At 43.2% G+C, this 144179-nt stretch overlaps 1 long non-coding RNA gene across 1 annotated transcript; it reads left to right on the top strand.

Annotated features, from left to right (window-relative positions):
• The first annotated feature begins 44653 nt into the window (after positions 1-44653).
• LOC138991230 (uncharacterized) lies at positions 44654-96265 on the top strand. Its single transcript, XR_011467196.1, has 5 exons — positions 44654-45433; positions 74865-74984; positions 87638-87861; positions 91300-94783; positions 95369-96265. It is a non-coding gene; the product is annotated as an uncharacterized lncRNA (long non-coding RNA).
• Positions 96266-144179: the final 47914 nt, after the last annotated feature.

Below are 144179 nucleotides of genomic sequence, written 5' to 3'. Positions count from 1 at the left end.
TTTAAATATCAGGTTAGACAGTTTATTAGAGATTCTTCTTCTTTTTTAAAGTAGATTTATGTCACTATAAACTTCCCTGTTTGAACTGCTTTTGCTATGTCCTACATACTTCAGAAGGTTGTGTTTTCATTTTTCTTGAGGCTTTTTAAACTTCCTCTTTATGTGTTGATTCGTTGATTATTCAGCAGTATTTCGCTTAGCCTCCATGGGTTTGTGCCTTTTTGAGTTTTCTGCTTGTAGTTACTTTCTAGTTTTATACTGTTATCGTCATAAAAGATACTTGATATAATTTCAGTCTTTTCCAATTTCTTGGGACTTGTATTGCAACCTAATATTTGATCTTTACTTGTGAATGTCTCATGTGTACTTGAATGTGTATTCTGGTGTCTGGGGATGGACTGTTCTGTATGTATACACACACACATATATGTGTGTGTATATAGATAAAGTTCATTTGGTGTAATACGTCATTTAAGGTCGTGTTAAGTTGCTTCAGTGCCGTCCTACTCTGTGACCCTATGGACTGCAGCCAACCAGGCTCCTCTGTCCATAGGATTCTCCAGGCAAGCATACTGGAGAAGGTTGCCATGCCCTCCTCCAGGGGATCTTCTGGACCTGGGGATCAAACCCACATCTCCCGTGGCTCCTGCATTGCAGACGGATTCTTTAGCACTGAACCACCTGGGTAGCTGGCCAGTGTTTCCTTATTAATTTTCTGCCTGGAGAATCTTATCCTTTGCTGTAAATGGGGTATTAAAGTTCCCTACTATTATTGTTTTCAATTTCTCTATGTCTGTTAATATTTCCTTTATACGTGTAGATGTTCCGATATTGAGTGATTGAGTATTTATAATTGTCATGTCTGATTGTTGGATTAATCCATTTACCATTATGTAATGTCCTTTTTTGTCCCTAGTACAGTCTTCGCTTAGAGCCTGTTCTGTCCAAGTATTACTACTCCAATTTCTTTTTGCTTCTATGTGCATGGGATGTTTTCCCCTTGCCTTTATTTTCAGTCCATATGTGTCTTTGGATTTGTAGTGAATCTTTTAGGCAACATATATATGGTCATGCTTTTCTTTCTTAACCCAGTCAGCCACCCTGTGGTTATTAATTGGACCATTGATTCCATTTATCTGGGCTTCCCAGGTGGCTTGGTGGTAAAGAGTCTGCCTGCCAATGCAGGAGATGTGGGTTCGATCCCTGGGTTGGGAAGATCCCCTGGAGAAGGAAATGGCAAACCGATTCAGGATCTTACCTGGGAAATCTCATGAACAGAGGAGGCTTACGGGCTACAGTCCATGGGGTCACACAGTCAGACATGACTGAGTGACTGAGCATGCATGCACACATTCCATTTACATTTAAATGTGTACTTATTGCCATTTTGTTAACTATTTTCTGGTTGTTTTTGTAATTTTGTCTGTTCCTTTTTTATTTTCTTGCTCTCTCCTTTTTTGATTAATGACTTTCTTTAGTGTGTTTGGATTTCTCTTTATTTTTGTGTATCTATTATAGATTTTGTGTTTATTGTTTGCATGAGGCTCATGTATAATAATCGATGTATATATTAGTCTATTTCAACCTGAAGTATGAACACATCCTAAAAACATTGCATTTTTATGTCTCCCTCCTTGTATTTTGCATTTTTGATATTATAGTTCACATCTTTATATTTTTGTGTACCCTTTAACTAATCATTGTAGTTACAGCTGATCTGACTGCTTTTGTCTTTTAGCTTTGCAGGCAGTTGATCCACCACCTTTACTGTCTGTTTGCTTTTACTGGTGAGATTTTCCCTTTCATATATTTTATTATTTCTAACTATGGCCTCTTTATTTCTGCTTAAAGAAAACCCTTTAACTTTCTTATATGACCGATTTAGTGGTGATGAGATCATGTAACTGACGCTCTGCTGGAAAACTCCATATATTTCCTTTAAGTCTGTATAATAGCCTTTCTGGATAGACCACTCTTGGTTTTTTTAAGTTTTTTATTTTTATTTTCTATTGGAGTATAGTTGATTACCAATGCTGTATTAGTTTCAGGTGTATAGCAAAATGATTCAATTATACACATTCACATACCTATATTTTTTCAGATTCCTTTCCTGTTTAATTTATTGCAGAATATTGAGCAGAGTCCCTATACTGTACAGTAGATCCTTGTTGGTTATTTTAAATATAGTAGTCTGTATACGTCAGTCCCAAACTCCTAATTTATCCCTCCTCACCCCCAGTTTTCCCCTTTGGCAGCCATAAGCTTGTTTTCTGAATCTGTGTATTCCTGTTTGTTTTTTTCAGGAATAACTCACTCAGGGCTCTTTATTTTATAGCCAAAATGAAATGAATTCTGCCAACAACTTGAGTGAGGTTGAGCCTTTGCATGAGGACACAGCCTACCAACACCTTGATTGTAGCCTGTGAGCCCCTGAGCAGAGGACCCAGTTAAGTCACGCCTAGACCTTTGACCACAGAAACCATGAGATAAAACATGTGTATTGTGTTAAGCTGCTCACTTGTGGTCATTAGTTACACAGCAATAGAAAACTAACACACCTGGGAAGACGGCCCCTCCCAGCAGCAGCTCCGTGCTGGGAAGTCAGTTCTGACCCTCATTCAGTGGGGACCTGACCTTTGTTCTGCAGGCCTTGCTTCAGCTTCACTTTGCTTCCCAGCATGGTGCCCCTTCTGCCAGGCTCCTTGGTCACTCTGCAGCTACTTCTTGATCTCATCTGTGCCGCAGAAGAACCAGGTAAAGTTGCTCAGAAATACTAAATTTTAGTACCTTTCTTTGTCTGACCAAACCACCCTGGCAGATTGACATCACCCCTCCTCGAGTTGGTGAGAGCCACACGAGGGTCATCATTTTCAGAAGTCTGAAACAAAATGGAGTCAGGTTTTCCTCTGCCTTCAGTGTTATCTTTACTTGTTCAATGCACAGAAATCAGGGCACACATCTGGTAGTCTTTCTCCTTCTTTTCTCTTCCTCTATAATCTCCTTGGGGAGATAAGGGTGAAACCTCCTTCCTGCCCCCTCCTCTCCCAGAAGCACATTCTTTCTTTCATAGAAGAGGCCTTCATTATTACAGAAAGTTTTATTTTCTACTCTAGGGGAGAATTCCATGAATTTGGCAACTCCAGGTTGAATTGGCAGCTCCAGGCTTGGTTTCTGATGTATTAAAGGAGGAGATAAAGATATTAAACTCCCTTGTTCATTTGTTCATTCGTCCACTAAATATTTGTTGAATGTCTGCTCTTTGTTGAGAGTCTGTTACTGGGCTTTATTCACAGGGGACGCGGCCATAAACAAAACAGAAAATACCTATTCTCCTGGAGATTATAGTCACTCAAAAGGAATGCCTGACATTCGAAGTTATTTCTTGCTGCTAATCTTATTTTGCATACTAGAAGCTGGAAATCACTTCATTCTTCCTCTTTGCATCCTTAAAGAAACAATGTATTTGTTTCTTTTGGCTGTGCTGGGTCTTTGTTGCTGCTCGGGTGTCTCCTCTAGTTGTGGCAAGCAGGTGCTACTGTCTAATACAGTGGACGGGCTTCTCATTGCAGCGGCTTCTCTTGTTGAGCATGAGCTCTCGGATGCACAGGCTTCAGTCGCTCTGGGACACAGGCTCAGTAGTTGTGGCACATGGCTTTGCTGCTCGGCAGCATGGGGGGATCTTGCTGGATCAGGGATCAAACCTGTGTCTCCTGCATTGGCAGGTGGAGTCCTTACCACTGAGCCTCCAGGGAAGCCCTTATTTGCATCTTTGAGTGAAAAAATCCTTCTCTCTACCTCCTCCCCCAGCCAGATGTCAATCAATATGATGGTCTCCTACTCAAAAAGTCAGAGTAAAAAGCACATTAATGGCTTTCAAAATACTGCAATCATTGAAAATGGTTCAGTTCAGTTCAGTCGCTCAGTCGTGTCTGACTGTTTGCGACCCCATGGACTGCAGTACGCAAGGCCTCCCTGTCCATCACCAACCCCCGGAATTTACCCAAACTCATGTCCATCTAGTCGGTGATGCCATCCAACCATCTCATCCTCTGTCATCCCCTTCTCCTCCCGCCTTCAATCTTTCCCAGCATCAGGGTCTTTTCTGATGAGTCAGTTCTTCACGTCAGGTGGTCAAAGTATTGGAAGTGATTATTCCTTGTAAATTTAGTGTTAGAAAGTGTTTTTTTTTAATATTTTTATTAAAAATTTTTTTCATTCTTGTTTCTTTTATTATGTTTTTTAAAATATAAATTTATTTATTTTAATTGGAGGCTAATTACAATATTGTAGTGGTTTTGCCATGCATTGATATGAATCTGCCATGGGTGTATATGTGTTCCCCATCCTGAACCCCCCTCCCACCTCCCTCCCCATCCCATCCCTCTGGGTCATCCCAGTGCACCAGCCCCAAGCATCCTGTATCATGTATCGAACCTGGGCTGGTGATTCATTTCACATATGATAATTTACATGTTTCAGTGCCATTCTCCCAAATCATCCCACCCTCTCCCTCTCCCACAGAGTCCAAAAGACTGTTCTATACATCTGTGTCTCTTTTGCTATCTCACATACAGGGTTATCATTACCATCTTTCTACATTCCATATATGTGTGTTAGTATACTGTATTGGTGTTTTTATTTCTGGCTTACTTCACCCTGTATAATAGGCTCCAGTTTCATCCACCTCATTGGAACTTATTCAAGTGTATTCTTTTTAATGTCTGAGTAATACTCCATTGTATATATGTACCACAGCTTTCTTATCCATTCATCTGCTGATGGACATCTAGGTTGCTTCCATGTCCTAGCTATTATAAACAGTGCTGTGATGAACACTGGGGTACACGTGTCTCTTTCAATTCTGGTTTCCTCGGTGTGTATGCCCAGCAGTGGGATTGCTGGGTCATATGACAGTTCTGTTTCCAGTTTTTTAAGGAATCTCCACACTGTTCTCCATAGTGGCTGTACTAGTTTGCATTCCCACCAACAGTGTAAGAGGGTTCCCTTTTCTCCACACCCTCTCCAGCATTTATTGCTTGTAGACTTTTGGATCGCAGCCACTCTGACTGGCATGAAATGGTACCTCATTGTGGTTTTGATTTGCGTTTCTCTGATAATGAGTGATGTTGAGCATCCTTTCATGTGTTTGTTAGGCATCTGTATGTCTTCTTTGGAGAAATGTCTGTTTAGTTCTTTGGCCCATTTTTTGATTGGGTAGTTTATTTTTCTAGAATTGAGCTGAAGGAGTTGCTTTATATTTTTGAGATTAATTCTTTGTCAGTTGCTTCGTTTGCTATTTTCTCCCATTCTGAAAGCTGTCTTTTCACCTTGCTTATGGTTTCCTTTGTTGTGCAGAAGCTTTTAAGTTTAACTAGGTCCCATTTGTTTATTTTTGCTTTTATTTCCAATATTCTGGAATATTGGAAGATGGGTCATAGAGGATCCTTCTGTGATTTATGTCCGAGAGTGTTTTGCTTATGTTCTCTGGAGCTGTTGTGGACAGTGTGGGGTCAGTTCATTTTCAGATAGTTCCTTGATCCGGCTTATACTTCTCAAGATCTGTAGGCCCCTTCCTATGTAGTCGGTGCTAACTATAGAGTTTTAATCTGTTGCACCTGTCACTTCCAAAGCGGTTCCCTCTGTTTGTTTTAACTACTGTTTGCTGGCCTCTTCAGTGTCTAATTTCCACCCTGACACAAGGGGGTGGTGGTGGTCACTTTTTTAGGCTCACTTGTTCGGTTGTGCTGTGGGGCGGGAGGAACACTGCAAACAAGCATCACCGGCGTGTGTGGGGAGTGCTCGCAGCGTCTCAGCCGCACTGGGTTTGCCCCCGCTCACCGCGTGTGTGCTTTCATGGTCTACACTGCTCAGGCTCTAGGTTGCTCTGTTGGAAACTGTCTGAGGCGGGCCCTGGGTTGCGTGCATTTCCCAGGTCTAAGCCGCTCAGCTTCAGGTTCTCAGGTACTCCTCAAAGGCGCAGACTTGGTTGGGCCTGCGTTTTGTGCCCGTCCCAGGTCCGAGCAGCTCAGGCGACCAGGTGCTTGGCGAGCGCAGTCGCCCCCAGGTCGGGGGTGTGTCTTATCACCTCCCCAGTCCCTGCCGCTCGGTTTTCTGGGTGTAAAACCCGCTCACCTTCTCAGGTGTGCCATGTGTGTCTTCTGGGGAGCTGATCTCTGGCTGCAACCCTCCCGGCAGATGTCGACCATCCAGAATCCCAAGAAGTCTTGGTTAGCAACAAATCCTGCTTGCAGTTTGGTAAAGGATGCCTCTCTGGGGCCACGATTGCCCGCTTCCAGCTCTGACTGCCCCTGCCTGCCTGTCTCCGGCCCTGACTGGCCGGTTGGCAGCCGGCTAGCTCTGCTCAGTCCTTTGTTCTGTGAGCGGGCCTGGCAGTGTCTTAGGTTAGGGCTTTTCGCAGGATAGCTATCCCACAGTCTGGGTTGCTACCTCTAGTTAGTTCACTCAGATTGCCCCCGGGGCATTCAGGCCCGGTCCTTACCCTATGCAATGCAGCCCGCGCCTCCCTGTCCAGCCCCCACTTGCTAGTGGCGGATGCGAGCGTCTGGGCTGCTTCTCAGCTGGGAGTTGCCGTTAGGCACATAATCTGTGGGGTTTTATTATTTATTTATTTATTTTTCCTCCCCGTTATGTTGCCCTCTGAGATTCCAAGACTCGCCCCAGACCTGCCGGTGAGAATGTTTCCTGGTGTTTGGAAACTTCTCCCTTTTTAAAGACTCCCTTCCCTGGACAGATTTCCATCCCTGCCTCTTTTGTCTCTCTTTTTATCTTTTATATTTTGTCCTACCTCCTTTTGAAGACAATGGGCTGCCTTTCTGGGTGCCTGATGTCCTCTGCCCGCATTCAGAAGTTGTTTTGTGGAATTTGCTCAGTGTTCAAATCTGTATTCCTGTTTATAATAAGTTCATTTGTATAATTCTTTTTAGATTCCACATATAAGCAAAATCATACGATGTTCGTCTTTCTCCCTCTGACTTCAGGAAATACGATACTTTCTAAGTCTGTCCATGTCGTTGCAAATGGCATTATTTCATTCTTTTTTATGGCTGAGTAATATTCCAGTAATATTCCACATCTTAATCCATTCCTCTGTTAATGGACATCTAGGTTGCTTCCATGTCTTAGTTATTATAATAGTGCTGCGGTGAACAGCTGGGTACATGTATCTTTTCGAATTATGATTCTCTCCAGATATATGCCCAGGAGTGGGATTGCTGGATCATATGATAGCTTTATTTTCAGTTTATAAAGAAACTCCATACTGTTCTCCATAGTAGATGTACTGATTTACATTCCCACCAACAGTGTAGGAGGGTTCCCTTCCCTCCATGTCCTCTCCAGCATTTATTTGTAGACATTTTTATGATGGACAGTCTGACTGGTGTGAGGTGATAGTTCACTGTAGTTTTGATTTGCATTTCTCCAATAATTAGAGATGCTGAACACCTTTTTGTGTGCCTGTTGGCTATCTGTGTGGTTTGTTGTTGTTGTTGTTAAATATTTATTCAGGTCTTCTGCCTAATTTTGGATTGGGTTATTTGTGTGTTTGTTTTTTTTTTTTTTTTGACCTGCATGAGCTGTATGTAAAATCTGGAGATTAATCCATTTTCTTTTGCATTGTTTGCAAATATTTTCTCCCATTCTGTGGGTTGTCTTTTAATTTTTTTATGGTTTCCTTTGCTGTGCAAAAGCTTTTAAATTTAACTAGGTCCCATTTGTTTATGTTTTCATTTCCATTACTCTAAGAGATGGATTGAAAAAGATATTGCTGTGATTTACATCAAAGTGTGTTCTGCCTATATTTTCCTCTAAGAGTTATAGAGTGTCAGGTCTTAGATTTAGCCCTTTAATCCACTTTGAGTTCATTTTTGTGTATGTATTAAAGAATGTTCTACTTTAATTTTTTAACGTGTATAAGTCCAGTTCTCCAAGCACCATTTATTGAAGACACTGTCTTTTCTCCATTGTATTGTTTTGCTTTCTTTGTCATAGATTAATTGACCATAGGTGTGTAAGTTTACATCTGGGCTGTCTATCCTGTTCCATTGATGTATATTTCTGGTTTTTTTGTGCCAGTACCATATTGTTTTGATGACAATAGCTTTGCAGTATAGTCTGAAATCAGGGAGCCTGATTCCTCCAGCTCCATTTTTCTTTCTCTGTATTGCTTTGGCTATCTGGGGTCCTTTGTGTCTCCATAAAACATTTAAAACCCTTTATATTTTTTAAGCTCTGTATGATAACCTGAGTAGACTACTCTTGTGTGTACATTTTCTCTTTTCAGCACTTAGAATATATTGTGCTACTCCCTTCTGCTCTGTGAAGTTTCTGCTTAAAAATCAGCTCATGGTTTCTTGGAGGTTTCCTTGTACTTAACTAGTTATTTTTCTCCTGTTGGTTTTAAGAATCTCTCTTCATGCTTAACTTTGAAGTTTTAATTATAATGTCTCTGTTTCCTGGACTTGGATACCTGCTTCCTTTACCAAGTTAGGGAAGTTTTCAGCCATTATTTCTTGAAATAAGTCTTCTGCCCTTTTCCCTCTCTCTTCTCCTTCAAGGAACCCTATAATAAGAATGTTAGTATGCTTGATATTATTCCAGAGATCCTTTAAGCCAGGTCCCCAGCCTCCAGGATCTAAGTCCTGATGATCTGAGGTGGAGCTGAGATAATAATAATAGAATAAAGTGCACACTGAATGCAATGAGCTGGGATCATTCTGAAACCACCCCCTCCCCTATCTCCCCAATCCATGGAAAAAGCTGTCTTCCATGAAAGCCATCCCTGGGGTCTAAAAGGTTGGGGATCATTGCTTTAAATGACCCCCTTTTCTTCTGTTTTGCTTTGCAGCATGGTGATTTCCTCTACCCTTTCTTCGAGATCACTGATCCATTCTTCTGCATTATCTAACTGCTGTTGATTCCATGTAGTGTATTTTTCATTTCAGTTATGGTATTCTTCAACTCTTATTGTTTCCTTTTTTTTTTTTTTTTACTCTTGGTTCAAGATCTACAGCTCAACTCCAGAAAAATAAACAACCCAATCAAAAAATGGGCCAAAGAACTAAATAGACATTTCTCCAAAGAAGACATACAGATGGCTAACAAACACATGAAAAGATGCTCAACATCACTCATTATCAGAGAAATGCAAATCAAAACCACTATGAGGTACCATTTCACACCAGTCAGAATGGCTGCGATCCAAAAGTCTACAAGTAATAAATGCTGGAGAGGGTGTGGAGAAAAGGGAACCCTCTTACACTGTTGGTGGGAATGCAAACTAGTACAGCCACTATGGAGAACAGTGTGGAGATTCCTTAAAAAACTGGAAATAGAACTGCCTTATGATCCAGCAATCCCACTGCTGGGCATACACACTGAGGAAACCAGAAGGGAAAGAGACACGTGTACCCCAATGTTCATCGCAGCACTGTTTATAATAGCCAGGACATGGAAGCAACCTAGATGTCCATCAGCAGATGAATGGATAAGATCTTACCATGTTTATCCATTCTTCACCCAAGCTCAGTGAGCATACTTATGACCATTATTCTGACCCCTTTATTGGGAGATTGCATGCATGCTCAGTCGCTAAATTGTGTCTGACTTGGCGACCCCACAGACTATAGCCCACTAAGCTCCTCTGTCCATGGGATTTCCCAGGCAAGAATACTGGAGTGGGTTGCCATTTCCTTCTCCAGAAGATCTTTTCAGATTATGTATCTCTATTTTGTTTAGTTCTTTTTCTCTGGGGTTGTCTTGCCCTTTCATTTGAAATATATTTCTTTGTCCCCTCACTCTGCCCATTCTGTGTGCTTATTTCTGTGTATTCAATAGTTGAGCTACATCTCCCATTTCTGAAGGGGTGGGTTTATGTAGAAGGTTCTCTGTGGGGCTCAGGAGAGCAATCCCCCATGGTCACCAGAGCCAGGTACTCCAGGGTGTCCCTGTGTGGGTTACAAGCACCCTCCTTTAGTGGTGGTGCGTGGTTGCTGTAGGTGTGTTGGTGGGTGGGGCTGGCCAGTGTGACTGTCTGTGAGGCCTGGTTTCTCCAGGCAAACTGGCTGCCTATAAACATGTTCTTTTAAGCCACTATCTTCGTACTTACTAATTACAGCAGCCATAGAAAACTAACATAATGCATGATCTTCAAAATGACATTGATTATAACTTTAAGTAGAAGTTCATAATGGAGTGTTTCCTCATGAATAAAGATGTATATATTTTAAATAATAAAGTGTTTCCTCATGATTAAATCCTATTTTGTCTGAGTTACAATTAAACTATCATGTATAGACCTTTGACTAAAAAGTTTTGTGCACTCTGTAGTTTAATACTCTTCTTTTGGTTCAGAGAAAGTTAAACTTCCAAATCTTATATCCTTTTATTAGTAGTAAAATAAAAAAAATTGTCCATATATATTTCTCCCTTGATAATAACAATTTCTAGTTGCTCTTTCTTGAACTAACTCACCTACTTCCCAGGAATAGAAAATAGAAAATTAAGCAAGGGGAACTTTGAAATGTTATAATTAAGGTATTCACTCTATTTCTGAACTATCATTTTTTTTTTAAAGCAAGCAAAGGTAGATTTCCTTTAGTTATTTCTTTTAATTCATGGTTTCAAAATATCACAACTACCTAAGCAATCCTGTTTTGAACCTCAAAACTGACTTAGGAAACCCTTGCACACTGAGAGTATATTTTTTGGATGTTGTACTCACTAACAAATTTTCTAAAAAATTGAGGGAGTGTTTACCAATAAAAAGCACTTTTTTCTCACATTTTCATCCTGCCCCTCTGGGACTGAGAAACTTGGACCCACCAGCTCCAGCTCTTGGATAAAATTGTATCGGTGCCAGGAGGGAGCAGCCCCTTAAAAGAGGCTGTGTCAGCGGTTCTACGTGCCTTCTTATTTTTAGTGATTCCTAAGTGTGCCATAAAACATCTATTGTAAGCTGAAACTTGACACACCAAAACCTCAGCCTAGGAGCAGTTTTATTTTTCTTCAATTTGGAGGAAAGCATCTCAATGGATTGAATTTCCAGAAACATTAGAAGTTAGGTGTTACAAAGCTTCCCTGTGTTTTCTTATAATAAGGTAGCTCACTTCTTTTAATTACAGAAAAGAAGGATGATGCTATTTCTGTGGCTCCCTCCCACCCAGAAAAGGCCATAGGTTGACTTATTTGTTGGTTAACCAGTGGCTGTGAAAACACCGCACTGCTGTCTGTTAAAATAATGATTAAATGACGTGAAGTTGCAATTTACAAAGAAAGTCTTTTACAGCAAACACTCCCCTAACAAGACCATACAAAATCCTGTCTAATAATCTGTCGGGCCAAATGAAAACAGCATCTAAAATGAAACACAACCATATTACCAACTTGAACTAAGTGACAAGGGGCAAAGGCCAAACTGAATTCGTCTGAACTTGCAATCTTTTTAAAGAGATGAACATCATTAAAAGGGGAATGAAAGCTCAAAATAAGCAAGAATATTAAAAGAGACAATTGTTTTAAATGAACTCAAAACTCTAGGTCTACACAGATGATACACCAGAACAATGAAAAAACGTAGAGATGGAATTGCAAAACCACTCTGTATCTGAGGAAACGTGCATGTTGCCAGAGCATTTACAAGGGCCAGTGTTGCCCAGGCTTCACAAAAGGAATAGATGGGTTTAGAAAATGACAAAGCAGGAATAGGTTGTCTGTCTTCAGAAATATTACAGGAAAAAAATTGGCAAAAAATTGTGTGACCTTAGAAAATAATCAAAGGAAAGCGTTACTGTCAGGAATCAGTATGAACGGTCCACCTGCTCCTCCACTGTGCCCTTCCCCACCTGCTCACTTGCAGTTCCTTGCCTGCCACTCTGCTGTACCGGAGTACATTTCTCTGGATGGACTGTCATCCTCTGTTTCAAGGCTCAAAGCCAAGTCTTCCTTAACTTCTTCTCCTTCTCTGTATTCATGCCAAATTGCTTGGAAGACTTTTGGAGAGTTACACGATCCAGGGTCTTAGAGGACATTTTTTAGAATGTTTTAGGACAACTCATGGAGAAGGCAATGGCACCCCACTCCAGAAAACCCCATGAACAGAGGAGCCTGGTAGGCTGCAGTCCATGAGGTCACTAAGAGTCGGACACGACTGAGCGACTTCACTTTCACTTTTCACTTTCATGCATTGGAGAAGGAAATGGCAACCCACTCCAGTGTTCTTGCCTGGAGAATCCCAGGGACGGGGGAGCCTTGTGGGCTGCCGTCTATGGGGTCGCACAGAGTCAGACACGACTGAAGCGACTTAACAGCAGCAGCAGCAGGACAACTCAACTTTCTATTCTCTTCGTGGAAATTTCAAAGGCAACAACTTCTGCATTTCACAAATTTTATTGTGGGCCCTTGAAAATGTTATTATGCTAATTATTTGTCATGACCATTTGAAGCCTTCCTGGGTTTAGTTAAAATCAACTTTTATGATTCTTTATGAACCTAAGAGAACACGTAAGCAACATTTCCTTAATAAGAGTCCTTCTTATTTTTGAGAGGAGAGTAAGGAAGATCCCCTGGAAAAGGAAATGGCAACTCACTCCACTATTCTTGGCTGGGAAATCCCATGGACAGAGGAGCCTGGCAGGCCTCCATCCATGGGGTTGCAAAAAAGTCAGACACAACGGAGTAACTAAACAACAATTTAATTCATGGCACAGAAACTTTACCTTTATCAGTAGTCTTTCACTCACCAAATCTTGCTGATATTTTAAAGTCATATAGATCCTGGATGGCTGCTGTTTAATCTCTAAGTTGTGTCCTACTCTTTGCAGCCCCATAGACTGTAGTCTGCCAGGCTCCTCTGTCCATGGGATTCTCCAGGCAAGAACACTGGAGGGAGTTGTCATTGCCTTCTGCTGGGGATCTTCCCGAGAGAGAAAAAAAAAAAAAAAAACCTCTATCATTTACCTTTGTTCAGTTCAGTTCAGTCGCTCAGTCGTGTCCAACTCTTTGTGACCCCATGAATCGCAGCACACCAGGCCTCCCTGTCCATCACCAACTCCCAGAGTTCACTCAGACTCACGTCCATCGAGTCAGTGATGCCATCCAGCCATCTCATCCTCTGTCGTCCCCTTCTCCTCCTGTCCCCAATCCCTCCCAGCATCAGAGTCTTTTCCAATGAGTCAACTCTTCCCATGAGGTGGCCAAAGTACTGGAGTTTCAGCTTTAGCATCAGTCCTTCCAAAGAAATCCCAGGGCTGATCTCCTTCGGAAAGGACTGGTTGGATCTCCTTGCAGTCCAAGGGACTCTCAAGAGTCTTCTCCAACACCACAGTTCAAAAGCATCAATTCTTTGGCGCTCAGCTTTCTTCACAGTCCAACTCTCACATCCATACATGACCACCAGAAAAACCATAGCCTTGACTAGATGAACCTTTGTTGGCAAAGTAATGTCTCTGCTTTTGAATATGCTATCTAGGTTGGTCATAACTTTCCTTCCAAGGAGTAAGCATCTTTTAATTTCATGGCTGCAGTCACCATCTGCAGTGATTTTGGAGCCCAAAAAAATAAAGTCTGACACTGTTTCCACATCTATTTCCCAGGTCCTGGAAGTGGGAAAGTTCTTTGCTTTCTGGCTTTGCAGGCATTCCAATCACCACTTGGCAATAAAGATTACCACAAAGTGGAAGCAACAGGATTCTTTAGGCAGGACCAGCAGGCCTCTTCTTGTTCATCCTCTCCTAGGTGGAAGGAGTCAAAACCAGTTTTTCTCAAAAGGTCCTAGACCGTTGAACTTGCTATTCTTATATTTTTTTCTTATAAAGATGTAGATAACTATATAGTGTTTCTAGCCAATGACATGTCTTGAATACTGCTCAGTTGTCCAGTTATTTATAATATCCTTTATCTAATTGACAAGCCTTCTTATTCAATCATTCACACTTAAAACAGTTGCTCTAGACTCCCCTGTGTTGTACATGATGGTCAAGAGCAAACTAAGCACCTTGTAGATTCCGGATTGCTGTTGTTAGTCGCTAAGTCGTGTCCTACTCTTTGCGACCTCCTAAACTGTATCCCGCCAGGCTCCTCTGACCACGGAACTCTTCAGGCAAGAATACTGGAGTGGGTTTACATTCCCTTCTTCAGGGTATCTTCTTGACACCGAGAGGAAACCTGTGACTCCTGCATGGGCAGGCGGATTCTACACCAGTGAGCCACCTGGGAAGGCCCAGATTCTGGATGAGGGTACTTTATATGCTAACAACTCACACAGATCCTCACCTAAGATACAGATTAAAGAAAAACTACACATCTGGACATAGTGCTTATACTGAACTATTTTAAAGAGAAACAATAGACTATGTTCTTAAAAAATTATTTAAAAGTTATAAATAGGATTCCCATTTTATCAAAATCAGGATACTTTAAAAAGAAACAACAAATAGTAACTTGAAAGATCCCAGAGAAATTGTGTCTGGTCGTTCTACATACAAAGGATAGTTCTTTAAATAACATTACACATACATTGGACTTCCCTAGTGGCTCAGACAGTAAAATGTCTGCCTACAATGCGGGAGACCCGGGTTCAATCCCTGGGTCGGGCAGATCTGCTGGAGAAGGAAATGGCAACCCACTCCAGTATTCTTGCCTGGAAAATCCCATGGAGGGTGGAACCTGGTAGGCTACAGTCCATTGGGTCGCAAAGAGTTGGATACAACTGAGCAACTTCACTTTCACACATATATTACTGTCTCATTTGATAATTTTTAGTAATTTGGTTGCCTTATTATTGAGTTGTAAGAGCTCTCTCTCTCTCTCTGTCCTCAATTTAAGTCCCCTTTGAGCTGTATGTACTACAAATGTTTTCCTGATCTATGCATTGTCCTTAACAGTGTCTTTCTTTATAAAAGAGGTTTTTATTGTGATGACCAATTTATCAATTTTTCATTTTATGGTAATCATTTTGTATCCCAAGAAATCTGTGCCTACTCTAGAATTATAAAGATTATAGCCTATGTTTCTTTTTGAAATTTTCGTGGTTTCAGCTTTCACATTGAGTCTCTGGTCTCTTCTAGTTAGTTTTCTGAAGGTGTGAGGTAAGGGTCAAAGATGTTTTTTCCCATGTGAATTAATAAAAGTTCATCTGTTGAAAAGGCCTATTCTTCCCTTCATTAAATTACCTTGGTCACTTATTGAAAATCAGTATGTGTCAATTTATTTCAGGACTCCCTGTTCTGATCTATTGATCTATACACTTTATCTTATACTAATACTCACCATTTTGATTATTGTAACTTTATTATAAATCATAAAAATCAAAGTGTGAATCATCCAAATTTGTTCTTTCCCTTTATAAAATTGTTTTAGCTATTCAAGGTCCTTCCAGTCAATTCTACCCGCCAAAAAAAAACCCTGAAATTATAGAATCTGAGGATTAATTTGGAAAAACTATATCTTAACATTAAGCTGGCCAAAAAGTTTGTTTCACAGCATTTTATGCAAAAATCCAAATGGACTTTTTGGCCAGCTCCAATATAATCTCCCAATGTCTAAAAAGGATGCAGTTCACCACTTCTTTAAGATTTCTTTAACTCCTCTCAGCAGCGTTTATAGTTTTCTTTATGGAGTTCTTATACATCTTTCCTAATTTATCCTTAAGAAGTTTATGTTTTTGATGCTTTTGTACATGGAATTATTGTATACATTTAATTTTTCATTTGTTTGTTGATAGGATACAGAAAAAAATGGCTCTTGTCTATTGACCACATGTGCTTTGACCTTCCTAAATTCAGTTATTAGTTATAATGAGATTTTCTGGTGGCTCAGATGGTAAAGAATCCACCTGCAATGCAGGAGACCCAGGTTCGACCCCTGGGTTGAGAAGATACCCTGGAGAAGGGAATGGCCACCCACTCCAGTACTCTTGCCTTGAGAATCCCATGGACAGAGGAGCCTGGCGGGCTACAGTCCATGGGGTCGCAAAGAGTCGGACACGACTGAGCAACTAAGCACAGTCGTAAGAGCTCTTAGGCAGATTTCTTGAGATCTCCTACATATATGATCACATTGTATAGAAATAATGAGAGCTGTACTTTTCTCTTTCCAGTCTGAAAGCCTTTTCATTTTATTGTCGTACTTTTGGAGAGCATCCAGTGCAGTTTGTTATATAGCAGCTATGAAGGACAACATTCCTGTTTTTCTTAATATTAGAGATTTGTATTTAAATGCATGTTATCTTTTGGTTTTAATAGGTACTTCTTATCAGGTTGATGTAACTCCTTTATTTAGTTTACCAAGAGATTTCATCTTAAGTGTATGTTCAGTTCAGTTCAGTTCAGTTCAGTCACTCAGTCATGTCCGACTCTTTGTGACCCCTTGAATCGCAGCACGCCAGGCCTCCCTGTCCATCACCAACTCCCGGAGTTCACTCAGACTCAAGTCCATCGAGTCGGTGATGCCATCCAGCTATCTCATCCTCTGTCGTCCCCTTCTCCTCCTGCCCCCAATCCCTCCCAGCATCAGAGTCTTTTCCAATGAGTCAACTCTTCCCATGAGGTGGCCAAAGTACTGGAGTTTCAGCTTTAGCATCAGTCCTTCCAATGAACACCCAGGGCTGATCTCCTTTAGAATGGACTGGTTGGATCTCCTTGCAGTCCAAGGGACTCTCAAAAGTCTTCTCCAACACCACAGTTCAAAAGCATCAATTTTTCGGCGCTCAGCTTTCTTCACAGTCCAACTCTCACATCCATACATGACCACTGGGAAAACCATAGCCTTGACTAGATGGACCTTTGTTGGCAAAGTAATGTCTCTACTTTTGAATATGCTATCTAGGTTGGAAGCATATGTTAGATTTTGTCAAATGCCCCTATAGCCATCTAAATGATTATGTTTCCTGTTTATTCTATTTAATGTAAAGAACTACATTAATTTTTTATTTTTGTTTTTATTTATTGATTTATATTTTCTCTTTATTCTGATAATGTGGTTAAATACATTAATTATTGATGTGTGGCTGTTTTGAATGTTAATATTGGATCAATGGGATAAATTCCATCTGGTCTTGAAACCATAAATTGTATTGTTAATATTTTCTTTTCTTTTAATATCTTTCTCTGGTTTTCAGTTTGGTTCAGTTGCTCAGTCATGTCCGACTCTTTCTGACCCCATGGACTGCAGCACACCAGGCCTCCCTGTCCATCACCAACTCCCAGAGTCTACTCAAACTCATGTCCATTGAATCAGTGATGTCATCCAACCATCTCATCTTCTGTCATCCCCTTCTCCTCCCGCCTTCAATCTTTCCCAGCATCAGGGTGTATTAAAGTAAGTCAGCTCTTCAAAACAGGTGGCCAAAGTATTGGAGTTTTGAGAGAGTCATTTCCTAGGCAGGTTGATAGGAAATCTAGGGGTCCCCAAGGAGAGAGGGGTCTGGAATTCTCAAGGAGGAAGAAAGGACAAACTTTTCACAGTCTTTGTAGACCAGGACCTGGGGACTGGAGTCAATGAAAATGAGAGGGTAACAGGCAGGAAGGCCAGGGGTCTCCAAAGGGAGGAAATAGCCTGCAAGTGTCAGACACTTTTCTCTCTCTTAAGCGGCAGGAGGAAACAAACTAGCAATATTTTTTCCTTCTCTATACAAATTTAAAGGGAGGTTTCTCTTAAAATACTATGTGGCCATAATGACACCTGGTTTCACCTTAAGTTAGCTATTCTTGAGCCTAGAGATAACCAATGCCTTTTTCTTATGGAAATGTTTGTCTTAAGCTATGCTAATGTGCTATGCCTTTACCCCAAACTCTGTCTCCAAGTCGGTTCCGCCTCTTGGCCCAGAACCTACTTGACAAACCAGTATGTTATACTCAGATATTGTTCCCCTAATCTATGTAAGTGAAACTATTTGTATGGTGGTCTGCCCTTCTTCAAGATTCAAGTTAATCATTTTATGGACCAGGATAAACCATTTGGTGCCAAGATTATCCCAAAATGCATCTTATGGGTGAGGGGTCTGGTGCCATTCTAAATTTTAAGACATTCCTTTCTTTCATTAACAGACTGCTAGTGACTATATAACATCCAGCTGAAGACTAGCAGGGGGGTACTCTTTCTGCCCCCTTCTGATGTCTATGTCAGAAGCTTTCTCTATCTCCTTTATACTTTAATACAACTTTATTACACAAAAGCTCTGAGCGATCAAGCCTTGTCTCTGGCCCCGGATTGAATTCTTCTCCTCCGGGGGCCAAGAATCCCGGTGTATTCGCATGATTCAACAACAACCTTTCAGTTTCAGCTTCAACATAAGTCCTTCCAATGAACATTCAGGACTGATTCCCTTTAGGATGGACTGGTTGGATGTCCTTGCAGTACTGGGATATACAGAGTTGAGAAGTGTTTCCTTCTCCTCTATTCTCTGAAAGAGCTGATGAAAGATCTTTATAATTTATTATTTAAATGTTTGGTAAGTTTACAAGTGAATCTACCTGGACCAGAAGTTATTTTGAAAGAAAGTTCATACTATGAATTCATTTTTTTCTTAGGTATGTAGCTAGTGAGAATTTCAATATTTTATCTTCCAGTTTGTGTAATTTATATTTTTTAAGAAATCTATTTATTTTATCTAAGTTGTCAAATTTATTGGGATAAACTTAATAAACTTAATAAAACCTCTTATCCTTTACATGTCCATAGGGTCTGTAGTGATGTCCCGTCTCTTATTCCTGATATGAGAAGTAACATGTTAGAAGACTTGGTATTGTTCTAGAACTTACCAATGCTCTATTCACTATTTTTTCCAGTTTTCTTTTTTCCCTTCTTTGTGCTCCAGCTTGGTTAATGGCTATTATAAAATCTTTAACCGATCTTTTATTTTGAAACATCTAACCTCCTATTAATCCCATCCAGCATGTATTTGATTTAAGCCTGCATTTTTTCAACTCTAGAAGTTTCATTTGGTTATTTTGAATATTTCATTTTCCTCCAAATTGTTAATCTTTTCCTTTTAAATCATAGAAATTTATAGTTGTTCCTTTCATTCTTTCTGTGTCTAGTGACTGATTTTTCTTCAAGCTAAAATGAGTCCCATGCACGTCACGTATCTAGCAGGTTTTGGATTAGATGGTTGACATGTGAATGTTTTGATCTGTTTGTTGTTCCCTTTTAAAGATCTAGACGGTTTTTGTTTGATAGCTATGTATTATAACTTCTTGGTCTGTCCTGTTCTGTTCTGTTCAGTCACTAAGTCATGTCCGACTCTTTGTGTGGACTGCAGCATGCTAGGCTTCCCTGTCCTTTACTATCTCCCAAAGTTTGCTCAAATTCATATCCAATGAGTCTGTGATGCTATGTAACCATCTCGTCCTCTGCTGCCCCCTTCTCCTTTTGCCTTCAATCCTTCCCAGTATCAGGGTCTTTTCCAATGAGTCAGCTCTTTGCATCAGGTAGACAAATATTAGAGCTTCAGCTCCAGCATCAGTCCTTGCAATGAATATTCAGGGTTGATTTCCTTTAGGATTGACTGGCTTGATGGCCTTGTTGTCCAAGGGACTCTCAAGAGTCTTCTCCAGCCCCACAGTTCAAACGCATCAATTCTTTGGTGCTCACCCTTCAACTTACTTGTGCTTAATTGTTCAGTCATGTCTGACTCTTTGTGACCCCTTGGACTGCAGCCCGCCAGGCTCCTCTATCCATGAGGATTCTCTAGGCAAAAATACTGGAGTGAGTTGCCATGCTCTTCTGCAGAGGATCTTCCCAACATAGAGACTGAACCCAGGTCTCTCACATTATGGTTGGATTCTTTACCATCTGAGCCACCAGGGAAGCCCTAACTTATTTGTGGATCACCCTAATTTTTGAGGCTTATTTTTAAGCTGTATTAGGAAGGTGCTATAACAGTCTTTAAAAATAGTTTAGCTCTATTAGGTTTATCTTTTTAGATTCTCTATTTAGTATCCTGCCAAAATTTCAAGTCTCCTCTGTGTGATTTTGGATTTTTTTTTAAAGTATTGCTTTCCTTTCTGGTGGCTCTGCCTTATAAATTCCAGCCACGTTGGCTTCCCCACATACTCATTTCTCTGCTGTGTGAGATGCACTCTGCTTAGATCATGCTTCCTTGCACTTAGTCTGGAAGGTGCCTCTGGCCAGAAAGCCAGAGTAATATTAGGGCTTGTTTTTCCTCCCATCTCAGCAATCACACACTTTGTGCTGCTTGTCGTTCGTGGCTGTAAACAATTGTTTCATATTGTCGACTGAAACAAACAGACTGTCAGAAATTCCTCCAGCAAAGATGGATTTATTTGGGATCAGCAAAGAACTGCAATTTGGGATCTGAAAACATGGTGAGCCACCTGCAAGTCCCCGCATGGCCAGGGAAGGAGAATGCTTTTAATAGAACACAGGAAGTCAGAAGTCAGGAGGGCTGTGCAAACAGAGTCCATGGCTTTTCATTGGCTGAGTCCTTGCCAGTTAGGACTCCTTCTTCTTCCCATTGGCTCTGTTCTTGTACCAGGGCATGAGAGCTTCCCCTGCTGGTCTCCCAATTCTATTTAATTGAGGTTTTTATTAATTTTTTAGAGTATTTAGTCCTGTTTTCTAATCATTTCCTGTCAGGCAAATCTGGTGACAGTTACTCCATCATGACCAGAGGTGAAAGTTAAGGTTATCTTTTAAAAATATATACTTTTAATGATGCTATTAGGAGGAAAACAAAACAGCTCATAAAACTATTTTCATTTGTATAAGTTTATTAATATATACTCCTAGAAAGGAGACAAGTGTGTAGATTTAAAACATGGCTGTGGGGATTGGTAGTGAAATCCTTGCCTGTAGCTTTATTTTACAAATTTTCAATAGCCAATATGCATTTATTTTTAAATTAGAAAGATGTTATTTTTTATTGAAGTGTAGTCGATTTACAATGTTTCAAGGTATACAGCGAAGTAATTCAATTATATAAATTTTTTCAGATTCTTTTCCTTTATAGGTTATTACAAGATATTGACTATATTTCCCCATGCTGTATACTAGGTCCTTGTTTATCTATTTTATATACTGCAGTTTGTATCTGTTAAACCCAAATTCCAAATTTATCCCTTTCCCCTTTGGTAACCTTAAGATTATTTTCTGTATCTGTCAGTCTGTTTTTTTAAATAAGTTCATCTGTATTATTTGAGATTCCTCATATAAGTGATGTGCTATGCTGTGCTTAGCCACTCAGTCATGTCCAACTCTTTGCAACCCAATGGACTGTAACCCCCCAGGCACCTCTGTTCATGGGGATTCTTCAGGTAAGAATACTGGAGTGGGTTGTCATGCCCTCCTCCAGGAGATCTTCCCAACCCAGGGATTGAACCCAGGTCTCCTGCGTTTCAGGCTAATTCTTTACCGTTTGAGCCACCAGGGAAGCCCACATATAAGGGGTATCATATATTTGTCTTTCTCTGTCTGACTTCACTTAGTATAATAATCTCTAGGAAAAATGTTATTGTAAAAGTTCTGTTTAGAATGTTGTATGATATAGAAAATGGTATGGTCTTTCTATCCCATATACTTTTTCATAAGCCTTATTAACATGACATTAAATAAATGCATGCTTATGAATTCCAATTATTAAATTTAGGGAGACTTTCTCTACACACCACATTTGAAAAGTTGGGTCATTATTAATTTAAGACTTAATAATGGCCATGAACCTTAGAGTTGACAGGAACTTCAAAAGCTTGTCTGGTTCAGTCTCTGTAAGTATCTGATATTTTACAAAGTGATTCTGTAGAGGTTTGATAGTTAATTAATAACAGAATCAGAACTAATTTCCATTATAGGGGTTTTCTGAAACTAGTCCAAGCTGCATCCTTCTTTGAAGAGGTCTGGAGGTAACATACGTTAACAGGTCATTTCTAAATTAAAGATTTAGGTGTTCATTAGAATTAAGAAAGAAAGCAGGACTAGATGATACTATTAATCTAAGACTGTAAAACTGGGTAGAAAATTAAGTTTTCTGTTGAGACAAAATTGGAATATACTTCCAGCTAGAATAAGGATGCATTTTTATATTTATAGGGGCACACATTTATTTATCATAAATAGGATTTTACTGTGTGAAAATGCACTCATATATATATTTGCTGCTGCTAAGTCGCTTCAGTCATGTCCGACTCTGTGCGACCCCATAGACGGCAGCCCACAAGGCTCCCCCGTCCCTGGGATTCTCCAGGCAAGAACATTGGAGTGGGTTGCCATTTCCTTCTCCAATGCATGAAAGTGAAAAGTGAAAGTGAAGTCGCTCAGTCGTGTCCGACTCTGTGTGACCCTATAGACGGCAGCCCACAAGGCTCCCCCGTCCCTGGGATTCTCCAGGCAAGAACACTGGAGTGGGTTGCCATTTCCTTCTCCAATGCATGGAAGTGAAAAGTGAAAGTGAAGTCGCTCAGTCATGCCCAACTCTTAGCGACCCCATGGACTGCAGCCTACCAGGCTCCTCTGTCCCTGGGATTTTCCAGGCAAGAGTACTGGAGTGGGGTGCCATTGCCTTCTCAATTGATCCTGTTAATTACCAATGAGTCATTTAATGTGTTATATATATTTATATAATATATATAAATTTATAACACATTAAATGACCCATTGGTAATTAACAGGATCAATTTAACTCATTTATGTGAAAATGTCATGGAAAGAGTACTTCTAAGTAAGTTAAACATCTGCAATATCATTTATATTAATAATTTGTTAAGCAAACCTTACCTTCATATACCATAAAACAGTAAGCTTTAGTTCAGCTCAGATCAAAATAAGACAACTTCTCTATTAATTTGTTCAGAATAAATGAGGTTTTATTAAGGACAGTCATGATTCATATTCTGGGATACACTTAATTCTCTTTGTATGTTCCTCTTGTGGCTTTTACACTAACCTCGACAAAGTCGGGCAAAGATTGACAAGGCGGCAATTAGAATTGATTGTTCATCTCATCTCAAAATGCAATTATTCTCTTCATCCAAAGTTACTTTAATCTTCATAAGAAGCCCAAGTTGGTGTTCAGTTGCTAAGTCATGTCTGACTCTTTGTGACCCCATGGACTGCAGCAGGCTACTTTCCTGTCCTTCACTTTCTACCGGAGTTTGCTCAAACTCAGGTCCATTGAGTCAGTGATGCCGTCTAACCCTCTCGTCCTCTGCTGCCCCCTTCTCCTCTTGCCCTCAATCTTTCCCAGGATCACAGTCTTTTCAAGTCAGCCCTTCGCATCAAATGGCCAAAGTACTGGAGCTTCAGCTTCAGCATCAGTCCTGGCAAAGAATATTCAGGGTTGATTTCCTTTAGGATTGACTGATTTTATCTCCTTGCAGTCAGGGGAGTCTCATGAGTCTTATCCAGAACCACAGTTTGAAAGTGTCCATTCCTCAGCAGTCAGTCTTCTTTATGGTCCAACTCTCACATCCATACATGACTACTGGAAACACCATAGCTTTGACTATATGGACCTTTATTGGCAAAGTGATACCTCTTCTACTTAATATGCTGTCTAGGTTTATCATAGCTTTCCTTCCAAGAAGCAAGTGCCCTTTAATTTAGTGACTGCAGTCACTGTCCACAGTGATTTTGGAGCCCAAGAAAATGAAATCTGCCACTGTTTCCCAAGATTCAGTCTCAAAACCTCCCACATCCCCAAACCCCTCCACTGTGCCTTTGAGACACGTTACTTTTCAGACGTAAAATCCCAGTATGCCCATCCTCTTCTGCGAAAGTATCATTACCTTCTGTTACTTAAGTGGGGATGCTCCCTGAGGATACTGATTCCACAGAAAATGCCTCTCTCCTTTCACGCTCACATCCAGGTGAGGCAGGGACAGGCAGTCAGTGCTCTTATTCCTAGCTGCTGCTTTCTTTTCCATAAAATGCCCACAGCCTGAATCTCCGTCACCTACTCCAGCCAGATGATGCAGGGGCACAGAGTGCCTTCAGGGTAACTTCCAACCTGAGGGCACACTGGACCTCTTCCTAAGCCAGGAGCCCTTGCTCAGAGGTGGAACCATGTGTGAGTGAGGTTCTTCTTTCTTAGGGGCTCAAAACACCCTTCACTTCCAAGCTGACCTTCTGCACAGCAGCGTCTGTGTGGAGGGCTTGCTGGGGTGTGTGTTTTTCTCATCTGCGTATAGGCATCCTACAGGGTGGTGGTCTTGGCTTGTCATGCACAGATGTCTGGGTCCCTCCCCGTCATTCCTCAAATCATTTCCTATCTGGTTTACGGCTACTCGCTCCAAAACTGCCATCATCATAATCTCGGTGATTCTTCAGTTCAGTTTTTCCCTCCTATAGTTTTTATCCAGGTGTATTTATTACCAACGAATCACTGCAGTGGTTCCACAATCTCCTTTCACACATTCCCCTTCTCTGACTCCAGCTGCCTGCTTTTCAAGCTTGCTCACTCCAGAATCTAAACTCCAAAAATGTGCGACTCCACTGGGGTTTCCAGTCCATCAACTGTTCTTTACCTCATGCCCTCTCTTCCCTCCTTACTGAGTTTAGATTCCATGACCCATCATAGAAATCACTCCTTAATGTGGCTCTCCAGTTATCTTACCACTGTCTCTTTTTTGTCCTGCTTTCTGTTTGAGACCCCAACCCTGGCTAAAATTCAACTCTCCACTTATTCCACCCTTTCACCCAAACAACTGAATGTAACTGAAGAGAAACAAACTCTGCTTGACCCTGCTTTAAGATGAAGACCACAAACTTTACAGAGTCTAAGGGTTAACTGTGCTCCTACTGCACTTTCTTAGTCCAGAGATCGGCCCTCTGCTAGGTGACTCTTTCCCGTAATCCCCAACCCAGCAGCTCCTCATCACACCTTCATATGTTCAACTTCTTATTTCAGGGGAAGACAGGAGCCATCAGATGAAAATTCACACAAGTTCCCACCGATAAACATGTAAACCACACACAGGCGTCTTTCCACAAGCTGCAATGCCCCGCTCAGATGTGAGTCCAGCCTTTCCACTTGTGTGCTGTGGAGAAGGTCTTATCCCCTCACCTGCTAAGGGCTTTACAGGAGCAATGACCTATGTAATCTATGTTCCCCAATACACGGGATAATTTCCCCAAGAATGCAAAAATGTGATACATCTTATTTTTGTACTCAATAAATGTGTTACTGTTTTTAAGTAAGCTAAAAACAATGCTTGTGGTAAGTGCTACACTGGAAATAAACAGGTTTCTAGGATAGACGATTGTGGGGGAGGAAGCACATAAAGCTACAGGTTTAAAAAAAATTCTTATTGGATGAGAATTGCTTTGTGGTGTAAATATGCTGGTTCCTGCTGAACAACAACGTGAGTGAGTTACATGCATACATACATTCCCTCCCTCTCGAGCTTCCCTCCCCGAACCCCTCTAGACCGTCACAGAGCACCAGGCTGAGTCCCCTGCGCTCTACAGCAGCTTCCCACTGGCGGCTTTTCTCCTTCCCCCACCGTGTCCAGAAGTCTGTTCTCTCTGTCTGTGCATCCTGCCCTGCAAATAGGTTCACCAGTTCCATTTTCTGGATTCCATACATATGCTTAGTACACAATATTTCTTTTTCTGATTTTCTTCTCTCTGCATAAGAGGCTCTAGGTTCATCCACCTCAGTTCAACCGACTCAAATGTGTTCCTTTTATGAATGAGTAATATTCCACTGTGTATATGTACCACAGCCTCTTTATCCATCTGTCAAAGGACTTTTTAATTGAAGGAATTTTTAAAATTACCATCAGTTCAAAAGAGAGCATGGAATATCAAAGAGAAAAAGTGGAACTAATAGAAAACCAAAAATAAAATGATGAAAATAAGATCAAAATAGTATTACTATAATAATTAGGCTAGACTATAAAACTCAGATATATCACGTTTAAAAGTACCAACCCTAGGACATAAGACTGTCCATATAAACGTTCTACATAAAATTATAGGAAAATACATATCAGAACAAGGCATACAAAAGAATGAGTTAAAATCTTTCATGCTGCTACTGCTACTGCTGCTAAGTCACTTCAGTCGTGTCCGACTCTGTGTGACCCCATAGACGGCAGCCCACCAGGCTCCCCCGTCCCTGGGATTCTCCAGGCAAGAACACTGGAGTGGATCGCCATTTCCTTCTCCAATGCATGAAAGTGAAAAGTGAAAGTGAAGTTGCTCAGTTGTGTCCAACTCTTAGCGACCCCATGGACTGCAGCCCACCAGGCTCCTCCATCCATGGGATTTTCCAGGCAAGAGTACTGGAGTGGAGTGCCATTGCCTTCTCCGAAATCTTTCATGAGGATGCAATAATCAAAATCCAGAATATGGGAAAGTATATAAGACAAACAACACAGTTTTCACCAATTAAAACTCATGGGAAAAAAGAAGTTGGAAGCAGACACCTTAGACTAAACGAGACACGGAGACATGTTAAGCTATTGCTAAAAACCCTTTGTATTACCACGAGGCTGGGTGAGGGGAACATGGGATCTCTGCAAATTTTGCAGCACTTTGTGCATCTACTGTCATTTCAAGATCAAAAGTTCAAAAATAGTCTTTCTCTTTACCCAAATCTGTGTCTGGCTGCACCTTATTTATCTACTCCTTTTATAGGAAATCTCCTATAAAGAACTGTATACACTTAGTATTTCCACTATTCCTTCAAATCTTTGGAACACACTCCAGTGACTTTAGTCCCCACTTCTCTATTGACATTGATTATGTCAATGACCACTTCATCACCAAAGTCAATCCAGAATTCTCCATCTTCATCCTAACCTGCCTTTCAGCATCTTTTGATGGAACTGACCACCATCTGAAAACTCCCATCTACTTTGGCTACCTGGACTTCAGCAGTAGAGGAGCAACACTTTTTCCTTTTTCTCCATCCTCTTCAACTTGGGGCTTCCCCGATGGCTCAGTGGGTAAAGAATATGCCCGCAGTGCAGGAGACATGGGTTCAGTCCTTGGCTTGGGAAGCTCCCCTGGAGAAGGGAATGGCAACCTACTCCAGTATTCTTGCCTGGAGAATCCCAAGGACAGAGGATCCTGATGGGCTGCAGTCCATGGGGTCACAAAGAATCAGACACGACTGAGAGAGCACACACTCAACTCTTCCACTTGCTCTGACAAAACACTGACGTGCCCAGGCCACATCCCTTGATCTCTGTGTGTAGATTCACTGTGTAACCTCACCCCACCCATGACTTCGAGACCTGCGTCTCCAGTCTCTCATTCTCCCATCCACTGCTGACTCCTGGAGTCACCTGTCCACACCCAACCTCTATGTCAGAGACACCTGTGAATAAACACGGTGACGGGGTTCATGCATCCCGAATGAGGCACCTTGGCGTGTCAACTGCCTTAAACGGAAAGAATTTCCTCACATGGCAGAAGCAGGAAGGGCACTCTGACCAGCCTCCCCCCTTCTCTGGACTTCAGAAGTAGACGGGCACCTCTGGTCATCAAACGCCCGTGTGAAAGCTCCCATCGCTGTACCAGGAGGAGGGACACCTTATCACCAGGGACTGGGAATTCCTGACCAAAAAATTTGTACAAGCAGACCTTGTTAAACTAACCTTCATCTCCTTAGCTGCCACTTCACGCAAACGCCTTTGTCTTGTCAATTCTTCACAATGGCTTATTTCCTTGTCTGGAAGGTATAAAAGCTTCCTTCTATGGCCACTTCTTCATGTCTTCATTCTCTTGTGAAGATTCCCATATAGGTAAGATTTTACTAAAATGTATCTACTTTTCTCCTGTTAATCTGTCTCTGTCAGTTTAACTTTTGGACCCAGCCAGGGCCCCTCAGAGGGTCAAGGAGAGCTTCCCTCCTGAGCACTGTCCAGAGCAGGGCTCCTCTTTCACCCACACCCACAAAATAGCTCTGCCCTCTGCATCCTCTTCTCAGGATGGAGCAGGACCACTGACCAAATTAGTCAAGCCCCAGATTCTGAAGGCACCCCTAATCTGGACGTGCATCTCAACATCCACCCCATTCTGTTAGGAAATGCTGTGGGCTTTGCCTTCCAGACGCTTCCAGAATCAGTCCACTTCTCAATTCAGTTCAGTTCAGTCACTCAGTCATGTCCGACTCTGCGACCCCATGAACCGCAGCACACCAGGCCTCCCTATCCATTACCACCTCCCGGAGTTCACCGAAACCCATGTCCATCAAGTCGGTGATGCCATCTCATCCTCTGTCGTCCCCTTCTCCTCCTGCCCTCAATCTTTCTCACCATCGGGGTCTTTTCAAATGAGTCAGCTCTTCACATGAGGTGGCCAAAGTATTGGAGTTTCAGCTTCCAATGAACACCCAGGACTGATCTCCTTTAGGATGGACTGGTTAGATCTTCTTGCAGTCCAAGGGACTCTAAAGAGTCTTTTCCAACACCACAATTCAAAAGCATCAATTCTTGGGCGCTCAGCTTTCTTTATGGTCCAACTCACCCATACATGACTACTGGAAAAACCATAGCCTTGACTAGACGGACCTTTGTTGGCAAAGTAATGTCTCTGCTTTTGAATACACTGTCTAGGTTGGTCATAATTTTCCTTCCAAGGCAAGCCCAGGTCTAAGCCCCCAGCAGCTCTCCTGCACTGTCTCAGTGGTTAACCAGGGTTCCTGCATCCACCACGGCTCCATACAGGCTTCTCCACCACAGCATTCAGAGTGATACTCTAAACACTGAAAGTGAAAGTCGCTCAGACGTGTCCGACTCTGTGACTATGCAGTCCGTGGAACTCTCCAGGCCAGAATACTGGAGTGGGTAGCCTTTCCCTTCTCCAGGGGAGCTTCCCAACCCAGGGATAGAAGCCAGGTCTCCTGCATTGCAGGTGGATTCTTTACCAACTGAGCTATCAGGGAAGGCCAAGAATCCTGAAGTGGGTAGCCTGTCCCTTCTCCAGCGGATCTTCCTGACCTAATAATCGAACCAGGTTTCCTGCATTGCAGGCAGATTCTTTACCAACTGAGCTACCAGGGAAGCCCTATTCCAGGGCATTAAAAACTAAAGCCATGTCAATTGTGACTTTATGTCATGTCAATCTGATGTTCCAGAACCTTCTGACAAGCTTCTATCACACTTAAAATAAAATCCAAAACCTTTGTCAAAGACTTAAATACCTGCATGAAAGACTTTCCAGACGTAACTAGCTGCCCTACCCTTCTCTGCTGACACGGCTTCACCACTGTCCCTTAAGCACAGTGGGTACCATTTTGCCTCAGAACCTTTGCATTTGTTGTTTCCTCTGCATGGAATGCCCCCCGGCCCCCCTGATACCCACATCATCTGTTTCCACGAGTCCTTCAGGTCTCTGCCCACATACAGTCTTACGTGAGGTGGTCAGGCCTTTTGGAATTGGCCTCTGTAAAAGACAGTACCCTCCTATCTGCCTCCCCCCTTAACCCGTTTCTCCACTTTGCTTAATTTCCTTCAGACCACTGATCACAACCTGATATTTTCTCTGTTTGTTATCATCTTCATCCTTTATTAGAAAGTAATCTCAATGGGGATTTTTTTCTCTTTTGTTCATGGTACTAAAGCTAATGCCTAGACCATGCTTAATTAGCATATAGTAGGTGCTCAAGGAGTAGTTTTAGATGACTGACTGGCTCGTTGAATGAATGAACTTTTTTTAAAATTTAAATTTTTTAATTTTAATTAGAGGCTAGTTACTTTACAATATTGTATTGGTTTTGCCATACATCAACATGAATCTGCCATGGGTGTACACGTGTTCCCCATCCTGAACCTGGGCATACACACCAAGGAAACCAGAATTGAAAGAGACACGTGTACCCCAATGTTCATCGCAGCACTGTTTATAACAGCCAGGACATGGAAGCAACCTAAATGTCCATCAGCAGATGAATGGATAAGAAAGCTGTGGTACATATACACAATGGAGTATTACTCAGACATTAAAAAATGAATGAATGAACTTTACGGCCCAGCTCTACAGAACACAGTTTACTCTTTACCTGCCCTTCCCCCCGCCCCACAGTGAACCTTTAATGAACATCCAGGTGCTGCGCTAGACATCAGAAATACAAAGGTAAAAAAATGGTAAGAAAAAACAAAAAAACTGTAAACAGACAATAGTAGACAAAAAGACAAAACTAGACATCTATTGAAATAAATGCAACTCGTGATTCATTCTAACAATGAGACAAGGCATTTGGAAAGCCTATGGAAAGAGACCACTAACTCAGCCTGAGGAAGGAAGGATCCTGAGAGGAACAAATATTTGGCAGACAAAGTGAGTTGATGAAGATGTATATTGCACACAGAGAAAATAAGATATAAAGGCATTCTTCCTGCTCATAAGGGTCGCTAGGGTCTCATCACACTTACGATAGTCAGAAAAATAAAGTAAAATCCGTGCTGAAACCAAAGCAGCCAAATAGGATTTGGTCTTTGGCCCGTTTATTATTCTTCCCTCGCTCTTCTTATCTTCACCCTTCTACCTGTTAGTTGCAGAGTCTAGCTGTTGAGAGACCTGACTTGGAAAAAATTGATTTTCAGAGTCAGAAAAGTTCAAGGTCATTTGGAGAAAAGCCCTAAGAGACATAATTGTTTAAGATTTTCTTTACCTTCATTTCAGTTCAGTTCAGTTCAGTCAGTCAGTCGTGTCCGACTCTTTGCGACCCCATGAGCTGCAGCACACCAGGCCTCCCTGTTCATCACCAACTCCCGGAGTTCAACTGAAGTATAGTTGATTTACATTATGTCATTTTCAGGTATACAGCATAATGATTCAATATTTTTATAGATTATGTTCCATTTAAAGTTATTACAAAATAATGACTGTATTTCCCTGTTCTATACAATATAGTCTGATTGTTTATTTTATGCACAGTAGTTTCTATCTCTTAATGTTATGCTTATATTTTGCCCCTCCCCTATTTCCTCTCCTCACTGATATCTACTGGTTCGTTTCCTATATATATATATATATATGTTTGTTATACACATTTGCTTCTTTTGTTTTTAGTTTCCACATATAAGAGATGAAACCATATTTATCTTTACCTATCTGAATTATTTCATTAAGAAACATACTTTCTGGGTCTGTCAACATTTGCAACATTGCTGCAAATGACAGAATTTCACTCTTTTTTATGGCTAGCATTCCACTGCGTGTGTCTGTGTACATCACATCTTCTTTATCCATTCATCTGTCCATGGACACTTGGGTAGTTTCTATATTTAGGCTATTATAAATAATGCTACAGTGAACACGGGGGTGCATGTATCTTTTGGAATTCATGTTTTTACTTTTATTTTTGCATATATATGTAGCAGTGGAATTGCAGGATCATATATATGCTGAAAATAAGGTATTCTATAAAATATAAAGCTCTCTTAAAATGTTGTTAAGACTTAGCATGACCCATAGTTAAAACTCAGTCATATTTAGTGAAGTATGAAAATAAGAACCAGGGTTTTATACCTGTTTTTCCTTATACTTCTTAACCTTCCTGCAATTTGAGTACTCAGGCCATTAATATTGAGATGTATTAAGAAAGAGGTCTTACATAATATAAAGTGAAGGGAAGGGCCATTTCTGACTTCTGCTTGACAAAAGCAAAAGCCTCAAAGAGAAGGGGGCCCAAGATGGACCACTCAGTCATGTCCAACTCTTTGCGACCCCATAGCCTGCAGCACACCAGGCTTCCCTGTCCATCACCAACTCCCGGAGCTTACTCAAACTCATGTCCATCAAGTCAGTGATGCCATCCAACCGTCTCATCCTCTGTCATGCTCTTCTCCTCCTGCCTTCAATCTTTCCCAGCATCAGGGTCTTTTCCAATGAGTCAGTTCTTCACATCAGGTGGTCAATGTATTGGAGCTTCAACATCAGTCCTTCAATGAATATTCAGAACTGATTTCCTATAAGTTTGACTGGTTTGATCTCCTTGCAGTCCAAGGGACTCTCAAGAGTCTTCTTCAACACCACAGTTCAAAAGCATCAGTTCTCCGAAGCTCAGCTTTCTTCATAGTCCAACTCTAACTCTATACATGACTACTGGAAAAACCATAGCTTTGACTTGACGGACCTTTGGTGCCAAAGTACTGTCTCTGCTTTTTAATATGCTGTCTAGGTTGGGCATAGCTTTTCTTTCAAGGAACAAGTGTCTTTTAATTTCATGGTTGCAGTCACCATCTTCAGTGAATTTGGAGCCCCAGGGAATAAAGTCTGCCACTGTTCCCATTGTTGCCCCATTTATTTGCCATGAAGTGATGGGACCAGATGCCATGATCTTAGTTTTCTGAATGTTGAGTTTTAAGCCAACTTTTTCACTCTCCTCTTTAACTTTCATCAAGAGGCTATTTAGTTCCTCTTTGCTTTCTGCCAAAAGGGTGGTGTCATCTGTGTATCTGAGGTTATTGATATTTCTCCCTGCAATCTTGATTCCAGCTTGTGCTTCATCTAGCCCAGCATTTTACAGGATGTACTCTGCATATAAGTTATATAAGCAGGGTACAGTATACAGCCATGATGGACTCTTTCCCCAATTTGGAAGTAGTCCATCATTCCATGTCAGGTTCTAACTGTTGTTTCTTGGCCAGCATACAGGTTTTGCAGGAGGCAGGTAAGATGGTTTGGTATTCCCATCTGTTTAAGAATTTTCCACAGTTTGTTGTGATCCACACAGTCAAAGGCTTTGGCATAGTCAATAAAGCAGAAGTAGATGTTTTTCTGTAGTTCTCTTGCTTTTCCACGATCCAACAGTTGTTGGCAATTTGATCTCTGCTTCCTCTGCCTTTTCTAAATCCAGCTTGAACATCTGGAAGTTCTCGGTTCATGTACTGTTGAAGCCTGGATTGGAGAATTTTGAGCATTACTTTGCTAGTGTGTGAGATGCAAGCAGTTATGGGGTAGTTTGAATATTCCTTGGCATTGCCCTTCTTTGGGATTGGAATGAAAATTGACCTTTTCCAGTCCTGTGGCCACTGCTGAGTTTTCCAAATTTGCTGGCAAATTGACTGCAGCACTTTCACAGCATCATCTTTTAGGATTTGAAAAAGCTCAACTGGAATTCCATCACCTCCACTAGCTTTGTTTGTAGTGATGCTTCCTAAGGCCCACTTGACTTCATACTCTAGGATGTGGGGCTCTAGGTGAGTGATCACACCATCGTGATTATCTGGGTCATGAAGATCTTTTTTGTACAGTTCTTCTGTGTATTCTTGCCACCTCTTCTTAATATCTTCTGCTTCTGTTAGGTCCATACCATTTCTGTCCTTTATCAAGCCCATCTTTGCACGAAATATTCCCTTGGTATCTCTAATTTTCTTGAGAAGATCTCTAGTCTTTCTCATTCTATTGTTTTCCTCTATTTCTTTGCATTGATCACTGAGGAAGGCTTTCTTATCTCTCCTCGCTATTCTTTGGAACTCTGTATTCAAAGGGGTGTATCTTTCCTTTTCTTCTTTGCCTTTCACTTCTCTTCTTTTCTCAGCTATTTGTAAGGCCTCCTCAGACAACCATTTTGCATTTTTGCATTTCTTTTTCTTGAGGATAGTTTTGATCCCTGCCTCCTGTATGATGTCATGAACCTCTGGTCCATAGTTCTTCAGGCACTCTGTCTATCAGATCTAATCCCTTGAATCTATTTCTCACGTCCACTGTATAATCATAAGGGATTTGATTTAGGTCATATATGAACAGTCTAGTGGTTTCCCCTACTTTCTTCAATTTAAATCTAAATTTTGCAATAAGGGGTTCATGATCTGAGCCACAGTCAGCTCCCAGTCTTGTTTTTGCTGACTGTATAGAGCTTCTCCATCTTTGGCTGCAAAGAATATAATCAATCTGATTTCAGTATTGACCATCTGGTGATGTCCATGTGTAGAATCTTCTCTTGTGTTATTGGAAGAGGATGTTTGCAATGACCAGTGAGTTCTCTTGGCAGAATTCTATTAGCCTTTGCCCTTTTTCATTTTGTACTTCAAGACCAAACTTGCCTGTTATTCCACGTATCTCTTAACTACCTACTTTTGCATTCCACTCCCCTATAATGAAAAGAACATCTTTTTTGGGTGTCAGTTCTAGAAGGTCTTGTAGGTGCTTCATAGAACCGATCAACTTCAGCTTCTTCAGCATTAGTGTTTGGGGCATAGACTTGGATTACTGTGATACTGAATTGTTTGCCTTGGAAATGAACAGAGATCGTTCTGTAATTTTTGAGATTGTACCCAAGTACTGCATTTTGGACTCTTTTGTTGACTATGAGGGCTATTCCATTTCTTCTAAGGGATTCTTTCCCACAGTTGTAGATATAATGGTCATCTGAGTTAAATTCACCCATTCCAGTCCAATTTAGTTCACTGATTCCTAAAATGTTGAATGTTCATGCTTGACATCTCCTGTTTGACCACTTCCAATTTGCCTTCATTAATGGTCCTAGCATTCCAGGTTCCTATGCAGCATCACTCTTTACAGCATCAGACTTTACTTCCATCACCAGTCACATCCACAGCTGGGCAGTTTTTGCTTTGGCTCCATCTCCTTTTGCTTTCTGGAGTTATTTCTCTACTCTTCTCCAGTAGCATATTGGGCACCTACAAACCTAGGGGGTTCATTTTTCAACGTCATGTCTTTTTGCCTTTTCATACTGTTCATGGGGTTCTCAAGGCAAGAATACTGAAGTGGCCTAACATTCCCTTCTCCAGTGGACCACGTTTTGTTAGAACTCTCCACCATGACCCATCCATCTTGGGTGGCCCTACACGGCATGGCTCATAGTTTCATTGAGTTAGACAAGGTTGTGGTCCATGTGATCAGATTGGTTAGTTTTCTGTAATTGTGGTTTTCATTCTGTCTGCCCTCTGATGGAGAACGGTAAGAGGCTTATGGAAGCTTTCTGACTGGAGAGATGGACTGTGGCGGGAAATGGGTCTTGTTCTGATGGGCAGAGCCACGCTCAGTAAATCTTTAATCCGATTTTCTGTTGATGAGTGGGGCTGTGTTCCCTCCCTGTTGTTTGACCTGAGACCAAACTATGGTGGAGGTAATGAAGATAATGGTGACCTCCTTCAAAAGGCCTTGTGCACACACTGATGTATTCAGTGCCCCTGGCCCTGCAGCAGATCATTGTTGACCCACGCCTCTGCCAGAGACTCCTGGACACTCTCAGCCAAGTTTGGGTCAGTCTCTTGTGGGGTCATTGCTCTTTTCTCCTGGGTCCTGGTGAGCACAAGGTTTTGTTTGTGCCCTCCAAGAGTCTGTTTCCCCAGTCCTGTGTGAGTTCTGTAATCAACTCCTACTACCCTCCAAGGTCAAATTTCCTAGGGGTTCTCAGTCCCTTTGCCAGATTCCCAGGTTGGGAAATCTGTTGTAGGTCCTAGAACTTTCTTAACGGTGCAAGAATTTATTTGGTATAATTGTTCTGCAGTCTGTGGATTGTCTGCTTGGCGGTTCTGTGGTGGGGTTAATGGCAACCTCTTCCAAGAGGGCTTATGCCCCACACTGTGTGAACCAGGTCTGCTGCACCCAGAGCCCCTGCCCTTGTGGCAGGCCACTGCTGACCTGTGCCTTCACAGGAGACACTCAAACACTCAAAGGCAGGTCTGGTTCAATCTCTGTGGAGGTCCAAACAACAGATTAAAAGCCCACATGAACTCATAGCACAGCTCCTGTATAGACACAAGTTTTAGTCTTCCCAGAATGCAGTGGGAAGCTCCTTAGCAGAAGACAGGAGAGTTTAAACTGCTGAGGTTTTGAGAAACTGCTGTCTCCTTGGGATGCGGGCCCTATCACCCAATGCAGACATGCAGAACCCAAGGTAGTTGTGCAGAAGCACAGAGAGCAGAGACTGTGCCCCTGCAGTCTGCTGCGCCAGATGGAACAGGGCATTCAGTCATGCTCAGGGGTGACCTACATGCCAACAGGCTTTTCATCCCACAAAATTTCCAGGGTGAGTGTTATCTGGGGGCAAGAAAATGATGCTCGTGCACCCAGGAGAGGCACCAAAATGACAAGCACCACACCCTGCCAGGCCTTGACGTTAGAGGTGAGGGACAGTGCACTCAGTCTCACGAGGCGGATGGAGGACCAGAGGAATTAGGATCTGACCGTGGATATTCTTAAACAAGAGAGACCAAATAAGACCTCTCCCTCAACCTCTGCATGTGTACTAAGTTGCTTCACTCATGTCCGACTCTTTGTGACCCTATGGCTGTAGCCCACCAGGCTCCTCTGTCCATGGGATTCTCCAGGCAAGAATACTGGAGTGGGTTGCCGTGCTCTCCTCTAGGGGATCTTCCTGAACCAGGGATCAAGCACACACCTTATATGTCTCCTGCCTTGGCAGGTGGGCTCTTTACCACTAGCGCCACCTGAGGGCCAACAGAGGGCAACTGAAGTTAAAAACAGAATTCAGTGACAGAGAGGCAAAGAAAGTTCTTATACCTTTGAGTCATAGGCTAAGAATTCGACTTGCTACATTTGTTATCACCCAAACAGCCTTAAGCAAATGTCTAAACCCTTATATGCGCCTATTTGTTACAAATCTAAAGGTACAATCCTCTTTCACTTTGTGGGACTGAAAACAAAGGATAGTATCGAGTTCTTCAACTGGGCTCATTCTTTATCTTTTTTAATATCCATTGTTCTTAGAGGTATTTGAGAGATAATGTTTCTGACAGAGAAACACACAAGACAATACAGGTCGGCAAAGGGCCTCCACCTGATACGTTTTCCTCTTAAATGAGTCACGTCCAGCTCTTTGAGACCCCATGGACTACAGCTCACCAAGTTCCTCTGTCCATAGAATTTTCCAGGCAAGCATACTGGATTGGGTAGCAATCTCCTACTCCAATGGAGCTTCCCAACCCAGGGATGGAACCCAGGAAGTTTTAGGCATTTAATTTACATAAAAATGGCATGAGACCTACTGAGAAGACAGGTTTAGCTTGCCATCATGAAAAAAAAATTTTAACTTAGCAGAGGTAAGATCCTACTTAAAATACAGACCAGGGAAGATTGAAAGCTTTTGTCAGGCTTTAGGGGGTAAATATCTGAGTGAGTGAGGAGCTTTAGCATATTATTTGGAGAAGGCAATGGAAACCCACTCTGGTACTCTTGCCTGGAAATTCCCATGGATGGAGGAGCCTGGTAGGCTGCAGTCCACGGGGTCTCGAAGAGTCGGACACGACTGGGTGACTTCACTTTCATTTTCATACATTGGAGAAGGAAATGGCAACCCAGTCCGGTGTTCTTGCCTGGAGAATCCCAGGGACGGTGGAGCCTGGTGGGCTGCTGTCGGGGTCGCACAGGGTCGGGCACAACTGAAGTGACTTAGCAGCAGCAGCAGGAGCAGATTATTATTACTGATAATGTGGCATCTGAATGCTGATCTCAGAGAAGCCATCCACTTGGCAAACATGTCAGGGCCTCCCACTCCCAGAGCAGCTTGGATCAATGTCAGGCCCTGACACGGGAGATTCATTTCCCGAGAACACGTTGTTAAAGCGTCTCTGAGTCCAAGAGTCTGTTACTTACGTCTGCATCCCCTTTGCTGCCCTGCATGTGGGGCTGTCAGTGGGTGACCTGAGAGAGTAGCACGGAAGCACGTACATGGCCATACGTGAACTAGCTGACTGGTGCAAGTCCTGTGCATGGAGCAGGGCACCCAAAGCCGGTGCTCTGGGACAACCCAGAGGGACAGGCTGAGGAGGGGGTTTCAGGGTGAGGGGACACATGTAACCCGAGGCCAATTCAGGTTGATGTATGTATGGCAGAGACATCACAATATTGTAAAGTAATTATCCTCCAATTAAAATAAATTAATTTTAAAAAGGGAAATAAAAAGTAAAGCCAGATCTAGAAAATTTTAAAAAAAGAAAAAAAGCTCGCTCTGCATGCTACATACCACGTCTTGGGAATCCAAGGTCTGCGGCATCCCAAATATGCAAGAGCGGCATCAAAGACCCAGGTTACCTCCCGCGGAGGAAGAGTGATCACCCAGGCCCAAAATCCTTGCGGAAGAAGAGGCAGGGCGGGGCCGCCCGAGGTTTTGAGTCACTTGCTTTTCTCGTATTTCCCGGGACTCAGCTGCTGTGACCTGTATTTCCCTGGAGTTTAGCTGTGACAGACCACTGGAGAGATTTAGAAGGTGTCCTCTGAGTATTTATGCAGAAAAGTATGGAAATGTCAAAAAAAAAGAAAGTCAAATGGCTTTTTTTACGCTTCTTGCATGTGCTCATACAGTGTCTTAATTTAAAATAGCATCTACCGCACAGTATGCAACGTATTAACCAGCTGGAATCTCTGGGCCTTGAGATTGAGAGGAGACAGGCAGCCACGTGAAAACGGAGAAGAATAGAAGCCTCGCGTGTTGCCTGTCTGATGAGAGCTGCCTGGGGACACTTGATCAGAGGGTCCACAGAGCTCTGTGACCTCAGATGAAGTCCCCCAGGGAAAAGCACGCTGTGCCTTCTGCTGCACTTTGTATTCTTCATGCAGAGGATCAAATCTGTTGCTTTGATTCAGTGCACCCATCGCGCTTTCATTAGAAAAAGGATTTCAGAGTGAATCTTATACTTGAACTCTTTAATTCACTATCAGGCGATTACCTGTAAAAAAAAAAAAAAAAAAGTATGACTCCATGGACTGTAGCCCACCAGGCTCCCCTGTCCATGGGATTCTCCAGGCAAGAACACTGGAGTGGGTTGCGATTCCCTTCTCCAGGGCATCTTTCCAACCCAGGGATCAAACTCAGGTCTCCTGCATTGCAGGCGGATTCTTTGCTAGCTGAGCCACCAGGGAAGCCCCATTTGGAAAATTAAGGGGCTTGAATTTACTGAATACTGAGTACTGGTCTGATCACTTGCTAAATATTTGCATGTGTTGATTCTTTAAGCATCTGAAGTAGGTATTACCTCCTGCTTACAGATAAGGAGGGGCCCCCCAGGTGGTGCTAGTGGTAAAGAACCCGCCTGCCAATGCACTAGACATAAGAGACTCAGGTTCAACCCCCCTGCAGGAGGGCACAGCAACCCACTCCAGTATTCTTGCCTGGAGAATCCCACGGAGAAAGGAGCCTGACGGGCTACAGTCCATGGGGTCACAGAGAGTTGGACATGACTGAAGTGACTTAGCACGCCTTTACAGATAAGGAAGATGGAGTTAAGAATGCTCCTAGTCACAGAACTAAAAAGAATAACAATGCCAAGTCTCAAAGGCAAGTCTCGCGGACTCCAAAGTCCTTGCTTGTGCTACTGCTCTGCTCCCCCTTTTCCTAAAGAGTGAGCAGTAGTAAATACCGTGCTGGCTCTCTCAGTGGGGTCCCCGAGGTCCCGTGGAAATGCACACCTTGGTGTGCCATCAGATGAGCTCCGTGGGAAACCAGACAGATGCTCATCTCCCAGGAGCCACGCTGCCAGCATCCCCTTCCTGGTGGGCTGACATCATTGTCCAGATTGTTCAGAGAAGATAATATTATCCCTTGAGGGGGTCTCACAAGTTACTGGCTGAAAAAGGAACAGAAAACAAATCCATTGAACGTTTAAACACAAAACTAACAGAAAAACAGGCACCAGGGCTGTCGGTTGAAGGAAATTACACTGAACCAACCTCTGTCAGTTCTTAAAGTAGGTAAGTAAAATGCAGATGAGGGAGAACAAGGTGCTGTAATAGGAAATGAATCCATTCAAATATCTGTCCCCAGTGAAGACTCTTGGGCAACAGAATGACGGTAAGTCTGTGGCCTCTTTCCATGCCTGCAGAGGCGCAGCAAAGATGGAAGCCAGTGGAGGAAAGAAAGACACACTTTACATCATGCAGAAATGTGAGTGGTCTGGCACCCCAAGGGTTAATGCTCGGGAAAAGTTTATCTTTAAAATTGTATATACACAATCTTAAAGAATAAAGGCAAAAGGAGAAGGGGGCGACAAAGGATGAGATGGTTAGCCAGCATCATTGACTCAATGGACACGAATTTGAGCAGACTCCAGGAGATAGTAGAGGACAGAGGAGCCTGGCAGGCTGCAGTCCATGGGGTCGCAGAGAGTTGGACACGACTTAATGACTGAACAACAACAACAAAAAGAATAAAACTCCACATCATACACAGCAACAGAGTCTAACTGGAAATACTGAGATAACAAAGACGCTGGCAGATTCGCCAAGATCACGTGAATGGGCCAGGAGTCGAGAGATGAGTCTGCAGCAGGCAAGAAGAAGGTAACGTGTACTCGCTCATTCCTGTTCGGGGTTTGAGACCAGACACTAGAAATGAAAGGCTCCAGCAACAAATTAATTCATGGCCCTTGGTCTGTAAGTGCAACACTGTGGCCTGTGATGCCATATAATTTGAATAAAGCAGATAAAAGTTTCTGTCTGTAAAGGGTATAAAGTGTAGATAAAAGGAACTACCACCCAGCATGATAGATACACGGGAGATACACAGGAAGGCTTTCGCACAGGGCTTCTCTGAGTTTCAAGGGCACTTAAGGCAGGTGATTTTGAGATGCGGGGAGCTGTCCTGTGTGTTTGAGGATGTTTGGCACCATCCTTGGCCTCTGCTCAGTAGATGCCAATGCACCATCTCGTCACCAAAAATGTCTCCAGATATGGTCAAATGTCAGAAAGGAGGGGTGTGACACTGCCCTTCCTTGAGAACCCCCCCTCCTTAGCAGCTAGTACAAGGGGCCTCTAACTCAGCCCTGAGATGATGGAGGGGAGAGGCAATCCAGGGGTGAGAGGGGCCGGGAGGCTGCAGGAAGGCTGGTGGAGGTGACATCTAGGCAGAGGTTTTGAGGATGAGTAGGTGGCAGCCAGCCAGAGGCAAGAGTTGGTGGATCAGAAGCATTCCGGAAGGTAGAAGCTAAAGAAAATCCCGGTTCCCAGTTTGGAAATTCCGTTTGCTCTACTTCATCAGACATCCTATGGAGTGCCTACCATATGCCACAGGCTCAGAAGACAAAAGTTCAAAGGAGCTCCCAGTCAAGAACCCCCAGTCTCAACACCTCCCCATGCTTGCATATGTGTTGTGATTGTTCGTGGGGGCTGACTTACACAATTTGTTACCAATACTTCATCCTTAAAAATGTTTGTTAGTGGTTTTGCTGCTATAGTCAGTTATCCCCAGCTTTCTGATGTTTGCTTTGAGAGGCAGGTAAAGGGGTGATGTTCAAGGAAGGCTGTCTTACTGAGTGAAACGTCGTTTGTCCCGAATTCGCCTTGTTTAGGATGCAGCTCAGAGATGGTTGCCCACGTGGCTATTATTAGCTTTGGTGGACAGAAGCCTGAAATCTATTTAAATCAGAGGAAAGAAACAATTAAAATAGTGTGATAAACCTGAAACAGACTCACAGACATAGAAACGAAGCTTATGGTTACCAAAGGCAGTGGAGAAGGGGAGAGAAAAATCAGGCATTTGCAGTTAACAGATATAAACTACTACATACAAAAGAGATAAACAGGATGGACTACTATATAGCACAGGAAACAACACCCAATATCCTGTAAAAAACCTGAAAAAGAATATACATAACTGAATCGCTTTGCTATACATCCGAAACTAACGCAACACTGGAAATCAACTGTACATCCATGAAAACTTAATTAAAATGGAGCGTGGACAGAAGATCTAAGCAGACATTTCTCCAGAGATGACAGACAGCCCACAGGCACACGAGAAAATGCTCAACGTTGCTAATTATTAGAGAGATGCAAGTTAAAACTACATTGAGGTATCACTTCACACCCATCAGAATAGCCACCATAAAGTCTACAAACAATAAATGCTGGAGAGGGTGTGAAGCAAAAGGAGCCTTCCTACGCTGCTGGTGGGGATGTCAACTGGCGCAGCCACTGTGGAGAACAGTACAGAGGTACCTTGAAAAGCAAATAACAGAGTCACCACACGATCCAGCAGTCCCACTCCCGGAGAGAGAGAGATATGTGTATGTATCTCCAAAGAAAACCAGAATTCCAAAAGATACATGCACCCCAGGCTTCGTAACAGCACTGTTTCCAACAGCCAAGACATGGAAGCAACCTAAATGTCCACTGATGGACAGAGGAACGGATGAAGACGTGGTGCATGTATAAAATGGAGTACTGCTCAGCCGCAGGAAAGAATGAGGCAACACCACTTGCAGCGACACGGATGGACCTGGGTCATCATACGAAGTGAAGGGAGCCAGAAGAGACACACTTTATCATACGCCACTCGTCTGTGAAACCTAAAACGACACAGATGAAGTTATTTACAAAAGAGAAGCAGACTCACAGACAGAGTAAACTTACGGTTACTAGAGAGGAAAGGGTGGGAGAGGGACAAGCTGGGAGTCTGAGATGAGCGTGGGCTGTGCGTGCTCAGCGGCTCAGTTGTGGCCGACGCTTTGAGGCCCCATGGACTGTAGCCCACCAGGCTCCTCTTCCATGGAATTTTCCAGGCAGGAATACTGGAGTCAGTGGCGATTCCCTACTCCAGGGATCTTCCTAACCCAGGGGTCAAACCTGGGTCTCTTGGGTCTCCTGCACTGCCAGGTGGATTCTTCCTCACTAGTGTCACCAGGGAAGCCCCGAGCACACACACTATTATTTATTTATATATACATATATAAAATGTGTGTGTGTATATATATAAAATTGTGTGTATATATATATATATAAAACGTGTGTGTGTGTGTATATATAAAAAATGTGTGTGCATGTGTGTATATATATATATATAATGTGTGTGTGTGTGTATATATATATAATAGGTAAACAACAGGATCTATGGTATAGCACAGGGAACCATACTCAATATTTTCTAAGAACTCCTAAGGGAAAAGAATGTGAAAAAGAATATTTATTACACACACACACACACATATAACTGAATTTATTTGCTGTACACCCGAAATTAACACAACACTGTAAATCAGATATACTTCAGGATTTAAAAAAACTTGAAATCCCCTAAAAATAGAGTGTGATAAACCCACCCACGTACTTTTGACAGTTTTTATCTGGGTTTTATCACTTCTTTGGCACCATCTTTCCTAGTTTTCCTTTGTCCTCTTCAACTGCTTTCTGCTTTCGTCTTGCTCAGTGTTCTCTCGCTGTGGCCAACATTCAGCGCGTGTTCTGAGAGCCCACTGTGTGAGGGCCACTATCTCAGGCACTTCTGCTGCTCCTCAGCGACGCCTGTGCTGATGAGTCTGTATCAGTGGCTTTCAGTCACTTAGACATGACACGGAAACTCTGAAAATGGGTCTGTTTTGTTTTGGTGGTTGTTGTGGCCCTCTCACCTTGGGGTGAACTTGCGTCCGTGCTCAAAACCTCTGCATGAGGAAAGGGCTGGGTGTGAGGGGCATGTGCCTTAAGCGTCCAGTCGCTGGGTAAAACAGCAACGAGAGGTTTAGCATCCTAATTGTCTCAAATATCCTTCTAGAACAATCATGCGAAGTTGTGCCTTCAAACGTCACCTCTGCCTTGATGACTGATTCTCTCTGATGCGTCCAGGCCTTCCTCCCAAGCCTCTTACCTGTTCCTACACACTCTCAAAGTGGAAAGTTACCGTGTTAGTTGCTCAGTCACGTCAGACTCCTTTGCAACCCCATGGACTGCAGCTCTCCAGGCTCCTCTGTCCATGGGATGCTCCAGGCAGGAATACTGGAGTGGGTTGCCATGCCCTTCTACCAGGGGTCTTCCCGATCCAGGGAAGACACACTCTGAGATGCCCCACAAGCTGAGCACATCCAATGTCAATGTATTATTTACTCCCCAAATCTTCTGTCTCCTACAGTTTTCCCCTCAGTCACAGCCCTGCACTTGGTACCTCCGCCAGAGATCCGCTCATCTGACGTTCCATCCTCCATCATTCCTACTCGTCACTCATCAGGAGCTGGGTACGCTGTCTTCTTAGTGTTTTCTGTCACTATGTCCCCTTTTTCTCTTTCTCGCTGACTTGTTCAGAAAACCCAGGCTGCCTTTGCTCTTTTGATCCATCATACAATGGTCAGGTCAAGTCACATCCCAACTTACAAATCTGAAAATTCCACATGTCCCCACAGCTGTAAATTAAATGGACCCTTGCCACCCAAATTCTCTTAGGTTTTGTCATTCCTATTCGTTGACCTGTCTTTCTTCAACCCTAGGACCACAAGCCCGGCCCACACCTCTGTCGTGTCTTGCCTGGCTAAGTACAGCCTTGCTTTGCTTTCCCTGTGCTTACGCTTGCCTCCTCCTAATCCGTCCTCCGCAGGGTGTCCATCCCTCTGTAAAGCCCTTAATAGCTTCTCTGTGAGCTAAGGACAAAATACCACCTTTAACTTGCCTGCCAGTCACCAATGGAGGCGGCCCCGCCCAGCCTCCCACCCCCAGATCCCCCCGGGGGCCCTCCACAATGCTCCCCTTCAGCTCTGCAGAGGCGCCTGCCCCTCTCCCCAGGGTCTTCCCACACAGTTTTCTCTGCCGAAAATACCCGTCCCTTCACGTCTTCCCCCAGCTAAGTCTTACTCATCCTGTGGGTATCATGAGTCCAAATAACTTGTGGTTTTGCAAAAATGCTGGGTTATTTATGCAACCATTCCTTGCTATTTTTTATCTTTTTTTTTGAAATAGTTTCTCCTCCCCGCCCCACCCGCCACCCAGTATTGTGTTACTCTGTCTTAAAGAACTCGGTTCATCAGTGTTCTCGTTCTGAACACTTTCTGAAAGTCTTAAGCTGACGTGGAAAGCCTCCTCTACGTTCCCATGGATTTTCATCTTCTCTGCCTACTTCGTGCCAGTGAAAGACCCCAGGGAGCCTTTTCCGTGCTGAATTTCTCCGTACTCGTGAAAGTATTAGCCAGCCACATTCATTCAGTAAACAGTCCGGTAGGAATGCAGTGCTGCCTTCCCTGGGAATTTAGTTTTAAAAGTCAGAACTTGGCTTTTATTGCTCACAATTAATTATTTTCTCCAGTGACCCACAGGACAGAAATCGTAAGGACCACTTGCTTAAATGAACTTATATTTACATCTCCTCAGAGTAAAAGTATTTTGGATGAATCTGAGTTTTGCTAGATTTTATTTTTTGAGATTGGAAGACGGATCTAGAAGGGGAGAAATGAACTGTTTTGTTTTGCTTATTATTGTTTTTGCTTCAATAACGTCCTACTTCTACGGCTCTTAAGCAAAACTCTCTGCTTGTCCGTGGTATTCTTCACTGCCTCTGAGCCTACCCGGAGCCCTGCTGAGCAGTCTTCACGGGGTCACAAGGCCGGTGTCTCTTTCTGCCCATGACAGAGGCCCTGGAGCTTCCTGCAGGAAGAGTTCCTGGGGACAGCATTTCTCCCAGGGGTGGTGGGAGCGAGCGGTTTTCATCAGGCAGCCCCACCATGTGGCTGGCGTTTGCAAAATGCTCCACCATAACTGCTTCAGTGAGCCCCTTCACTGTCTCCACTATTGAGGAACAATTAGAACGGACACAAACAAGAATCAGACGGTAAAGAATATTCCAATTTATCCTTAGTCATTACAGTTATTGGCTCTCTCACCCCTTCTCTGTTTTCCCTCCTATGTCTTTGGCATCTAGTCAATGTATTAGACATCTATCTGTGTCCATAATTCAATATTTGATTTTAGTTTTGTTTTCTGTCTCAGTACTTTTCTTTCTTAGGAATATCAATTTTACATACATTGAATCACTTCTATATATTTTTCACCTTATTTTCTCCATTCCTTTTAAATTTCTTGTTCATCTCCTCTTCTTTTTAAAATCTCTCACGTCTCCCTGGCTTGGGGCCTCTTCTTTTCTCCTTTGTGCTAACACTGACGTGGCCTTCACGTGTCCGATCCCCGTTTTTCTCCTGGTTTCCGATGGCTCATCTCCAAAGACGTTTCTCCACTCAGCCTTTCTGACTCACTGGTTCATGCAAGTATGACCTCTTTCTCATGACACATCTATTCATCATATGAAACACCCTTTCATCAAAAATTAAGTTCCTGCTGTCAATTACCAGTTTGAATCAGTCGAATGACGTGTTTTGAATGCATCTCTGTCATATGATGTTTATGCTATATCGCTAGTGCTGGCTTATATTTTCATTCTTGCCGGATTGTTTATAAATTCTCCGAGAGCGGCCGCCATCACTTTTTCCCTAAATCTCTACTGTGGAGCACAGGGCCTCAAACACTGTGGGTGGGTGCCCAATACACCAGAATAAATTAGGGTGGCAGGTACGGAAATTAAGCAAAAGGTATTGATCACACAGTGAGAAAGCAGCAGAGAAGGTTTTACAGACAATGGAACACTTAAATTTGATTTTGAAAACTTAGGAGTTTTCCAGGACACTAAAACCACACAGGGGATCACTAAGCCAGGAGAACGTTACAGCAACCTCGGTGCTCAGGCGCATCAGACTGCAGTGGTTCCCCTAGAGTCTCAGGCCATCTTTGAATGGTCACAGTGTTCTCCAGGCCTGAGTCAGACTTATGTGCTGATGGTTGTTCGGTCCCTCTGATGAGGCTAAGTTGCTTCAGTCGTGTCCGACTCTGTGTGACCCCATAGACGGTGGCCCACCAGGCTCCCCGGTCCCTGGGATTCTCCAGGCAAGAACACTGGAGTGGGTTGCCATTTCCTTCTCCATCTGATGAGGCAGGTCCCACCTAAATGAGAGGGACTATAAATGGGAGAGAAATAACTTTATAACAAATAATGAACTAGAAAAGTGGGCTCAGAAGAGGTCTTCTGACAGTTCCTAGGCACATCATTTCTCTATGGCAGTTGTAACAAATTATCACAAGCTGAATGGCTTTAAGCAAGAGAACTTTTTTCCCATAGCTTAGGAGGCTAGAAGTCCAAGGTCAAGGTGTTGGCAGGGCCAGGCCCCCCCTGCAGGGTGCAGGAATGACCCCCCCTGGCCTCTGCTGGCTGCTGGGGACCCCTGCTGTTCTGCTCATGGCAGCACGCCTGGCACCTCTGCCTCTCGTGTGGGATGGCCTTCTTTCCCGTGTCTGTGTCCAGGGCCCTCTCCCCTTACAAGGATACTAGTCTTTGGATGAGGGCCCAAGCCAGGATGACCTCATTCTAACATGATAATATCTGTAGAGACCCACATCAGGTCACATCCTGAGGTGTCTGGGCAGGTGTGGATTTTGGTGGGGACATCGTCAACCCAGGACAGAAGGTGTCACCAAGCTCTTCCTCTGCTGGAGCCTTTGCTCCTGCAAGTAACAAAATTCTCTGTCAGTGCCTATTAAATGTCACCTCCTTCAGGAGGAGTATAATCTAAGGTAACGTCTTCTCATTGTTCTCTAGGGTGTATCTGTTCAGCTTCTTTCTTCTCATTTATCAGAACATGTAACTGTTGGTTTACATTCTCCCTCAGAAAAGCACAATCTCCCTGAAACTGCAGAGCCCACTGCTGTTAACTGTTTAGTTGCATCCACTCTTTGCGACCCTGTGGACTGTAGCCGCCAGGCTCCTCTGTCCCTGGGATTCTCCAGGCAACAAAACTGGAGTGGGTTGCCATTTCCTTCTTCGGGGATCTTCCCAACCCAGGGGTCAAACCTGTGTCTCTTGCATCTATTGCACTGACAGGCAGATTCTTTACCACTGTGCCACCTGGGAAGCCCAATGTCTGACATATTTACCTTTTTATCCTTATCATCTGCATTATTCTTGACAAATGATAGGATATCAACAAAAACATGATGAATAAATAAATCAATGGGTGAATGAATGGAGGGGTGGACAGAGGATGGATGGATGGATGGATGGAAGGTGTGCATATTCCGTCCTTCAGTCATGTCCGACTCTTTGCAACCCTTTCGACTGTAGCACACCAGGCTCCTCTGTCCACGGAATTTTCCAGGCAAGAATACTGGGATGGGTTGCCGTTTCCTCCCCCAGGGGATCTTCCTGATCCAGGGATTGAACGCTCATCTCCTGCCTCTCAGGTGGATTCTTTACCACTGAGCCATCAGGGAAGCCTGGATGTATGGAATAACTGATTATAAACAATAGGAATTTTCTGCTTAATTACACTTGTTCAATCAACATTTTGCCTTCCATGCTAATAAATGACTATTATATTTGTACACTTACATATTTGTATCTCAGTTAGTATCTGCAGAAAATATTGAGGGCCTTCGACAGTGTCTATGAGGAAAAATGAAAACAGCCTGGATTCAGTCCTTGCTCCCAGAGGCTTATAATTTAAAACAGAAGAAACACATTTTAAAAAAGAAAACAATAATCACCTTAGGAGTTTTATCTTGATGGTGGTATCAATTCAACATATTCAAAAAACTGCAAAAGCTTAGGTTCACATGTAGTGCACATTCGTCCGAAACTGCTACCACGTAGTAAGAGTTAGCTCTCTTCGAGGCTCTGGAACATAATAAACACGCAGTAACTATTAGTTGGATAAATTAATGATTGAACAGTTTTGTCAACAAGCAGAGGAATCCAACCCTTATCGCTAAGGAACAGGCACCGGTTTTGCAGAGCTTACGCGGACAGGAGCCACTCATATCTTCGGTGTTCCTGACAGTCTTTCTCACCAGAACTCCTGGTTAGACTGCCTCGTGTGTGGCAAAGTTGGTCTTGCTGTCTGAAAATTTGTGGGAAACGATCCACAAGTGACCACCGGCTTAGCTGGAGTCCTCTCTCTTGAATTTGGGAACATTCCGTGATCCCTGTCAAAGATGGAATGATTAGCAGATTTTTTTTTCTTAGTGAAATCCTCTGTCTTGATAAGCAAAGAAAAGCTTAGTAGTAAACTGAATTGTAATGGGACATTTTATTTTTAATTGGAGAGTAATTGCTTTATAATTACATAAATTGTAATCCTAAAGGAAATCAGTCCTGAATATTCATGGGAAGGACTTATGCTGAAGCTCCAATACTTAGGCCACCTGATGCAAAGAACTGACTCTTTGGAAAAGACCCTGATGCTGGGGAAGATTGAAGGCGGGAGAAGGGGATGACAGAATGAGATGATTGGATGGCATCACCGACTCAGTGGACATGAATTTAACCATGCTCCAACCACAGTGGAGGACAGAGACACCTGGCGTGCTGCATGCAGTCCAGGGGGTTGCAAAGAGTTGGACATGACCTAGCAACGGAACAACCATTTCTTTACAATGCCGTACGACAATGTGAATCAGCTATATGTACATCCCCTCCCTCCTGAGCCTCCTGGGCCCTTTAAATATATATATTTCTTGCTCTCCACTAGATAAGGAGAGTGAAATTTGACTTTTCTTGACTTAGCACTAAACATGTCTCATGACAGTTTGAGCCACGGTGTTGGCAGCTTCCTTGGCCAAAAGCCTGAGGCTGTATTACTAATTTATCAGTGTCACCATGCACATCTGAGCTGCCTTCTGTAATTTTCTTGCTCTCCTCGTCTTGGACCCTTCCAAGTATTCTCCACGTTAGGAGTTAAGAGCGTTCCTCCTTTCTACTGCACCTGCCTTTAGATGAGTAATTTTATTCATCCCTGTCCAGGAACCCTTTGAAACTCCCTTTGTTGATCAGTCACACAGCTGTATCCTGGTCCAGGGGCCACGTCGGAGGCCCTAGGACTCCTGCTCTCACAATTCTTATTGTCCGTCTCGGGAAGTGCCTCTCCTTGCATGTATGTTTCTTGCAAATAATGTCGTCCTGAGTTTCTGACTTGATCCCAAACAGTCAAGCTGGCGCTTTATTCTCCTGGAGATGAAGGAGCAGGAGTGACTGGTTTCTTCCCCCCACCCCTCCCAATTTGCTCAAATCTGCTAGCCGCTCAGAGAGGAGGCATGGCTACACGTGTCAAGGGCGCTGTCAATTAGGGTAACAGGCAGGGGGCCCCGGTGTTGAGCTGTGTCACAGGCGATGCTGGTTTACTCAGAACAAAAGCAAGAGGGTCAGGAGCTCTCTGACTCACGGCGTGCTCTTTTTGAAGAGTGCATTGTGATTTCTGACAGAGGAAGGAAGGAATTCAGACAAAACAAGGGAAGGAAGAATTTGTTTATTTCTTTCCACCAGCCAAGTCTCTGGTTCCTGTTGCCAAAAATATAACTTTAATTTACGAGACAAATACAAACCTAACTATATACCATTTAAAATTTAATTCCGAGTAACACCATCTCTTGGGATTCAAGTTCTCTATTTTGAGGTTAAAAAAAATGAGAAAGATAAGAATCCTGGCAGATCCCTTCATGCAAATTCTGTCACCTGTATGTGTGGTTAACAAAAAATATGGGTGTTGAATACAATTTAATGAATTATATCTATTTTCAAATTAAGTCTGAATATATTTGCCACACTACAATCAGGAGTGCATTCTGGTTTTCAGCAAACTGGATAATAAGTAAAGAAATGACATTCACACAGAGGCCTCAACGGACATTCACACAGAGGCGGCCGCTTGAAGTCTAATCACCTCTGAGAAGGAGCCTTGGGGCTAATGGTCTAGTGATCCCCGTTGTTAGTACACCTACCTGAGTGATGGCTTTTCATCTTTCCATACACGTGTGAATAAAATCATGGAAAATATGAGCAGAAATGTTTTAAACAAAGTACAGATTGTATGTTCAAATACCATATTCAGGAGATATCAATGTTAAGGTGGTTCTTAGTGACGTTAAACTGAGAATGCTGCTCACTGCCTTTTCACGGGATTGTTTAATAGTATAAAAATTATGATAGCACACTGTGTAAGTGGGGTGTGATAAAAATTAACACTCCACTAACAAGAAAAGAAAACCCAGTAGAGAAAGAACAGCCATAAGGGATCCATTATTTACTTTATCCTTACAGAGAAAAGTGAGCAAAAATTGTACCTGTTTTGCATTTTAATAGTAATGTTCAGAGTTCATGTTTCCCCATAGATCTAAAAATACCTAGGAATTTTTTAAAGTTAATAAATCTATGATGCTAAATTTTGGATTATAAAAACATTATAAACAGTTACATTTATTTATTCCACATAAAACAAGAGAGAAAACTCACTGCATTTTCCTATGAGAAATTTCCATTTCCAAAGAAACGATGTATTTTCCCACTTGGTAATTCAACAAGTTTCCAGGCTCCCTGGGATCCGTGAGAGGGCACTCCTGCGCCTCCATCCTTCATGGAGCAGACGCAGTGCTCGCCACTCCTGCTTGTAAGACAGGCGTGCACCTTCTAAAAGGCGGAGGGCAAGAGGACAGGGGCGATAGAGGAGAAGATGGCTGGATGGCATCCCCGACTCCACGGACATGAGTTGAGTAAACTCCGGGAGTTGGTGGTGGACAGGGAGGCCTGGCGTGCTGCAGTCCATGGGGTCACAAACAGTCGGACAAGACTTACGTGTCAAACAACAACAACGTGAACCTTTGGACCAATGCCTGCAAAAGCCCAGCAGTTAACACACTGCTTAGAAAGCTAAGAAACATAAACCAAGACACAGAATTGGTGTGATGGACATTTCTACACCAAGTCACTGCAACAGGAATCATATGTATTTCTAACCGTAACCAAGTTTCACCGGGGACTTTGCACGCGACCGTGCCCCCATCCCCCACCTGCATGGACCTTTAAATTTCCATTTTAGCTGAATCAGCATATAACCTTACAATACTTTCAAATCATGAGAAAGGTCCTTGACCTGCCATCCCCCATCCAACTTCTGCCCAATTTCTCTGCCCCCCTTTGTGAAACTCATAGTAAATACTGGCCCTGTTCCCCCAGTCCAGCTCTCTTCATGCACAGCCTCTTTAACCCACCAGTCACAGCAGCACTAAAACTGTTCTGTGGAGCGCAAGGTCACCAACAATATCCATGTCCTCCAACTGAATGTCTAACTCTCTGCTGCCATCATTATATGCCCTAAGCAGCATCTGCTGGAGTGGATCACTCCTTTATGACAAGCCTGCCAGCACGCGTCCTGCATAAGCAAGTACTCTGACTTCACCAAACACTTCATGTCAATATGCTTTTAGGGGAGCTTTTCTGGATCTACTCTGGCTTCACAGGTGGTTTTATTCAACCGTGTCCTTCCTTTTATCCCTCCCACCTAAGGACACTCCTATTCTGACAGCTGTCACCCGAACCTTAGGACTAGATTTGCTCGCTTTCTCTGACTTGTCATCACAGCGCTGGGAGTCACTGTTGCTTCTGCTGCGTTATCAGCAGTTTGTTCTTTTACACTGTCACACAGCATTCCGTTGTATGAATATTCCACATTTATTTCCTCTATCAACTATGGGTTGTTTATGATGTGGGGATATTATGAGTCAAGATGCTATAAACACTCATGAGCATATGTTTGATTGGACATAAGGCGATGGCACCCCACTCCAGTACTCTTGCCTGGAAAATCCCATGGATGGAGGAGCCTGGTAGGCTGCAGTCCATGGGGTCGTGAAGAGTCGGACACGACTGAGCGACTTCACTTTCACTTTTCACTTTCATGCATTGGAGAAGGAAATGGCAACCCACTCCAGTGTTCTTGCCTGGAGAATCCCAGGGACAGGGGAGCCTGGTGGGCTGCTGTCTATGGGGTCGCACAGAGTCGGACACAACTGAAGCGACTTAGCAGCAGCAGCAGCAAGCACTTGTTTTGGCTGGGAATGTGTTCAAGGAAGGAAATGCCCAATTCCATTCTTAGATATAGGTATTTGCTGTCGTCGTTGCTGTTCAGTCACTGAGTTGTGTCTAGCTCTTTGCAACCCCGTGGAGTGCAGCGTGCCAGGCCTCCCTGTCCTTCACTGTTTCCCAGAGTTTGTTCCAATGCTTCCCCGGCAGCTCAGACAGTAAAGGATCCACCTGCAACGTAGGACACCTAGGTTTGATCCCTGGGTTGGGAGGATCTCCTGGAGGAGGGCATGGCAACCCACTCGTGTTCTTGCCTAAAGAATCCCCATGGACAAAGGAGCGAGGCAGGCTACAGTCCACGGAGTCACAAAGAGTCGGACATGACTGAGTGACTAAGCACAGCATAGCACATACCATTAAGTTGATGATGCTATCCAACCATCTCATCCTCTGTTGCCCCATTCTCCTCCTGCCCTCAGTCTTTCCCAGCATCAGGATACAGGTATAAGCATATTTATGTTAGTTAGTACTACCAAAGAGTTTCATAAAACATTTATATCAAGTTACAGACCTATAGTCAATGTAAGAGAGCTCCATTTAATTCAAATTTACACCAAGCTTGATACCAACTGTTAATTTTAGCTATCAGATCAGATCAGTCGCTCAGTCGTGTCCAACTCTTTGCGACCCCATGAATCGCAGCACGCCAGGCCTCCCTGTCCATCACCAACTCCCGGAGTTCACTCAGACTCACGTCCATCGAGTCAGTGATGCCATCCAGCCATCTCATCCTCTGTCGTCCCCTTCTTCTCCTGCCCCCAATCCCTCCTAGCATCAGAGTCTTTTCCAATGAGTCAACTCTTCGCATGAGGTGGCCAAAGGACTGGAGTTTCAGCTTCAGCATCATTCCCTCCAAAGAAATCCCAGGGCTGATCTCCTTCAGAATGGACTGGTTGGATCTCCTTGCAGTCCAAAGGACTCTCAACAGTCTTCTCCAACACCACAGTTTAAAACACTATTTTAGCTATAGTGGGTATATAATGGTAGCTCATGATTTTACTTTGTATTTTTTTTCCTAATGCTGAATGATACTGAGAACCTTTTCATATATTTTAGTGTCTATTTTTATATCTTCCTTCATGAAGTGTCTTTTGAAGTCTTTGCTTATATTTCTCTTGAATGATCTGTGTATTATCAATTTGAAAATTACTTTTTAGAAACACTAAGTGGCTTTATGCATTTTCTGCATTTAAAATCTTTCACTGGTCTGTGCTTTGCTTACCTTTCACTTTTTTAATAGTGGTTTTGATGAGTAGAAATTTTAAGTTTAAAGAAGTCCAATGTACTGTTGATTTCTTTTATCATTAGTGATTTGTTATCCTGTTTTATTTTTTAAATTTTTATTGGAGTATAATTGCTTTATGATGTTGTCAAGTGTCTGCTCTACAATAATGCAGATCAGCTACATGTATACATATATCCCCCCGCCTCCCCGGACCTCCCTCCCACACCACAGCCCACCCATCTAGGTTGTCACAGAGCTCCAAGCTGACCTCCATGTGCTAAGAAGCACGTTTCCACTAGCTGTATATTTTACACATGGCAGTGTATATGTGTCGATGGTATTCTCTCAATGCATCCCCCCTCCCCTCCGCCCATGCTCACATGTCCATTCTCCACACCTATGTTCCCATTCCTGCCCTGCAAGGAGCTTCATCTGTACCATCTCTCTAGATTCCACATATACATGTTAACGTACGGTATTTGTTTCTGCCTTTCTGAGTTACCTCACTCTCTGTGACACATTCTAGGCCCATCCACACCTCTATAAATGACCTAATTTTGTTCCTTTTATGGCTAAGCAACACTCCACTGTATATACGTACCACAGCTTCTTTATCCAGTCCTCTGCCGTTGGACATTTGGACGGCTTCCTGATTACTGTAAATAGCGCTGCAGTGATCATTGTGGTACCTGTGTTTTTCACATTACGGTTTTCTCATGGTAAATGCCCAGGAGGGGGATTGCTGCTGGATCATATGGTAGTCCTATTTTTAGTTTTTTAAGGAACCTCCATACTGTTCTCCACAGTGGTTGTATCAATTTAAATTCCCATCAACAGTGTAAAAGCGTCCCCTTTTCTCCACATCTTCAACATTTACTCTTTGTAGATTTTTGATGATGGCCATTCTGACCTCTGTGAGGTGATACCTCATTCCAGTTCTGATTTGCATTTATCTAATAATTAGTGGTATGCTGCAGTCCATGAGGTCACAAAGAGTTGGACACACCTCAGCAATCGAACCACCACCACAAAATAATTAGTGATGCTGAGCATCCTTTCATGTGCCTGTTAGTCATCGTATGTGCTCTTTGGGGAAATGTATATTTAGGTTTTCCACCTATTTTTTTTATTGGGTTGTTTGTTTGATATTGAGCTATTTGTATATTTTGGACATTAACTCTTCTCAGTTGATTCATTTGCAAATATTTTCTCCCATTTTTATTTTTTCATCTTGTTTATGGTTCCCTTTGCTGTGCAGAAGCTTTGAAGTTTAAGTAGGTCCCATTTGTTTGGATTTTATTTTAATTACTGTAGGAGGTGGGTCAAAAAATATCTTGCTGTGACTTATATAAAAGAGTGCTCTGTGTTTTCCTCTAAGAGTTTTATAGTACCCAGTCTTACATTTAGGTATTTAATCCATTTTTAGTTTATTTTTGTGTATAGTGTTCAGTTCAGTTCAGTCACTCAGTCGTGCCCAACTCTTTGCAACCCCATGGACTGCAGCACACCAGGCTTCCCTGCCCATTGCCAACTCCTGGAATTTACTTCAACTCATGTCCATTGAGTTGGTGATACCATCCAACCATCTCATCCTCTGTCATCCCCTTCTCCTCCTGCCTTCAAACTTTCCCAGCATCAGGGTCTTTTCCAATGAGTCAACTCTTTGCATGAGGTGGCCAAAGTATTGGAGTTTCAGCTTCAGCATCAGTCCTTCCAATGAATATTCAGGACTGATCTCCTTTAGAATGGACTGGTTGGATTTCCTTGCTGTCCAAGGGACTCTCAAAAGTCTTCTCCAACATCTCAGCTCAAAAGCATCAATTCTTCGGTGCTCAGCTTTATAGTCCAACTCTCACATCCATACATGACTACTGGAAAAACCATAGCCTTGACTAGACAGACCTTTGTTGGCAAAATAATGTCTCTGATTTTTAATATGCTGTCTAGGTTGGTCATAACCTTTCTTCCAAGGAGCAGGTGTCTTTTAATTTCATGGCTGCAGTCACCATCTGCAGTGACTTTGGAGCCCAAAAAAATAAAGTTTGTCACTGTTTCCACTGTTTCCCCATCTATTTTCCATGAAGTGATGGGACCAGATGCCATGATCTTCTTTTTATGAATGTTGAGCTTTAAGCCAACTTTTTCACTCTCCTCTTTCACTTTCATCAAGAGGCTTTCCAGTTCTTCTTCATGTTCTGCCATAAGGGTGGTGTCATCTGCATATCTGAGGTTACTGGTATTTCTCCTGGCAATCTTGACTCCAGCTTGCCATTCCGTTCTCCACAGACCATGTTTTGTCAGAACTCTCCACCATGACCCGTCCATCTTGGGTGGCCCTACACAGCATGGCTCATAGTTTGATTGAGTTAGACAAGGCTGTGGCCCATGAGATCAGATTGGTTAGTTTCCTGTGATTGTGGTTTTCAGTCTGTCTTCCCTCTGATAGAGAAGGGTAAGAGGCGTATGGAAGCTTCCTGATGGGGTGTGTGTGTGTGTGTGTGTGTGTACACACATATAGTGTTAGAGAACATTTCATTTCATTCTTTTACATGTAGCTGTTTCTTCCCAGCACCACTTATCTAAGAGACTGTCCTTTCTCCATTATATATTCTTGCCTCCTTTGTTTATTTGTATATTTGTATATACAAACATCCTTGTATATTTGATTAGGTGGCCATGGGTGCATGAGTTTACCCCTGGGCTTTCTGTCCTGTACGGAAGTTGAGCTATCTTTCTGCTTTCGTGCCAGTACCATACTGTCCTGACGACTGTAACTCTGTAACATAGTCTGAAGTCAGAGAGAGAGCCTAATTCCTCCATCTCCAATTTTCTTTCTCATGATTGTCTTGGCTGTTTGGGGTCTTTTGTGTTTCCAAAAAAACTGTTGGACAAAATTTTTGTTCTATTTCTGTGAAAAATTCTATTGGCTGTTTGATAGGGATTCCATTGAACCTGGAAATTGCTTTGGTTAGTATAGACATTTTCACAATATCAATTCTTCCCGTCCAAGAACATGGTACATCTTTCTGTCATCTTTGACCTCTTCCATCAGTATTTTATAGTTTTCCTACTACAGGTCTTTTGCCTCCTTAGGTAGGTTTATTCCTAGGTATTTTATTTTTGTTGCAGTGGTAAATGGGACTGTTTCATTAATTTCTCCTTCTGATCTTTCATTGTTAGTGTAGAGGAATGCAAGAGATTTCTGTGCACTAACTTTCTATCCTGCAACTTTACCAAATTCATTGATGAGCTCCAGCAGTTTTCTGGTGGCATTTTTAGAATTTTCTATGTGTGGTATCATGTCATCTGCAAAGTGTGACAGTTTTACTTCTTTTCCAGGTTGCATTCTTTTTCTTTTTCTTCCCTGATTGTCATGGCTAGGACCTCCAAATCTATGTTGATTGAGTGGTGAGAATGGACGTCCTTATCTTGTTCCTGATCTCTGATAAAATGCTTTCAGTTTCTCACTATTGAGAATGATGCTTGCCATGGATTTGTCATATATGGCCTTTATTATGTTGAAGTAGGTTCCCTCTATGCCCACTTTCTGGAGAGTTTTTATCATAAATCAGTGTTGAATTTTGTCAAAAGCTTTTTCTGCATCTATTGAGATGATTGTATGGTGTTTATTCTTTGTTAGATCTCCTGGAGAAGAAAATGGCAACCCACTCCAGTATTCTTGCCTGGAAAATTCCATGGATGAAGGAGCCTGGTGGGCTACAGTCCACGGGGCCACAAAGTCGGACACAACTGAGCAAGTTCACTTTTCACTTTATGGTATATCACATAGATTTGCATATATTGAAGAATCCTTGCATCCCTCAGATAAATCTCATTTGATCATGGTGTCTGAGCCTTGTACTGTTGGATTCTATTTGCTAATATTTAGTTGAAGATTTTTGTGTTTATGTTCGTCAATGGTATTGCTCTTATTATCTTTTTTGTGATATCTTTTACTGGTTTTGGTATCAGGATGATGGTGGCTTCATAGAATGAATTTGGGAGTGTTCCACCCTCTGCATTTTTTTGAAGTTTCAGGAAGAATGGTGGTAGCCTTTCTCTAAGTATTTGACAGAATTCCCCTGTAAAGTCATATGCTATCGGACTTTCATTTGTTGAAAGATTTTAACCACTAAACTAGCAGACACTCAGTTGTGTCTGACTCTTTGGGACCCATTGACTGTAGCCTGCCAGGCTTCTCTGTACATAGAATTTTCAAGAATACTGGAATGGGTTTCCATTTCCTTCTCCGGGAGATCTTCCCAACCCAGGGACTGAACCTGCATCTCTTGCGTCTCCTGCACCAGCAGGCAGATTCTTCACCACAAGTGCCACCTGGGAAGCCTTTTGAATTAGTTTTTTGTCATTATGTGATTGTTATATTTTTCATTTCTTCATGATTCATTCTTGAAAGGTTTTACCTAAGAATGTGTCCATTGCTTCCAGGCTGTCCTTTTTATTGACAGATAGTTGCATGTAGTCGTCTCTTATGATCCTTTGTATTTCTGCAGGGTCGGTTGTAATTCTCCTTTTTCATTTCTAACTTTATTGATTTGAATCCTCTTTTTTGATGAGTCTGGCTAAAGGTTTATCAATTTTATCTTCTCATAGAACCAACTTTTAGTTTTATTGATCTTTATAAAACTTCTAGTTTTATTAATAAAAAATAGCAATTTTTAAAATTCATTTCTATTTCATTTATTCCTGCTCTGATCTTTATGATTGTGTTCCTTCTACTAACTTTGGGGATTTTTTTGTTCTTTCTCTAGTTGCTTTAGCTGTAAGATTAGATTGTTTGAGATTTCCTTCTTTCTTGAGGAAAGACTGAATTGCTATAAATTTCCCTCTTAAAATTGCTTTTGCAGCATCCCATAGGATTTGTGTCATCTTATTCTCACTGTCATTTGTTTCTATGTATTTTTTAATTTCTTCCTTGGTTTCTTCGGTGATATCTTGGTTATTTAGCAACGTATTATTTAGCTTCCTTGTGTGTGTGTGTGTTTTTTTATAGTTTTTTCCCCATAGTTGATTTCTGTTCTCATAATAGCATTGTGGTTAGAAAAGATGCTTTATATAATTACAGTTTTCTAAAATTTACCAAGGTTTGATTTGTGATCCAACATGTGATCTTTCCTGGAGAATGTTCCATGTGCATTTGAGAAGAAAGTGTATTCAGCAGCTTTAAGGTGGAATGTCCTATACATATCAATTAAGTCTATGTGGTCTAGTGTGTCATTTAAAGCTTGTGGATCCTTATTCATTTTCAATATGGATGATCTGTCCATTGATATAAGCAGGGTGTTACTGTTGATTTCTCCTTTTACAGCTGTTAGCATTTGCCTTGTGTTTTGAGATGCTCCTGTGCTGGGCACATAAACAAGTATAGTTGTTTTATCTTCTTGAATTGATCCCTTATTATGTATTGACTTTATTTTAAGGTCTGTTTTACTTGATATGAGTATTGCTACCCCACTTTTGATTTCCATTTGCATGGAACATATTTTTCCATCTCCTCGCTTTCAGTCATACAGGCTGAAAGTGTCCCTAGATCTGAAGTGGATCTCTTGTAGACAGCAGATCTATGGGTCTTATTTGTGTATCCCTTCAACTACTCTGTGTCTTTTGGTTGAGTATTTCATCCTGTTACACCTAAGACAGTTATTGATATGTATATTTTTATTACCATTTTCTTATTTTGGGTTTCTTAATTGAAGTATAGTTGATTAGTAATATTAGTTTCAAAAAGTACAACACAGCAATTCAATATTTTTATAATTATTATCCATTTAAAGTTATTATAAATAACAGGTGTATTTTCCCATGCTGTACAGTGTATCCTTGGTGTTTATTTCATACACAGTATCAATAGTTTGTGCCTCTTACTCCCATACCCCTTCTTGCTTCCCTACCCACCCATCTCCTCCCCACTGGTAATCACTAGTTTGCTGTCTATATTGGTCAGTCTGTTTCTGTTTTGTCATATACATTTGCTTTATTTCTTAGATTTCACATGTAAATGACAGCCCAGAATATTTGCCTTTCTCTGACTTATTTCACTGATAATAATTCTAGGTCCATCCATACTCTTGCAAATGCCAGAATTTTATTCTTTTTTACAGTTGAATAATATTCCATTATATATATATATATACACACCACATGCTCTTTCTTTATTCATTTAATGGGCACTTACATTGCTTCCATATCTTGGCAATTATAAATGATGCTCCTATGAACAGTGATGGAGAAGGCAATGGCACCCGACTCCAGTACTCTTGCCTAGAAAATCCCACGGATGGAGGAGCCTGGTAGGCTGCAGTCCATGGGGTTGCTGAGAGTCAGACACGACTGAGCAACTTCACTTTCACTTTTCACTTTCATGCACTGGAGAAGGCAATGGCAACCCACTCCAGTGTTCTTGCCTGGAGAATCCCAGGGACAGGGGAGCCTGGTGGGCTGCCGTCTATGGGGTCGCACAGAGTTGGACACGACTGAATCGACTTAGCAGCAGCATGAACAGCGAGGTGCATGTACGTTTCTGAACACGTTTTCATTTTACTTGGTTATATACCTAACAAGAAAATTACCTGATCTTATAATATTTCTATTTTTAGCTTTTAAAGGGAACTTCACACTGTTTTCCACAGTGGCTGCGCCAGTCTACAGTCCCACCAATGGCGTATGACGGCCCCTCCTCTGCATGTTAGCACCAACATTTGTTATTTGTAAACTTTGGATGATAGCCACTTTGACAGGTGTGAGGTGATATTTCATTGTGGTTTTCATTTGCATTTCTGTAAAGTTTAGCAATGTTGAGCATTTTTTTTTTTAGGTTTATTTATTTATTTATTTTTTTTAAACTTTACATAATTGTAGTAGTTTTGCCAAATATCAAAATGAATCCGCCACAGGTATACATGTGTTCCCCATCCCGAACCCTCCTCCCTCCTCCCTCCCCATACCATCCCTCTGGGCCGTCCCAGTGCACCAGCCCCAAGCATCCAGCATCATGCATCGAACCTGGACTGGCAACTCGTTTCCTACATGATATTTTACATGTTTCATTGCCATTCTCCCAGATCTTCCCACCCTCTCCCTCTCCCACATAGTCCATAAGACTGTTCTATACATCAGTGTCTCTTTTGCTGTCTCGTACACTGGGTTATTGTTACCATCTTTCTAAATTCCATATATATGTGTTAGTATACTGTATTTATGTTTTTCCTTCTGGCTTACTTCACTCTGTATAATAGGCTCCAGTTTCATCCACCTCATTAGAACTGATTCAAATGTATTCTTTTTAATGGCTGAGTAATACTCCATTGTGTATATGTACCACAGCTTTCTTATCCATTCATCTGCTGATGGACATCTAGGTTGCTTCCATGTCTTGGCTATTATAAACAGTGCTGCGATGAACATTGGGGTACACGTGTCTCTTTCCCTTCTGGTTTCCTCAGTGTGTATGCCCAGCAGTGGGGTTGCTGGATCATAAGGCAGTTCTATTTCAGTTTTTAAGGAATCTCCACACTGTTCTCCATAGTGGCTGTACTAGTTTGCATTCCCACCAACAGTGTAAAGGGTTCCCTTTTCTCCACACCCTCTCCAGCATTTATTATTTGTAGACTTTTGGATCATTTGCCATTCTGACTGGTGTGAAATGGTACCTCATAGTGGTCTTGATTTGCATTTCTCTGATAATGAGTGATGTTGAGCATCTTTTCATGTGTTTGTTAGCCATCTGTATGTCTTTTTTGAGAAATGTCTATTTAGTTCTTTGGCCCATTTTTTGATTGGGTCGTTTATTTTCTGGAGTTGAGCTGTAGGAGTTGCTTGTATATTTTTGAGATTAGTTGTTTGTCGGTTGCTTCATTTGCTATTATTTTCTCCCATTCTGAAGGCTGTCTTTTCACCTTGCTAATAGTTTCCTTTGATGTGCAGAAGCTTTTAAGGTTAATTAGGTCCCATTTGTTTATTTTTGCTTTTATTTCCAATATTCTGGGAGGTGGGTCATAGAGGATCCTGCTGTGATGTATGTCGGAGAGTGTTTTGCCTATGTTCTCCTCTAGGAGTTTTATAGTTTCTGGTCTTACGTTTAGATCTTTAATCCATTTTGAGTTTATTTTTGTGTATGGAGTTAGAAAGTGGTCCAGTTTCATTCTTTTACAAGTGGTTGACCAGATTTCCCAGCACCACTTGTTAAAGAGATTGTCTTTAATCCATTGTATATTCTTGCCTCCTTTGTCAAAGATAAGGTGTCCATATGTGCGTGGATTTATCTCTGGGCTTTCTATTTTATTCCATTGATCAATATTTCTGTCTTTGTGCCAGTACCATACTGTCTTGATAACTGTGGCTTTGTAGTAGAGCCTGAAGTCAGGTAGGTTGATTCCTCCAGTTCCATTCTTCTTTCTCAAGATCGCTTTGGCTATTCGAGGTTTTTTGTATTTCCATACAAATTGTGAAATTATTTGTTCTAGCTCTGTGAAGAATACTGTTGGTAGTTTGATAGGGATTGCGTTGAATCTATAAATTGCTTTGGGTAGTATACTCATTTTCACTATATTGATTCTTCCAATCCATGAACATGGTATATTTCTCCATCTATTAGTGTCCTCTTTGATTTCTTTCACCAGTGTTTTATAGTTTTTTATATATAGGTCTTTAGTTTCTTTAGGTAGATATATTCTAAGTATTTTATTCTTTCCGTTGCAATGGTGAATGGAATTGTTTCCTTAATTTCTCTTTCTGTTTTCTCATTATTAGTGTATAGGAATGCAAGGGATTTCTGTGTGTTGATTTTATATCCTGCAACTTTACTGTAGTCATTGATTATTTCTAGTAATTTTCTGGTGGATTCTTTAGGGTTTTCTATGTAGAGGATCATGTCATCTGCAAATAGTGAGAGTTTTACTTCTTCTTTTCCAATTTGGATTCCTTTTATTTCTTTTTCTGCTCTGATTGCTGTAGCCAAAACTTCCAAAACTATGCTGAATAGTAATGGTGAAAGTGGGCACCCTTGTCTTGTTCCTGACTTTAGAGGAAATGCTTTCAATTTTTCACCATTGAGGATAATGTTTGCTGTGGGTTTGTCATATATAGCTTTTATTATGTTGAGGTATGTTCCTTCTATTCCTGTTTTCTGGAGAGTTTTTATCATAAATGGATGTTGAATTTTGTCAAAGGCTTTCTCTGCATCTATTGAGATAATCATATGGTTTTTATTTTTCAATTTGTTAATGTGGTGTATTACATTGATTGATTTGCGGATATTGAAGAATCCTTGCATCCCTGGGATAAAGCCCACTTTGTCTGTTGGCCATCTTTGTATCTTCTTTGGAAAAATGTCTATTTGGCTCTTTTGCCCACTTTTTAATTGGGTTCTTTTTTTCAATATTGAGTTATGTGAGCTGTCTATAAATTTTGGATATTGATGACTTACCAGTCATATCATTTGCAAATATTTTTTCCATTCAGTTGGTGGCTTTTTCAGTTGGTTGCTTTATTCTGCTGTGCAAACGCTTTTGACTTTAGGTCCCATTTGTTTATTTTTCCCTTTATTTCTCTTGTCTTTGGAGAAGGATCCAAAAAATATTGCTACAACTTATGTCATAGGGTGTTCTGCCTATTTTTTTTTTTTGAGTGTTATGGTTTCAGATCTCACATTTAGGACTTTAATACATTTTAAATTTATTGTTGCATATGATGTGAGAAAATATTCTCATTTTTTCCTTGTAGCTGTCCAGTTTCCCCAGCATCACTTATTAGAAGAGGCTGTCTTTTCTCCATTGCATTTTGCTCCCTCATTTCTCATAGATTAATTGACCATGTATGGGCTTATTTCTGGACTCTCTAGTCTGTTCCACTGATCTGTTTTTGTACCAGTACTGTGCTGTTTTAATTACTGTTCATTTACAGTATAGTCTGATATCAGAGAGCATGATACCTCCAACTTTGTTCTGTTTTCTCAGCATTGGTTTAGCTGTTTGGAGTTTTGTGGTTCTATATAAATTAGAGTTTTCTGTTCTACTCCTGTGAAGAATTTCATGGGTATTTTGATAGAGACTGCATTAAATCTATAGATTGTTTTGGATAGTAAGACCTTATAACAATATTAATTCTTCTGATCCAAAAACACAAGATATCTTTCCATTTCTCTGAATGATTTTCAAATTTCTTCAGCAACGTTTTATAAGTTTCAGAGTATAGTTCTTTCACCTCATTGGTTAAGTTTATTTCTAGATATTTTATTCTTTTTGATGAAATTGTAAAGGAACTGTTTCCTTAATTTCTCTTGCTGGTAGCTTATTATAAATGCACAGAAAAGCAACAGATACGAATCTTGTGTCCTGCAACTTTACTAAATTCATTTATTCCAGTAGGGTTTTGGTTTTTTTGGTGGAGCTTTAGTGTGTTCTGTGTAGCGATCATGCAGTCTGCAAACAGTGGCAGTTTTCCTTCTTCCCCTTCAATTTAGATTCCTTTTATTTCCTTTCATTATCTGGTTGCTGTGGTTAAAACTCCCAGTACTACGTTATATAGAAGTGGTACGAGCGGACATCTTTTCTGTTGTTTCTGATCTTAGAGGAAATGCTTTCAAGCTTTCACCACTGAGTATGATGTTAGCTGTGGGTTTGTCACGTATGGCCTTTGCTATGTTGAAGTGTCTTCCCTCTAGACCTGCTTTGTTGAGAGCTTTTTATCATGAATGGATGTATGATCCTTTTTATCTATTGTCAAATTTGGCTTTGTTAAGGATATTTGTATCTATTTTCATCAGAGATATTGGCCTACGATTTTCTTTCCTTGTAATGTCTTTCTCTGATTTTGGTATCACAGTAATGGCGGACTTGTAAGTTTGAGATTGTTACATTCTCTTCAACTTTTTGGAACCTCGTGGGAAGGAGGGCTTTTCTTTACATGCTTGATAGAATTTTCCTGTAAAACTGTCTGGTCCTGGACTTCTGTTTGCTGTGAACTTTTAAAATTACATATTCAATTTCACTATTTGGGAAATAGGTTGTCTATTTCTGATTCAGTCTCAGAAGGGTGTATATTTCTATAAATTTGTCCATTTCTTCTAGGTTGTCCAATTTGTTGGCATATAACTGTTCACAATATTGTCTTAAAATTCTTTGCATCTCTGTGGAATTGGTTGCTGTTTTTCTTCTTTCATTTCTTATTTTGTTGAGTTCTCTCTCTTCTTGATGAGCCTGGCTAAAGGTTTATCAACTTTATTGTCTTTTTAAAGACCTAGCTCTTGTTTTACTGATATTTTCTATTTTTGCATCTATTTCCTCTCTGATCTTTATTATTTCCTTCCTAATGCTAACTGGGCTTTGTTAGTTCTTTTTTAAATTCTTTATGATGGAAAATTAGGTTGCTTATTTAATATTTGCCTTGATTCCTGAGGTCTGCCTGCAACACTATAAACTTAGCTCTTAGAACTGCTTTTGCTATATCCCACAGATTTTGGAAAGTTACATTTCCATTTTCATTGTCTAAAGGTATTTTCATATATTTAAAATATATTTCATATATTTAAAATATTTCATATTTGACATATAATCATTTGTTTTAAAGGTAGACCTTTAAGTTCAAATATTCTAAAAGATCTACATTTTCTCTACTCCCTTCACACTTTTTTCTTATTTAAGTATGGTTGATTTACAATGTTATCTACAGCAAAATGAGTCAGTTTATATAGTATACATATCTATCATCTATAGGGCTTCCCAAATGGCACATTGGTAAAGAATCTGCCTCCCAATGCGAGACACAAGATAGCATTTATTAAAGTATGTGTGTGTGTGGATATATTTCCATAATCTTTTCCATTATGGTTTATTACAGAGTATTGAATATAGTCCTCTGCTTTCTTAGATATCTGTTTCCTTCTTCATGCACAGATAGTTTCAGCCTGAATATTATTAAATATATTTTCACCCACATTCTCTCCCTTTTCCTTCTGGGACCCCTGTAATGTAAATGTTTGTACACTTAAAGTTATACCAAAGATCCCTTAAACCGTTTTCGTTTTTTTTAATTGGTTTTTCTTTTTGCTTTTCTCATTGTTTTCTGTCATTCTTTCAGGTCACTTCGTTGTTCTTCTGTGTGATCTAGTCTGCTAATTCCTTCTACTGTGTTTTTATTTTTGGTTATCGTATTCTTCACTGGCAGGCGAATTCTGTAATACTGCACCACCTAGGAAGCCCTGGGTCAGGAAGATCCCCTGGAGTAGAAAATGGTAACCCACTCCAGTATTCTTGCCTGGAAAATTCCATGGACAGAGGAGCCTGGAGGGCTACAGTCCCTGGGGTCCCAAGGAGTTGGACACGACTGAACACACCCACACACAAACATTTTATTTTTCAGGTATGACTGACTCTGTTTTATATTTTCTAGTTCCATGTTAAAATTCTGTGTTCATCTATTCTTTTCCTAAGTCAGTCAGCATCCCTATTAATAATGCTTTGAAGTCTCCAGTAGACTGTATATTTCTATTTTTCTATTATTTAAGGTGTTTTCTCTTTCTCTTTCAATAGAGACAAATTCCTCTGTTTTCTCATTTTGCTTTTCTCTCTCTGTCTCTATAAAATTAGGTGCAACTGTTACCTACAGTGGTCTTTGAGGATGTTATTATGTGGGAGCATCCCTATACAGACTCTTTATGCCCAGTGCCTTTGGTGGGAAAGCTGGATTTGACATGAACACAAGTCACATCTTTGCTCAGGGAGTGCTGGCAGCTGGCAGCTTGGTGAGAAGGTGAGGCTGGAGCAGGACAGATGAGGGCTGGAGCCAGATTTGAGCTAGGGCTCCTCCTCTGCTCAGTGGCAAGTCTTAAGTTCCTGGAGCAGAAGAAACGCTGAAGGTCTGGTCTAGCTAACTCTGTTCCCTTTAAGTGTGTGCCCTTCCCATTTCAGCAGCACCCTCAGCTCCAGAGAGGAGCAGGGCTGCAGCAGGAGGGTCTGCTGTGGATTCAGCAAGAGCCAGGGCACTGGGTGTGGTGATCTATCTGCCGTTAGCAATCTGGTGCTACCTCTGATGCATTCCGGTAGTGGCAGCCCGCTCCCTGCTCAGGTGCTGCTGAGGGTTTGAGCTGCCACAGCATCTCACGGCTAGGCTTTTTCCTCATTGTCGGCAATCCTCCTGGCTCCAGTGTGGAGCTGAAATGAGAGGCCAACGCTGCTGGAGGATTACGCGGCTCAGGCTGGGGTGTGAGTGGGGTGGTTGTGGGAAACCCGTCAGCCAGCCACGTGGCTTAAATCCACCCTTTCTGCCCTCTCTGCTCTGCCTCAGGGGCAAACTCCTCCGAAGTGGAATCTCTGCTCCCCATGTGGAAGCCCTCCTGTTAGTCCCAGCAGCCCTGCAACCAGCCCAGGGGACTCGTCTTTCCCTTGCTGGACCCCAGGGCTGTGGGGGCCGATCTGTGACTTGACTGCTGGCTCCCTAGGGAGGATCCCCACGTCCCCCCGATTCCTCTCTCAGGGTCACAGGTCTCCAGCTGGTCACTTCTCTTCCCTTCCACGCTGGCCATGCACATCTCTCCTGCAGCCTTGATGGTACAGGAGTCTTCCTGCCAGGCACCAGTTAGTTTACGATGAGAACTGTTCCACAGATAGATATGCTTTTCTTCTTGTAGATGTAATTCTGATATGTTCACGAGGGACGTGATTTCTGTGTCCTCTTACTCTGCCATCTTGATTCTTTCCTTGTCCTGTTTAAAAAATCTTTGCACATTCCAAGGTTATAAAAATATTGTCCCGTGTTTTATTTTAAAAGCTGTCAGATACGGTCTGTTTGCAGAGGGGAGTTGGTGCAGCTAGTGACCAAGGAGCATTATTTTCCACATGATGTATAATCGGCACAGCACTGTTGACTATAAATAGCAGGCTCAAACTCCCATGGACGGAGGAGCCTGGTGGGCTACAGTCGGTGGGGTCACTAAGAGTCGGACACGACTGAAGTGACTTAGCAGCAGCAGCAGGCTGAAAAGAGGGAGAAGGCGATGGCACCCCACTCCAGTACTCTTGCCTGGAAAATCCCATGGATGGAGGAGCCTGGTGGGCTGCCGTCTATGGGGTCGCACAGAGTCGGACACGACTGCCGTGACTTAGCAGCAGCAGGCTCTCCCCCGGTGAACTTCAGTGGAGTCTTTGTTGCAATTCAGGTAACTGTGAGCAGGTGTGTGTTTCTCCCCGCCCTGCCCACTGCTCCTTTAGTCTACACTTGGAACAATCCCTGCTATTTTCATCAGTGCAGATGTGAGTCTTGCTGTGTTCTCATGTAAATGCTCCTGCTCTTACCTACTTTCATGCTAATTTTGCTGCTCTAGGTTCTCTGCCTTTCTATAAAGTTTTAGAAATAGCTTGTAAATTTACACACACACACACACACACAAATAAACCACAGAAAACCACTTGTGACTTTCAGATTGTACTGCACAGAGCAATGTGAAGAGAACCATCTTAACGGTTTTGTCTTCTAATTCACACACACAGTAATAAACTACCATTTATTGAGGTTTTTCATTTTCTTATAATGTTTAATTATTTCCAAGGTAGAGTTCTTATAAATCTGTGTTATACTTAAAGTATTTGATATTTTGAGGTAATTGTGTTATTAGTTTTTAAGTTTCATTTCCATTTACCCATTGTTACTACCTAAAAACACGATTTTTGAATATTGGTCTTGTGTTCTGAGACCTTGCTAAATGCACTTATTATATACACTAGCTTTCTACAGAATTATCAAGATTTCCTAAGTCTATGAATAAAGTCCATTTTACTTTATGTTTTGCCTCAAAAAACACTAGCTGGCTTTTCCAACACACTGTTGAATAGAAGTGATGAGAACATATTGTTTTGCTCCTGATATGAGAGAGAAAGCAATCAGCATTTCAACATTACATGTGGTATTAGCTGTAGGTTTTTCATAGATAGCCATTTTAGAAAGTTTAATTCTGTCCCTAATCTCGTGTGTGAGTGTATATAAATCATGAATGTATGTAAATTTTGCTCATCTTCTAGCTTATCATATTTAATTTTAAAAATACTTTTAATATGATGATTGCATACATTTTTAAATGTTAAACCCACATTGTTGGACTGAAATTTACCAATTTTATTAGGATTCTCCATAGAAACAGAACAGGATAATAAAGACATATAAATGTATATAGACATGTATGCATATAGTTATATATATGTATATAAACATGGGCTTCTAGCTCAGCTGGTAAGGAATCCACCTGCAATGCAACAGACCTGGGTTTATTCCCTGGATTGGGAGGATCCCCCGGAGGAGGGCATGGCAACCCACTCCAGTATTCTTGCCTGGAGAATCCCATGGACGGGGGCCCTGGTGGGCTGCAGTCCACGGGGGAGCAAAGAGTAGGACATGACTGAGCCACTAAGCACAGCACAGCACATATATGTACATAAAAATATAAAATGTATATATAGGGCTTCCCTGGTAGCTCAGCTAGTAAAGAATCCACCCGCAATGAAGGAGACCCTGGTTTGATTCCTGGGTTGGGAAGATCCCCTGGAGAAGGGAACGGTTACCCACTCCAGTATTTGGCCTGGAGAACTCCATGGACTGTTTAGTCCATGGGGTCACAGAGAATCAGACACAACTGAGCGACTTTCACACATATATATGAAATTATGTATTTATATATAATATATACTTATGATATATAACATATATATTATATAACATATTATTTATATATTATACGTATACACATAAGAAATTAGCTACACAGTTCTGTAGTCTGAGAAATCTCATGATCTACCTTCCAGAGACCCAGGAGAGCTGGTGATAGTTGTTCTGAGAATCCGAGGGCTGATGAGGAAGGTTCAGTCAAGGGCAGGAGCAGACGATGTTTCAGCTCAGCCAGAGAGAGAATCCATCCCTCCACGTCTCCTCAACATCTTTGTTCTGACTGCGCTCTCAGTGCATGGGTGACGCTCCCGCAGACCGGGGCGGGGGGTCGCTCTGCTCAGTGAAGTTCAAACGCTAATCTCTTCTGAAAACACCTAGTAAGTACACCCAGAAATAATAGTTAACCTGAAACATGAGCACCTCCTGGCCCACCTGACACATCGCAGTAAGCATCACGTCATTAAGTATTATAATTTTAGGTATTTTAGACATTGTTGGATGTGATTGGTAAAATTTCAGTTAAGATATTTGCATTCCTGAGAAATTAGTTGTCATTTCCTTTCCTGTAATGTCTAGATTTTATAGTAAGATAATTGTTGTTGTTGTTCAGTTGCTCAGTCATTTCCGACTCTTTGTGACCCCCATGGACTGCAGCACTCCAGGCTTCCCTGTCCTTCACTATCTCCCTAAGTCTGTTAAAATTCATGTCCATTGAGTCAGTGATGCCATCCAGTCATCGTCTGACATGCCCTTCTCCTCCTGCCTTCAGTCTTTCCCAATGAGTTGGCCCTTCACATCGGGTGGCCAAAGGACTGGAGCTTCAGCTTCAGCATCAGTCCTTCCAATGGATATTAAGGACTGATTTCCTTTAGAATTGACTGGTTAGATATCCTTTCAGTCCAAGGGACTCTCAAGAGTCTCCTCCAACACCACAGTTCGAAAGCATTCATTTTTCCGTGCTCAGCCTTCTTTATGGTCCAACTCTCACATCCATACATGACTACTGGAAAACCATAGCTTTGACCAGACAGACCTTCGTCAGCAAAGTAATGTCTCTGCTTTTTAACATGCTGTCTAGGTTGGTCATAACTCTTCCTCCAAGGAGCAAGTCTCTTTTAATTTCATGGCTGCAGTCACCATCTGCAGTGATTTTGGAACCCAAAAAAATAAAGTCTCTCACATTTTCCATTGTTTCCCCATCTGTTTGCTAGGAAGTGATGTGACCGGATGCCATGATCTCAGTTTCTTGGATGTTAAGCCAGCTTTTTCATTCTTCTCTTTTGCTCTCATCAAGAGTCTCTTTAGTTCCTCTTCTCTTTCTGCCATTAGGGTGGTAATAACCTGCATATCTGAGGTTATTGATATTTCTCCCAGCAATTTTGATTCCAGCTTGTGCTTCATTCAGCCTGGCATTTCGCATGATGTCCTGGCCTTCTTTGATTTTATGGTAGCATCTGTGTAAAAATGGCATCATTTCATCTTTTAGAAACATCATAAGTTTACTGATAAAGCCTAGAGTTTTCTTTGTTGGAAGAGTTTTAACTATGACTTCGATTTTCCTAACAGATACACAGCTATTCAGATGATACAGTTCTTCCTGACTGAACTTTGGTAGTTTGTGTTTTGTTAAAGAAATGTGCCAGTTATTTAAGTTGTCGAATTTATTGGTATAAAATTATTTACAACTCCCTTATTATCTCCTCACACTTTGGGGGGTCTGTGGTGATGCCACCTCATTGAACACTGATAGCAGTTAATTGTGTCTCCTCTTTTTCACCTGACCAGTCTGACGAGAGGTTCATTATCATTACTGATCTGAAAGAACCAGTTTTTGTTTTCATTGATTTTCAGTTATTTTTTTTTTTTTTCCTATTTCTTTAATTTTTTCTCTTTTCTTTTCTTCTTCTGTTGAGTTTATTGGATCCTACTTTTCTAAAGAGGTAGAAACTTATATCATTGATTTTAGGCATTCAAGCTTACAAAGTTTCCTCTTTGTGTTGTTTATTTCACTAAGTCCAAAATATTTTCTAATTTTCATTGTGATCTGTCATTTACTTAGATAACAGTTCCTTAATTTTCAATTATATAGAGATTTTCTAAGTAACATTTTATCATTAATGTCTAGTTTAGTTTCATTGTGGTCTCAGGGTAAACTCTGCCTGCTTTCAATTTTTTAACTTACTGGAAAAAATTTGATGGTCCAGAATTTGATCTATTTTGTGACTATTCCATATATATTTCAAAAGGATCTGTATCTTGTTTGGGTGGTAGAACATGTAAATCTTGATAAGTTTGGTTGATAGTGCTTTGTCAATTCTTTTACATATACTTAATAGATTTTCTGTTTGCCAACTTCTCATAACTATCACTATAGAGGAATACCGAAGTTCTACTATAATTGTGGGTTTTAAATTTTCTTTCTTAGTTTTATCAGTTTTCATGTGTGTTGAAGCTCTGTTACTAGCTTCATCTACATAAAGATAGCTATATCTTCTTGATGAATCGATACTTCTCTTATAAAATATCCCCCTTTAATCTTTTCAAAATAGACTTTGTCACTCCATTGTCTTTTCTCCCATTCATTAAAATTCATTCTACAGTAAAATTCACACATTTTCTTGTACAGCTCCATAATTTCTGACAAGCACAAATAGCTGGGTCATTTCCATCATAATCAGAGTCTAGAATAGTTCCCTCACCTGCCAAAACGTCTCCAGGGCCTTTATAGCCACTTCTTTCCTTCCAACAGCTCCTTCGACAACTGGCCAGTTTCTGTCCCTAGAATTTGCCTTTTCCATAATGTCCCACACCTGGAATCTTACAGGATATCTCTTCCTTATTCTGCATGATTCCTCAGCATGATGATTCTGGGAATCATTCATGCTGAAGCATGGGTCAGTCTGGTCCTTTCTGTGTTTCTGGGAAGCATTCAATTGCATGGAGATGTCTGACATCACTGCAACCTATTTTCCATTCATGCTGTTTCCAAATTCTTGACCATGCAGACAAAACTTTAGCCACTGGCCACAACTCAGCAGAGATCTGAACCTCTGGCCACCTCTGCTTACATGAAAGTGAACAAATATCTGCAGTGTCTGAAGTCCTGCCCAATGAGAGGATGGCTCTTCACAATCGTCTGCAAGGGTTACTCATGGATGGAGCTGCAGTGCCCCAGCCGTTCACTTTGGGTAGAGTCAGCCATGCGGAACTAACTATAAACAAAATCTGACACTTTTATTCTCGGTCAGCTGGTTAGAGCAAATTCTCCTGGAGGTCATAGGTGTCAGCTGAGAAAGAGAAAATCTAACAAGAGTCCAAGATGTGAAAATGCGGGCTACCTTCTCAGTAACTTGCCTGTGCCTTCAGGATCTGCTCATACGTGATTTCATAGGTGCCACTTCTTCATACGAAGCTCGGTGATGCAGGCCCGCCATCGTGGCATTTATGATGGGCAGCTCACATGGCATGACTGCTCAGTGGCCTGGGATTAAGTGTTCAGTCTTCAGTAGGACCCAGTAGCAAGTCTGAAACTGGATCTTTAAAAAGGCAAAACAATTATCTCCAAAGAGAGGCATAAGTGTACTCATAAATCTTCAATGTCTCTGCAGGGTTCTCTGAGTCCATGCTTTCTGCACACTGCTCCCAGCAAAGGATAAGGGCTGCGTATACACTGAGGTCCATTCCCGAGAGTGAAACTCCTCTGAGGGCTGACTTTAAGCTTGAGAACTCTTGCGACGGCTTTGGCTGAACTGCGTGGCTATCTAGGGCACCATCACCAATCTCTCCTTCCGCTGGGGTCAGACTTGCAGTGCAGACTCCCCCGTCTTCTCTTACATGTCATACATAGCATTCCCCTCATGAAGTCCTTGCTTGTTTAATCCTGTCATGAGATCTGCTCTCAGTGACCTCTTTTAGTTCAAACAATAGTCTTTCCAAGCGGAGCAATGCGGTAGCCTCCCAGCCAATCTCCATGTTCTCCTCCAGCCCCCAAATCTGTTCACTGATATGCTCACGTTCTACAGTCAAGGATTTTAGGACCAAAAGATCTTGCATAGTCACGAAATTTCTGACTTTCTTCCAGACATACAAACTGATGTGCAAGTAGTGTGACAATTCTGAGCGTCTTGCTTTCATGAAGGTGCTTTGTGGCCATACAAAAGAAAGTGGAGTCATGGTTTCTGTCAGAAACCTTAGAATTTGTACAAAGAGAAAAATGATACATAATAACTAAAAATTAGGTAAGCTTTAAAGTCAGAGCCGTCGCCCTTTGTGTTCCTTACTTTCCTTGATTCCTAGAAGTGGGCTTTGCACACACAAGTTCTCAATAAATATTTGTGAAATGAGTCAATAAGGTAAGACCGTCAGTGGAAAGGCTGTACCTTTCACAAATGTATACTGAGCACCAACTGTGTGTCAGGCACTATCCTAAATGCTGGAGATAAAGTGAGGAATAAAATGGGCAAAAAGAACTATCTATAAACCTTATGCTTGTGCATTTGTGTGACAGACAGTAAATCAGTAAATCAATAAAAGATCTACTGGTGATCAGTAAACACGATGATGAAAATAAAGCAGGAAAAGGATGAGGCTGCTGCTCATGTGGCGGACCTCACTGCGATGATGACATCACAGCAGAGCAAGAATGGACAGGAGGGGAGGGCGCACCTGAGCAGGTGTGTGGGGATAGATCGTCCCAGGAAGGAGGAGAAGCAAGCACAGGCACTCTGAGGTGGGAGCATCTTTGGACGGCTTCCTAGGCCACCGTGAGGGTGTTGGTGTTTACTCTGAAAGAAACAGGGGGCTTCTGGGAAATGCTGGTTGAGGTTGGGGCTTCCCAGGTGGCGCCAGTGGTCAAGAACCCACTTGCCAATGCAGGAGACATAAGAGACACCGGTTCAATCCCTGGGTCAGGAAGATGCACTGGAGAAGGAAATGGCAACCCACTCCAGTATTCTTGCCTGGAGAATCCCATGGACAGGGGAGCCTGGTGGGATGTGGTCCGTAGGGTTGCAAAGAGTTGGACACGACTGAATGACTTAGCCACAGTTCAGGATGATGTGGTCACACAGATGTAGCAGAACCTCACAGACACAGGAAGTCAGCAGAAGCTGACCATCTTTGTGGAGATCAATCTCCAGTGAAGGGGGATTCAGATTTATTTCTTCTTACCACCTACCCAGGCCTTCCCTGGTGGCTCAGTTGGTAAAGAATCTGCCTGCATTGCAGGAGACCTTGGTTCGATCCCTTGGTCGGAAGGATCCCCTGGAGAAGGAAATGGCAACCCACTCCAGTATTCTTGCCTGGAGAATCCCATGGACAGAGGAGCCTGGCGGCCTATAGTCCGTGGGGTCGCAGAGTTGGACACGATGTGATGACTGCACCACCTACCCAGGCGCTTTTGGTTTCTACCAGCCACAGGATGAGGACTCAGCACAGAGGAAATGGTGGGGCCTACTGACGGCGGACCGAGGAGAGTGATGGTTAAAGTCGAGGTCTGCAGGCCGATGGAAGTTTCAGAGGAGGCCAAGGAGGGTAAGTCGGAGGCGCCACCTCTCGGCCAGCCTGGGGGTTGCGGAGCGGGGCTGAGCGGGCGCCTGTCTCACGGTGACGTTTCCTCAGGGAAGCAGGAGGCGAGGTCAGTGCTGGGAGCAGAGGAGGACGCTGAACGCTCTGATAATTTATTCATGTGCTCAGTGATTGGAAAGTCTCTGAGCACGAGTCTTGTGGTGGCCAGTTCTGTTGGTGCCGTCTGTCTCCAAGAGTAAGGAATTTTTTTTTAAAGCTCTGCGATCTTTATAACAGTGACTGTGATAAAAACTGGGAGTTGAGTCACAACGTATTATTGGATGGATGGGTAGATAGATGACAGATAAGTGGGTTTAGATTCCCTGACAAGTCCTGGCTCCTGCAGTGTTTTCCAAGGAGTATTTTTAATACTCACAACAATTCTGTAACACCGTCTTTTGCTACCCAGTTTATAGACGAAAACTCCGAGGCTGAGAAGGGTTCATAGCCTTCCACGCTTCACCATGGCAGAGTAAGAATTTGAAACTACATTTGTCTGACCCCTGAGCTAGTGTAATTGTCATCTAATTATTGTGCCCAGAAAACTTGATCCAGGCTGAAAAATCCTAAATGGGGGAGATGCATAAACGACTAGGAAGGAGGAGCAAAGGAGAGCAGTGAAGACCAGCAGGGGTGGGGGCACAGCCCTGGGGAAGGTGAACCCCCCACAGAGGAGAGCCTCAGACCAGCTCTCAAACACATGCACTGCTTTCTTCCTGAAGGAGAGAACCAGACTGTCATTGCATCAATCCCAGCAATCAGAACAGAGTGGCATGCCATCATTTCATGGTGCATAACTGGCCCAGTTCCTGCCGGCCATGTGGATGGGGAGGCCCCCACACAGCCTGCTGATGCTGGGGAAGAAGCCATGATGGATGCCGAGGGGACACACAACGGGAACCCCCAAGCCAGGCAGGGGCTGGGGCATTGGGAAGTCTCCCCACGAAGGTGAGGGAGCAGCTGGAGAGCCGCAGTCACAAACAAGGCTGAAGACCAGGCTTCAGGCAGAGCAGCAGATGAGCCAGAGGCAGGCAGGGCCAAGCTCACAGGACGCTTGCTGTAGGTCTGGGAGCCCCTCTGCCCAGCACAGCACAGGAACCGTGGCTGGCTCTATAACCACACTGATGAAGACACTGTCTTATTCTTATAGAGCACAGAGGAGCAGCACCATCAGATTCAGTGTCACAAAGCTTGAGGGGCTCGTCCAGCGCCCCTGCTGTGTGCTGGGGGGAGGACCCAGGCTCAGGAACAGAGGACCGGGGCGCGGAGCAGACAGGGATCCGGGGGGGGGGGGGGGCGTGGTTCCTGTCAATGCTGCTCTTTCGATGCCAAAGTGAGCAGTTTAGAGGAAAATCGCCTATGGAAATTAAAAGCCACTGTATAGCGACAAACTGAAAAAGTATCTGAGAAAACTTGATTAGACAGTGAATCATAGGGACGAAGGCGCAGAGGGCGAGTGTTCGGTTTGGGGGCTTCGGGGAGGTGATAAAGCACTAGAAGGTGAAGTTCAAACCAGGATCCTGAGCAGGAACAAAGGGAGTAAGAGAAATTTTCAAAAGAAATAGCACTTGGTGATTTCATCCATTTCCTCCTAACTGTCCAATGTATTTATTAATATGCCATATCATTCAATAAACAATGTGGCATAAGAATAACATAAAATAAGTTAAAGCCTCAAGGTTTTGATTCTGGGGAAAAAAAGTACCACTGTGCTGAACAGAAGTTTACATGTGAATGAAGAGAGAGAAATTTAATTTGTGCAGAGTAATAATGTAAGAAGATAGAAACACTTTTATCAGACACGTGCAATGGACCCGTCACTCTCTGTGACGTTATCGCCTTCTCACGGTCCGCTGAGATGGACTGACTGGTCCCATTCTTCCCTTGAGGAAACAGAGTGTTGGAGGCTATCTACTGGGTTGGCCAAGACCTTCGTTCAGGGTTTTCCATTAGATGTTACAGAAAACCCTGAATGAACCTTTTGGCCAACTCTGTAAGTTGCCCAAGGTCACAGAGCTATACAGGGTAAGCCTGGGATTCAAAACAGGCTTGCTGGCTCTCGAACCGCACTGAATCCGTGTCTGACACTGTCTTCCCCACACGCGGTTCTCGGGTGATGGCTGAGCATCCAGACAGAGGCATCCTGGGAGAAGCGGAGTATCTGCTGAAGGGCTTGGATGGGATTTTCCCCTTTAGTGTCAGCAACACAGTGGTGATGCTTGATGCTGAAAGTGCAGACTGTACTTTCAAGTAAGTGGGAGAAACAGGTCAGTGGACACTGGATCTGAAAATATCTTAAGCACTGCCTTTTTAGGGGTTGCAGGAGGTTTCCACAGTTTAGGACACAAGTTGGTGTTTTTTCCTTTTCTGGGAGAGGTCCCTCTAGAGTCGTTTCACTCAGATGACTGTAAGTTAAGTACATAGTGGTTTGGAAGGTTTCCTTCAAACTTAGCAATTCAAGTCCGCCGCTTGGTAACGTATGTTGGAGACACTTTTCTTCTTAAATATGAACTTGTATTTCTGTGTCTGAAAAGTGAAGTTTAGGAAGAGGTGGTGGAGGGAGGGTGTTTTCTGAGCAGGAGGCTGTAGGAAATTGGGCTTGTATGTGTGTGTTCTGAGCAGGAGGCTGTAGGAAATTGGGCTTATAGTCCCGCTGGAAAGAATGGAGAATGGACTTGCTCCTTATTCTGATAGCAAGAGGCTGGACCAGCACGGAGCATTCACCTGGGGAGTTTGCTTGTGCCCCAAATACACTGGTTGTGAAAAACTATACTGAACTTTGAGATGGACTCCTGGATTTTGTGATTGCATTCTCGGGACGAGGAGGAAGGGTCTAAACAGAGAGAGGGCTTTGTTTTCCAGTCTCAACTCTGATCTTGCCAAAAGCACTTAGCTTCCTCTCTCTAGTAATAGAAATGATCGTATAGGTGGCGCTAGTGGTCAAGAACCTGCCTGCCAATGCAGGAGACCTAAGAGATGAGTTTGATCCCTGGGTGGGGAAGATCCCCTCCAGAAGGAAAGGGCAACTCACAACAGTATTCTTATCTGGAGAATCCCATGGACAGAGGAGCCTGGTGGGCTACAGCCCACGGGGTCACAGAGTCCAACCCGACTGAGGCGACTTAGCACACACACACTGTGGGCCTGGGATTCAAACCCGGCTGCAGCTCAGTGTTTCATCATGCTCTGTTAACCGTTCTTCCCCAGGAGAGGGGCCGTGGCCTAGAGTAGGGACGGACAGACTTTTCTGAGTCCTAAGAGATCCAGGACTCAGGGGTCAAGCTGAGGCTTTCCTGGTACAGACTCTGAGCTGCCTGAAAGCCCTAGTGCCTGGCTCAGAGCAGTGTCCCCAGGACTGGCCTTTTCGTAGCCGTATCTATGGCTACTCTGCACTCAGTCATCCCCTCTCCCTCCTGAAGGAGCAGGTTAAACCCTGCAGCGGGTCCCGCCTCTCCCTGGGGGGTAGTACAGGTGTAGCCAGGCCACATCAGCCGGAGTAACCAGCTGAGACGGTGCAGAAGGCTCTGCAGGACTCTGGCTGAAACTGTTTAGGCCATAAAAGCACGAGCCGTCCTAAAGTTGTGTAACACTATAAACACTGAGACAGCAAGAATTCTCACACGTTGTGTGAGAAAGGAAAGTAAGAGAGGCCTGGGTCTCCTGCCATTTTAGACTTCTAAAATGGTTGGCCACGACAGTACAGCTCTAGAGGCCGAGTTCAGACAAGCCTGGTGCTTCAGAAAGAGCGAGTATTCAGAGTGCAATGCGAGTGGTGCCCTCTGGGACGCATAATGCCAGCCCCACACCGTGTAAAGAAAAATACTACCCTCTGGAGACTGCAGTGACTAGGGGCATCTGAATGCATAAAAACTGTCATTATTTAGTTCTGACTGTGAGCTAGGCGTTGTATACTCATTACAGTGCTAATCCTTACCGCGATGCTGCTGGTGAGCAAATGGAAGTGAAAGGCGCTCAGTCGTGTCTGACTTTTTGCAACCCATGGACTGTGGCCCACCAGGCTTCTCTGTCCATGGGATTCTCCAGGCAAGAACACTGTAGTGGGTAGCCTTTCCCTTCTCCAGGGGATCTTCCCAACCCAGGGATCGAACCCAGGTCTCCTGCTTTACAGGCAGATTCTTTAACCAGCTAAGCTATCAGAGAAGCCCTTTAGGGCTTAGGAAGAAGCCTTAGGAAGAAAGGCATTTTAAAGTTATATGGTTTCCTTCATATGGAAACAGCCACAACCCTGCAACTCATGATATTCTATCCGTGTGTATAAATGTTCCAAAGGAGACCACCTCACGTGTACCAGACTACTCCTCTGGGCCATCTCTTCACGTAGGACTGGACAAGCAAGCATTCTGTATGCTGGTTTACTTAGAATTCTTCTTAGAAATATGAGTCAAATTCCCATTCTGTTTTAAATTTGAGCAGATAATTCCCACTGAATAGTTTAATCTATGCCTGGGAACATACTGTTGTTTTTCCAGAGTCAAAGCATAAATATGATTTGCTATATATACTATTCAAGACCTAGTTCCAAGTAGCAGAAAACCCGGTTTACACTGACTTCGGCAGAGAATGTTTTGTGTCTTAAAAAAAAAAAAAAAAATATATATATATATATACACACATATCCTGAGGGTAGAACAAAGCTCCCGCTGCAAATAGGGGTTCCTCCTCTTCTCTCTCTCTCTGCCTCTTTCTTCACCTCTGAAGCCTTCTACTCTTTGGGCTTCATTCTCAAACAAGCTCCCTTACATGGTATCAAGATGTCCACCAGCTGTAACCTTAAAGACATTTCCTCCTAACGACGTCAACAGAGGTGCCACAGTTGTGCTCCGCTGGCTCTGACTGGCTGACTAGGGACACAGGCCCGTCTGGGTGCAGCCTGTGATGCAGCCTTCTTAGGAAGGTCCAGATCGCATGCCCCGCCTCCAGTTTGGGGTGAGCAGAGGGCAGGGATGTGGTCCTAAGGAAAATCAGAGTGTCAGTAGTAGACAGTGAAGTAGCAGATGCTGTGTAAAGTCAAAACAATGCTTTACTACACTGAAAAAAAATTTAAGTATAAATAATCTCAATACTTTTATCTGTTCTGCAAAATTTCAGACTTATGGTGATGTCGCTAATCAAAGGGAATAACACTGTCGATGGCTTTTTAGACTCATCTTTTTTAAGGTGGCTCTTTGAAGAAAGATCGTATTGAACCAGTCAATAGACAAGCAGAAGGTAATAAGAAAAAAAAAAAAAAAAAGCATAACCCAACATAAGCAAAAGAACACTTTCAATGATGGCTAACTAGAGTTATTCTATAATTACTCCACCATAGCCCTGAAAATGAGTCACCAAAGACTGAATATTTATAAGCTTTCTGACCTCAAAAAAATTCAAAATCTTAAATGAGGTCACCTAAGGAGACTGTGGAAAACTTCCATGCAACTTATTGGCAGATTTTAGTTCTTAATTCAACAAGAGTGGTATGAAACGCACGCCATCTGGTTACTGGGAAAATTCTAGTCCGCATTAACTGCTTGTGTGAGAGACATTCCTGCTATTGAGCTGTAAATGAGTGCACCTGCAAATGGGGAAAAGAGCACGTCTTATCACTTGCTCCTAGGGCTGGGAAACGTGACGACGTAACACCGCCGTCCGTTCCATCCGCTTTTAGACTCATCAGTACAGCTGTTCTCCGCTCCTGCGATTGTGCCGCGCTGTGCGCCGGAACAGGAGTGCGCAGCGGAGGGGGTTTCAACTGACACTGAGAGGAAACGGTCCCTTCTTGTTTCTCCAGGGCAACTCCAACATCTCAGATGAAGCGCAGGTACTTCTGACTTTGGTTTTAACCCTATCAAAGAAGTGTATTTCAGGGGAAAACAAGGCTTTACACAAGTCTATGCTTTCCAGCTTGACTCATCTGAGTGCGGGCAGATCCCTGCCTGATGAGGTAACGTGGGCACGAGAAAAAATCCACGTGGCCGTCATCACTCCGCCGGTGAGCAGTGAGAGGGCTCGACGGGCGGGCTCGACGGGCAGCCTCGCACTGGGAGAGGCTTCAACACTGGGAACCCTGTCACAAAGAGCCTGGGGGAGCTCCAGCCCATCCTGCCGGCCCAAACTTGACTTCACCGGCGAGGCACTGCTACCGCCCTCAAAACTGCAGCAGAGAGCAAAGGAGTTTATGGTGCGCTGGCAAGACAGGATTACTGACATCCAGTACCGCCCCTTACCAGCAGAGTACAGGAACTATCTGCATTCTCTGTGAATTATAACGGCCCACAGGCAGATGAGAATTATCTAATTTTTTTATCGAAGTATACTTGATTTACAAGGATTTACACAAACATACACGTGTGTGTATGTACATATTTCTTTTTCAGATTCTTTTCCATTATAAGTTATTGTAAGATATTGAATATAGTTCTCTGTATTATGCACAGGAGGCCCTTGTTGTATGTTACAGTAGTGGTGTGTATCTGTTCATCCCAGACGACTAATTTACCTCTCCCCTCCCCTCTGCCCTCTCCCCTGGTAACTGCAAGTTCCTTCTCTAAGCCTGTGAGTCTGTTTCTACTTTGTAAATAAGTTCATTTCTATCCTTTTCTTTTAAATTCTGCAAGTAAGTGATATCATGATACATCCCTGTCTGACTTAGTTCACTCGATATGATAATCCGTAGGTTCATCCATATTGCCACAGATGCCATTCTTTTTTATGGCTGAAAAGAAAGAAAGTGAAAGTGAAGTTGCTCAGTCGTGTCTAACTCTTTGCAACCCCATGGACTGTAGCCCACCAGGCTGCTCTGTCCATGGAATTTCCCAGGCAAGAATACTGGCGTGGGTTGCCATTTCCTTCTCCAGGGGATCTTCCCAACCCAGGGATCAAACCCAGGTCTCCCACGTTGCAGGCAGACACTTTACCATCTGAGCCACCTGGGAAGCCCAATGGACATGAGTTTGAGCGAACTCTGGGAAATGGTGAAGCCTAGCGTGCTGCAGTGTATGAGGTCACAAAGAATCTGACATGACTTAGCAACTGAACAACAACAAAAAGTATCCTATTGTGTATACACATATATATCCTAATATGTGTGTATACATGTATATATCCTAAGATATGTGTGTGTGTGTATATATATACACACCCTACCTCTTTTTTTTTAATGTTTTTAATTGTGGTAAAAGTCACATAAGGTAAAAAATAAACATATATAAAAATAGTACAGATGATCCTGCCTGCAAAGTCACAAAGCAGAGAGAGACACAGATGTAGAGAACAAATGTATGGACAGGAAGGGGGAGATAAATGACGTATGAACCTAGCGTATAGCACAGGGGGAGAGAAAAGGGTACAACTTTTCCTAGAACATATATTAACCTTAAAAATGTATTCCAGTACAGAGTAGGTGCAAATACTGTTCGATTCCACTTATATCAAGTTCCCAGAACAGTGAAAATCCCAGTCAGCAGGTGCACTGGTAGAGGCCGGGGTGGGGATGGGGCGTCAGGGCTCGCTGGGGCAGTGTCAGTTTAGGAAGGTGACCCATTCTAGAGATGGACGGCGGTGATGGGCACACGACAGTACAGATGTACTTGGTGCCACTGAACTGTACAGCTGCTGCTGCTGCTGCTAAGTCGCTTCAGTAGTGTCCGACTCTGTACGACCCCATAGACAGCAGCCCACTATGCTTCTTTGTCCCTGGGATTCTCCAGGCAAGAATACTGGAATGGGTTGCCACTTCCTTCTCCAATGCATGAAAGAGAAAAGTGAAAGTGAAGTCACTCAGTCGTGTCCAACTCTTAGCGACCCCATGGACTGCAGCCCAACAGGCTCCTCCATCCATGGGATTTTCCAGCCAAGAGTACTGGAGTGGGGTGCCATTGCCTTCTCCGGAACTGTACAGCTAAATATGGTTAAAACAGTACGTTTTATATTAGGTGACTTTTAACCATATTAAACATTGAAAATGATGTAGGGTATATATATCAGAATATCCTATATGGAATATACACATATATACACAAAATGGATTATTACTCAGCTATAAAAGAATGAAATAATGCCATTTGTGATAATTTGGATAAACCCAGAGATGATCTTACTAAGCGAATTAAGTCAGACAAAGAAATAGCATATGCTATTGCTTATATGTAGAATACATATATATAAAAAAAACTGATACAAATGAACTTACTTGCCAAACAGAAACAGACTCACGTAGAACATGAACTTATGGTTTCCGGAGGGCAGGGCAGATTGAGAATTCAAGACTCACATGTACACACTGCTATATTTAAAACAGATGACCCACAAGAAACTGCTGTCACAATAGAGGTCTTTTGACTGAGAAAACGGTTTCTATATTTTTTCTTTTACAATTTCAGGTTAAATTACGTTCATAACCTTTCTACTGAAACCACTTCTGATAATCAACGTAACCAGCAGCATTTGCACACATCAGCAGAGCAGAGCTGGGAGTTCTCAACGTGGCCCAGTCCCCTGTCCTGAGCACTCATCTAGTTAAGTCAGGGACACATTTTTCTAACTATTGCTCTTGGTTTTGCATAGCTCTCCATCTCATCAGCATTCAAACACTAATCTAAAATTGGAAGTCACTTATATTCTTGCAGTTATTACAGTTGAAACTTTGGTTTACACTGTTCTTTTGAGGAACAGACTTCTAAGGCAAAATACAGCGTGACACCATTCCACATCCACTAGGCTCCCCAAAGGCCAGAAGCCCAAGACCGGGCGAGCAAGGAAAAGACGAGGAGCAGCCGGGCCCTCCCACTCTGCCGGTGCGAGGACAGAGCAGGTAAACTACCTTAGAGAAAGATTCTGCACCTTCCACCTTAGGACCCAGCACTTCCATTTCTACCCACTGATCCAAGAAAAATAAGGGAAAGAAGTGGTTACGAAGAACTATTAAGCCATGACGAAAGGGTGCATGCGTGAAGTCGCTTCAGTCATGTCTGACCCTTTGTGACCCCATGGACTGTAGCCCACCAGGCTCCTCTGTCCATGGGATTCTTCAGGCAAGAATACTGGAGTGGGTTGCCATGCCCTCCTCCAGGGGATCTTCCTGACCCAGAGATCAAACCTGCAACTCTTACATCTCCTGTATTGGCAGGTGGGTTCTTTACCAATAGCACCGCCTGGAAAGCCTTCATAATCAACTCTGAATAATCCAAAACAAAAAACAAACTTTATTAGACTTTATCACTGTAATTTCTATAATTTAATGTATTATAATTCTCTCATCTTGATGTGCCTTCCAAAGTATAGAAAGAGCATGGTTGACAACTCTAAAAGCTTGTGATTAAAATACCTACAACCCATAAAGATGTTTTATTATAACAACTAACGAAGCTGCTTAACATAAAGCACCAATGCTCGTCCCGAGCGTCCACTCAGCGCTCCAGGAACCACACCTCCATCCGGGTTCCTGCTGAGATGAGTGTTTGGAACCCCTAACTCTTAAGACCAAATGCTTCTGAAGTTTAAAATATTCCTGACTGCAGAAAAGGAAAACAGCATATATACCATGTATGATTTAAAACGTTCAGTGGGTTCAATGTCTTGTAATTAAGCAAACCAACATTTTTGCAGTGAAACATGAATACTGATGTTAAGTGGCATCTGTAATGACTAAATAGCCATGTTATTTCAGATCAGGATTTAAATCTGCCTGGCAATGCAGGAGACATAAGGGATGTGGAAGATCCCCTGGAGGAGGGCATGGCAACCCACTCTAGTACTCTTGCCTGGAGTACCCCATGGACAGAGGAGCCTGGTGGGCTACAGTCCAGGGGTCACAAAAGAGTCAAACACAACTGAAGCAACTTCTCACACACACACAAACTTGATTCACATTACTTTAAAACGTTTAGTTTTCAATTAACAAGCAAGCCACAAACTGTGGGAAAGCAGTATTTGCTATACATGTATCTGGCAGAGAGCTTAAAATATATAAAGAATTCTTAACAACTAAAATTTCTAAAATATGTATCTTTATATATCTTTAATGCTTAACTTTGAAATTTTATAAAAAATGGGCAAAAAAAACATAAGCCACTTCAGAAATAGGGTAAACAAAGGTCAAGTAAGGGCCTATAAAAGTGCTCAATATTAATCATCAGGAAATAGAAATTAAACATACAGTGTGACACCATTCCACATCCACTAGGCTCCCCAAAGTGCAGAAGCCCAAGACCAGGCAAGGCAAGGATCAGACATGAGGAGCAGCCAGGACCCTCCCACTCTGCTGGTGGGAGGACAGAACAGGTAAACTACTTTAGAGGAAGATTCTGCACTTTCTTATTAAGTTACAAAACCACCTTAGACCCAGCAATTCCATTTCTACCCACTGATCCAAGAAAAATAAAAACACATCTCCACAAAAGAGTCTTGTATGAAGATGGTCATATCAACATTATTCACAACAGGCAACAATGGAAACAGCGCAGATGCCCACCAGCAAGGCCCTACAAAGCCTGCTGTATGCACAGGATGGAGCACAACCCAGGGATAAAGGGACGCATTTGTGATACAATAAGGATGGATCTCAGAACTTTGAGTGACAGCATTCACACGCAGAAGAGAACATGCTCTATCGTGTTAAGTCCGAGAACAGGCAGAACTAACCTGTGCTGACAGAAGTCGGAAGACGGCTGCTGGGAGGTTTGTGAGGGAGAGGGAACAGCTTGCAGGGTGAGGAAACTTCACGGGCCATGGTTTATATCTTGTTTTGGAAGCGTGGGAAGTTACACAAGGTGTATGCTAACTGAACACAGACCCTATGAGTTTTTTAAACTCTGATTTCAGCGTTTGGAACTGCAGGCAAAGGACTCTGGATCTGTATTAAATACTTATTTTCCTGACAATCCTTGTCTCTGATGGAAGAAGTTAAGTATACTCTGCAGCAGAGAGGAATTCTGCTGCTAAGAACTGGGGTTTCACAGAGCTGGCCTGGGGTTTCCAGACTTAGTGACGACTTCCCACAGACCGACCTTATGTGGTGGGGTTTGGTAAACTGCTTGGCAAACTTCAGAGACAGAGAAGGTGGTTTAGCACTTAAAGCCTTGAAGTACACCTGAGTCCCTCAAACCTCACAGTGAACATCAACACCTGCAAGAAAAGGCCCATTCCAGCCACCACCTGTCCTGCACTCCAGATCACAGTGGTCAACTTTCCTACTGCTGGGGGAGTGAACCAGCGATGACCTTGACTTGTTCACGCTCATTACTGAGGGGTCCACAGATGGGGGTGCCCGCTGTCCCTTCTCCTGTGGCCCATGGGGCTTCTACATGCCAGTCACACAGCGGTGCTCGGCCTCGACCGTGCTTTCTGGGTCAGGCTCCATACTGCAGAAGAAACACACGGCTCCAGTGGGAAAGCTCCTCTAGTTGGCAGGGAAGGTGGCTGCAATCAGGATTCTCTGGGGAAGGAGAAGACTTCTAAACCAGACCTTGCTGTCCTCTCTTCAATGCTGGCTTTGAGGAGAGGGGAAAGCGAGGAGTATCTCTCACAACTGTCAAAATCAAAATGCTTGTATCTCTGCATGCTTCTAGTCTAAAGAAAATGCAAACTTGGAATAAGATTAAATCTTCAAATTGTGTGACGTGTTCCTTAAAGGTCATTGAGAAAAAAACCCTTGTTTACTTTATGAAATTCTTGTCCTTATTTAGATTGAAACCTACTGGGTGAGTGGTAGAAAACAAACAAAAACCACAAAAGGGAAGGGGGAGGGATAAATTGGGATGGGAATGACAGATATTCACTCTTGATATAAAACAGCCAACCAACAAGGACCTACTGTGTAGCACAGGGAACTCTACTCAACACACTGCAGTAACGTGTGTGGGAATGAATCTGAAAAGAACAGGTGTATGTGCTCCTGTCTGACTTTTAGCAGCCCGTGGACTGTAGCCTGTGGGCTCCTCTGCCCATGCAGTTTTCCAGGTAAGAAACCTGGAGTCAGTTGCCATTTTCTACCCCAGGGGATCTCCCCACCCTAGGGATCGAACCCACATCTCTCGATCTCCAGCACTGGCAAGCAGATTCTTTACCATTAGCACCACCTGGATATACATGAATATGTGAGGGAATGGCTACCCACTCCAGTATTCTCGCTTGGGAAATCTCATGGGCAGAGGAGCCTGGCTGGCTACAGTCCACAGGGTTGCAACGAGTGGGACACAACTGAGTGACTAGCACTACCACTAGATACCTAAATCCCTCTGCTGTACACCTGGAACTAACAACTTTGTAAATCAGCTATACCCCAACATACATATATACACTCATGGTAACTGTTACAAACCGACGTACAAGTAACTCTTGAGACGATTCCGTGTTTACTGCTGAAAGTAAGACCCACACAAGTCCAGTGGCAGCTGCCCTTCTAGCTGTGGGGCCAGGGGCGCTTTCCTGATACCCGAGTCCTACTTTCCCCATCTGTGGAGTGAGGATGAGGATATTTACTTCAGTAACTCCTCTGAAGTGCTCAAGTTACAAATCTCGTTTGTAACTGTCAAGCAGAGAACTGCCATTATTCAACTCCTCTTGGACAATCATTAACCAGATTACTTTCTCTTTGTCCGATTTTCTCATCTGCAAAATAGGAACAATATCAGCACGTGGCTTGCAAGGTAAAATTGATCCATGCAAAGCAGCTGAAACAATGGCCAGTCCCCAAAGAACTAAACAGGAGGCGCTTCAGGAGCACTGTTCCTCTCCATCCCGCCCAGCCGTGACACAGCCAGCCTGATGCCCCTTTCCTCACCGCCGTTGCTCTGGATCTTCAGCCGTCATGGAGGATTAAGGTCCAGAGCTACTCCAGGCCTGAGTAAGTATTGGGCTGACACTTCAATCCGCATCACCCAGAACCAGGGTAATGACAGTTGACATTTATTGCAAGCCTGTTATGCATAAGATGCGATACTGCTTTACATGTGCTACGTCGCTTAATCCTAACAAAACCCATGTGATGTCAGTGATATTATCATCCTTGTGTTACAGAGGCAAAAGCTTTAAATGTGAGCCTATTCACGAATACGCAGGAAAGAATTAAGATCCAACCCATGTCTGGTGACTCCAGAAGCAGAAGGAATAACCAAAATGGAGCAATACCTCCTTGGGAAAGACATATCATACTGGGGGTTGGGTTGGGAGCTGAAGGACCCTGAGTGTGAGTGGTCACCTTGCAGTGAGCAGAATCAGCACCTCTCCTGAGCACACGTGATTGGAACAAACTCCCCAGAGCCAAAGAGAGCCCTTGGTACCTACTACGGGCTACGATAACAGGGCTATGTGTCCTGTTCACACTCCTGGAAGGAGCACTTCCCTGCATCGCCCGGATGGGGCGAAACACGCCTACACACATACAGTGGGCGATCTGCAGTGAGACTCTAGTCTTCTATTACGTGTTATTATTTACCGGAACAATGTCTCTGCCCAGATACACTCAGAATCAGGTGTGAACCAAATTTGCACAGATTTCTATTTCATGCAGAATTACTTAAAACAGCATAAAACTGAAAACATAAAATGCAACAAAAGGAAAAGAGCTACCTAAATTGTGGGAAAACCTTAATGTAGGGGGATTCCCAGGTGCCACTAGTGGTAAAGAACCCGCCTGCCAACTCAGGAGACGTAAGACACACGGCTTCGATCCCTGGGTGGGGAAGATTCCCTGGAGGAGGGCATGGTAACCCACTCCAGCATTCTTGCCTGAACATCCCATGGACAGAGGAGCCTAGCAGGCTGCAGTCCATGAGGACGCAGAGAGTCGGACACGACTGAAGTGACTCAGCACACATGCACTTAGTGTGGGATACTGTCGACATTTTAATAATGTTTTCAAAGTGTGTTTGATAACTGAAAAATAGTTATGAAAAACTAGCTAGTGAAACAGCACCTGTGTGTCTGCGTGCTAAGTCCCTTCAGTCACGTCTGACTCTGTACGACCCCACAGACGGCGGCCACCAGGTTCCCTGTCCCCGGGACTCTCCAGGCAAGAACACTGGAGTGGGTGCCATTTCCTTCTCCAATGCAGGAAAGTGAAAAGTGAAAGTGAAGTCGCTCAGTCGTGTCCGACCCTCAGCGACTCCATGGACTGCAGCCTTCCAGGCTCCTCCGTCCATGGGATTTTCCAGGCAGGAGTACTGGAGTGGGGTGCCATTGCGTGTACATATATTAATATATATAATGCCGGTTGTATAGATAACCTGAACATAATTTTATACCACAAAACTTACATGCATATAAAACATAATTATATGCATACAAACATATGCATAGAAATAAATTATTCTAAAATATGAATATGACTATCTCCAACAAGATCTTGGATAATTTGTATCTGCTTCTCTTTCATTTTTATATATTTCCTAATTTTCTATAGTTTTATAAATAAAAAGGAAACATTCAAAATAACAAACTACAATGAAGAGCTAAAACAAAATAATAATAATGCGCGCTGTGACCTTATCTGTGCCTGTTTCCAACCAGGGAAACAGCTAGCTGGCTAGATAGAACACAAGGGCATCAGTGAAGAATTATTAATACTTTGTGTGTGTGTGTGTGTGTGTGTATATATCTACTTCCCAGACTGACAGTTTAACCCTGACTTTGCCATTTTTGCCACATAAACACAGCCTAGTTACTACTGGCCTAGAGCTTTAGAGACAGCACATGGAAATTGGACATATCTATAGAACACTATGGTTACTCAATTAATAGCTCTTCTCACTGTCATATTCTGCCTCCCATTGTTATATTTGATTTTTATATCTATGTTACTCAATTATAATCCCAGTGAGGATGGGAATTATCCTATTCCCTACAGCACCATGCAAAAAGTTGGTTAAGAGCAAGTCTCCAATTAAACCCACAAAATAAAGACTAGGCAGTTAAGGAATACTTGAGAAATCCTCCCAGTTTACATGGGTCACATCAGCAGCCACGTGAGGCACAGGAAGGGCGCACACCCGGGGGCAGGCGCAGTGGCCCTCAGGACTCCGTCTCCAACCAGGAACTGCAGGAAATGATCGATACAGCTGGGTCTAGAATGCTTTCTCAGAAGCACACTTGAATAGGTAAAACGTACTGTACAAAGCAAGCCAGTTCCATCTTTCAAAATATATATAACTTAAGACAGGGAAGTTTTTAATTTGGGGTAAGGCGTTTACTAACTAATCCAAATTATCTTTCAGCTTTATCTTTTCAACTGTAGGTCTTTCCGCTGATTTTCAAAAGTACATACACATTTATCTCAAACTATGATTACCTTCGAGGTCCCATATGTTGGAAAAATCTTGGAAACAGTAAAAAAGGATAAAATTATATTTGTCATAAAAATTGCCCAAAGTATGTGTCTAATATTTTAAACTATGACTGTCTTTTCCTTTACCATTTATCGTTAATCTTCATATTATTATACTTTTCTGTGTCACACTGTAAAGATCAGATTCATTTGTCATGTTTGCACACTTGAGAAGGTGTGTCCTAAACCCTGGTGGAAAGAAGAGGGGTTTTGCAAACACGCTGGGGTTTACACTGCAGCTCTTCCACTTACTGGGTGTACCACCTTGGCATGCAAATGCCTTTGAATTGTTTCCTCATCTGTAACATAAATTAAAATGTCACCTTTTATGATTCCCAATTTCTGTCAACCTTCAGTTAACCTGCAGTTAACAGAAAGATAGGTATGAGTGGAGATAGGTATGAGATAGGATGAACGGAGATAGGTATGAGAGCCTGGCCTCAATTTAAATGCCCTCCAGCCATTCAAGACAATGCTACCTACCTAAAGAAGCCCCCCCACGCAGGCCGGGGCAGGGAGGGAGGTGCAATTGCCCAGTCATTGGTTAGCGAATTGGAGGAGCATCCAATGGGAGTGTGAAAATGTGAGCTAAACCATCCTGACTGTGCCTGTGGTTTAGCTTTGTATTTAAAAAAGGAAATAAACTTGAAAATTGTCAGCATAAAAATGAAACAAAAATTAAAATATTTATTGCCATGAGAAACAGTCACCTTTGAAGCAATAAAAATCATCTAGTGTCTGAGAACTAAATGAGCTTGCCTATGTGGAAGCATTTTAACTGACGTGTGTTTTCACTGCCATCGCTGTTTTAAATATGCACTCATCCCACCCAGGATTCATGCTTCATGACGCCAACCACTTGCATTGACTGACTGACTGACTGACTGACTGAGTAGTTGATGCACAAGGCTGTGTTAGTTCCATGTGTACAGCAAAGTGATTGTTATAAATATTTTTCAGGTTCTTTTCCCTTCTAGGTTACTACAGACTGTCGAGAATAGCTCCCCGTGCCATACAGCAGGTCCTGGGAACTGCCTGTATTTAAACACCGCATCGGAAGCCCGTGACCGGCTCCGTGAGAGCTCCACGCTCAGCACGCGTCGCGCTCCTCCTGGACTCTCTGGCCTCCGCTCCCCCTCACGCGGGGCCAGCACTGTGCCTTGGTCCCGGTGCCTCTAACGCTCTCCCCCTCCCTTTGGCCCTCCCGTCCTCCCGCCCTCAGCTTAGGCACCACTCTGCAGATGCCTCCCCGGACACCTCTGACCTGGAGGACTCCTCCTCCTGTAGCCCAGCAGTGCACCGCGCAGCTCCCCTTCACGGATGCTGTCTCGAGGTGCCTGTTAGACACTCACTGAACAATGTAAAGACGATGAGTAGGAAGCTCTTTGCAGGCTTGAGTCAGGTAGACGGGGGTCCAAAGCAGCTTCCGCTAAATCCAGCGTTGCTCGATTATTAACAGCGTGCTGTCTTGCGAGCCCTGCGGCCCTGGAGAAACTATTTAACTTGTCTTGCTTGTTCTCTCAAAGAGATGCTTGGTTTCTGCTTTACAAATGAAGTCATCTATACCATTTTTCTTGACTCCACATGTATGTGTTAATATACAATAACTGTTTTTCTGACTTACTTCACTCTGTATGAGTCTCTGGGGCCATCCCCATCTCTACTAATGACCCAACCCAGCCCCTTTTATGGCTGAGTGATATAGTCCATTGTATATATGTACCACACCTCTTTATCCATTCCTCTGTTGATGGACATTAGACAGAAAGACACACAGACATAAAGGTCAAACATGGACACCCAAGGGGGAGGAGGGGCGGGCTGGACTGCGCAGCTGGGCCTGACGTGTACACACCGCTATGCACAAAAGAGGTGGCTGACGAGACGCACAGTAGAGCACAGAGAGCCCGACTCCGTGCTTCGTGGTGCCCTTAAGTGGGAAGAAATCCAAACGGGAGAGGACGCACGTTCACCCTGAGCAGATTCACTTTGCTGTACAGCAGGAACTAACAACACTGTAAAGCAACTGAACGCCGATAAAATAAAACTGTTTTTAAAGAGACTCCGTTATATCGGAAACTAAGCAGAACTGGCGTTGCTTGCATTCGTTGGCTCAAAAACGGGAGAAGACTTGCCCACGGCGGGCACAGCCCGCTACCTCTGCCCCACGACAGCACCTGCCCCCGAGGACCACTCCCTGCTGGCACTGGAGACGAACCGGTTTCTCTCAAAGCCCTTCTGTGCCTGGGCCTTCATCCCCGCATCCCGCATCCCCGCATCCCTGCCTCCTTAAGGAACCGAATCCAGCCATGCTTCCCTCTTTCTTGTGCATCACCGATGTTTCTCTTTCTTCGAGATCATCCCCAATGGATCTAAAAATATTCTATGATTTGCCTTAAAAAATAATTTTTAAAAATGGCTCATTCCAGCTGAAGGATGACTTATTTGCAGCAAAAGTCTTCAACAAAAGGGTCTTTCCTCACTCTCTGCCACCCTTTCTCGTCCCATAGTCTTCTGGGCGCACTGTAGTCAAGCTTTTGCTCCAGGTAAGGTATCGAAACTGTTTCCAGGAAGAGCCTCCGGTCAAGGTCATCGATGGCTTCTGTGCTGGCCCCCGCTGCACAGCTGACGGCTCCTACCTCGCCGACACATTCTGCTCGCTGGCCGCCTACCTCACAGCGCCCTCCTTCTCAGAGGAGACCTGCAGCTGCCAGACCTCAGGCCTCTGCTCCCCCGCCCTCTCTCCCTGCACACGTTGCTCTGGCAGTCTCGTTCACTTCCATGTCATCAGATGCACATTCATACCTGTCACAGGCTCATCCTCCTAACTGCAGACTCGGATGTCCAGTCCCCTGTCCCAGCCGCTCCACTGTCCAGCAGACGCAAGTCCAAACCAAACTCCCGCTCCGCCCACCGCCGTCCCCACCTCAGCAGACAGCAGTACCTTTTGCCGGCTGCTTAGAGGGAAAAACAAGGCCAACATCGGTCCTTCCCTTTCCTTCCTTCCTTGTCCATCCAACCCCTCAGGAAACCCTCCTGGCCCTGTCTTCAAATCCTGCATTTCCCGCAACCATGTCCAGGTCATCAGTATTACTGCAGTAGTCTCCTTATTAGTTTTTTTTTTTTTTAATAGATACTTCCACTGTGGTTCACCATCAGAGTCCTCCTCAGGAAATCCTTTAAGCGTCTAACTAAGCCAGACCATTTCACTCTGCCACTCAAAACTTCGCAGTGGCTTCAAATCTCACAAAGATAAAAGCAAAACTCTCCAAAGGCTACCCGGTCCCACGTCAGCTGGGCCCCTTTCCTCTCTGAGCTCTCTCTAAGTCCTCCCCTCATCAACTCCAGCCACACCGGCTGCCTGGGCGCGGTCCCCACCAGGCGCGCTCACTGGGGGCCGCCGCACCGTCTCAGGACTGGGACCAGCCTTCCCCGGATGCCTGCATGGTTCAGCCCATCCCCCCGTTCAAGCATTTGCTCAGATACCTACCTTGACTCTCGTTTAAACTGAAAGCTCCAACTTCCCTCTCCCAGTCTTGCTACTTACTTCTTTACCATTCTCTCGTCTCCCCATCCCACAGGATTTATCACCCTCTAACATATGAAGTAACTTAGCAAATTATGTTTATTGACGGCCTCTCCCAACTAGAATATAAATCCCACAAGGCAAGTGCTTTTAACTGTTTTGAATCCCAAAAGCCTAGAACAGTCTTGGCACTTGACCTACTGGGGATGAAGGGGGAGATTAGAGGTGGACAGCGGGGTCCCACAGCAGAAGCCTGTTGTCTGTGAAGGCTTTCGGCATCCAGTGTCTTTTGTGTCTTCCCCTCGTCCCCTCCTACCGCAGGTAAATTTCTTTTGCGGCATGGTGAGGGGCTGGAGTGGGGACATAGCCACAGAGAGCTCCATGTTTATCTTGTCCCATCTATTGATCCCAAAGTGGAGAGCTTTTTTCTTTAGGAATCGATAGCATTCCAGGGACTCTGATTCATTTGGTCAGTGGACAAAACAATGGCCATGTCTGGTCACAAGGCCACCCTCCTGGGGGTGAGGACCTGTGACTGACAGCTTCACAGGAACCAGATGCAGACCAAGCGTTATCACCTACATGCAGCAGAACGTCACGGGGTCAAATGGGCTGGCATATCAAATGGCCACTCCACTGTCCCATTCCTCTGAACTTTTTCTTTTCTATTAGCCTTTTCCTAATTTCATTTTGTTCCCTCTTCTAGTCGGGCATATGGTTGTTTGTGAAAACCATGTTTCTAAAAATCAGAATATTAAAAACCTGGAACATATCACATGAGCCTTAAGATGTAGGAAAAAGGTGTGAAGCCCAACACTAGAGAAGAGGCCTCACAGGTTCACAGGCGGCACCTGACAACCACAACAGCGGCTTACTGTGCACAGAGTACTGTGCCTGCTGACTGCAAAGACTCGCAAGGTAAGTTACTATTCACCACATTTTTATGGACGACCAATCTAGGGAGACAACGTTTCTTGTCCCAGGACCATGAAACAATGAAATGATGGGTCCTGGATTCAAGACAGGTCCTTTGGGGATATCTCTGGGGGTCTAGTGGTTAAGAATCTGCCTTCCAATGCAGGGGACATGGGTTCAGTCCCCGGTGGGGGACCTAAGATCCCACCTCTGTGAGGCAACTAAACCCACGTGCTGCAGCTCCTGCGTGTGCTGTCCAGCCCAAGCACCCCAGCTAGAGAAGGCCACCCCCACGAGGAAAGATCCTGCACGCCACAACTAAGAGCTGGCGTAGCCAAATAAAAATAGTTAAAAGTATCTGGCCTCTTGAGTTCATGTGTTACAAACTTCTTACTGTATGCAGCACAGCCTGCTCAGAAAAATTTTTCTAGCAAATGACATTTTTTTCTCACTTTAAAGTTTTCACGGTGGCCACGTTCTTATGCAGCAACCATCATCATGAGTATGTAAGGCTGGAATCCTCTCCACACCAGACCGAGTCCAGCTCTTGTTAACATAGCCAGATACGTGCTTTTATTTCTTCCACAGAATCCATCCAGGAGACACCAGCATGCGAGAAATGCAGCGCCGTGCTGTGCTTTCCCTTCCATCTTCGCAATGAGCATCTAGACTTTCATCTCCTGTGACTGAACAAGCCCAACATCATTAAGAAATGGGAATTCTTTTCCAGAGTCACTGGAGATGACGCTGTTCAGCCACAACATCCTATTTTCATCCTCTGTGTCGCCATGATTCATCGTAGTTTCAAGAAAGTGCTCTGTGAGAGACTTAAACACAGATTCATTCTGGCTCAGTGTATGAATGCATGCTGCTAAGTCACTTTAGTCGTGTCCGACTCTGTGCGACCCCAGAGATGGCAGCCCAGCAGACTCTGCCATCCCTGAGATTCTCCAGGCAAGAACACTGGAGTGGGTTGCCATTTCCTTCTCCAATGCATAAAAGTGAAAAGTGAAAGTGAAGTCGCTCAGTCGTGTCCGACTCTTAGCAACCCCATGGACTGCAGCCTACCAGGCTCCTCCGCCCAAGGGATTTTCCAGGCAAGAGTACTGGAGTGGGGTGCCATTGCCTTCTCTGGTATGAATTCATACCTCCTACTAATTCTGGGCAAGAATGTTAATTCTATACAAAATTAGGTACTAGTTTTCAGATAACCCTTTCCCTTCCTACACAACAGTAAAAACAGAGTCACTAAAGTGCTCGAAGCAACATAAGATAGGGGTCAAGAACATGGGTCCCAAGGCCAGGATCCCTCCATGAAAACTTCAATTCTGTCCTTCTGAACTGTGTGACTCTGAGCAAACCCCTTGTCCCTCTCCCTCTCTCCAGCTATGAAAAAGGAGAACTGATCGTAGATCCTACTCCATAGGAGTGCTGTGAGCATTCAACAAGCTACACGAAAAGCACTTAGAACAGTGCCAGGATAAGATTAAAGGCTACATACGGGCGGGGGCAGGGGGTGGGGGTGTGTTCTGATTTTATCCAAGCCTTTCATTTTATAGATGAGGACACTTGGCAAAAAGAGGTTATGTTACTTGCCCGACATCATAAATCTAGTGTGTAAACATCTGCCAACCCCTAACCCAACTATTTCCACAAATGCATCATCTTTCCTTTTATAGCCTGTCTTTTAACACATAAAATGGTTTCCATTCATTAAAGGTAAATATTTAACAAAATTTTTTTTAAACTGCACACTATATGAGAACCAACTCTGTCCACCTGAACATATACCACAGTCTAGGTAGTAATTCTTGCCTGGAGAACCCCAGGAACAGGGAGCCTGGTGGGCTGCCCTCTATGGGGTCGCACAGAGTCGGACACGACTGAAGTGACTTAGCAGCAGCAGCAGCAGGTAGTAATTAGCTCCAGATACATAACTGAAGGACTCTCGAGAATAACGCACAAGCATTTCATGCCTTTGCATGAGGAAAATCCTGTTCTTTTCTTATTCATTTCAGCTTATTTGCTCTGCAGATGGACATCAGCAGAGGTACACTTAATAAAGTGTGAGACAGGAAAATGGACAACTTGCTGTTTGTTCCAGCCACACGGACGGAAGAGGAACAGCGCGCTGATGGCTCTCGCCACACCCCCGTCAGGGCGTGGGGTCCCGTCAGGAGTGTCGCAGGGAGGCGCTGGCCGAGGCACGCGACCACGGAGACCGCGAACGCCCGACGCGCCCCGGGCTGTGACTTACCTTCCCCGCCCCGCCCCTCGCCTCCACGCCGGCGCCGACGCTAACGCAACTCTGCACCAGGTGTTCTGAGTCACCCAGGCGCGCGGCGACGCCCTCGCGGCGTCAGCAGACGCCATGAACACGCGCGCAGGCGCTGCTGCGTCTCCGCCGCGCCGAAGCACAAGGACAGAGCAGACAAAGCCCAGGCTGCCCCGCGCGGGCGGATGGAACGCGCGCGTGACACGCACACCCCGGGAGACGCTGCAGGGCCGCGCCGACGCTGCTTCTACTACAGAGGGCTTTTTAGAAGGGATTTATGTGCAGAAAGAGATGGCTCTCCAAATGGTCTGAAGGCAGAAGAACTGATACCACTTCTGAAGAAAAGCCAACACGGGTCCCTTTTTTCCTCAAGTAGTCAATTACGCTTGAAATAGGTAGTTTCCCTTGGAATACCAGCTTAGTTTATTTTACAATATTAAGCAAATGATAAGGGCTGAATGTAAAGAGTCATATGAAAGTTGACCTGGAAACCTACTGCTTCAGAATGTGTCTGAATCAATCAGCATCATCGCCTTTAGCAACAGTCACTCTCCCCTCCGTCTAGGCGTTTATTCGCTCACCTCTTCACCAAGCATTTACTCAGACACAATCCACAACCCCTGCCCTCGACCCCAGGGTCAGCCACTGTCATCTTCGCCAGGGGGGCCACTGACTGGTGAAGGGCATGTGAATGTGCAGGAAGTCTCGGCACACTTTCCTGTGGTGAACGCACTCAAGTGTGTCTTTCAATGAATGCCCACCCGAAGTTCACTACTGCAGCTGCATGCCTGCTATAATATAGGCACAAATACGGTGCTGAGGCGGGAGGAGCCCGGCCCGAGAGAGCGAGCAGGGGTGAGCCACGCGATGGGGCTGGAAGGAATAATAACGCGGCGACGGGAGGAGGTGCACGGAACACGCTTCACACGCAGGCGGCCAGCCTGAGAAGGACACCGACACCTGCGGGGGTGACATTCTGGGGGCCCGTGGGGGCACCTCTCTGTCTCTGCTCCAACCACAGAGGAAACAGAGCCCAGGGCCAGGCCAGAGTCAGACCTTATTCCATGTGAAATATGGTTTATCTTATGGTCATCACAAGACCACCAGAAAGCTTAAGAGTTTAAGCGAGTGTGCCCTGTGGTTTGGGGGAAAGCAGCTGGCGGCAGCAGACAGCCCAAAGTGGAAGCATCACACGGTAACAGCAGGAAGCCATGCACACAGGGAGACAAGCACAAGAGCCGCCCTGGCCAGACACACTCAGCGCAGGCCCTGAACACAAGAGCCGGACTCAGATGGGAGAGAAGCTCCTTTCCCAAGAACGTGACTTCATTCTTCCAAATGAAGACTCTATGACAGCGTAGCACCTGGCTGGAGCAGACTGGGGAAGAGAGGCTCATTAGAGAAATGAAATGTGAGGAGATTCTAGGTGAGAGTGTCAAGCTGATGGAGTGATGGGATGTGCTGTGCACATCAGACACCTCACAGCAACATGGGAAAACCAGGGAGGGGGCTCTGATAACATGCCCTGTTTCCAAAATGCTTAGTGACCAATCTGGGGACAGGGGTGCACAGCAAGGCTCTCATGCTGAGGGCTCCTTGAGGCTGAGCTCGAGGACGTAGTCTCCTGGGGTCACAGCAAGATCAGAGGGGTCACGGCAAGATCAGAGCAGACCTCAGACAACAAACGAGGAGGAGAAACATCAGACGTGTACCCCGTGACCAGAGACGGTTAATGACGATCAGGCTAGTGGGTCAGAGCAGGAAAGGCCACGCAAACAGGGGATGAAGGAGCAGCCGACAGAAGCAGAGCTGATGTCCTGGGTCTGGATGGCATGGGCAGCCCCAGAGCCACAAGTAGCTGAAGTCACAGTATGAATTCCTCCCTTCACACACACAGCATCTGCCTGCTTTCCAGAGCCTTTCTCTTTCACTCCTGGGTGTGATCAGACTGGAAGGCGGTCACTGTAGAGATGCATGTGGCAGGGTGAAGGGTGGTCCCTCAAAGATATGTCTCCCTGCACCCTTTAAATGTGGGCCTTACTTGGAGAAAGGGTCTCTGCAGATGGAATGAAGGACCTCAGGATAAGCTCATCCTGGATTAAGGTGGGCACTAAATCCACAGACAGCTGACCGTGGAAGAGAAGGAAAGGAGACACAGGGAGACTCTGTCAAGATGGACGCAGAGATGGAAGGCCCCATCTGCAAGCCTGGGAACACCGAGCTCTGCAAAGGCACGGAAGCTGAGAGGCAGACAGGGAACACACTCTTCCTCGGAGCCTCGGCAAGGGACCACCCCTGCAGACACCTTGACTTTGGGCTTCTCCAGAACTGAGAAAGAACACGTTTCTGTTAAGTCACCCCCTTTAGAGCACTTTTTTTTTTTTACAGTATCCACAGAAGATGAACACAGCGGGCTTGTTCTGCTGGCGCTCCCCAACTGAGAAGCCACAGTTCTGCTCAGCATTGTTTAGACTCGGTTCTACCTGACTTAACCTCAACTGCAACTGCGGATTTTAACCTGAGGACATCATTGAAAGGTTAAAAGAACAGGCAAACTTTTTAAACATCACCTCTGAAAAACAGTTTTCTCCACGTACATCAGAAGACAATGCTTCTGTGGGTCCATTTGATTTTCTGGAAGCTCTAGTTGGAGTAACAGTCAGTCTCCCAGGAAGGAGTCCCATCAGCGCCTGAGCCAGCCAATGCAGATCCCTTTTGTGACAAGGCTGCTCTCGACTTTACTTCTACATTGACAGTGACTCTCATTACCCTTCCCACTTGTGACATTCCTACTCGCCATTAATTGACCAAATTAATCAGTGGGATGGGAAAAAAATAGCTCACTGGCTGTCAAGCAAACCTTGTCACTTTGTGACTTCCAGGGGCTCAGAACCATTCAGTTCAATTAGCCTCAGTGTCTTACATATGGCGCCCTGCGTCCACTTGGAAAATTCTTTCGAGTTTGATTTTTTTTTCCTCCATAGACTATGACACATCTTAATAAATACCCTAAAAATAGATATAGAACCAACAATGGTAAATAGTGCTGCTTTTGAAAGATTCAGTATCCTCCGCTTCAGAATCACCCACTGCAGAAGTCCTCTCCTCCCTGAGCGCCCCTTTCAAGTCTGGAGGAGAAACCAGACTTTCTGGTTGTCCAAAAAGATCAGTAGCTAATTACAGCTAATTACCATCAACTTTCACCTCTCCTTGCTGATGGAAGCAGGCGCTGATGCAGGCAATCCCCAAATGCCAAGTCTTCCATGAGGTTGCAGGAATTAAAAACACAACAGACATTGTCCTTCAAAGTTTTTCTCACACAGTTCTTCGAGAAAATTCCCAATCAAGTGAGGGGTTGACTTTTGGCTTGTCTGAAAGTAATACGGACATGTTTCTAGGACCCACTGGACTGAACATCACAACTGTGCTTATACTGGAATTAAAATGTAATTTACATCCTTAAGCAGACTGAGGAATGAATGGGAGGAACTCAGAGGGCTCCCGGCTGCAGGTCCTAGAGCCTGTAACCCACACCTGGGCCACAAGTAACTAATCAGAGCAGCAGCAGCTCCTGTTAGGGAGCACCTGTTACACGCCAGCCACGTTACCTGCAGCAGCGATCATCTTGGTAACAATCCTGCAAGGTGGTACTATCTTCATTTTATAGACAAGAAACTCAGGCCTGGAGAGGTTATGTGACTGACTTTGTTACCTCAACTGTAACCAACCAAGGTGAGGTTCACATTGGACCTGACTCCACACTTAGGCTCCTTCACAAGGTTGTCTGGATAACAGGAGTTGACAATGTTTACTGATCATTTTTAAATTCTCCTGTTACAAGTGCCTGGTTCATGTGATGCTTAAATCTCTTTACAAACCTAGATCTCTGAGTGGTAAAAAAAAATGTACTAATATCTCTATAAAGAGCAGAATTTATTGTATGACAGATGAAACTTAATGGTTTAGTTACTGAAATTGTGAAAGAACCCAGTTAAAGGTGGTTTTATTTGGAAGGCAACTGGCAGTAAAAGCAGAGAAAGGCCTGTTACACCAAGAGCCTGGTGTACAAAGGTGCCATAATCTTGCTACGTGAGCTTTATCCACTGTCTGGTCGAGTTCTAAATAAAAAACTCTCATCAAGTTTGATTCGTGTCTTCTAATTTTGTAAATAATCATTTTCTGGAAATAAACCTTTCTCTTAAAATGATGTTAAAAGTAGATACACAAACATGGATAGACCGAGAGATTGTCGTACCGAGTGAAGTAAGTCAGAGAAGGAGAAATATCATATGACACCCCTTGTATGTTGAATCTAAAAAGGAATGTTACAAAGGAACTTACAAAACAGAAAGAAACACAGACTTAGAGAATGAACGTTTGGTTGCCACGGGGGAAGGGTGGGGGGAGGGAGAGTTAGGGAACTGGGGACGGACATGGACACACTGCTGTATTTAAAATGGGTAACAAGGACCTCCTGTACAGCAGTGGAACTCCGTTCAATGTTATGTGGCAGCCTGGACAGGAGGGAGTCTGGGGGCGAACAGATTCATGTATATGCACGGCTGAGCTTCCCCAGTGCTCACCCGAAACTATCACAACATTGTTGATCGGCTGTACCCCAGGACAAAATAAAACATTAAAAAGCAACTGGATATGCTAGAAACAGTTAACTACAGAAATCCAGACTAGAGAAATTACACTTCCACAAAATAAAAATTGTGACAACATATTATAAATGTTTTTTGTGTTCCTCAATCAGCTCACTATCCTTGAATTAAAAACTTCATGCTGTGATGGTCGTGATTAAACTGCCATCAGCAAAGGCCATGCCTGTCCACACAGTGCCTGCGGATGGAGTCGGCTGCTACGCTAAGTGCTGGACTACACAAGCCATTAGAGTCTCTGAGCACATTCTCGTGGAGGAGACACACACCCACACAGGGGGTTACAGCGAGAGCGCAGCTTCTGTTGACATCACCTCCATTCACGATGGCCCCAAAGCAGAAACTGGAGTGACTCCTTGCCCTCTGAAGCCTCTGCTTTCAGTCACTCTCAAGTCAACATGTTTTACTTCATGAATGTTCTCAGGTCCAACTTCTCCTCTCCATCCGCATGCTCACCACCCTTCAAGCCAGGGTCATCTCTCACCTGGACTTTTCGAACAGCCTCTCATCTGACCTTTCTATCTCTAACATACGACCCATTCCCACACTTTTCCCCATGAATTTACCTAAGTTGAAAATCTGACCATGTAATTCTCACGCTTTCAGTCAACAAATGTCTTTTTGATATAAATGAGGTTTAGTGGCACAAAGAAATCCTAGATTCTCTATGCATTAAATGTGTGATCTTGGGCATTAGTTATTCTCTTTGAGCCTTACTCCTGATGAGTACACTGTCAATAACAATCTCTTGGCAACCTCAGGAATAAATGAGAATACTATAAATAAAACACAAGGCATGTAACAATCACTCAATAAACGCACTCCATAGAAATCTCGGTCACAGTCACTATCTCAAGCTCTCTAACTCTACATGCAGAAGTCCTGCAGCTTCTCTCGGCCCTGCGGTCTGTGCTCTAAAAACGTATAAACATCTGTGCCACCGGAAAATGCCATGCTGTCCCACAACAGCTTTGCCTGTTCTAACAGCTTAGCTCGTGATGGCCTTTCTTCCTGGGAGAGCAGTCAGCAAAGAGTCATCTCACCTGAGGTCACAACTTCCCTTAAGTAACTGACCTCCCATGCCCAGGCTCAGGATGGTACTGCTCCGGCTGCTAAATCGAGTCAATCGTGTCCGACTCTATGCGACCCCAGAGTCGGCAGCCCACCAGGCTCCCCCGTCTCTGGAATTCTCCAGGCAAGAACACTGGAGTGGGTTGCCATTTCCTTCTCCAATGCATGAAAGTGAAAAGTGAAAGTGAAGTCGCTCAGTCGTGTCCGTCTCTTAGCGACCCCATGGACTGCAGCCCACCAGGCTCCGCCGCCCATGGGATTTTCCAGGCATGAGCACTGGAGAGGGTCGCCACTGCTTTTTATCTCTGGGAACATTACTCCCAGAGCATCAACCACCTCTCATGCGTGTGTGCTCAGTTGTGTCCGACTCCGTGCGACCCCAGGGACTGCAGCCCACCAGGCTCCTCTGTCCAAGGGATTCTCCAGGCAAGAATACTGGGGTGGAGTGCCATTTCCTCCTCCAGAGGATCTTCCCAGCCCAGGGACTGAACCCACGCCGCTTATGTCTGCCTGCAGTGGCTAAGCAGGTTCTTCACACTAGCACCACCTGGGAAGCCCGGGCTGGGCAGGGCATAAAAGCCCAGTCATCCTGGCCTGAAGCTGTTGGGCACAAATAGTCTTAAACTCTGGGGGAGCCAGAGTCAGTGCATTGTGAGACGGAAATGAGGCATCTGAAATCGAGGCCAACTAGGGCCGGAGGGCACAAGCACTCAGTCCGATCACCAAGTCACACCCCGGAGTTGCAGCAGTGCCCCTCCCCCAGCTCACACCAAAGACCACATGGGGGCCGCAGAGGATGAGCCAAGGAGGAGGAGAAAAAACAGTCCTTGTTCACATGGTGCTTGGCCTAAAGGTTTGCTAGGGTTTTCCCACGGCGTCTGATGGAAACACTCAAATGAACTTTTTGGCCAACCCAATGTATGAGTAAAAACCAAAACCAGATGATGACTTCCTTCTAGCCACACTCGTGAGTGGTCTTAAAGGAGAGTGGAGAGGGGAAATCTTCTTAGTGGGTGGAATAGAAGGCATTGTATCTGGTCATCCACGCTGTGTGGAAGGAAAATGGGCTAGTGTTAGTACATATGCAGATTCTGGGCAGTGGCCACTGGTCTGGCTGTCCGATCAGGGACACAGAAGGAAGGCGTGGCACTGACACATGCAAACGCAGTGTGAGGGTTTTTGCGTTACACCAATGTCCACCAGAAATCACACACCAAGGAGAGGCGCTGAAGAACCAAGAATACAGTTCACCCCATTGATACCAGTCTGTCATCATCACTGGCAACCCCAGAACTAACAAGGGCACGAGACTGGTACAGCCATGCTGGGAGGGGTGTGGGCTGTGCCTGGGCCCAACAGCAGGGACTTCCAGCTCCTAAGATGACCTAACTGTTGATCAGATGATACCAGAACACAGCCCCAATAAGACAGGCGTACCTAAGATGACCAGCTCTTCTGTTGGTGGCCGGCTGACCACACTGGGTCCCTTCCATCCTGAAAGGGCTACTGGTTAGTCTTCATAGGGACAGATACCTCTTCTGGGTATGGTTTTGCCCTTTCTGCTCAGAGAACCTCCACCAGCACCATTATGTGAATGTTTACAGAGTCCCTGATCCCCAGTCACGAGATCCCGTACAACACAGCACCTAACAGGGAATTCACTGCACAGTGAAGAAAATGCACAAGACGACTCAAGAGCAGGAAGTCGACTTCCCAAATCACTTCCTGCACCATCCAGAAGCAGCCACCCTCACAGAGGAACTGGGACTGCCTTGAAAATGGGACAGAAGCAATGACTCAGAAGCCACGGTGGTGATGACGGTCTAGTCACTAAGTCACGTCTGATTCTGCAGCCCCACACACTGCAGCCCGCCAGGCTCCTCTGTCCATGGGATTTCCCAGGCAAGAACATTGGGGTGGTTGCCATTTCCTCCTCCATTAGAAGCAATGCTCTGCAGGAATACACACTACATTAGAGAACCTCACTATGGTACTGTCTCTAACAGGAAGGACACGTGAGTCAGGGGACCAAGGAGCAGAACAGGAGTGGCCTCAGTCATCACCACTCCTAATGACCCACTGAGGGACTTCATGCTCCTCACAACCAGAGCTCCAGGACAGAAGCCCTGGTTCCCAGAGGAACACACCCTTGCCGTGGGTCCCCTGACCTACGAGTCACGGCTGCCCCTTGTGTGCTCCGGACTTGCCTGCAGAGACCAGCAGGCAAGGAGGAGAGTCACCACTGTGGGGCGACATTTGCTTTTGATCCGCATCAGAACACTGCTTCTTTCGCACAGTGGGCGAAGGGAAGAGCACAGAGGCGCCCCGGTGGCCCACCTGATTCACTCGGGTGATCCACTCTTTGCCAAGTCAGAACTTGAACATCAACAGCACCGACCTGTTGGAGAAGACTCTTGAGAGTCCCTTGGACTACAAGGAGATCCAACCAGTCCATTCTAAAGGAAATCAGTCCTGGGTGTTCACTGGAAGGACTGACGCTAAAGCTGAAACTCTAGTACTTTGGCCACCTGATGCGAAGAGTTGACTCACTGGAAAAGACTCTGATGCTGGGAGGGATTGGGGGCAGGAGGAGAAGGGGACGACAGAGGATGAGATGGCTGGATGGCATCACCAACTCGATGGACATGAGTTTGGGTGAACGCCGGGAGTTGATGATGGACAGGGAGGCCTGGCATGCTGCAATTCATGGGGTCGCAAAGAGTCAGACACAACTGAGCGACTGAACTGAACTGAACTGAAGCAGGTTATGAGAGGTTATGATGACCAGGGGTTCTGCCCCTCGAGAATGAAGGTAAGGATTACAGCATAAACTAAAGTACCAGGACCTGTGGAGGTGATGGCTGATTCGGGGAGAATCTGGGACGGCTGACGCAGGGGAGACGATGAACCCCCGTCACAGCCCTGAGACCAAGCGTGCAGTGCGGGCTGCGTTTCCTCACGCTAACCTGCCTCTCCAGGACCCCTCCAGAGGAGAGGCCCAGGGACACCGTGGAGGTGCTTCTCCTGAACACGGCTGTGGACATGCTGCCATGGGCAGGGTGGACCGAGGCAGCCTGGGGCAGGCAGCTAGCCCTCGCCTCAAGGGGGCTTTTCTCCGAGGAGAGCTGCAGTGAGGTCACAGCTGCAGGGCTGCCCCGAGGAGTCCACCCAGCCTCCACTAAAGCCCGCTCTCCAGGGCCGCTCCCAGCCGACAACCGAGCACAGAGGGTGCCAGATCCCGACCACGCCTGCCCCTCCTGGGACCCTTCCAACCGCCCTCGTGCCCTGAAGCCCCACAGACCTGGCCAAGGAGGTCCCCGGGCTGCCCCGTAGTGGGAGCTTCTCCGCCTCTTGCCTCCTCTCCATCCTTCCCTGCTCTCACAAGCATCAGGCTTGTATCCAGCTCTGAGACTCTTCCTTGTGACTCCTGCTTCCCCTCCTCTTGCTCCTTCACAAGAGTTTCTCTCAATAAACCCCTTGTGCGCCTACTCCTTCCCATGCTGGCATCTGCCTTCTGGAGGGCTCAACAAGCACAGTCCCTTTCATCTGCTTTTCTCTTCTGGGTCTTCCAGTGTGCTGTTTTCCCGCCCAAATAGCTATCCTCCCCTGACCTGGCTGGCTTTGGCTTTTTTTTTGGAGGGGTGGATTTTTTTCCGGAAGGCTTTTACTTTTGGGGGGTAATCTTTTCTGGCTGGCTTTGACTCTGACCACTCTGACTACAGACAACAGATATCTGAGTAGGTATCACTTCCTTCAGTAAACTTTCCCTGAGCTCTCCACCACTGCTGGGGTCCCACAGCACTATGTACACTCCCATCCAACCCTCATCCCTCTGATTGGAAGTGTGTGTGTGTGTGTGTGTGTGTGTGTGTGTGTGTGTGTCTACATCCCTCTTCAAACTCTAAGTGTCATGATGACAGGGCCTGTGTCTAGCTCTCCACCACTCAGCACCCGGCACCCGTCACAGCGCTTTGCAGTACACAGGGACGCCATAAGTATTTGTGACATGACATCCAGACACAAAGCGAGAGAGTGAAAACCACAGAAACCGGCCAAGGGATGATCCAGGGAGGAAGGGCCGGACAGGACTTACTAGAATTCCACTGAATTAAAACACACTTCAGACATTTTTAAAAGGTACCATGTAAAATGTGGCAGAATACAAAGACCCGGGCTTACCTCCTCCCATGGAAGACCAAAACTATTACTACTTAGAGCCATTATTGATGAGAATGACATGAAGACAAGCAGAAAGGATCTTCCACAGCTAAAGACGTAAAGAAGGAACGACAGTGAGATGGGTAGGAAGGACAGAGACGTAGTACAGTCGACATGTCCAGCATGTCTTGGTCACACTTTCAGGGGGTGACCCAGAAATGGAAGGATAATCACAACTGCAGAGGGTCTCCCCAGGGAGCAAGGAGATCACACCTCACATCAGACACCCCCGGCCAGGGGGTCCAGCACCAGGAAGATGAGCCCCCAGAACATTTTGGCTTCGAAGGCCAGCCAGGCTTCTGTTCAGGAGTCCCAGAGGGCTGCGAGAAACAGACTCCATTCTTAAAGGGCACACACAAAATCTCATGCCTTTTGAGACTCAGGCAGAAGCAGCAGTCTGAAAGCAGCCATGTCAGAGCTACCAGCTGGTCTCGGAGGGCCTCCTGGAGAGCAGGAGGCCCCTGGGACTCCCTCTGGGGACATGGATGCTCGTGGCAACTCTCTGGGAGTGCATCCTACCATGAGGACACTGGGGCTGGCCAGTGACACTGTGGAGTCCCTCCTCCAGCTTACCAGCACCAGGACACAACCCGGCTCACCAGCCAGCCAGCACCAGTCTTGGGCCCCCACGGCAAGCAGCCAGCTACCTGGGGACACAGCTCCTCCCACCGGGGGGCTGGCAGCAGTCACACACCTCCACGAGCCCCCTCAGCCCCCTGGGACCCAGCCCGATCCATTAGAGTCACTGGGACCTGGCCCTGCCCACCAGCAGGCCAGCACCAGCCCCAAGACAGACCACAACCACCAGGGAGCAGACCCCCTGCCCTGCACACCAGAGCAGGGACATCAGCTCTAAGACTCTGCGAGCCCCTCAGCCAGCAGCCCTGGGAGCTGGCTGTATTCACCAGCCAGCCAGCACCAGCCCCAGGATCCTGCGCCCACAGGCAACCACCCTACCCTGCAGCAGGCCAGCACAAGCCTAAGACCCCTCCTGACCCAGGCCCATCAACCAGCAGGCTAACACCAGCTCTGGGACTCTGGCCCACAGCCAGCCATCCCAGGACCCAATTTTGCTGGCAATATCAACGGTTAACAGTCTCTGCACTAGATGGACGCTGGTAGGCAACCAGGCCAGGAGCCAGCCATGCCTACTGGTGGGCCCACAGAGTCAGCCCACCACCACAGGTGCCCATGCAGCCCACAGCACGGGCACGCCTAGAGAAGTCAGCTCTGGTCACCGAGGGCAGTGCGCTGCTGCAGTGCTGGATAAAACACCTCCTATAAGGTCACTTCTCCAAAATCAAGAAATGTAACTGACCTACCCAATACAGATACAAAAACAGAGAAAACAGGCAAAATGAGACAATGCAGTGGTATTTTTGAAGCGAAGGAACAAGAAAAAACACCAGAAGAAGAGCTAAGTGAAGTGGAGATAAGCAATTTACCTGATAAAGAGTTTGAGGTAATGATCACAAAGATGCTCAGCAAACTGGGGAGGGAAGAATAGATAGAGAACAGAGAATATTCAAAGCAGCAAGGGAAAAACTGTCAGTTACGTACAAACGAACTCCCATGAGACTGTAAACTGAGTGGAAACTCTACAGAAAAGGAAGTGGCATGATAAATTTAAAGTGATGAAAGGAAAAAACCTATTCCACCTGGTAAAACTATTGTTCAGACTTGATGGAGAGATAAAGACTTTTACAGACAAGCAAAGGAGTTCATCGCTACTAACCCAACACTACAAGAAACGTTAAAGAAACTTCTTTAGGTGGAAAAGAAAAAACACAACTAGAAATATAAAAATTAAAATATAAAAATTACAAAAGAAAAATCTCTGGTAAAGGCAATAAAAGTGGTAGGTCAACCATCTACAAAGCTGGTAGGAAGGTCAGATAACACAGCAGCAAAACCATCTGCACCCACAATAATCAGCTAAGGGATACACAAAACGAAAAACATGTAAAATACGGTGGCAAAACATTAAATGTGGGGAGAGTAAAAAGTACACACACCCACACATATTGCTATATGTAAACTTCATGTTAACTACAAGCCAAAAATATATAATAGATACACACACACACACACACACACACACGAGAAAGAAATCCAAACATAACACTAAAGATAGGCACCAAATCACAAGGGAAGAGAAAAAAAGAAGGGACAAAAAAAGAATTACAAAAACACACTGAAAACAGCTTACAAAGTGGCAGTAAGTACATTCCTATTAATAATTACATCAAATGTAAATGGACTAAATGCTCCAATCAAAAGACACAGAATGGCTGAATGGATACAAAAATACGACCTGTAGATATGCTGCCTACAGAGACTCATTTCAGAGCTAAAGACACACAGAGATTAAAAGGTCACTGTGGGTGGGACTGTAAACTGGTACAGCTGCTTCGGAACACAGTAGAGGTTCCTCAAAAACTAAAGAACAGAACTACATATGAACCAGCAATTCCACTGCCAGTGGATACAGTAGATGAAAACAGAAACACTAATTCAAACAGACACATGCACCCCCACGCTCCCCGCAGCACAGCCAAGACACGGGAGCAACCTCAGTGTCCATGAGCAGACGGGTAAAGAAGACGTGGGACATATACCCAGTGAAACGTTGCTCAGCCATAAAAAGAATGAAATCTTGCCAAATGTAACAAGGTGGATGGACCTAGAGGGTATTGTGCTAAGTGGACTAGGTCAGAGAAACAAGTGCTGTGTAAGTTCATTTCACGCGGAATCTAAAAGACAAAACAAACGAATGAACAAAGCTGAGACTCATAGATACCAGGAGCAAATACGCGGTTGTCAGGGGGAGTGGAAAGGAAAGAAACGGGTGGGATATGAAGAGGTATAAACTTCCAGTTACAAAAGTGGAGGTCACGGGTACGCGATGTACAGTGTGCGGAATACAGTCACTAATGGTCAGGTCTCTGTATTGTAACGCAAGGTACTGGTGACGTGGGGTAACTGGACTTATCACGGTGACATTCTATAACGCTGAGAAACATCAAATCACTGTCACGTACCAGGAAGTGACCTAGTGCTATAGGTCAGTTCTACTTCAAAAACAAACTCACAGGAAAAGAGATCATAATTGGGGGATTGGATAAAGACAACCAAAAGCTACAAATCCAGTTAAAAGATAAATAAACGTGTGTGTGTGCACTCACTCACTCAGTCATGTCCGACTCTTTGCGACCCCATGGACTGCAGCCTGCCAGGCTCCTATGTCCATGGAATTTTCCAGGCAAGAATACCTGAGTGGGTTGCCATTTCCTCCTCCAGGGGATATAATATACAATATGATAAATACAGTTAATACTGTGGTATGTTATATACGAAAGTTGTTAAGAGAGTAAATCTAAGGATCCTCATCATAAGAAAATGTTTTTTTTCATTTTGTATCTTTATGAGATGGATGGTCACTAAACTTACTGTGATAATCACTTCATGATGTACGTAAGTCAAGTCATTATGCTATACATCTTTTAAAATGCTGTACAACAACTATATCTCACTAAAACAGGACAAGAGAAAAGAAAGGTATCCTGTAATTTCAGAAGTGAGCAGAGTGGGCAGGAACTAAGGGCCCTGACCTCAGTTCAGTTCAGTCGCTCCATCATGTCCAACTCCCTGCAACCCCATGAACTGCAGCACCTCCCTGTCCATCACCAACCCCCAGAGTCCACCCAAACCCATGTCCATTGAGTTGGTGATGCCATCCAACCATCTCATCCTCTGTCATCCCCTTCTCCTCCTGCCCCCAATCCCTCCCAGCATCAGAGTCTTTTCCAATGAGTCAGCTCTCCACATGAGGTGGCCAAAGGATTGGAGTTTCAGCTTCAACATCAGTCCTTCCAATGAACACTCAGGACTGATCTCCTTTAGGATGGACTGGTTGGATCTCCTTGCAGTCCAAGGGACTCTCAAGAGTCTTCTCCAACACCACACTTCAAAGCATCAATTCTTCAGTGCTCAGCTTTCCTCACACTCCAACTCTCACATCCATACATGACCACTGGAAAAACCATAGCCTTGACTAGACGGACCTTTGTTGGCAAAGTAATATCTCTGCTTTTGAATATGCTATCTAGGTTGGTCACAACTTTCTTTCCAAGGAGTAAGCGTCTTTTAATTTCATGGCTGCAATCACCATCTGTAGTGATTTTGGAGCCCCTCAAAATAAAGTCAGCCACTGTTTCCACTGTTTCCCCATCTACTTGCCATGAAGTGATGGGACTGGATGCCATGATCGTTGTTTTCTAAATGCTGAGCTTTAAGCCAACTTTTTCACTCTCCTCTTTCACTTTCATCAGGAGGCTTTTTAGTTCCTCTTCACTTTCTGCCATAAGGGTGGTGTCATCTGCACATCTGAGGTTATTGATATTTCTCCCAGCAATCTTGATTCCAGCTTGTGCTTCATCCAGTCCAGCGTTTCTCATGATGTACTCTGCATATAAGTTAAATAAGCAGGGTGACAATATACAGCCTTGACATACTTCTTTTCCTGTTTGGAACCAGTCTGTGGTTCCATGTCCAGTTCTAACTGTTGCTTACTGACCTGCATACAGGTTTCTCAAGAGGCAGGTCAGGTGGTCTGGTCAAGGGCCCTGACCTAGCTCAACACAAATCTTCAGAATGTTGGATTCCATCCATGACAACGTGGCAACATGATCGATCAGTCCTTAATGAGCTGGGGACTGGTGCAGTCTTTACACGCTGGAAATGACCCCAGCCAGATGGTGACCATGTACAAGAAGTGCCAAGGGTCACTGCTCTCTTTTGACCAGTATGAGAGTCACTCTGTGCATAAGCAGGTGATGGCAGCAGGGATTTACACTTGAAACTTCGAAAAGAAAAAGAAGGAAGCACCCCCGAAGCTGAGCCTCAGGATCTTCTCTCGTTTCACCTTCTGATTTGCTGGACTCCTGCTCTTATCCCTGTTAGCTTGATCCCAGATTCCATACCTGCTTCCAACACTATTGGATTCCATGATTCTGAATTCCTTCCTTTGAAAATTGACTTTTCTACCAAGGTTCATGCTCTCCTTGGTGTGGGGCTTTTTCTGTTCTCGCTATTTCTGCAAGAAGATTCTCCATTCTTTCCCAAAGGAAACCCAGCCCTTGTCCTCACAAATAGACTATTTCCTTTGAGACAAAGAAAATTATCATAGTAACAATATTTACTTGAAAATTTTATCATCTAGAAGCCATAAAAATTACATTCACTTTTCTGAGTGAAAAAGAATTACGTGTACGGGTATACAGGAAGGTCTACTAAATCCACAATGGTTTGAAGGTAGTTACGTGAAGTCTCAGCAGTTGAGGTCACTTGAATTAGATGTCAAAAGTTGACAGACCCAAGACTGTAACCAATGCAGTACACTTTGGTTTTAATGTGTCCCTTTCAAAACACCTTAAATTCTCAGAGGGATTTAAAAAAGAAGAAGAAAGAGGCATGCCTGGTGTAGGAAATCTCCTAACAGCATCCTTCCATACCGCTCCGGCCTCCTTTTCCAGCACGGAGAACCGCCCGTGCAGGTGCCGCAGGCGGCCACAGGACTGGCAGCGCTGGGCAGACAGCAGCCGCTCCCCTCAAGCCCAGTCGTGGCTCCTCAGCAGTGAGGGCGGCACCTCACAGGCCTGGGCAGGCTTTCGAGCACAGAGATCCCAGAGGGCGCTCCTGCCAGCGTGTCCGGGGCTGAGGAGAACTAGGTACTCAAAGGAAAGGAACGGTGCGTCTAGAAGCACAAGAGGAGGGCCAGAAAAATAATACAGGCGGAAAAGGACAGCCCACAGCACAGCCCAGATGTCAGCACCCAGCCCTGCAGTGGCCGCTGCGTGGAGAGTTCAGGGAGCTTACATTTAACACGTGTGCATTTCACTGTATTTAATGTTTAAGCCCTCGAATCCTTTGTGTCTATGAAAAGTCACAGAAAACCCAAAGGACAATATTAATCAGAGCACATCATTTTAGTGGTAGCTGTGCCCACTCCCAGGGCTCGGCTGCATCCCGAGAGCCTTAGCCGTGCCCTGTGGTCTCGAGGTAAGAAATACAGTTGGCTCAGCAGCATTTGTTAATTTATGTAAGAAGGAAAATGAATCACATAGAAACATATGGAAATGTCCAAATGCCAATTTTTTTTTTTAGGTTAGCTTGTTGTGTCCTCATTTTCCTTCTAACCTGGGGTTTATGCTATCAACTATTAACACTAAACAGATTCTACTTTATACTCAGTTTTCAAATACATATAAATTTAAAAGATATATATGCATGCATGTACATATATAATTTCAGACTAAGTAAAATGAGTGTTTTCTTTGGATAGAAAACCAACAAAGGACGGGAAATCCTGACTTCAGGATATTGCAGTTAAGGGTTGGGAACATTCAGGCAGGAGTTACTGCCATCCAGAGGCGGGAAGCCACGAGCTGCCATAGCCTATTCCAATTTTACTATAAAAGAAGCCAAGAAAAACGAGTGCATTGTTGCAGTCTGGCTCATTAAATCATCAGAGAATGGGAAACTGAGACCCCGAATCAGGCGTCACGGGACCTGAGGTCCCACTGTCGTCGTGAACGGGAAAACGTAGCCTGGATTCCTCAAAGCTACTCACAGGGAAAGGGGACACAGCTCTCTGTGATATAAGGCCAACCATTTCGGCAGACTCCTCGATGTGCAAAAGCATAAAATATCCTGAAAATGAACTCTTTTACATTTCTTCGAAAACCTCTATTTTTCTTGTCTTGAAGCCACACGATACTTCAGTGGAGACCCTGAGACTGACGCTTCTGAAGGCAGCCCTCATCCTTCTGGGGCAGAACAGACTGTGTCCTGGCCATGAAACGTCTATCAGCACACGCGGATATCCATCACACAGACCGGTGCTCAGCCTTTGAATATGAGCTTCCAAAAATACTTGCCATGTAGATGGTAAATAATTTTAGCACAGTTAACGAGTAAAATCCTCAAAGACTCTGCACAGCTGAAAAGTGCTGAGATTACACTGAGTTCCTCACTACACAGGCTCTGACTCAGAGAAAGCTGTGTGCTGTTCCCCCAGGACCAGATCATTCGACATTCCTGTTTGACTGTTTCAGGGTTGGTTTCCGCAGTTGTTTGATAGGCTGAATTCCCTCTGTCAATAAATGAATAAATGTACGTACTAATTCTAGAATATTTCTGCTTGTTTACATTTTGTTAGAAACGCAAATTCAAAACTTGCATCAGTTTGGGTTTTTCCCAACAGGAACAAATAATGACTGCAAATTATATTTGCTATTCACAGACATTTTACGCACCCACGACAAGTACAGATATAGCCTTATGAATACTTTTTAAAACACTGAATACACATATACACACAACCTGAAAGAATAAATCAAGTAAAAATATAATAACTCTCAACCAAGCCTCGGAGAAGGCAATGGCACCCCACTCTAGTACTCTTGCCTGGAAAATCCCATAGACGGAGGAGCCTGGTAGACTGCGGTCCATGGGGTCGCTAAGAGTTGGACACGACTGAGCGACTTCCCTTTCACTTTTCACTTTCATGCACTGGAGAAGGAAATGGCAACCCACTCCAGTGTTCTTGCCTGGAGAATCCCAGGGACGGGGGAGCCTGGTGGGCTGCTGTCTATGGGGTTGCACAGAGTCAAACACGACTGAAGTGACTTAGCAGCAGCAGCAGCAGCAGCAGCAGCATGAGACTTCTTGCATCTACAGGGTTATCACTGCCCTCTACTGGTTTCCAGCCCCAAGTTTAAAACTGAGGAAAAGAAGGGAAGGGAATGAAATGAGAAGAATGGAACGGGCATCAAACCCTGGGAACCTGCACTCTCCCAACACGAAGGGGAGAAAAGAAGACTCACCTGTGCCGAGGTTATCAGCTCACTGGTTTGTCGTCTTAATAAACTATTTATACCACAGACTGATTACCAGGCAGGTTGTTTCTGAAGAGTTTTAAATCATTATTAATTCATAATTCAGTTCTAGGAAAGAAGTCAGCAGCATAAAATAAGGAAAAAAATGAAAATAAGTTCCAAAAAAATCTTTGTTTTATGTATACAGAAATCATTTGTAAAGGACAAATAATTATTTATAAAAGACAAGTTTTTGGTAAAGGACAATAATTTGTAAATTACTTTGTCAATGACAAATAACTACGTGTAAATGACAAATTTTATATGTACATTAAAATTTGTAGATCTGTAGAAAACGGTTTGGTGATGCACACCCACTGAACTGGTGACAGTGATTGTCTCTGACAAGACTGGTACTGGAGACAAGCGTGTGGTGGGGGTATTTTCGCTCCTCCCTTACTAGAGATGCCGTTCAAAATGTTAACAAACAGACTGGACCCTGGACCCCTGCCCTCTCACCTCCTCCGCATCCACCGTTCTGTGCCAGGCTACCACCACCGCTCATCGGATCGCCCACCTGCCCTCCCTGGGAGCTTCGTCTCCCTCCACTCGCTCTCTGAGTCCAGGCTTACAGAGCAGACACTGATACTTCTTAAATACTACTTGCATCCTGCCTTCCCCTGAACAAAGCTAGCTGATGGCTTCTCATCGTATTTATAGCAAATTTCAGTCTGCTTTTTTCCCCTGAATTCCCCAGAAGCTAGAACTATTCCTGGCCCAGAGTCGGAGTTCGCAAAATGAGGTTTTGATGGTTAGATGGACAGGCAAGAAAGTACGTGACGTTATCTGTGCGAATGTTAAGACAGCATCTGACTGGGGGAGTAGACAAAAAGCGCTCATTCAAAGCCAGACTTGAGTACATTTTCTTCACTTCCTTGGATCTTATTCGTCATATGGACTAAATAAGGACCCTAGTTATAAAACTGTAACAGATGAAGGTCTCCAATTTCTGCACCTAAACACATACACAAGCGTGCACACACACACACACACACACACACACACACACACACGTGTGCTCGGTATAGAAGGAATCCTATCTTGAGCCACTTTCTGATAGCGATAGACTTTACAAGTGATAAAACTCTGAAAAATATAAGTGACACAGAATACTTGCTATGTGCCCATGCTATGCTAAGCATTTACAAATAAATTTAGAGCTTAAGGCATACTCACTCATTTATACTTCAAATAACCATTGCTGTTGGTGCTATCATAATTATTAACTTACAGATGAGGGAAATGAGACCTGGAGTGATGAAATATCACTCCTCGAGTCACACAATCCATAAGAGACACAGGGGATGCAAGTCCCTCTGTCTGGTGGCACTGCCCTGGGCCACCCGAGACCAGTGACATTTGGTCTCCCTTAGCATTCACCAATGGAGAAGGCAATGGCACTCCACTCCAGTATTCTTGCCTGGAGAATCCCAGGGACAGTGGAGCCTGGTGGGCTGCCATCTATGGGGTTGCACAGAGTCGGACACGACTGAAGTGACTTAGCAGCAGCAGCATTCACCAAAGGAATGCCAGGTGCCAACTAGCTTCGTTAAACCTGTCTCACCCTGAGGTTAGGGAAGGACACGACCTTCCGTGAGTCCCACAGGAGATGTATGAGAATCATTACAAAACTGAGTCCTGTTAGGAAAAAGAGGGGAACAGATGCCCTGTAGACAAACAGAAGTGCTTCTTACAAATGAAGCCTAGCAACATAAATGTTCACCACTGACAAAGTAAACGAGTCCACATCACAAAGGTAAAATATGATGAAGCCACTAAAAATGAGGACATCATTGAACAATAAGAGAAATGCAGAGACACAGAAATTCAAAAGGAAAAATCAGAAAGCACTGTAATTATGCAAAATTGTACATGCATATGAACAAGAGGAGAAAAATTGTGTTTACCTTCTTATTTTTAGATTTCTATTATTCCTGATTTATTATTGTTTGTGCACCAAAGAAAAAGAAAACCAGTAATCAACATCAAATTTCCTGAAAACTTACTCTAGACAAATGATTTAAATAGAATATAGCCTGAGCAATAGCCCAAAGAAAACTGTAACAAATGTTTATCACATACTGAAAATACGGGTCCGCATGAAAAGCACAGGAATTTGTTATGTTCCTTATCTTCCTTACTGTCATTTCCTTGGAGCAATTTTTTAAAGGATATCTCATTCCTTAATTCCACAGCCTGTCTCGCGTTATATTGTGTTGGCCAAAAAGTTCATTAGGGTTTCTCCGTAACATCGTAAGGAAAACAAATAAAATTTCTGGCCAACCCAATATTTACCTCAAAATTTAATCCATGTTCTCCCTAGTTGAAACTACCCAACAGAGTTTATTCTACACTCTGTTAGCAATTCAGCATATGAGATATTTCATATACACAGATATATACATATACCAGTAATGAAGTACTATGGATTCTTGAATATTGTACAGCAAGTGTAACTGAATGAAAAGTCCACAGGTAACGCATTTTGTTTTGGAGATATGAAGAAGTGGGTTTGGTGTACAAAGAGATAAGATTACTTCCTGGCATTTTAACCTACAACTTTCAAAAATTAGAATTACAGGATTTTCCTGTACTTGGTTAAACAAGACGTCTATGCAGGTATGTCTGCTCTGCACACACACGATGTATACGTATCCGGTTATAAATGCATTTGTGCTCACGGGTATGTGCTCCATAAATAGATTCATTTGCGTTACAATTAATTCATTTTGGTGCTTTCTTGCTGTTTTTCTGCCTCTAATGATTAAAACTCAAAATACAATCAGTATCATCACACTGAGCAGGGTGCGATTTAAATGATATCTACGCCAGATAGAACTTTCCAACCACATGATGTCTGGCCCAAAGGAGTCTTTATCTTTCAACACTGTTTGCCACAAAATGGTGAGAAGGTCAGAAAATACTCAACTGGATTTGAAAAAGAAATTTTTCTAACTAGAAAAAGCCAAAGCTCACATGTCTGGCTCAAATATCTGTAAAACAAGATTGATAAAATTATCCATTAACAAAAAGATATATTTAAGGGAAAATATTATTAAGATAACTTAAAATATTGTATAAAATTATATTTAATGTTTATAAAATTGCAAAAGCAATAAATCTAAGTCTTATGAAAAATAAAACTTTAAATCAACATAAGAAGAAAACCACAGATTTTTACTTCCAAAGATTTTAGATCATGGATAATCAGCTGCAAAAAATAAAATAGATATATTTTAAGCATTTTTTTAAAACAAAGATCAATTCAAAAACACAAAAGCCTTAAGCTACTATTTAGAACCCCATCCAGGTTCAGGGGGGAAAACCCTAAAGGAAAAAGAATATAATCACTGAAATCAAAAATTTAGTGAGAGATTACACAGCAGATTGCATACAGCTGAGAAGTAATGAATGCCAGTCAATCTAACCCAGAAACTGCAGAGACAAAAATGTGTAAAATATAAATAAGAAACTAAAAACATAGAGAAAAAATGTTATGTCTAACTGCAATAACAGAGGTATAGAAAAGAATAAACTGGGAGACAGACTATATTAAAAAAGCATACAGCTGAGAATTCAGATTCAAGAAATCACTATAAAACACAAGCAGGAAAAAGAAAAAATCCACCTCAAGACAATCAGAGTGACACTGCAGAATTCCAAAGAAAACAACAACAAAAAAAGATTTTTACAGCAATCAGAAAGAAAAGACGTATCACTAGAAAGGTATGATAATTAAATCAACAGCACAATTTTAAAAATAAAATATAATCTAGAGGACCATCAAAACATCTTCAGGAACAAACAAAATAAACACCACTTATTCAACTAACATTTCTGAAGATCTGCCTCCAACAGAGCTCCCCTACAATAAGTTGTAAAGAAGTGCTTCAGAAAATTGAAAATTCAAGAAAAAATAAATAAGAAATAAGGAGAAATGGAACAAAAGAACAAATAAAAGTAGCTAAAATGAAGAAAATGTTGACTATATAAAATAAGAACTAATATGGGATCTAAATAAAGATACTAAAACGTGAAACAAAAACGCACACAAGAAACGGGAAGAGATTAAAAATCTTAACCTTGTTCATTAGGATAGCAGGGAAATTTATTAGCTTCACTGTCAACATATACATACATGTGTCACAAGTAATAAAATTTAAGGATGAGCACTTTGGTAGATTGATTGGATGGCAGACTGACTGATGGCCTCTAACTTTTCACACCTCCCTAAATGCATAGTTTAGTAGTGCCCTCCCACACCTATTTTGGATTTGCCTGTAACTTTCTTAGGTCGTGAGACAATAATAAATGTGCTGAAAGCAGAGCCTTTAAAAGGACGCAAGTGTTTCCTCTTGTTGTTGCTCTCCTCCTCACGTCCTGGCCCCTACCGCCCTCTCCCTCTCCAACTCTTCTGCAGTTGCCTTAAGTACATGCGTGAGCTAACATGAAAATATGCTCACACTAGCCCGCTGGAGTTGGAGAAGGAAATGGCAATCCACTCCAGTGTTCTTGCCTGGAGAATCCCAGGGACGGGGGAGCCTGGTAGGCTGCCATCTATGGGGTCACACAGAGTTGGACATGACTGAAGTGCCTTAACAGCAGCAGCAGCCCGCTGGAGAGAAGTTAAGAACTTCAAGGAAAAAAATCAATTCACGCCAGATACAACTATCCCAGATCAGCCAGCCTCTCTCCTCCCATCCAAGCAACTTACCAGCTGACTGTAGCAGTGTGAGCAAGCCAGGCTTAGTTGAGACTAGCTCAAGTCAGCAAACTACTCAGCTGACTTATAGAATCATGAAAAATAATAAATCTGTGTTGTTTTAATTCACTAAGATTTAGGACAGTTTGTTATGCAGTAAAAGCTAGCTGATGCAACCATCAAAAAAAAAAAAAAAAGAGAGAAATCCCAAACTAATATAAAGAAGGGATTTTTCAAAATATATTAATGTAAAATAATATCAAAAGTTACAAATGTGCATGTAATTGAAAGCTATGGTTTTTCTAGTAGTCATGTACAGATGTGACAGTTGGAACATACAGAAAGCTAAGCGCTAAAGAATTGATGCTTTTGAACTCTGGTGCTGGAGATGACGTTTGAGAGTTGCTTGGACTGCAAGGAGATCAAACCAGTCAATCCTAAAGGAAATTAACCCTAAATATTCAATGGAAGGACTGATACTGAAACTCCAATACTTTGGCCACCTGATGTGAAGAGCCCACTCGTTGGAAAAGATCCTGATGCTGGGAAAGTCTGAAACCAAAAGGAGAAGGGGGTGGCAGAGGATGAGATGGTTGGATGGCATCACCGACTCAATAGACATGCTGCTGCTACTGCTGCTAAGTCACTTCAGTCATGTCCAACTCTGTGTGACCTCAGAGATGGCAGCCCACCAGGCTCCCCCGTCCCTGGGATTCTCCAGGCAAGAACACTGGAGTGGGTTGCCATTTCCTTCTCCAATGTGTGAAAGTGAAAAGTGAAAGGGAAGTCGCTCAGTCCTGTCTGACTCTTCGAGACCCCATGGACTGCAGCCTACCAGGCTCCTCTGTCCATGGGATTTTCCAGGCAAGAGTACTGGAGTGGGTTGCCATTGCCTTCTCCGCAATAGACATGAATTTGAGCAAATTCTGGGAGATGGTGGAGGACAGAGGAGTCTGGCAGGCTGCAGCCCATGGGGTCACAAAGAATCAGACATGACTTGGCAACTGAACAACAAATTGAAAATAAAGAAAATGGAAGAAAATGAGAGAAAGCGGTAGAAGAAATACTTGACATAATAGTGATCAAGAAGCTTCTAAAATTAATAATAGATACAAAAGCCACAGATCTAAGAAGTTTAGAGAACAATGAGCAGGATAAATACCAAAAACATTACACCTAGATATATCATATTAAATGTTCAGAAAGTCAAAAAAAAAAAAGAATGTTCTAAAGAAAACAAAAGAGAGAAAAAAAAATCAATCTGTAGTAGAGCACGGATAAGAATTACAGCAGATTTCTTGCTAGAACCACTCAAGCAAGAATAAAGCAAAATAAATTTTTAAAAGTTGAAAGAGAACAAACATAAGTCTAGAATTCTATATCTATAAATTACTTCTAAATTTCCTCAACCTATAAACTGTCTTCAAGTATGAAGGAGAAACAGAGACTTTCTCAGACAAACAAAATCTAGGTGAATTCACTGCCATCAGATATTCTCTTCAAGAAATATTACAAGAAGCTCATTAGGTCCAAGAATAATATAGATTAGAAACTTCCATGTACATAAAGAAAGGAAGAGCTTCAGAAGAGCAATAAAGAAAGGTAAAATTGATTCTAATAAGTTTCTATTCTAATTGATCTGATAGATATTTGTTTAAACTAATAGTGATAATATAATGGGTCATTATAGTATTAGGCAATGAAATAAAAGAGCAATAGCACAAGAAATAAAAAGAGAAATTGGGAATATTCTGTTAGCTGAACTATACATGAAGTGATAGAATGCTGTTTGAAGGTGGACATAGACTACTTAAGAATACTGTAAACTTTTGGACAACCCCTAAATAATTTTAAAAGAAGTGTAATTGATATTGTATAAAGATATAAAATGGAATCATATAAAATATTCAGTATAAAACAAGAGAAGTCAGAAAAGAAAATAGTCTTTAAAAAAAACACACACACAAAGCTTCCCTGGTGGCTCAGATGGTAAAGAATCTGCCTGCAATGTGGGAGACCAAGGTTCAATCCTGGGTCAGGAAGATCCCTTGAAGAAGGAATGGCTACCCACTCCAGTATTCTTGCCTGGAGAATTCCAAGGACAGAGGAACCTGGCAGGCTACAGTCCATGGGGTCACAAGGAGTCGGACATGACTGTCCAAAACAAAGAATAAGGGCAATGAATAGAAACAGTTACAAGCATGGTGGGTATTAACTCAACTATGTCAATAATTACCTTAAATGTGAATAATCAAAGACAGACTTTCAGAATGGATTTAGAAGAAGACCCAGTGGCAGTTTTCTATATGACTCAGGGAGGGGACATGTGCATGCTTATATGACGTATGGCACGTTGATATATGGCAGAAACCAATAATACTGTAGAGCAATTATCCTTTAATTAAAAATAAACTTTAAAAGACAACTAAGTTTTGTCTACAAAAAACCATTTAAATATAACTGCAGCAAGTTAAAGGGATGGAGAAAGATCCTCTGAACCAATACTAATCAAAGAAACCAGGAGCCACTCTACCTAAGACAAGATTTAGAACAGGGAACATTATTTATAACAAAGAGGGTCATTACATCGTGATACAGGAGTTAATCCTTCAAGAAATCAAAATGCTAAACACATCCCTAAAAACACAGTGTCCAAATACATTAGAGAAACCTGAAAGGAGAAAAATAAACTAATCCACTGACATAGCTGGCAACTTCAACACCTACTAGTACTGACAGCTCAGGCAGTCAGAGATCAGTGCAGATACACAAAAACCTGATCAGTACTATTAATCAAGTTGATCTAAATTTCCTTTACAGAATCTTCAGCCCAAGAACAGCAGAGTATACATTTTTCAAGCTTACATAGAACATTCCATGATAGACCATAATCTTTGTCAATAAAGCATAACAGATTTAAAAGAATAAAAATCATACAAAATATGTTCTCAGATCAGAATAAAATTAAACTAATAATCAAGAACAGGAAGATACTCTAAAATTCCCAAATATTTACAGATTATACAATACATTTTTAAATAACACTAAGAAAAATGCAAAAGAACTTAAAGACATTTGAACTAAATGAAAATACAAGCTAAATTAAATTTGTATTGAAAGCAGTGAATCAGTGGTTAGGGGGAAATATGCACTATTAAATATAACTAATCATGGTCTTACACAATCCAGCTCTCACACCAAACAATTTACCCAACTAATTCGAAACCTTAGGTTCACACAATAATCTGCATGCAAATGTTTACAGAAGCTTTGTTCATATGCAAATTATACAATAAAATTTATTTTATATAAAAATAAGTTACATTCCTATACAACAAAATTTTCTTTTAATATACCCTAAACAAGTGGCAAGATATATCATGTTCATGGACTGGAATATACAATATTGTTAAATTGCTCACAAGCTATCTATAATTCAAATAAATTCAATACTAATACAATATACAATTATATGGAATGTAGGAAACATCTATGATGTGTTACAGCTTAAAGAGTAACTATAAATCTTCATTTAAACACTTCATTAAAGAACACAAGTAAAATGAGTGATATAGTATGTTCATATTAATAGATAGGAAAATGCAATATATTTAAATATAATTTACCTCAAAATTAGTTAAAATTATAAAACAGAATCTCAATGAGGTTTTGTGAAATTCTGCAAGTTGACTTTAAAATATATAATTTGCAAATGAAGCCACAAACAAGGGATTAATCTCCAAAATATACAAACAGCTCATGCAGCATACTGTCAAAAAAAAACAAAACATCTAATCAAAAAATGGGCAGAAGAGCTAAATAGACATTTCTCCAAAGACGACAAACAGATGGCCAAAAAGAACATGAAAAGATGCTCGACATCACTAATTATCACAGAAATGCAAATCAAAAGAATAATATAGGTTAGAAACTTCCACCTACATAAAGAAAGGAAGAGCTTCAGAGGAGGAATAAATATAGGTAAAGCTGATTCTAATAAGTTTCTATTCTAGATTGATCTATATGTGTTTGATAGTGATAATATAATGGGTCATTATAGTATTAGGTAATGAAATAAAAGAGCAATAGCACAAGAAATAGAAGGAGCAACTGGGGATATTTTAAGTTAGCTGAACTAAACATGAAGTGATAGAGTGCTGCTTGAAAGTGGACACAGACCTCTTAAGAATGTATACTGTAAACTTCTGGACAACCCCTAAGTAATTTTAAAAGAAGTGTAATTGATATTGTATAAGGAGATACAATGGAATCACATACAATACTCAGTAAAAACAAGATAAGTCAGAAAAGAAAAAAGTCTTAAAAAAAAAAAAAAAAAAACACAAAGCTTCCCTGTGGCTCAGATGGTAAAGAATCTGCCTCCAATGCAGGAGACCAAGGTTCGATCCCTGGGTCAGGAAGATCCGTTGAAGAAGGGAATGGCTACCCACTCCAGTATTCTTGCCTGGAGAATTCAAAGAAAGAGGAACCTGGCAGGCTACCATCCACAGGGTCACAAGGAACTGGACATGAAGACTTAGACATGACTGAGCGACTTTCACTTTCATGTAGAAGATAACCAACAAGGACCTGCTGTATAGCACAGAAAACTCTACTCAGTATTCTGTAACAACATATGTTGGAAAAGAATCTGAAAAAGAATGAATATGTGTATATATGTGGGTGTGTGTAAAAGCGAATCACTTTGCTGTATGCCTGAAACTAAGACATTATAAATCAACCACACGGCAATAAAACGAAATCATAAACAAAACGAAAAAACAGCCCTCAGAAAGGGAGAAAATACTTGCAAACGAAGCAACTGACAAGGAATTAATCCCCAAAATACACAAAGAGTTCATGCAGCTCAATACCAAAAAAAAATAAAAATAAAAAAATGAGCAAAAGGCCTAGACATTTCCCCAAAGACAAACAGACGGCAAAAAAAAACACGTGAAAAGTTGCCCAACATCATCTGAGAAATGAAGTCAAAACTACAGTGAGGTGTCACCCACACCAGCCAGAGTGGCATTCATCAAAAAGTCCACAAATGATACCTGCTGGGAACGGTGTGGAGAAAAGGGAAGACTCCTACGCTGTTGGTGGGAAGTAAAGTGACACCCCCACCACAGAGAACAGTATGGAGTTTCCTTAAAAACTAGAACAACCACGGGGCTCAGTACTCCCACTCCTGGGCATGTACCCAGGGAAAACCGTACTTCAAAAAGAGACACACAGCCCATGTGTATGGACGACTGAGTGCCTTCACTGTCCCCCTGAAACCATTACAACACTGTTAACTGACCGGCTATGCTCCAATACAAAATGAAAAGGTTCAGAAAAGATACACGCGCCCCAACCTCACAGCAGCACTACTTACAGTCGCCAACCTCAGCGTCCAGTGACAGAGGACTGGATAAAGAAAATGTGGTATTTTGCAATATTTCTCAGCCATTAAAAAAAAAAAGAATGAAATAATGCCATTTGCAGCAACAGGGATGGGCCTAGAGATTCTCATACTAAGTCAGTCCAACAGAGAAAGACAAATATCATTACGATATCACTCATGTATGGAATCTAGTTTTAAAAATAATGTAAATGAACATATTTACAGAAACAGAAAACAGAGAACAGAAACAGACTCACAGACTTCAAAAACAAGCTTACGGTTACCAAAGAGGAAAGGAAGGGGAGGGGCAAATTAGGAGCTTGGGAATAACACACACGTGCTACCATATACAAAGTAATCAACAAGGACCGACTTAAGCACAAGGAATGCCACTCAATCTCTGCAACAACCTTTATCATAAGAGAATCTGAAAAGAATGAACACAGGTATGTGTACACCTGAATCACTTTGCTGTACACCTAAACAAACAACACTGCAAATCAGTTATACTCCAATGGCTTTTTAAAAATAAAATATACACGTAAGAATGAGCGTCAACAGTCAAGATATTCCTGAAAAAGAAAATGTTAGGGGGTTAGCCCTTGCAGATAACACATTTCATTATAAAACTAGAACAATTAAGATGCTATTACAGTGGTAATGGCTCATGAATGATGAAATAAACAGAAGAAAAGTTCAGAAATATATTCATGTACATATGCATGTTGACGCTCAATAGCTCTGACACTGCAAATTGATGTAGAAAAGGATGAAATAATCAATAAGTAGTGCCAGGATAACCGCTGTTGCATAAAAAATTAGACCTCAGTGTCTTACCTTACGTACAGATAAATTTCAAAAATATTAAAAGAACTAGATGTGAAAAGCAAAGTTAATTTTTTAAAGTAAAGTTAAAAAATTACCTTTTGATTCTAAAGAAAGGAAATTATTTTTAAAAAACAAAAATGATTCATAGAGAAAAAGATTAATTTGGCAGGCATTGATATTTTAAAAGTCTGATTATTCAAAAAACATCAAACTCCAATTGAAGAAATAAGCCCATCTTGAAAACCACATTTTGAATACATATAATTAATAGTCAGGACAAGTAAACAACTTCTACAAATCAATAGGAAAAAAGGATAAATGACTTAAAATGAGCTCTCATTCAGAACATGAACAGAGCGTATGACTGGGCAGTTCACAGAGGAAGGAGACAAAGGGCATATACATGTGAAAACACGCCCAACTGGCGACCAGGAGAAGCGTGAAGAAATATCGCACTGAGGAATCACTTCACACAGTCAGATTTACAAAAAGCAATGTAAAGAGAAGTTTGACCATACAAAGGTACATTACAGAACAATAGGAATACTAACTCGTGTGAATACACATCAACCGAAATGCTTTGAAAGTTCATCTGGACCTAACTGCCCTTCCTGTCCACAGACGGGGAACCCGCAGATACAGAGGGCTGACTGTACTGTGCCGTTTTCAACACTGGACTTGAGCATCCACAGACTTTGGTATCCACAGGGGGTTCCAGAACTAATCCTCTTCAACACTGAGGGGTGACTGTCTCTTAAACGTGAAGACGCACACCTTACCACTTATCATTCTACTCCTGGGAAACTTTAAGATATGTACAAAGAAAACTAGCACACAGATGCTTCCAATAAGATCTCACAAATGGGCTCAGTAACAATGCCTACGCAACAGAAGATAGTTTATACCACAATCTGGCAGCAGACCGTAATATATAATTTTAAATAATGAAAAGCAATTCCTGTATGAACAGGGAGAAACCTCACAAAAATAATGGAGCAAGCTCCAGATGGACAGATACAGTATTTGGGCTTCCTAGGTGGGACTAGTGGTAAAGACTAGTGGTAAAGACCCCACCTGCCCATGCAGGAGACCTCAGAGGTGTGAGTACAACCCCTGGGTCGGGAAGATCCCCTGGAGGAGGGTCTGACAACCCACTCCAGTACTCCTGCCTGGAGAATGCCGTGGACAGAGGAGAGTTAGACGTGACCGAAGCAGCTTGGCACAGATACAGCGTTTATGTTTCTAACTGAAATAATGCTCTTACATATTCACTTTAAAGCAACAGGATATATTGTTTAGAAACATATCAGTATGCATTTAAGAAAATAAATATATGGGAAAAGTTATCCAAAAATTCAGACAGTGGCTGCCTCTAGACAAAAAAAGGAACAATGTGATTAGCAATGGAACAAGAACAAAGAGAGCTCCAATGATGTCTTTGTGATTACACAAGCATTAATTTTGTCATCTTTCATGCCTAAATTTTTCATTAAAAACAAAAATAAAAAGAACATGTGTGTATGTGTGTGTATCTGAATCACATCTGAATCACTTTGCCGTACACCTAAATACAACATTGCAAATCAACTAAACTTCAATTAAAAAACAGCACATAATCTAGAATCAATGTGTGAATTCTAGCCTCATCATTACCATATTACTTTGAACCAGTTAATCAACTTGTCTGAGCCTCATGACCTGATATAAATACAGTTACAATAATATCTGACTTGCAGAGTTATGTGAGAATTAGTGCACTATTGTTAACATACAAGAAGCACTTAGCATAATGCCAGATAGAGAAATCACTCAGTAAGTGGGGGATGTATTTCATCCCTGGGGAGTTGTCTCTTGAGCCTCATTATTATGGAGTCATGTGTATACTGTAGCGCATTCAGAGTTTTCTCAAGAGGGTACGCACGTGTTTCCATAAAGCTTCTGGTGCCTTTAACACCTTGTCAGTTGTGTCATGGGGAAAAATTAGTTGTTGTGGGTACCAGACATCACACCACATTTAAGCAGACTACTGACATTGAGTTAATGGATGAATGCATTAGCAAAATTACCAGAAAAATCTGACCTCTTTGCTAATTGCAAAATAAGCAGCTCTCTAGTCAAGAACTAATTCTAGACCAGCGTTTAAGCAAAGTAGGTAAATGAGCTATTCATGGAACCTTGGAGGTTTTTAACAACTTTCCTCTGCTTCCGTAAATCAACGTGCTGCTCCAGGGGTGCCTCAGCTCTGCACTGAGAGGCAGCTTAGAGTCTCTTACTGCACTGAATTTTCCACAGAAATGAGTAAGTACACCTTCCAGAGACAAGCAAGTCAAAACCCAGTTTAAGGAGTGTCCTGTTAAGAAGAAAGGAGGAGATGCCAGGCCAACTGCACACAAAGGAAACAGCATTTGAGGACGCAGCAAGCCTACACCCTCTGCAGACCAGTGACAGGGGCTCAAGAGAGACCAGACCTGCCAATAAATACCCTGACCTTGGAGTTTCAGCTCCCAGAACTTGGAGAAAGTAGCTGCTGTTTAAGCAACACAGTCTGTGATATTATGGCAGCCCTAGCAAACTAATGAAAATGCTAGTTGATTACATCACAAAAAATATATATATTAAAATTAAAAAATAAAAATAATCAAGTCAGTGAGGGATACGCCTTCTGCTCTTTTGACCCAATCCAGTTCCCAAGGTCCCTCACAGTGAAAGAGAGAAGTCCTTCCATGCGCTTCATCAATATTGCCCAATCTATGATTTTCATCATTGTACTTCACTTCCACTAAAAAGAGAAAAATATATATTTTTGAATAATTTGTCTACGCTAACCACCATGATAGTATATTTGGTCTCAATCTAACTGGTTGCAATCAAATATATAAAACTGGTGGATAAAAAGATTTTTTACTTTAAAAATAAGTTTACTATAACTGATTAACATAAAATCTGACAGATGTTTTCAAATATTTTTGCAAAAATACTAAATCCCTCCCTTGTCCCCCCCTCCCCACAAGATTCAGAGTAAGAACTTGGTCTGAGTTTTTCATGAAACATAAACACGAAATTCTCATTTATCAGTTGCTCCTTAGAGGTGCCAACATATTATATTCTAAGTAAAGGTCCATTAAAATCAAGTAATCAACAAACCACTGGACACTTGCTTTCATTATGATGCTCATTCAAAATGCTGAAGGACAAGAACAGGCAGAAATATTTTTTAATGAAAATAATCCTAGATTCATCACTGCAAAGAGAAACTCCAGGGGCAAAAACAGACTCTCTTGCTGACTAGTGGGCAAATGCATCACTACTATTTACAACAGGTCATTTATATCTCCCTTCCAAATGCAGAGAAAATAATCAAACAGTGTCCTCCAAAGACCTTATGTATTAAATTTAAAAAAACTGACTGCTAGTTTCAGTTCTAGTATTTTTCTCTCCCCTTCACCTTTCCAATGTTTTTCTCTTCTGTGAGAAAATGAGACTTTCTGTCCTGAAATTGTGTAGTCTGGTTAGAACATGAAATCAAACATTATCATTAGAGGTGAAAATAATGCAACCCGTACCTACACTGGCTGAACCAGAACAAATGCCACGTCGGGGGGGCCTCTCATATGTACACCCCAAATGGGCACAAGGCATGGGTTCGCCACACCTCACTTCTCATGGTCTGCTCTGTACACCCCAAACGGGTACAAGGCACGGGTTCACCACACCTCTCTCCTCATGGTCTGCTCTGGAGCCTGACTTCGTCTTGTCTCAAGGCAGCCTGAGTTTCCTTTCAGTGTAATGGATCTGCCATCTCAGGAGGACGAAGATGTAACATGGAAATGCACTTTATAAAAATGCAGGGATGGTTCTATTATTAGATGGAAAGAACACACGCAAAGGTTTTAAATAACACATTATAAGACTGAAGACTACAACTCACAATAAAGAATAAATGAGTCAATATGCAAATACCGCAAACGTAACAGCGACTGAGGCACAGAAGCAATTGCAGGGAAGGGAGAATGGAGTCCAGTGCTAGTTATAAGTGGTTTTAATATTAATACCTCTCTCAGTCCAAGACAGATTTAGAGGAAAAGTCAGTAAAAACACAGAAGACTAAAAATCAAACTCAACAGGGCAGATATTAAACATAAATACTGCAACCTAGGACTTTGACAGTGGAGAATATGTTTTTTCATGTGAACATGTAGCACTCATAAAAACTGACTACATAGAATCCCACACACAAAAATTAATAAATCCATAGTTAGTTTTAAAATGTTAAAATAAATGTACAAACAACATACTTTGACCATATACAATAAACCATAAACGAATAACAAAATTTTAAAGTCTCATCTACTTACAATTTTTTATGTGATATTAAAGAACTCTTGAATCAAAGGGAAAAACACAAAATGAAGACAGTTTCTCGAAAATAATGACAATGAAACAGTTTTCTGAATCCAGTGGAACACTGCTAAAGCAGTGCTCAGAAAAAAGAATGAAATACTTATATTTATAATAATTATTAAGAAAAAACAGCTCAAAACAATGGTAAAAAAAACAAAACAAAACAAAATAAACCAGAAAGGGCCAAAGGGACAAATTTTCAAAACAAGAGATTAGTAAAGTAGAAACCATTAAAAATATCAGAAGTCACAAACTACCAACCAACTCACAACTGGATCTGATCTTCATACACTACAACAGAATAAACTCCAACTGGACCGCAGGTATGAATGCAAAATAATATCACCCACACAAATTGTAGAAGAAAACAATTTAAAATTGATTGGAAAAACATTTTCTAACCATGCTTTAAAATCCAACAACCATTGAAGAGATAGTTAATTTGGCCATATAAAACAAATGCCATTAAATAAAGGCAAAAGTTAAATTACCTATGATAAACTGGAAGAGAAACTGTAATTTTATCACAAAGGGTTTATATCCTCCATACATAAAGTACTTCTCAAAACTGAGAAAACAACGTGTTAAAAGGCAGGGCGGTAAAGGTGCTTAACGATATGGACGGATAGAAACTAAACCTTTGGTGGTGGGTACACTGGAGTGCATACAGAAGTCAAAACAATATTGCACACATGAAATATATAATACCATAAATCAAGAAAACAAAACAAAAACGTAGGGGAAACAGGCTTTCTGGTTCAACAGGTAAGGAGCTTAGAAGACACCATTCCATCCTTAATGCAACAGAAAGCTAAACAGACTGAAAATCAACAACTCTTGGATCTAGAGGTGAGGCGAAGACAGAAAAACTCAGGAGAGGTAGAAACGCAAAAACAAGGCAAACAGCTTACCTGAGCAGAGGCTCCAGCGTGGGTAATTCTGTGGGGTCCAGGGCCTGGGCGGAACAGCCGAGATGTAACCGAGGAGATGCGGGGGGCTCAGGAGGACAAGCCTGAGAGTTAGAAACTCCAGGGGGACCCAGTCGTAGGTGGGTGGAGGGGTCCCTGAGAGACTGTGAGGTTTACCTCTAGGAGGCGACCTGACTCACAGCCTCAAAGACAAAGCTCCTCTGCCTCTGGCCGGGGAGGGGGAAGGAGCCATTTTGAAACTTCCCAGAATGCTCTGCGGTTAACAAGGCTGCCTGCAGGAGAAACCAATTAACCTGAGCCTGACTGCTGAGGGAAGCGAAACACCAGCTCCAGCAAGCTCTACCCTTGCGGTGGGAGAAGGGAAAACCGGCTGAAGCCCCACCCCAACCCCCACGGACACAGGAGCCTGGAGGGCTACCGAAGAAACAAAAGAAGTGCTGGACGTAAAAACACTGAAAAAGAAACGAAGACTGCCTCTGATGGCTTGTTAAGTAGACTAGACGTGGCTGAGGAAAGAATCTTTGAGCTAGAGGATATAGTGAAAGTGAAAGTTGCTCAGTCGTGTCCCACTCCTTGCGACCCCATGGACTATACAATCTATGGGATTCTCCAGACCGAACACTGGAGTGGGTAGCTTTTCCCTTCACCAGGGGATCTTCCCAACCCAGGATCCGAACCCAGGTCTCCTGCATTGCAGGCAGATTCTTCACCATCTGAACCAGAGGGGAAGCCCAGAGGATATAGCAAAAGAATCCTTAAAAACTGAGAAGCAAAGAAAATAAAGCCTAAAAAAAATAAAGAATATCCAGGGCTGCAGAACAACTACAAAAGGAAAAGAGGAAAGGAACAGAATCAATATTCCAAACGACAGAGACAGAATTTCTCCAAGTTAATGTCAGACACCAAGCCATGGATCCAGGCTGCTCAGAAAATACCAAGAAGCATGAAAACTAAAAAAGACAAAAATGCACCTAAGAATATCATCTTGAAACTACAGGGAATCCAAGATAAAAAAACTCTGAAAGCAGAGAAAAACCCTACCTATAGAGGAACAAAGATAAAAATTATATCTGACTTCTCAGAAACCATGCAAGCTAGAAGAAAGCAGAGTGAAACATTTAGTGTTGAGGAAAAGAAACGAAAACAAGCACTGACCTGGAACTCAGCACTCTGTGAAACTATCCATCAAAAGTAAAGGAGAAATAAATACTTTCTCAGGCAAAAACTGGGCAATTATTACAAGTAGAACTGCCCTTGCTGCTACTGCTGCTAAGTCACTTCAGTCGTGTCCGACTCCATGTGATCCCACAGAGGGCAGCCACCAGGCTCCCCCATCCCTGGGACTCTCCAGGCAAGAACACTGGAGTGGGTTGCCATTTCCTTCTCCAATGCGTGAAAGTGAAAAGTGAAAGGGAAGTTGCTCAGTCGTGTCCGACTCTTAGCGACCCCACGGACTGCAGCCTACCAGGCTCCTCCATCCATGGGATTTTCCAGGCAAAGTACTGGAGTGGGGTGCCATTGCCTTCTCCAAGAACTGCCCTTAGGAAATGTTAAAAGAAATTTTGAAGAGAGAGAGAAAAATAATATAGATCAGAAAGTTGGATCTTCATAAATAAAAGAAGAACATCAAGGAAGAAGTGAAGGTAGAACAAAAACATTTTTCTTGTTCTTAGTTTATCCAACAGAACAATCTGTACAGAATAACAATAGCAACAGTGTGTTCGGTTGTATATGCCTGTGTACGTGTCTGTGCATGTTGTGTACACTTTTGCATGAAAAGTGAAAGTCTTAGTCGCTCAGTCGTGTCCCACTCTTCGAGACCCCATGGACTGTAGCCCACCAGGCTCTTCTGTTCACGGGATTGTCCAGCCAGGAATACTGGAGTGGATTGCCATGCCATTCTCCAGGGAATCTTCCTGACCCAGGGACTGAACCAGATCTCCCACATTGCAGACAGATTCTTTACGATTTGAGCTAACCGGGAAGCCCTACTTATGTGTAAGCATGCGTTATACAATACATGTGTGTGTGTATTTCTAAACTTGTATGTAAGTGGAATAAAGAGCATCAATGATAGGAGGGATGAGAGGAAGGAATTAAGATTATACATGTATGTGTGTGGCTGAGTCCCTTTGCTGTCAACCTGAACCTATCACAACATTGTTAATCAGCTATACTCCAAGACAAAATAAAAAGTTAAATAAAATAAATTAAAAAAAAAAAAAAATTAAAAGTCTCCCCACACATTACTTTTTCTGAATGTTTCTACTTACTGTATGCTATGCTGTCAAGCCAGTTTGCTTACATTTTGCACATATATCAGAAAAACATAAAGCAAAATGTGTTAAATCATTTAATATCCACATGCTCTTTCAATAGTAAGCTTTCATTCCCAAAGCAGCAGCAGCAGCCTTTCAGAACTCTTAAAATAACCTCTCTCTCTTCTGCTTAAAGAATAATTTTTTTGTTAAGCATATTGTTAATAGTCAAAGACTTCAATATTTAGCTCTCCATGCCATTCATGTAATAAGGGGGAAATTAAGTGATTTATATAACTAGCAGTGTATGTGGAAAATATATAGTCCTTTGTGACGGTAACAGGTTAGAATAGACATAGCGTTGCTTTTCACTTTGAGAAGAAATAAACAGCTTAAGCTATTCCTGGGACACTTTTTTAATTGTGATAAATCATATGGAAAAATAAATGGGAATATATTTCCCTTACAGAAGGGAAACTGCTGTGTCTGTTTAAGTTGTTCCCAGCCTAACTGTCAGACAGTGGTGGATTCCTAGCCTCATTTTCCCCTTCCTCTCCTTGTTTTGGTATGTCAGGAGATGTTATCCTAAAAAAAGAGTAGGGGAAAGGTGGGCTATTTTGCTACTTGATAGCTGCTCTAATAAAAACCTTTAGAGAGCAGAAGGTTATATATGCCTTTTGGAAAAAATAAGATCAAGGGATTTAGATTCAATATGTCTCTCATCACTACAGATGTATTCTGTTCTATTTATGTTTATGTTAATTCAAGTAGTTGTCATTTTTTAGGCTCTTGTTTATACCTAAGGATGAATCATGTTTGAGAAAGAAACTCTTATCAGTGGCCCCCTTTTATCTGTTGCTTTTTTCTATACATCTATTCTGTGACAGTCCTGAATAAGTATACCTAATATGTATTTTTTTAAGTTTTATTTTATTTTTAAACTTTACATAATTGTATTAGTTTTGCCAAATATCAAAATGAATCCACCACAGGTATACCTGTGTTCCCCATCCTGAACCCTCCTCCCTCCTCCCTCCCCATACCATCCCTCTGGGTCATCCCAGTGCACTAGCCCCAAGCATCCAGTATCGTGCATCGAACCTGGACTGGCATCTCGTTTCATACATGATATTTTACATGTTTCAATGCCATTCTCCCAAGTCTTCCCACCCTCTCCCTCTCCCACAGAGTCCATAAGACTGTTCTATACATCAGTGTCTCTTTTGCTGTCTCATACACAGGGTTATTGTTACCATCTTTCTAAATTCCATATATATGCGTTAGTATACTGTATTGGTGTTTTTCCTTCTGGCTTACTTCGCTCCAGTTTCATCCACCTCATTTTTGAACCATGTGAAATTGCTGTTTTGTAGGTAAAAGAGATCAAATGTACACAGAAGTCATCAGATGATTTTGTTTTTATGTGGAAAAACAGAGAAGTAAACAGGAGAAAATATAAAATAGAATAGAAGCTCCTTCTCTGGTGGCTCAGATGGTAAAGAATCTGCCTACAATGCAGGAGACCCGGGTTTGATCCCTGGGTCCGGAAGATCCCCTGGAGAAGGAATGGCAGTATTCTAACCTGGAGAATCCCATGGACAGAGGAGCCTGGCAGGCTTCAGTCCATGGGGGTCACAAAAAGTCGGACAGGACTGAGTGACTAGGCACAGAAAATATTTAACAGTAGTTCCCAATTAATATTTGTTGAATGAGAAAATCATATAAGTAACTAATAGGTTAAAGCCAACTCCAAATTTAAAAAATGAATCAAACAATTTCATTGCAAACTGTTTTTGAAACACTAAGTTGAAGCCAACATTATATAAACAACATATTTAAAATCACCTACATTTCCTGTACTGTCTAAATTTGAACTTTCATTTTAATCTCAAAGTTAAAATTTCTTACAAATCCAGAAAGCAACAAATATAATACCTCAAATTCAAAAAAGCATGATGGCAATAAAGTGAGTGTTCTTTACCTTGCTCCCAATGTAGGGATGAGAGTAAAACTTCCGTAGAGAAGTTCTAACCTATGTTCCCAAATAGGAAACAGCCTAAAAAACAAGTAATTTTCTGTGTAATAATCTCGTGCTTTTATGCCTACTGATCACGTCAGCTTGTATTCTTAAACAAAAGCTGATTATTTTTCCTAAAGACAGTGTAAGAATTGGTGTCATGTAAGTTTTATGAAGGAAGTTGATATTCAAAGAAGGAGAGGTGCTTGTTTGAGGTCCTACTAGCAGTCTAGTTTATCTCCATAGAGATGAGAGTTTATCTCCCTGTTTCTTAGAGATTATTTCTTTATACCATGCCTCATGAGATGGACAGACTTCTGCAAATGGACTAGAAAAAAATCACAAAGCTGCATGCTGCTTTAGGCTATTAGATGAGTGGTAGCAAAGCTTATCGGAGAAGGCAATGGCACCCCACTCCAGTACTTTTGCCTGGAGAATCCCAGGGACGGGGGAGCCTGGTGGGCTGCCGTCTATGGGGTTGCAGAGTCGGACACGACTGAAGTGACAGCAGCAGCAGCAGCAAAGCTTATGGGAAAAGGCAGTGGCACCCACTCCAGCACTCTTGCCTGGAAAATCCCATGGGGAGAGGAGCCTGGTAGGCTGCAGTCCATGGGGTCGCTAAGAGTCGGACACGACTGAGCGACTTCCCTTTCGCTTTTCACTTTCATGCATTGGAGAAGGAAATGGCAACCTACTCCAGTGTTCTTGCCTGGAGAATCCCAGGGACAGGAGCCTGATGGGCTGTCGTCTATGGGGTCGCACAGAGTCGGACATGACTGAAGTGACTTAGCAGCAGCAGCAAAGCTTATCATGGCGTGAGTTTGAGCAAGCTCCAGGAGTTGATAACGGACAGGGAGGCCTGGCGTGCTGCAGTCCATGGGGTCACAAAGAGTGGACATGCCTGAGCGACTGAACTAAACTGAGAAAACCATAACTTAGTCTCTAGGCTTTCATTTTCAAGCTCCTACACTACATTTTCTTTCATCCCTCTTGACTTCTTAATGTGAGGCTATACTCATCATGAAAAAAGCGCCCAAACCCTCATCCATCTATTCTATTAGTGCCTTTCTTTATTATTTTTATTTATTTGGCTGCTCTGAGTTTTCGTTGCAGCACAGTGGATCTATCAATAGTTCTCCGACCAGGGATTGAACCTGGGAGCCCTGCATTAAGAGCCTCAAGTCCTAGCCACTGGAGCGCCAGGAAGTCCCAGCTGTTTCTTTTTCTCCTGAGTCCAGCTGGCTCACAGCATTGTCTTAGTTTCAGGCACACAGCACAGAGATCCAGTTGGATAGAGAGAAGAGAGTAAAAGAATCTTTTTCAGATTCTTTTCCCAATTAGGTTATTACAAAATATCGAGTATAATTCCCTGTGCTATAGAGTAGGTCCTTGCTATTTATCTGTTGTGTATATACTAGTGTGTAATTGTTTTCCTTAAAGCAGAAGATCTGTGGAGGTAGAATTTGTGAATGTTGCTAATAGCGTTTTCTTCAAAGCAGTGAGATGAATGTTAAGGAAGGATCTTGGGGCCACTCATTTCATCTAACGTTCTGACGAGACTCTTCGAGGTGAGGGGGAAAGCGGCCACTGCACATAACTCATCCTCCCACTCAGTGAGAAGTCCCATTGGACATCCCACCGCTGTCATTGCAGTACCTACCACAGAGACATTTAATGAAGTCGGTTGTCTGAAAGGACAAGTCACAGGATATGTGCCACCAGGCCAAACACCTCCCTGGAGCACTCTGTCAGCTCTGCCTCTATCCTGAGATGACCCACCGCAATAGCAGGTGAGAAGTAATTGGTCTGGAGGTGACAGATAACTCCCAAGTAATAGCAGCCAAGAAAAGCAGGACAGAAGTCACTTGAGCACCAGCCTTCGGTGCCTGCTGTTGAAAATGAGCTTTCGTGTGAGCCCAAACCGAAAGAGGTTTTCCAGAATGTTCATATAACCTTCTGTATTTTAAAATTTTACACTATTGATACCATGTACAAAATAACTAATGAGAACCTACTGTATCCCACAAGGAACTCCACTCAGTGCCCTGTGGTGACCTGAATGGGACGGAAATCCAGAAAGGGAGGCAGTGTGTGTATATATGTACACATATATATGTGGCTGATTCACTTTGTTGCACAGCAGAAGCTAACACAACATTGTAAAGCAACTCTACTCCAATAAAAATTAATTTAAAAAGTAAAATAAAATCTATGTATGTTGATCAAAGAAACAAAAAGCAGTGGGTTTTGCTCTATGTAAACTGTGGCCATGCTAGCACTCTCCACAAGATTGATGGGCCAATTCTCAAAATCCTAGATGTAATTTTCCACCACATTTGACCAGTTAAATATACATAAAGAGTTTGGCAACAGTTTTCACTTCATTGTCGGTGATTTTTTAAACACAGACAGAAACAGGGAGGAAATCCTCAAAAGAATGAAATCATTAGAGTCAATTCTATTTGTGTATTTTTAGACAATCAGAACAGTTCTTTGAAGGCAGCTTGTGGTAATAATTTTATGCATGTTTCCTATACAGCCTGGGCCTGGAATCTGCCCTGATCTGGCTTTCCTGGTTGGCCGCCCTCCTATAAACACTGCAAAAATGAAATGCTGCCATAAGGAATTGTCCCCGAGACAGGCCAGTCCACAGAAGCACATGCCACAGTGGCCCCTGAACCAGGAAGACCAACCAGTTCATCAGACTCCAGAAGTTACTGCTAAACAGATCATGAGCCTTCTTCCCTCCAACTACAGCAATGACCATGAGGACGACGGTATATTGAGAATTTAGGATCAAACGCTGAGTTACTCTCCCAAACCCTTCCTTGTAACAGCACATCACGACTGGTCATGTTCTCCAAACTTTGCGGGTGAAGATGCTTGTCCGAAGCCTCGTGGCAAGAGGCCTGTCCCCGACCCTGCACCCACCTAGAGTAGTGAAAACTGTTAAGTCAGCCTGCGGTCAGTCGGATGACAGACCTCTAAAGCTGGCGGCAGCAGTCAGCCAAGTCCCGAACAGTAATGATGCACGATAGAATAGAGCTTTCCCCAGAATGGGAGATTTATACTGCCATCTCTTTTAAGCCCGTTAACATGCCTCCCAGAAGTTGCCGAGGTAGAAACAAAAACCAGAAAAAGAGCAATAACAAAAGAAAAGTCTGAAATGTCGTGTTGACATGAAAACCAGAGAGAAGAACATTTAAATCTATTTTGAAAAATAACTTTCAATTCTGTCCAAGTAAATTGCATCTCTCTTTAGTGAATGCGAGTGACTTCTGCTGCCTAATTATGTGAACAGGGAAAGAAAGACATAAAAGGCAATTTGAAATGAAATCAGCTGTGACATGACCTTCAGTGCATGTAAAATACTTGTTTTCAATATAAAATTAGGTATTTTTAATCAATACAAAATTAGTTTCTACCAAACACCACTTGATGAAGGATGAACAATATTTTGTAAATGTCACTTTGGAGGGGTTCCAAATTATTAGGACATTGGGGATAGTTTACATCTCTTGTTTTGTTTTTTTTTTTTTTGCCTTTTAAAAAATTTTAAATTTTTATCGGAGTGTAGTTGCTTTACAATGTTGTGTTAGTCTCTGCTGTACAGTAAAGTGAATCAGCCATACATACACATATATTCTTTTTTTGGATTTCCTTCCCATTTAGGTCACCGCGGAGCGCTGAGTAGAGCTCCCTGTGCTGTACAACAGGTTCTCATCAGTTATCTATTTGATACACAGTGTAAGTAAAGAGTGTGTGTGTGTATATACCTGTATATCTTGTTTTATTCATCTACTTATTTATTCATTCATCCCACAAATAGTTTATTAAACATTAGGACCTAAGGATAACATAGCTTCCCTGGTGGCTCAGGGGTAAACCTGCCAAGTGGGAGACGGGGTTCAATCCCTGGGTCAGGAAGATACCCTGAAGAAGGAAATGACAGCCCACTCCAATATTCTTGACTGGAAAGTCCCATGGACAGAGGAGCCTGCTGGGCTACAGTCCATGGGATCACAAAGAGTTGGACACAATTTACCAACTAAATAACAGCAAGGATAAAATATCGGGCAGTAGCAGCAGCATAAAGTATGGTCTCTGACCCAGGGATATCTAAAGGCTAGATTTAAACATTTATATAAAAGTGTTCATTAAGCTCCTCTATGTGCAAAGGGCTCTGTTTTACCTTTAGGATGAGAAGGTGGGGGTACACAGGACACCAACTTCAGACCAAACTGCACGCAAAGAGCAGAAGGAAGGAAACTGAACTGCAGTGGCTCAAGAAGAGAGCGCAGAGGTGGTGCAGACGAGAGCTTACGGTGGGTTTGGACCATCTAGCGCCAGGGCGTAGCGAGCAGGCCTGGGGGAGGTGGTCTGTCCCTCATCACAGCCACGGTCGCGGTTGATGATGGGCAGGAGGTCTGAATAAGGAGCAGGGGTGCCTGGCTCCTGTCCCATGGCCGGGTCTCCCCTGCAAGGGACCTGGCAGCTTCCTGCGTTAGTCTCCTCCTTGATCAGGTGAGAGAATTTGGACCAGGAGGTCTGTGTGTTCCCTCACTTAATTTCAGTTCAGTTCAGTTGCTCAGTCGTGTCCGACTTTTTGCGACCCCATGAATCGCAGCACGCCAGGCCTCCCTGTCCATCACCAACTCCCAGAGTTTACCCAACTCATGACCATTGAGTTGGTGATGCCATCCAACCATCTCATCCTCTGTCGTCCCCTTCTCCCGACCTTCAATCTTTCCCAGCATCAGGGTCTTTTCCAATGAGTCAGCTCTTCGCATCAGGTGGCCAAAGTATTGGAGTTTCAGCTTCAACATCAGTCTGTCCAATGAACACCCAGGACTGATCTCCTTTAGGATAGACTGATAAATTTAAGCAATGTAAAATATTTTTTAATTTTATTCTGAGAAGGGACTATCAGTGGAGAAACACTTGGCGGAGGGGGGGCAGCTCACAGCATGCAGGATCGTAGTTCCTCAACCAGGGATTGAACCCACGGACTCCGCAGTGGAAGACCAGAGTCTTAACCACTTGGCCGCCAGGAAAGTCCCAGTGTAAAGGCGTTTTTGCCTCTAAATTCGGCAACTGAACCTTCCTGACTAGAAAGACTCAGTATTTCAACACATCTCATGAGCACCTTCCAAAGCACCTTTCCAGCCCTTGTTTGCCAATGACAGTGAGCTGTGAGGTGGACAGAGTGTATCTTAGGAGCTTATTATTCAGGTAGAAATGATAACAGGCATATAATATCCGTCTATACGGTACTGAGCCCTGACCCACCATGCTGCTGTTTTCTCGGTGCCGCGCCTTCCAGGAGGGGCTCCGCCTAGTGGCTGCACTTACAGCCGCCCACCTGCCAGGATCTGCGGACTGAGTCCTACTGACCACTGCATCTGCAGTTCTACCAGGACTGGTGTATGTCTTTGTGTTAAGACATCATCTCTGGATCTCTATCCAAGATGAACATCCCCTTAGAGAGTTCACTGCAACGGGCCATGCGCCAAGAGGGGATTAAGGAGAGAAAAGTTTGCCCTCTACACTGACTGAGTAGGAGAGAAAGTCACTCAGTGCAAAGCAAGCTGCCTGGGGGAGGCCCCCCTCCTCTGCAGGGAGAACTCTAGGCGATCAGGGGCCCAGCGAAAGCCCTGCATTTGCCCAGAGCCGAGATCTGCCTGTGTCAGGAAAAGAAACACGGAACAAGGCAGGAGATGCAGAAGACAAACTTCATTCATTTTATAATTTCTCTGAGGGTTCAGCCTAGGGCCAGATGTCTGTCATCTAGTCGGTAAGACTCAGGGTGACTGCCCTCTTCATCTTGATGCTGAAGCATTTTCATTGTTTAGATGTGTTCATGGACATGTCAAGAAGGGTGGAGATTAAATGAGATGTTGCACGTGAAATGACTTGTATCAACTCTAAAGTGTGGAACAGATGTGCTTGCTTTTATATGATGGAGAAAGCAAGGGCAGAGGGCTTTAGAGGATGAAGGGTAAGGTGGGGGCGTTGCTGTACAAATGCATAAAACTGCATTCTGGCAGCATAAGCTAATTCAGCCCTAAAAGCATTCTGCTCTTTTAATCATAGCATCCCTCCATCCCTTCTGGGTGGACCTTTGGGAGAAAAGCTTTCCCTGACTGAACACAGCAGGGCCGTGGCACAGCAGAAAGGAGTCTCATAGGGAAAAGAGGAGCTTGCAGGAGCAGTTAGCCCCACAGCATGTCAGGATGACATCGGGGTTCAGCTGAGAGAAACCCTGTTCTGTATCAGGAGGAAAAACTCATCCAGAAGCTCCACATGTCCAAAGAATCCATCACATCACACTGCATCCATTCATGCTGTGTCACATGAAGGACGCTGAGTCCGTTCACACTGTGACGTAAGAGCACCAACTGTGGGCTGACTCTGAGTCTCCCACACGTGGATGATGAGCTGTATCCTGTTTCCATGGCCACCGTATCTGCAACACTTAGGGGATGGTGACAAAGCATCATCATTTCTGAAAGCTGACCACTGAGCTGACTTCAGCGATAGTCAGTGACCAGTTCTCCACTCCCAATGTCTATAATGGTCACACGAAGTCTTTTGAAACCTCTGGTTTACAAAAGCACAATCAGTACTGGGTGGGAGGGAGTTTGGGGGAGGATGGATACACATAGATATATGGCTGAGTCCCTTTGCTGTCCACCTGTAACTATCACAACACCTACTCAGCTATAGGTAAGGTAAGGTGAAGTCACTCAGTCATGTCCAACTCTTTGCGACCCCACGGACTGTAGCCTACCAGGGTCTTCCATCCATGGGATTCTCCAGGCAAGAATACTGGAGTGGGTTGCCATTTCCTTCTCCAGAGGATCTTCCCAACCCAGGGATTGAACCCAGGTCTCCCGCATTGTAGGCAGATGCTTTACCGTCTGAGCCACCAGGATAAAAGGTTAAAAAAATTCAACAGGAGAAGATCCAACCTCAAACAGAGAAGAGATGAATTCTGATTCTTGTAGGAACATCTCAGTAGTTTGCTTATACAAGGTTCTGATGATTCAAACTTTTGCTCATGAGACTTCCTTTTCCCCAACACAGTTCCAAAGCCTCAGATCCCATATTCCAGATTCCGTTTCCATTTCCCAAATCACTGTTCCATCCTCAGCTCTATTTGCTCCTTCTTTTTAATTTTCAGGATGAAGTGGAAGGAAACCAGGTGCTCACCCTGATTTCAGAGAGAAAATACCCAGAATGTTCCACTTGTGAACCCCATCCGTTCACCGTTTTCCCCCTGAGGATGCTGCCAGCACAGGAAATACCCCGGAGGCAGAGGCGCTGCTGGAAGCAGTTAGGCTGTGATGAGAGGAGCGCAGAGCCCGAGGGCCTACTGCAGAGAGGTCCAGCTCAGCATCAGGCCTCCTTGGAATTTCTAGCTCTGTGGACTAACCTACATCCCCACAGGAGAGGTCACCAGCCACAAAGCTTTTCTGGAGCTGTGTTCCAGGAGGGACGCCAGTCTGGCCAAGAGTGGCCTGGGATGGCTCAGTGGGAACGCCTGGGCAATCCCTCGCCATGCCCTGCAAACCATCATCACTGGAAGGAAGCTTTGAGGGGACAGGGTCCAGAGAGGAGATTCCCCCCACACCACACCCATCTCAGATGGCCACCCAGAATGAGAAGAGACACCTCCGTCCTTGGGGAAGTGAGAACTGAAAGGCACTCTTCTGTCAGGGCACTTGGGACCAAGCCAGTAAAAAAAGGAGAAAGCACTTGATACCCATTAGAATACAAAAGACGGAAAGCTGATGACCGCTACGTAAAGGCAAAGACAGTATGCGGAGAGCACAGAACGGCAAGACTTTTCCAGAGAACGGACTGGGAGCACTTAAATTGCACACATTTCTCATAACCCATCAGTTTTAATGATATAAACATGCCACACACACACACAGTACATATATATCCCAAAAGCTCCTTTTAGGGATCACTATCTCTGTGTAATTGGGAGTCAGGAAATTGATGACGATTTGAGTATCCACTGGGGCTTCCCTGGTGGTTCGGATAGTAAAGAACTAGCCTGCCAATGCAGGAGATGCAAGAAATGTGAGTTCAATCCTCTGGATCGGGAAGATCCCCTGGAGATGGAAATGGCAACCTACTCCAGTATTTTTGCCTGGGAAATTCCATGGACAGAGGCGCCTGGTGGACCACAGTCCATGGGATCACAAAGAGCTGGACACAACTGAGCGTGCACACACACACACAGAGTCTCTATCACTGAAAGAGTGAGTAGGGAGAATATGTACATGCAATACGTTGATTTAAACAACAAAGTACACATATTAATATAAATGGATCTTATACATATGTCTGAAGGAATAAGCAGAATGAGATGAATAATGCAACACCGTTTGCATAAGTTAAAAATATAGGCACACAGGACATGGAAGCAACCTAGATGTCCATCGACAGATGGATGGATAAAGAAGATGTGATACAGATATACAATGGAATATTGCTCCACCATAAAAATAAATGAAATTGAATCAGTTGAAATGAGCTGGATGAGCCTAGAGTCTGTCATACAGAGTAAGTCAGTCAGAAAGAGAAAAACAAATATATCTTGATGCATATATACGGAATCTAGACAAATGGTACTGATTAACCTACTTGCAGGGCGGGTATAGAGACGCAGATGTAAAGGGACTTGTGGGCACAGTGG

Source organism: Bos mutus, chromosome 16, assembly GCF_027580195.1.
Source record: "Bos mutus isolate GX-2022 chromosome 16, NWIPB_WYAK_1.1, whole genome shotgun sequence".
Classification (NCBI taxonomy): Eukaryota; Metazoa; Chordata; class Mammalia; order Artiodactyla; family Bovidae; genus Bos; species Bos mutus.
The sequence above is the reverse complement of the archived record's forward strand: the minus strand, read 5'-3'. Positions and strand labels throughout refer to the sequence as shown.